This window comes from Spermophilus citellus, assembly GCF_964194105.1.
Source record: "Spermophilus citellus genome assembly, chromosome: 4".
Lineage (NCBI taxonomy): Eukaryota > Metazoa > Chordata > Mammalia > Rodentia > Sciuridae > Spermophilus > Spermophilus citellus.
In genome coordinates, this window is record NC_138185.1 from 164,674,476 (window position 1) to 164,818,654 (window position 144,179).

Here is a 144,179-nt window from a genome sequence, read left to right on the forward strand (position 1 = left end):
CCACATCCCTAGGACCCTCTCATCCCAGTCAAACTGGGATGGTTGGTTCCTCTACTTGCTCCCAGCCAGGGATAGGCTAACTCCTCTGGTGTTCTCCTGTGCTTAGATTGTGAGCCTTCAGATTTGTATTGGGGGCTGTGGGTGTAGCTCAGTGGTAGAGGGCTTACCTAGCACTCCTGTCTACTCCTCATAGGCCCAGGATAATCCCCAGTACTGTCAAAGAAAAAAAAAATTGTATCAAAGTTCAGGCATCTTAAATCCTTTCACAGTAAAGCAAAGTCTAAATAAATAAGTAAAAATAAAAAATTAGTTTTGGGGCTGGGGTTGTGGCTTAGTGGCAGAGTGATCGCCTAGCATGTTTGAGGCACTGGGTTTGTTCCTTAGCACCACATTAAAAATAAATAAATAAAATAAAGGTATTATATGCAATGACAACTAAAAAAATTCTTAAAAATATTAGCTCTGGTCTTAAAATTCATTACTAGGTATAAGTAACAGAAGACAAAACAAAACAAACAAAAAAATCAAGCAGGGTTTGGTGGTGCATGCCTGGAATCCCAGTGATAGAGAGGTTGAGGAAGGAGGATCCCAAGTTCAAAGTCAGCCTCAGCAATTTATTGAGATCTAAATAATCAGGCATTACCCTGTCTCAAAACAAACAAACAAACAAATAAATAAAAGGGCTGGGGATGTGGCTTGATGTTTAAACCCCCCTGGGTTCAATCCCTAGTACCCCCTGCCAAAAATCAATTATGTAGCTACATATTGTATGCTTCAATTTATACAAAGTGCTCAGAATAGGTAAATCTATAGAGATAGAAAGTAGATTATTAATTGGAATGGTAGGAAGTGGAAGGTAGAGAAGAAGAAGGAAGAATCTCCTACAGTTTCTTTTTGCAATGGTTGTACAACACTGGAAATATATTATAAACCATTGAATTGTACATTTTTCTTTGGGGAAGGGTAATTGAACCCAGGACCTCACACATGCTAGGCAAGTGCTTTATATCACTGAGCTCAATCTCCAGCCCTTTCTAGCTTTATTTGGAGACAGATCTTGTTACGTTCACAAGGCTGGCCTCGAACTTGTGAACTTTATGCCTCAGTCTCCTGAACTGCTGGGATTATAGTTGTGTGCCAAATTGTGCTGGCAAATTGTACACTGTAAATGAATAATTGTACATTTAAACTGTGGTCTGGTGGCATGTTAGTTATATTTCAGTAAAATTGTGCTTTAAAAATAGTTTTAGGGCTGGGGATGTAGCTCAAGCGGTAGCGCACTCGCCTGGCATGCGTGCAGCCCGGGTTCGATCCTCAGCACCACATACAAACAAAGATGTTGTGTCCGCCGAGAACTAAAAAATAAATATTAAAAAAAAATAAAATAAAAATAAAAATAGTTTTAAAGATTTTAGACCATTTTTTTATTTTTTATTTTTTTATTTTTATTTTTTAAAGAGAGAGAGAGGGAGAGAGATAATTTTTAATATTTATTTTTAGTTTTCGGCGGACACAACATCTTTGTTTGTATGTGGTGCTGAGGATCGAACCCGGGCCGCATGCATGCCAGGCGAGTGCGCTACTGCTTGAGCCATATCCCCAGCCCCCATTTTTTTTTTTTAATTAAAAAAAATCAGGGCTGGAAATGTAGCTCAGTGGTGGAGTGCTTCTTAGCTAGGTGGTAGAGCACTTGCCTAGCATGCGTGAGGCCAGGGTTCTATCCCTAGCACTGTAAAAAGAGAAAAACAACAGTTTCCTCTCACTTCAGAATATCTAAATCAAATTATTCTTAACACTCACCTTGGGATATCTCTTCAATGGGATAAAAATTATATCTATTCTGGTTTAGGAAGTACCATCCCCATTTTGCAGATGAGAAGAGAAAGGCCCCATAAGCAGAAGGGACTTTGGCTCTGGTTTATAAGGGGGCAAGTGGAACCTCAGGCAAGAGGGACAAAGGGCAGGGAAGAGGCTGGTGTGCCAGTGTATACTGAGGGAGTAGAGACTCACCCTGATGCTGACAAGGGAGAACAGAAGGAAATGCACACTGAAGTGTGAGGCTCAACCAAAGTACCACTCCTTTTGGTAAGTAGAGAGGGCATTCCAAGAAGAGGGAACAGCTGGGCACAGGCTCTGAGATGTGACAACAGTGGCTTGTTAGAGACCAGTAAGTGGTGTGGGGAGGCTGGAATCTGGGTATGTGGAGGGAAGGGAGGATTTGGGCCAGATCTTGGTTAGCACTGGTCTCTTGGTCCTAGCTGGGGAGTTTGTGGTACTAGGGATTGAACCCAGGGGCACTCTCCCATTGAGCTACATCCTGACACCCCGCCCGCCCTCTTTTTTTTTCCTAAGACAGGGTCTCATTAAGTTGCTCAAGCTGGCCTTGAACTGTGATCCTCCTTCCTCCTGCTGGGGAGTTTGATTTCATCCTGTGGACCTGGGTTTCAGGGGAGGATTTTAAGTAGTGATTAACAGCTATTTAATAGGGTCTCAGAAGCCATCTTGCAGGTTTTGCATGAAATCACCTGTTAGTGGTCAAACTGACTGTGGTGCAGAGTCAGCTGTTTTCCTAGATAATCTGACCTGCATGTTGATGCCTACTTTTTTCTCTTTCCTCTTTTTTTTTTCTCTTCTCCATTTGTCTTCTTCACTTATTCTTCCCCCCTTTCCCCTTGTTTCCTTTGTCCTTATGCCTTTCCTGAACTTTGCATGGGCCCTGGCCCTGAGCTGTTCCAGCCTGGGCACAGGTTTTGCTGAGCTTAATTCTGATATTTGCTTTTCAACCCCCTGATGGTCTGGGCAGTTAGCTCCACTAGAGGGAGGAAATGAGCAGGAAAGGAGGGTGTTCATCTTAAGAAGAAAGAAGGCAGAGCAAGGACCGTCCTAAGAGAACAAGGACCGTCCTAAGAGAAAGGTAGCAACTTGCTTCAGGTTGCTGTGGGGCCCAGGCAAGGGCTCTCTTGGGAATGTGTGTGTGTGTGTGTGCTGGGGAGAGGGCACCGTGCTTGCTTTGTTTGAGCTTCTTCAAAGATATACCCTGTTGATTCACAGCCTGAAAGCCTTTCTCAGAGGCCTTGAGGTGTTGTATTCTTGCCAAAGGGCATCTGGCAAAAGAAAAAAATAAAAATTTCGGGCCTGGGGGTGTGTAGCTTAGTGGTAGAGTACTTCCAGAGCATGCGTGAAACTTTGTTTTCCATCCTCAGCACTACAAGGGGAAGAGGAAAAAACAAACACATCTGGGAGGATAGGCCTGCCTGATCCAAGCTGCAGTAAAGGCATAAGTGTGTGGAGTTTAATGCGGCCTCTGCCACTGCTTTTCAAGGTGGAGTGCCACCTCAACATTTAAAAAATATATATTTATATATTTTTAGTTGTAGATGGACACAATACTTTTATTTATTTATTTATTTTTATGTGGTGCCGAGGATCCAACCCAGTGCCTCATATATGCAAGGCAAGCGTTCTGCCACTGAGCCACAATCCCAGCCTCCACTTCCACATTTATGAAGCACCTCTGAGAGGCAAGGTTCAAGGGCCTCAGGCAAAAGATAAGTTTGTCATACTCCCTGACCTCAAGGTGCCTGAAGCCTTGTAAACATAAGCCCAAGAAGCATCTGTAGTGAGAAGTCACCACCACATGACGTAGCCATACAGTGCACCAACTGCTCACATAGGATTTGCTGGAGTAGCCCTAGGAGGCAAGGCTCGGGAGGGGGAAAATAGCTAGGATCGTGGTGGGGTTCTAGCCTTGGCTCTGCCAGTCTTTGCTCTAAATTTCAGTTTCCTTAACCTTGAGATCCATCGTGTGCTTTTAATATGCCTGAGAGATCACTTGCTCATTAAAAGAGAAGAGTGAGGCTGACCCCAGATTTATTGAATCAGAATAACTGGTGGTGGTGCCGCATCTGTATTTCCACACCCACCCACCGCTCGAGGCAATTTTGAGGTTAGCAGGCTGCTCACCAGAGTTTAAGGAGTACTGCTTTAATAGGGGGATAATAACCTGCTTCAGAGATTGGTCAGGCGAGCTAACAAGGCAACGTGCGTAAAAGTCTTGTAAACCGAGAGCAGCTCACTTCTTTGCAAATGATTATTCAATTATTGAAATAATTCAATAATGGAAAATAATACCTAAATAATAATAACAGTACAACAACTGGAGAGCGCACTGCAAACTCTGTGCAGTCCGAGTAGTTACTAGAGGTGGTCCACACCAGCTCACTCAGAGGAACTGTCCCTTTAAGGCACCCCCATCGCGGTCTCGCCTCCCGTGGGGCGTCAGACCCGGCTGGCGACGCGTGCGTGCGAAGCCTCTTCGCTGGTCGGTCGCGGCGGCGCGACGCCGGCGCTTGTTGCGTGCGCGCCTGGCTCCGCCCCCTCCCCCCCTTTCCCTCCACCCTCCGCGGGGCCTCCCCCGCCCGCGCGGTACAGCTGGGTCAGTGACGCTGGCGCCGCCGCCGCCGCCGCCGTGTTCCCTTCTCCGAAGCCGGCGACCGCCTCGTTGCCTCCCTCCCTCTCGCCTGCCTTCTCCTCCCGCAGCGCCGGCCAGCGCAAGCTAGACAAGGGCACGCGGGGCCTCGCCGAGACCCGAAAGGGTTGCAGGCTCGCGCAGCGACGGAGTGGATCCCGCGGCGCGGAAGCTGCGAGTGTCCCCCTCCCGGAGGTCTCCGCGCCGCTCCCGGGTGAGTTGTCACCGTGGCCGGGGCCGGCATTGTGTCGCTGGCGCGCCTGGCCGGCTGTCAGGGGCGCGGGTGGGCGCGCACCGCCCGGATGGAAGCTGGTGGGAGCCCTGACCGTCTGCTCCCCGCGACGGCCTGCTGTCACCCGGTTGTGAGCGGCACCGGCGGTAGCCCCGCGCCGGCTTGGCTCGGCCCGGCCGGGTCCGGCGGGACTGCGGGGTGGCGGTGTGAGGTGTACCGGGCTGAGAGGGGACCGGACGGCTGACTGGAGGTCGGGCACTTGGTGCCCGCACTCCGGGCAGAGCCAAGAGGGCCAGCCCTCTTTATCGGGTCGGTACAGAGGGGTAGGCGGAGGCCCTCTTTTTATTACTGTTACTCTTTCCTTCCCTCCGAGTAAAGCTGCAGGTCCTGCGCTGGGCAGGGCAGACTTAGCGGAGGTGGATTTCCTGAGGAAATTGTGGAGTCGCCTGTGCGTATGCGTGAGCCTTCTGGAGCCCCTGTGCCTCTCATCCGCTCTTTAATCTAAAAAACTTTTCTTATTATCTGGGCTGAAACTCATCAAAGCCACACTTCCTGTCTGATTTTTTTGTTTTGTGGACATACATATAGACTTCCCTTTTTAGAGACTGGTTTTTAGAGACTCCAAATATTAGTGTGAGTCTGACTCTCCCGCACGATGGTGGCTCTGCAGCTGCCAAAGTGGAAAAAGTTACCTGTAACGCGATTGGGAGGGCAGATGGTAATGGGGACTGTAAGACTGTAAGGAGAAAAGAGGCATCAAAATCAAGTATTTGGCTGGTTCAAGGGAAATTCATCTTTCAGCAAAGAGGCCTAATGTTGCTGTTGCCACAGAATTTTTTCTCGATGGCAGGCAGCGTGCAGGGCTCTGTTGCTCTTGCTAACTGGGGTTGTTTGTGCTCTCTACAGAGGTGGGGAAGATTACCCAGTTCAATTTAACCACATTGAAGGTGTTTACTTCCTTTTTAGATCTACAGAGTAGGGAGTTTGTCTTTCCTCCTTTTCAGTGATTAGTGCACTTCTTTACTGTTTGAATCCCTTTGGGTTAAAAAATATGTATGAACTTTTTCTGTCTTGGGAATTCCACACCCAAATTGTCACCATCTAGTGGAGGCTAGTAGAGACATGCCCTTGGCACTGAGTTCTGAGTGTTCTGAGCTTTGCATTTTTTAGTTAGATGCATATTCAACAAGAAATGAAGATTTTTCTTATAGTTGGATATTTTCCCCCCTCAGTTAAGGAATATTTTCATAGAGCAACAATAATAGCAATAATGTGGAAAATTTTTTGACTTACTGTGTGCCAAGTTTTTGCTGAGAGTTTCGCTTTTCATTCTCATTTAATAACAAATTTTTGAGGTGACTATTGTCTCCCCATTTTTTTCAATTGAGACCAAAGCTAGACAAGTTAAATAACTTGCCCAGGGTCACAAAGAGATTTTGGAGACTTTCTAGAACTTTCTTGCACAATTACTTCAACCCGTTTCTGAGATTATATATATCCTTAACACTCCAAGATACACATATGGTATATTTGTACAACACTTATTCATTTTCACAAGTATTTAGGTGATAACAGAATGTTTGCCAGACACATTCTATACTAGGTGTTGGGATACTGCAGTGAATAAGACAGAACCCAGTCATGTCCTCTTGGAGCTCACTAAGTCAACTTATTTTGGTTTATGTTGTTTGCTTTCCTTAATGGCCCTTTGCTGCTTAAGAAACTTTTGCCTGATAAGTTAAATAGAAGACAGTATCAGTATGAAGCATGTAGATGGGATTCTGGTCTATAGAGTGAGTTCTTGGATACTGTAATAGAAATGGTATATGAAACATATCCTCACCTGCTACTAAAAGGTCTCAGGTCTCCAGGGGATCAGTGTTTAAACCTGAGAACAAAGCCACTATCCAATGACAGAGTTTTACTTAATTGCAGAGGCTAGCCTTCTCAAAACCCAGAATTTATCCCACTGAAAGAAGAGGAAGATAGGTAGAATAAGGTGCTACATGCAGGCTAGCAGGTGAGGAGACCTCAGCACTTTGCTTGGTTTCCTGGCAGGTGTCCATGGTGCTGTGATTGAATTTGTGCTCTTATGTAATGGTGCATCTCCTGGCAGGGGATTTCCTCCTTGGCTGTTGCTGGGGCAGCAGTTCCTGCTGCTCCCCTCCCCCTCCGCACATACACATACATTTATTCTCCTAAGGTAATAATTCACCTGGCTTCTAAAAGTAAGACTTCTTTCAAGTTTATTGTTACTAAGCATTGTTTCACTTCTGCAAGCTTGTCCATCCCACAGATAAAAACTTGCCTTTTGTTTCAGAAATTTCCTTGTGTTCTTGATCCATATTCTTAGCTCTCCTGACAACCAGGTTACTGCTGGTATCCTCTGTGGACTCAGAAATACAGCAGCTTTACAAAACAAACAAAAAGGGAGGAACATAATATTCCTCATTGCAGCAACAGGGGAACTGGGAGAATAAAACACTTGCTGGTAGAGAGGAAAAGCCAGAGAGCACAGGCTCTTGTCTTTCCCTTCTAGTTCCCCATTTACCAAGGGACAATTCATGAGAGACAGTGGCTGGGCCATTTGCAGATCCACTGGGCCAGGTTGCATAACTGCCATACAGAGAGCATTTTACTGAACTCCTGAGCTGACATGCAATCTCCAGGCTGAAGCTGACAAGCAGGATTCATTTTCCCTTCTCTGTCTGCTTAGACTCTAGGGAATTCTTGTTTGGGGAGCATTCTCTCAAGCAGTAGGAGAATGATGAGAAGGAACAAATAGAGAAAGAATTCTGTGGCTTTTTTTTTTTTTTTTTAACTGTTAAAGCAAACATGCTCTCTTGCAGACATGAGTATTGAGGATTAGGACATTTGGGTTAAGGGAAGCACTTAAATAAATGCATGTGTGATGAGAAGAACACCCCCCTCCCCAGTTTCTCTTCAAATTCTATAGTCCCTTTTATGTTGGTTGCTGTTAACAAAATACCTGGAGAATCAGGTAATTTATTAAGAATACAAGTTTATTTGACTCACAGTTTTGGAGACTGGGGAGTTCAAGAGCTTGATGCTGGCATTCTGCAGCATCCTAGGTTATCACATAGTGAAACACAGCAATCTTGATAGCTTGGGTCTCTTCCTTTTTTTAAGCCACTAATGCCATCATGGAGGCCCCACCCTCATGACCTCATCTGCACCTAATTACTTTCAGCTACCTACAGCTTCCTGTCCCACCTTCAAATAGCATTAACATATAAATTTGAGGTTTAAGATTACAACACTTGAATTTTTAGAAGACACATTTAAACTAGAACACCTGTACACCTCACTGTAGTGAAGTTTCATTTAGTGGACTAATCTTTTAAAAATTCATGTTCTTAAATTGTGTTATCACATCATGGGATACTTAGAAACTAGAGCAGTGAGAAATATTGCCTGTAATGTGAGAGGGCTGTTTCTCTGTTGATGGGAGCAAACGCTGTAGCTTGAGGTTGAGGTTGGGGTTGGGGACTTTGTGATGGGTATTTGAGGCTGTTAATAGCTGTGGATCTGAGATCCAGGAAGCAATCAGGCAAGCCTTGGGGTGACTGCTTTCAAGCATCAAGGTCTGCTCACTGGACCCTGGCTCAAATTCAGTGTAATCATTGTTCCCTTGGATGACTGTAAATTCAGGAGTATTGTTGTGTATAAACCTTTTATGTGAGAAGGTAGAGGTTCTGGTAGGCCCTGTATATTCTTCCTTCTTGTGCTCATGACTGTGTGTACGGTTCCCTTTTTCTTTCGCTTTTATTTATTTATTTTTTGGCCTAGAAACCAGCAGCCTCTCATCCTGGTTCTCACTTGGGTGTGGAAGTCTCTGTGCTGTAGACCTCAGCAGCAGCACTGGGCTAGGTCACTGCATCTGTGAAAGGCCAGCTGTGCTACTGTCAAGGTTGGGGTGAGCAGTATCTCTGAAGATACTGGGTATAGTAAGCAGGAAGTGCAACTGCAGCGAGATCTGAACTGAGAACTAGAATCTGGTGTTGCTTGTGATGTATTCTCCCTCCCTGAATTTTATATCTTAAAAAAGGAAAACAGCCACCCTTAATATCTGAAGGCTACATGCCAAGAATTCATGCAATACTCCCGAAACAGGATATTACTGAAGCATTTTCTCAAGCAGAAACAGATGTAGTTCCCCGTTACTGTGGCCATTGTTAGTAGATCCTTAAAATTACCTGAGAGTGTGTCCCCTAATGTGTACGCTCCCACGCATGGCAGTATTTCATTTAAATTTTTTTTTTTTTAATAGAGCCCCATTTCTTGATTTGGGGAAGTTAGCCTGGGATTCCTGATGACAGTAGTAGATTGTCAGTAGGCTTGCAGTCTGCATAGGTGGTGACTGACAATTCTTTATTACTCAAAAGAGAATCTTCTACAGTGAAAAATTAAATGATTTAGGATTCTTTTCTCTTGAAATTGGAGATTGGAAACAAAATCTCAGAGAAGAGACATGAATAGGGACTCTTTCCCGGCCTCATCTTAAGTACTCTTTCTTAAGGAGGAGAAACATCTATCTAATCTTTCCAAATACAACTTAGTTGCCAGCAGTGACTTGTCTTCTCCCATAGAAGTTTAAGATCAGAGTGTGGAGCTGCTTAATTCCTCCCCCTCCCCCCCAGCTAGAAGGATTCAGCTTCTAACAAGGCCAGTAAAAATGAAACTGGCTTCTGGGACTGGGCTGTTTATCCTTCTTTGGGTTGTTCTCTGTTGATCTCGATAAACTAAGTGGGTGGAAGTTTGAAAAAGAACAAGATGGTTTTGCTTATTTTGCATTTTAAATTGTAGTAGTCTGAGCAAACTGATTGAGGGGGATTGGATTCTCCAGTGACATTGTTTTCAAATCTTTGATGCAGAACTTTACACATCAGTGAGAATTGACAGATCTATCAGTGCCTAAATTTTGTGTACATATACTACTGCTTTAAAAAAAGAAAAAGGATCCTCATTCTTAAGCCTCATTTCTATATCATGTCATTGTGTTTTACAGGGAACTTTACCATCCCCAATTTATAGTTCTTAAAGCTTTCTTTGTGAAAAATTTCATGCCAGGGTTCTATGCACCTGTTTTTGCTAGTCTGGGAAGCCAACCAGCAACGTAGGGAGGAGAGAGAGACCTTAACTGCAGTAAAAATGCAGGGCTGATGGAAAATGCTCTTTAGCACAGCTTTCACAGGCTCTCACAGGTGGACCTTTGTTACACCTGAGGTTAAAAAATACAGATCAGGCTAGATACCAAGAGGAGCAGATGGTACTGCTGAGTGTGTCATTTCCTCTACAGGATCTACCCCTGAGTGATTTTATATCATACCAACCATCTAACTAGAATAATGCAGCCGTGTGTCTTCTTTTGCCCTTGTCCTAATTGGAACTAGTGTTCATGATCAAAAGCAGGTCTTCCTTTCCCTGCCTCAAGATTTCTACTAAAAGCTCTTGAAAATGTACACCTATAGGTCACCTAATTATTTTATCAGGGAGTCAAAATGGTTCTACTCTGGAGAGACATTTGGAATAGGGCACATGCCCTTTGTCCAACAAGATAGTCAAAAACAAAGAACTTGAATTATTTTTTCTGGGTTTCTGTATCTGTTACCAAGCCCAAGTATTAGTCTTTCCAGAAAGCTCCCTCGAATGTGTAAGTGTGTGTGAATGTAGTCATAACTTTACTGCCAAATTCACTGCCCCAAATTTTGGGATTTGGAGCAGATCCTGCCTGTTAATACAACTTCTGTTCCCAAGTCCTAGGAGTTTCAAAAGGCTAAGTGAGGTGACGTGACACTCTTATCTGAAGATTCAAATTCTTGACTGTAGGTATCTAGTTGCTACCAAAATTCTTGCACAACAAACCAATTATGTAAAAAGAAACACTGTAGACCCATGAGATGTTAAGAGTTGGCAGAATGAGACTCAGGGGATTGTTTTATTCTACCTTCTCATTAAAAAAAAAAAGAAAGAAAGAAAGAAAGAAAAATGGGCTATGAATGCTCAGAGCTGACTTGTCTGAGTGTTGAAAGGACCAATGGAAAAGCCAGGTTCCACATTCCTAGTGCTTTTTTTTTTTTTTTTTTTTTTTTTTTTTTTTTTTTTTTTTAAAGAGTGAGGGAGAGAGAGGGAGAGAGAGAGAGAGAATTTTAATGTTTATTTCTTTTAGTATTTGGCGGACACAACATCTTTGTCTGTATGTGGTGCTGAGGATCGAACCCGGGCCGCACGCATGCCAGGCGAGCGTGCTACCGCTTGAGCCACATCCCCAGCCCCCTTTTTTTTTTTTTTTAATTGGTTGTTCACAACATTACAAAGCTCTTGACATATCATATTTCATACATTAGATTGAAGTGGGTTATGAACTCCCAATTTTTACCCCAAATGCAGATTGCAGAATCACGTCGGTTACACATCCACAATTTTACATAATGCCCTATTAGTAACTGTTGTATTCTGCTACCTTTCCTATCCCCTACTATCCCCCCTCCCCTTCCCTCACATCTTCTCTCTCTACTCCATCTACTGTAATTCATTTCTCTCCTTGTTTATTTTCCCATTCCCCTCACAACCTCTTATATGTAATTTTGTATAGCAATGAGGGTCTCCCTTCATTTCCATGCAATTTCCCTTTTCTACCCTAGTGTGATCATCTTGTTTCTCTTTCTCTGGGTCTGTCCCATGAAAGAGAACTGTGAACCTAACAGAGTTTGTGGTTCATATTGTTTTGAAAAAAATTTGTGTCTTTTCTGTGATTGTGGTTTTGAGTTGAATAGTTGAGATACAAAGGGAATGAGTCTTTAAGGTCAGTTTGTCTCAGGGAGAACTATTCTGGCTCTTTTTGGGTGGTACTGGGGAATTAATTAAACTTGAAACTTTTGAATGTGCCAGGCAAGTGCTTTACTACTGAGCCACATCCTCAACTCTTTTTTTTTTTTTTTTTTTTGGAACCAGGGATTGAATCCAGGGGCTCTTAATCACTGAGCCACATCCCCATCCCTTTTTATTTTTTGTTGAGTCAGGGCCTTGCTGAGGCTGTCTTTGAACTCTCAATCCTCCTGCTCAGCCTCCTGAGCTGCTGGGATTATAGGCATAGGCCACCATGCCTGGGTCTTTTTTTAATTTTTATTTTGAGACATAGTGTGTCTTCTTTTGCTCTTGACCTAATTGGAACTAAATTGCTGAGGCTGGCCTGAGACTTAGGATCTTTCTGCCTCAGTCTCTCGAGTTGCTCAGATTACAGGTGTGTGCCACCATGTGTGGATTACTGAGAACTATTCTTAAAATGGGTGCAGTTGTACCTAGGCAGGGCCTCTTAACTATTTTATCTCTATGCTGTGCTGCTTTGCAATTCAAAGTACCACCTGACTTCAGGCCAGTGAGATATGTTCTCTGCCATTTTTCCCTTTGGGTCCCTCTGGCCCAGGTGGGACAGAGGCAAGTTCAAATGAACATCCTAGGCATAGTAGTATTGTTGAGGATTGTCGGAGAGACAACAGGAAGCCATCTGGGAGAGCTGATTCTATCCTCCACCCCCACTCTTGCTTCCACTTCACCCCACCCAGCCCCACCTAACCCCTTGAATAGAACAAAACCCTCTCAGTTGCAATTCTTACTTCCTCAGGCTTATTTTATGTGGAATCAGCCACTCACTCAAATGCAGTGTGAATGCACATCTCTAACTGTATGTTTCTAAGTACTTAGGAAGGAAACAGGTCATATATGCTGGCCTTCCTTATCCCCGAAAGCCAGTGAGCACAGTTTTGTGTTCAGTGGGTGCTGTTGTTTCATTTGGCATGCTTGAGACTTTACTAGAGAATCAGTGAATGGAATATTGGCTGGTCCACTTCTTTATCAATCTTTAATTTTCCATCCCGCCTCCAGATAGAAACTCTGCCGTGGGAAGGCCATCTCCCTCCTTGTTTCAGTCCTGTGGGGATTTTGCTTGTTACCCAGGATGACAGCAAGAAAAACGGGCTGTGGGTTTCATAAGAGTTCATCTGGCCATCTTTTTTTCCCCTTTATATGCACCCTCAAGTCATGATAATTTGTGAGTTGATTATCTGGTTGGGCTCTGATGCTGGGCTGGTGGGAGGTGAGTAGATGGTTGCTGCAGAAACCAAAAGGAAGTAAATCTAGTCATTTGTTTGGCATGTCTTTAGTGAATGCCTGTTCTGGGCACTAGGTGTACAGGTGTGACAAACAACAAAATGGGCACAGTACTTGCCTGCATGGAGTTAGTGGTCTGGGGAATACCAGGGGCTAATTTGAGACGGTGCTGGAGGATTCTGCTGGTGTGGTGGTGCACACCTGCTATGTGTAGTAGACTCTTAGCCTGACTGCTCTGGCTTGTGCATGACTTCTGTCCACTAAGCCTGCGGTCACCCTGGAAGGGACAAGGATGATTGAAGAACTGTCCCCTTAGCAAACAACTTTCCATTTTCTGGAGTGAGCCAGTCTAGGAGTTTGGTCTGTCCTGAGGATTCCTGCTGTTCAGCTTTGCTTAACCAATCAGATTTTAATCCACGAGTGTTTGGAGGCCCTGAATATATTTTTTTCTTTTTCTTTTGAATTAAGGGAGAAAAAGCAGGTGAGAACTCAACAGTTGGAAAGTAGACAGTAGACAGGATGAATAGCTTGAATTCTTAAGGGAATCCTTTCTCCTTCTGTTATCTCCCCCAACCTTCAGTTTTAGATATGAATATTTATTTGTGAAATCTCTTTTCCTGTTTCTTTATTTCTATGACTTTATAACTCCTTGGGGGCAGTTAAGGGCCTGAGCTCCCAATAGACATAGGTACCCCTGTATTTTACCTTTCTGGGCAGCTATGTCTGTGGTAGGTCCAGGTTTCAGGCTGACATTGGAAGTTCCCTAAAGTCAGTGACTGTCTTGTTCACTTCTTTGTACCCACTTTTCAGTTAATAGGTTGATTAATAAGTGATCAACCAGGTGTAAAGTCTGGGAGGGCAAGTTGACACTGAGGCGCTGAGTCTTTTTTTTTTTTTTTTTTTTTTTTTTAGAGAGTGAGAGAGAGGGAGAGAGAGGGAGAGGGAGAGAGAGATATTTATTTTTTAGTATTTGGCGGACACCACATCTTTGTCTGTATGTGGTGCTGAGGATCGAACCCGGGCTGCACACATGCCAGGTGAGCACGCTACCGCTTGAGCCACATCCCCAGCCCAAGGCGCTGAGTCTTGATGGCAAGGAATGAAACAGTGGTATTGTTGATAAAATTTTAAAAAGGAAAATATTTGAATGGAGACTTGGTTTGAGTGAAAAACAAATACAAACAAGGAGGTAAAAAGCTGTTGGAATTTGCCAAGTTCATTCTGGTGGCAGGAAAAGAAGACTGTTTAGGAACCATGGTGTTGGGAAGTGAAAGAAAGAGGAGATGTTAGAAATTGTCCAGAATGTTTTAACCAGATCATAGACAAACTGCAGTGCCTCTTAAGTGTCATGGTGAGAATACACCAGAGAGGCATTTCTGCTAATTTTCATGTACAGATCTTTATTTCTAAAATATTTTAGTTTTTTTAAAAAGCCTCAGGAGGTATCAGTCACTCCCTAAAACCAAGTTACACATTTGCCCCTGCAGTTTGGAGAAGTAAAATATATTTGATGTCCAGCATGAATCCACTTACAGGCAGTGAATATTAATATGGGATGGCTCCTTTCTCTCTTTGTTCTTCAGCATTGAACTCTTTTGGTGGCACTTCTGTTATTTATGGAATTATAGAATATAATTGTGTGAGTCATCAACCCCTTTGATGGCTTGTGTATGCTTTTTTAAAAACACATCTTTGAAACAGGAGCTGTTCTGTACAAATGCTGATATGTATTTCTAAGAATTCACATGAGCAGTAGTAGAATGAAGAGCCTTTGGTGTTAGTGTCACCATCCATCAATAGACGAGATATTGGTAGTGTGATGTTAAGGTGACAAGGTGAAGAATTTTTCCAGCAATGCATCTGAACCTCATTTGTTAATTGAACAAGTATTTATTGAATGACCTCTACCATATAGTTATCTCCCCACTGTGATTCTTTGCAGTAGACAGTTTAATACTTAATTATACATTTTTGATTTGTTCTCCAAAGTTTTGGTTAGTCTTTTCTCTTCGTAAACTTCAAACCCCTTGAGGATGATTTAAGTTTCTTCTGTGTTTAATATGCAGGCTGGATTTCTATATTAATATCAGCAAAGATTTCTTCATATTACAAAATGCTTTCACTTAAGACATCTCACAAATAACAGGTGATCTTCTGCAACTGTGGGTTCTGAGTCTGCAGATTCAAGCAACCTTGAATTGAAAACTTTTTTGGGAAAAGGTTGTGTCTGCACTAACCAACGTGTACAGACTTTTTTGGGGGGTCATTATTCCCTGAGCAATTTAGTGTAAAAACTATTTTATAGCATTTACATTATATTAGGCCTTATAAGTAATCTAAAGATGATTTAATATATATGGGAGGGTAAGTGTAGATCATGTGCAAATACTACACCTTTTTTTTTTTTTTAAAGAGAGTGAGAGAGGAGAGAGAGAGAGAGAGAATTTTTTAATATTTATTTTTTAGTTCTCGGCGGACACAACATCTTTGGTATGTGGTGCTGAGGATCGAACCCGGGCCGCATGCATGCCAGGCGAGTGCGCTACCGCTCGAGCCACATCCCCAGCCCTACACCTTTTTATATAAGGGATTTAAGCACCTGCAGATTTTTTTTATCCATGGTGATATTGTTATCCCTGTGGATAATAAGAGGATAATTTTAGTCCCATATTTCAAATGGGAAAAAGAAGATCCAAAGTTGGCAAACAGTAGGTATTTAGCAGCTACTGTACTTGTATAGTAGAGATGCTGAGTCATCTGGGGCTCAAACACTAAATCAAACATTTGTAGCTCATACTAGGAAATGGGGAACCTCTAGGGATTGCACACATGATAAACTCACTTGCTGAGAAACAGCAATATAATAACAGTAGTTCCTTTCCTATTCCCCCACCACTATCTTAACAAAAATCAGTATGCTTTTGTGTACTTATGGGACAAAACTGAATGTCTACTAATTTTTTTTTTTTTTTTTTTTGGCACTGAGCATTGAACCTAGGAGTGCTTTACCACTGAGCTGTAGCCCCAGGTCTTTTTTTATTTTTTATTTTGAGACAGGCTCTTGGTAAGTTGCTGAGGCTAGCCTCGAACTTGGGATCCTTCTCTCTCAGCCTCACAAGTTTTGGGATTACAGGTGTGAGCTACCATTCCAGCATACATGTATAAATTTTAAATGGCGGTCTTCTTATCCTAACTGAGGAAATGTGTTCCTGTACAACATAAGAGGTCTTTATTTTTATTCTTTTGGAGGAGGAGGGAAAGACCATAGGGACAAAACCTTTTTATCCAGAAACGTGTAGCTGACAGATTATTAGAGGATCCAGATGGAAGTAGAACAGCAGGAATTCTGAGTTCCTTGGTGCCCAAGGATTGTGCCATGGGAATTTTGAGCAGCTTTGGAAGCTTACTCTGAATCAGGCATTGTTGGAATCTTTGTCCTAATTGTTCTTCTGCAGGTGTGTTCTGACTTAAGCATCAAGGTGGGTCTAGGGCCCACTCTTGAAATGCCTCCATGCTATTTCCAGATGGAAACTGTCTTTGCATCAGAGTCTATGGGCTCCCAAAGATACTTCCTTGCTTTTGCTTTTGGCATCAGGAGCCCAGTAGCTCCTATAGGCCAGGTTCCTCATTTTTATTGTATTGCTCTTTTTTTTTCAGATCCCCAAGAAGAGCTTGTGTAGACACTGAAGAAGTTAGCAATGGAGGGACTGCCTCACCCCCTGGCAGCTTAGAGCTGAAGGACTGTAAAGCAGTGCTAATGCTCTCGGGCAGGGATGTGCTGGGATGGTCTGTTTTTCCCATTTAGTTGGGAGAGTGGAGGAATAAGGCTGGCTGGGCCTTGCAGTTTACCCATTCCTATGTCCAGTGAAAATGGACAGAAGTGGGTACTTAGTTGGAGCCAGTAGCTAGCTGGTAGTGGGCTTTGAAATTAGAGTGATCCTGCTTTCAGCCTCATCTCTGCTGCTTACCAGTTATATAACCTTGAGCAAATTTAACCTCTTTGAGTCTCAGTTTTATCATTTGTAAAATGGAAATGGGGTGTTAACACTACCTATTTCTAGAAGGGTAGCTACCAAAATATTAATGATTATCTGGGTAGGGAATTCTTTGTTGTGAAGATAAGGGGAATTATAACTGCTTAAACTTCCTTGTTGTATCATTTGAATTTTTTTACCTAGGATTTGGCATACAGTAAGTGCTCAGTAAATTTTAGTGTTGTTACCTTCATGACTATGCTTGAAATGTGGTGGGAGTCTTTAAAGTTACTGAAAGTGAGGCATAACATAATTAGGTGACACTTTAGAGGCCTGATGTTGGGTTATAGCAGAAGTGGTGCTTGATATCCAGTCAGTGCTTGCTTTGTCAGAGTGGAGGGTGGCAAACCCAGAAGTCCCAAAGGTGTGCATGTAGTAGTCTGGCCAGAGTTGCAGACTTGGAATGCAGCAGAGCACTGCTGATCTGCACAGAGGGATTAACAAAGGTCAGTTTGGTGGGGTGGAGGCCAGCCTCAGGACCACATCCTTACCCTGCTTTCCAGGGCAGATGGACCACATCCTGAGTGACTAAGGGAGGGGCTTGTTTCTTCTCCTTTTTCTTCCACATCCTTCTGTTTGGTAGGTGACAGACTCCCTGCCACAGCTCTTGTTGTGATTCAGTTCTCTGAATTGTCACATTCGGGACATTCAATTCTGGCCTTCTCTGTGAGGCTGTCCCTGTTGCTGGAGGACACCCTGACACCCACATTACAGGAACCTGTGCATTCTTTCCTTCCTTTATCCTGGCAGGCCTGCAGAAGACAAGTACAGCTTTTCTAGGGGAAGGCCTCCCTCTCCATCCACTTTGGTGCTACCATGATGGCTGACCCACTACAGTGACCATCTGCCTGTATTTAGGGACTGAATGGTGGAGCTAAAGACATTCTTGGTAAAAATATGTTCTGAACTTCATTGTGGAGTTCTGTATGTTCACATTTGGAGAAGAAAAATCTTTGAGTGGTTTTTACCCAGTGTTGTTTCCAGAGAAGAGATTTTCATCCCCAAATACAGCTCTGGAGTCAGAGCCAATTAAGCCCCAGCTTCCCACCGTGGGTTTTTACAGTTCACTTCTCACCCTTGCCCTTTCTGTTCTTTTCATATGAGGCATTTTCACATTTGCCCTGTTTCCTTCCTCCTTCACAGGGGTCCTGAAATACTTACCAGTTAGGGAAAATACAGACAATATAATGCCAAAAGTTTTGCCAGTCTGTGCTGTGAACTCTACGAAGGAGTGTGCAAATTTTTATAGATTCTTGCTTTTGATTTCTTTTTTTTTTTTTTTTTGTATTGTTCATCTGTGTTTCAAGTACACCCTTTGCCAAATTTGCTTATAGCAGTGGTTAGCCAACCCTGTGGTCTATTTTTCTTTGGATTATCTTCTCGTTGTGGGTATTGGGTTCATAGTTCATTATTTCCCAGCAGGATCTAAAAAGTTTAGGGGTCTACCCTTGAGTCACCCACCCTTTTATACGCAGTGCTAATCAGGTGACTGTACCCCACTTCTGTTGGGTTGGATCTTAAAAACTTCCTGGAAGGGACCTTCTTTCTCTTAACTAATTGCAAAATAAAAATCTTTGGGAGAGAAACCACCCACCTCTCGTGAAAGCTCCTCAAAAACACAAGTTGTTCAATACCTTCATCATGTTTCCCTAGTATTTATCTGGGTTTTGAAGATAGTTTTGCTTGACCTAATTCTGGTTTTAAGGGTGATGACTGAAAATTTTGGAAGAAGTGATTTTATAAAAGAATCGAGTTCTGTATTTATTTTAGAGCTAATCATGGGTTTGCAGGAGCAGCTTCAGGACACCAGGGAGAGAAGCATGGCACACTGCCTTAGAGCTGTCATTAAGGATGTCACCTTTTGGGAACCATATTGTAGGCCGTCCCTAGCCTATGTAAAGTCGTGCCTGTGTCTTATCAGAAATGAACCAGATGGTATTTCCAGTAAAATTGGCAGATGTTCTTTAAGAATTAATTTTAATTTTTTACATGTAAATGTAGAATTATGGAACTCTTGCTTTTCGTATTTTGGTCATGTTGTGGAGGGGTTGCCCTTACCTTACAGAGATGTAGTAACTCTTAACTCTGTTTTCCCATCCTTTCTGATTACTTTTTCCTCTCCAAATGGGTAATTTGTTGGAGAGAGGTACAAAGTGTCGAGTCTTCTCTTTAGTATTAGTTGAAGATTGCTGATGGGACCAGGTGCTGGCTACAGTGACTAAAGTGGCCATCATTTGGTTAAGACTTTTGGATTTAGCATGTATGATACCTAGAAAGAGTGACTGTATCTGAGTAGACCAGAAAAGGAAGAAGAAAAATCCCCTGGGGAGTGGAACAACATAGGAAGTATTGAGTGCCAAGCACTGTGCTAGGTGCTTTCCCTAGATAGTGGTCTTTACTTTGATAGATCAGAACACCAGGCTCTGCAATATTAAGGGCTGTAATTTACTTTGTTGAAGCATGGACAAGGTTGGAGTAATTCCAAAGCTTGTGTTTCTTTCATGGCAGATAAAGTTTTTGTAGATTAGAAATTTGATATGGGGGACGAGGTGGTGAAGGAGACAGGAAAACAAATGCCTGGATAAAGGTGGGTGGTGCAGGGGGTGGGAAGCTAGTATAGGGGTGTGTGGGATTGAATTGTCCTGCTGAAGGGTATGGAAAGGAAAGATCAGCAAAAACAAGCTAAATGGAAAAAGAGAGGGTGAAGTGTAAGGCGTCTCTTTGAGGGGGTACAGCATTGGTTGATGGCAGTTCTTCCCTCAGGGGCACCCCGGGATTTGCTTGAGGCCCACGACTAGATAGCTTCTGTATTTAGGCAGGTGGCAGTTGAGCCCCCCACAGGAAACCTCTTAATCCCTGGTATTTATAGATTGGCTTGTGCTCTGCTGAAAGGCAACTACCATTTCAGTTACCAAGGCAGCATTATCTGCTTTTGAAATGCCTCTTTATGGATCCCCATTTGGCTCAATGGGAAGGTCTGGGGAATGCCCTGCTAAATTATCCTGATTCCCTGTAGCCCCAGAGGTCATGCCAGGACAGTTCTGACATTTCTCTCTAAGTGACCTCTGGCTGCTCTCTTTCCTCTCAGGGATGAGTTAGAGTAAGGCCTGGGAAAGGTAGCCCCCTTGTCTCTGTTCAGGTTGGCCAGGAATGCCCAGGAATGATGATTCTGGTTTGTTTACAGTTTGACCAACCCTGCAGTCAGTCAGTGGAATTATGGAGTACCTGGTAGTGTGTGTGTATATGTTGGTTGTATACAGAGAAGACCGAGACAGGTCTGTAGCAAAGAGGGAGACTGTTGTGTGATCAGCCTCTACAGCCCAGCTACTTCCTATTCCTTGCAGAGGGAAATGTCCATAAACTTTCAGTCTTATCTTATTTACATGGTTATTTTGAGAATTAAATGTAGTCATAAGGAACTGAGACTGCTTTAGAAAATATAGAGCCTCAGATTCATACAAAAGTCTCAATCTAAGGTAGGTGGATAATAAATATGAACATGTATTGAATGCTTTTTGTGGGCCAGGCACTGTTCTTAGTGCTTTACATATATTAGTTTATTTAATCTTCACAGCAGCTTTGAAGTAGGTCATTTATTTGTACCCATTTGGCAGTTAAAAGAGGATTTTAAAAGTTTGCCTAGCATGACTGATAAGTAGCAGAGCCAATTGTCTGAACTCTTGACCACATGCTGCAGTCCCTGTAATAACCATGTGGAAGTCAAAAGAATTGAGGTAGGCACACCCTGAGGGGAAGTAGGCCGCTTACACTCAGGAACTGGAAAGGAGCAGAGGAAGGTCAGGCTGGTGCCCAGTAAACTGACAGCATTTCTGCACAACTTAATTCAGTTACTGAAACTGTTTCAGAGCTTGGAGCCATCTTTCTTGGAGAGTAATAAAATTGAAATAGATAAATTAAGTCAAGGAGGAAGGACAAAATTGGTGAGCTTACTTAGAAGGACGGACATTTCCTGATGCTAACTAAAGTGCTGAGTGGCACTACCTTGGAGTGCCTGCCATCTTTAATCATTTTACAAATGAGGACAGAGACTCCAGCAACATGCTTTCATGTTTAGACTCTTAAAAAGCACATTTCAAAAACAAAATTAAAAATTGTCTCTTCTCAGCCCTTTTCTATTGAAAATTTTCTTAAGAATATCTGAATTTGGGGCTGGGGATGTGGCTCAAGCGGTAGCGGGCTCGATTCTCAGCACCACATAAAAATAAAAAAAAATGTTGTGTCCGCCGAAAACTAAAAAATAAATATTAAAAAAACTCTCTCTCTCTCTTAAAAAAAAAAAAAAAAGAATATCTGAATTTGGAGCTGGGATTGTAGCTCCGAAGTAGAGAGCTCTTGCCTAGCAGCTGCAAGGTGCTGGGTTTGATCCTCAGCATCACAAAATAAAGGTATTGTGTACAACTACAACTAAAAAATAAACATTTTTTAAAAAGAATATCTGAATTTGACCATCAACATGCAGTGTATCCATTTTGAGCAGCTATTTTCCAGAGAAATCAAGCTTATATTTTTGAGGAGGCCTCTAGCTAGGTTATTTCAGATGTGAAAGACTGAGAGCAAACAAATATGCATATCATGGGAAAAGCAATCTCAGACTTATGCCTTTAAAGACAGCTCTTGAGGTTAATATCTTTGAATTCCTTTTTCATTCCACTCCATTCTGTCAGTGGCTTTAACATGCAGCACTTTTGACTGCAAAGTGATTATCCAGCTTGTTAGCAGTTCAGGGGAGTTACCCATCATGTAGTGACCTATATTCCCAAATCTTAGAGCTATCTCAGAAGTCTCTTAGAATGCCCTAGAGCAGCTTCTCTCTAAGTGTGCTTTGGAATCATCTGGCCCATCTTATACCTTCAAATATCTGTCCCCTTGAGGGTAGGACCCAGGCTGCATGTGTTCAACAAAATTTCCTCTGCCCGAATTCTGAAGTAGATCTGGAGGAGGGTGGATAGCTTTAAGTGTCAGTGTGAACAGTTTTCAAAACTTCCTGTTTTGTTTTTTTGTGACGGTGCCTCCTAGTTCACAATACATCCAGAATGATGGTAACATTTAAAATGAATTACATTATATGACATAGAATAAATTTGAACTTCTACCAAGATTGAATACTTTTGGGGTCAGACTGCTCAGTTTGAAATTTTAGCCTTATCCCTAGGGAAGCCTAACATGAGAAATGCTTGCCATAGCAGATATTCTCAGGAAACCTCCTAGTTTTAATTTTCTGAGGTTCCTGTGTGGAAGAATATAGCATGACTATTATGGGGTTGCCAAACTCTGTCACAGGTGGGAGGAAGTACTTGTTTAGAAAATGTCAGAGAATCCATCAAGTTTTTATAACCAACAATTTGTTCTTCATTTATTTCCCCTTATGCCTGTATAATATAGTTAGGAAAGGGCCAGATTGCACTTTTCTTTTGTAAAGAAGCACATCTTAAACTTGTTTTCTCTGGGAATTGATTTTTTTTTTTTTAGAAATCTCTCTTGAAAAATATTAGGAAATGCAGGTTAATCATAGTTGTTTCATAGATGGTCCCTGTTCACCCTGCTTTTACACTGCTTCTCTCTCTGGTCTAGGATAGTCATGGGTGGCAAAGTGTCTGACAGGGTGTTGGGCTTCCTGGTGGGTGGAGTGGACTTCATTACTAAGAGCCAGGTTGACCCTCCAAGGGCTTATAGCTTTTTACCACCACAGCCCTATTTGAGCCAGGTACTTTAGAACATTTATGCCCCCGTGTGTCCTCTTCTTTCCCCATGGAAGTCCATCTCCCTGTTTGCTGTGTACTTGGAAGTGTTTTGTGCTCGTGCATGTTGACACTGACCTCCTGATTTTGTGCTAATTTTTCACACAACCAGGCAGCAAGGGGTAAGGGATCTGGGGCTTCTCTTTTCTGTAGGGATTGGTTCCGGCTTTCAAAGTGGGTACTGAGTCTCCTCCCTTCTCCTTCACTAAACACAGCTGGGGAGGCTGTGACTAGGATGGGAAACTCATTGCGTAAAGAGAACACTTCCCTCATGGTTTTCAAAATGTAATGCTTCCTTCCCCTTTTCTCCTCTTCCCAGAGTAAGAGCTGCCAGTAAAAGGGTAGTGCAGGACTCTTGAGATGTGTTTATAACAGTGTGATGGACAGGAATTGTCAATGCCTTCATTCCTTATCTTTCCATCGACCTCCTTCACCCCCTGACAACTGGGAATTACAGGAAATCATGGCTAGCATTAAAAAACCACAGGCAGATGGGAAAGATGGAATGTGTTTCTGTCATTCCCAGAAATAGGCAGAATGACCGAGCTAACTGACCTTAACATTTGGTGGTCAGTGAGCCAAAGCATTGCCTGAATCTTATGGTACCATCTGGGAATGAAAATCTTGAGTCTTCCTGCTTGGTCTTGCACTCCTTCTGAGCCCCTCAAGTCTAGTCTGTTACCAGCCCCTGCTACCTTCTGCAGGTTCCTGTTAATTGGTCCTGACTGAACCTTGCCATCCGACATGGCCTTCCAATTGCTTTAGTCTCTCTTACCAGTTAGTGTTTACCTCTGGGGGACTAGGTAAGACAATAAAGCCCTCAGTATGTGGGAAGTGGCGCTGCTGTTCCTTTCCCTGGTGAGGTCCTCTTTGAGAGCCTTAGTAAATACTGCGGAATTGGATTAGGTTAGGTTTCCTGCCCATGAACATTATTGGTCCCTGAAACTACTGACTGAAGGCTGAATTTCTCTGCCTGTTTTTCATAGCTGTGCAAACTGGCCTTACCTTAAAAAGTCAACTGAATACTAAAAACTTTGTGAAATAACCAGAGTCTGCTAGGTGGCAGAAACTAGGAAAACCAGTAAGAATTTTTTCTTGCCCTGAAGAATTTTAGAATGGAATTTATTTTCTGCAAACCAACCTCTCCCTTTCCTACCACCCCACAATCTGGTGTACTTACTTCAATGTTTCTGCCCCAGAAAGAATGTTTGTTTGTTTGTTTGTTTATTTATTTGTTTCTGGGAATTGAACCCAGGGGTGCTTTACCAGTGAGCCATATCCCCGGCCCTTTTTATTTTCAAACAGGGTCTCATTGGTTTGCTGAGGCTGGCATCAAATGCTTAATCCTCCTGTCTCATTCTTGCTAAAGATTATACTTGTACACTATGGTGCCCATCTTGAAATGTTCTTTCCTAATATTTTCTCCCTCTTTTTCGGCTTTCAAAGCTTTCAGGTCCCATTTCCCTCCCTCCCTTCCTTTTTTTTTTTTTTGAGACCCTCTTTCATTATCTTGGTTTAATCAGTTTTGCTGTTCTTTATTTCTTCATTATTTTGTCCAGAACTCACAAGTAGCTGCTGCTTGTCTTTCCTTATTTTCTAATTATTCATATCTCATAATTCAGCATTTGTTGCACTTAAATAGAATACTGAAATAGATATTCATGTGTACTTGGGTGTGTTGGTTATTTTAGGACCTTGGGAACCTAGACCTGAGAAAAAATAGGGTAGATGGGATCAGACTTGTGCCCCAAAAGGTCATCCCACCTTGAGATTGTCCTAGAATTTGACTAGAGTTCTTGGGGAATGGTGTTGGGCATCAATCCTCTGTTTGATCCAGGTTTTTTGTGTGATGCATCACCTCAAAAGGTGGTGTGAAAGCTAGGCACAGGGAAACTTTCATAATTGAAGGGAATGGACAGTTAGAGGTAGGAGGTAGTGGACTTGTTGGGCCGAGGATTTGATTTATTTGTATTACTGGCATTTGTATTGATTTCTCTGGGAAGTTTGGAGATTTAATTATATTCTGCAAATGTAAACATTTTTCTTTACCTTTGTCATTTTGCTTATGTTGCATTTTTTCTTTCAATAATAGAATCTTGCACGAAATTAAAAGCAGCGCTCTCCACTTTTGACTTGGGGCAGAGTTAAGTATGCTGACTTTCCCCCTATCCTTCCTTTCATTTCTCACATCCACCTAGAACTGCAGAACATGTTGGTAATCTCTGTGGGCTGGGACCAGTTTCAGCCAGCCTAATTCCTTGATATCAGTTTAAACCAGTGGGCACATCTAAATTTATTGGAATTCTAGATGACAAGTATTGTTGCAAAGGCAAAACCTATTTAATTCTAACTTGTATAAAAATAAAACCAGCTATCAGATTAAATTTTCTTCTCACAAACTTTCTCTAAGATCCATCTTAGGATCTTTTTTTTTTTTTTGGCAAATGGGTTTTAGGTAGCAGCCCTATTACTATTGTGACGGAGGGAGGGATAGAAGAAATTGGTGGAGTCCTCAGAATCCTGAGCTCTTTAAAAATTGCTGTTGCTTTTGGAAAGTAATGAGTGCAGAGGGCCACCTGTCTCAGGTTTATACACTCTTCTCATTCAGTTCTCAACTAGTAAATTTTGTGGTCTTAATCTGCCTAAAAAGATAATGACTTAGATTTATCTGAATGTATGTAGCAGTTTAATGAAGTTCAGTCCTTTGATGATGATGGCAATGATAGACACTCAGTAACAGGTATATTGTTTGAACTGTGAATAAATGCTTTCTAAAGAACCCAGGAAGAAATTTGCCAGCTCACTTTTTATGTGAGGTTCTTAGTGTCATATAGGAGATAATGCAGCCCTGAGGGTGGAGAGTGCCCAAGTGTTGCACTTTAAAGAAGTACTTTGAATAAAGTTGTGTGTTTTCTATTTGGAATAGGGTGTTGCTTCTTTTGAGAAAGCCTTTACAATAGTACAATGGTTCCTCTGGAACTCATAGCAGGCTTCTTTTCCCACCCTCTCCTGTGTTTAGAGCTGCTTTTTCCCCAGGGGAGCATTCATCTGTTCTAAAAAGCAGAGAGAGAAAACAAGAAGTTCTCTGAAAATCAGAACTGTATTTGCCTTTCAGGAGGGTGAGTTCAGAATGGATTTTTGAAGAGGAGGAAGTGTGGTTGTAAGTCATCTCACACACACACACACACACACACACACACACACACACACACATTCTCTCTCGCTCTCTCGCTCCTCCACCCAGATTTTTTTGCTTCTTTTGGAAGATGTGAAGGAGTTTGGGACACAGGGTACACCTTTGACCCCTTTGTTGTACCAGACAAAACATGGCTTTTTAGCCCCTGAGAAAGTCAGTCCTTTTGGTAAGCCACTTTATTTTAATTTATTTATTTTTGGTGCCAGGAATTGAACTCAGGGGCACTCGACCACTGAGCCACATCCCCAGCCCTATTTTGTATTTTATTTAGAGACAGGGTCTCACTGAGTTGCTTAGCACCTCGCTTTTGCTGAGGCTGGCTTTGAACTCTTTTTTTTAAGAGTAAATTTTAATATTTATTTTTTAGTTTTCGGTGGACACAACATCTTTGTTTGTATGTGATGCTGAGGATCGAACCCGTGCCACACGCATGCCAGGCGAGCGCGCTACCGCTTGAGCCTCATCCCCAGCCCAAGGCTTTGAACTCTTGATCCTCCTGCTTCAGCTTCCCAAGCTGCTGGGATTATAGGCGTGTGCCACTGCACTCAGCTGGGAGGCCACTTTCTTGCCCTGAATATCACTGGCTGATGTTGACCTTAAGGCCAGGACCAGCCTTTGCAATATGTCTTTTTTTTTTTTTTTTCTTTTTTCAGTGCTGGGAGTCCATCACCCAGGGTATAGTGCATACTAGGCAAGCACTCAGGCATGAGCAAAGGCCTGTCTTTGGTGATTGCACAGGAGTGTGCAGAGACAGCATCTGAGGATGTTTTGGGCAACAAAGATTTCTGAGCACGAGGATGTTTTCATCACACCCTTGCTTCAAGGTCTTGAAGCTGAGGATCACCAGGCAGTAATGGGTTTGTAAGTGGTTTTAACTCTAGTACCCCTTAGCTTCTTTCTGTACAGTTTTAACCAGTTAGCTGGGTGTTGACATGGATCTTTGCATTTTTATGAGCAAAGGAGAAATTCTACTTTGGCAGTTGAATAATTGCATCTTCTATTTAAATCATATAGGCAGTTATACCCAAAGCTAATGAGTGTTCTCTTCCACGCTACGCATGGTCTGATCCAGCATGGCAGTAGGCTGAGAGCTGTGGGGATTGAGGTGACAAAAGGGCAGCTGGGTCCTCATGCTCCAGGGGCTTGGACACCTGGCTTCTGGCCCACCCCAAAGAGTAGGCCAAGAAGAAGGCTGGCAGCTTCCCTGAAGTGACTGCTTTTCATAGTTAAGTTAGTGTGACCAGCCAGAGGAGGGGGTGGGCTCCTGGGAAGAAGGTGGGGAGTCTTAATTATGCCTTCCTTGTTTGGCACACCCCAGTCTTGCCTTCTCTTCTGTACTGGCAGATAGTTTCCCTCAGCTCTCAGAATAATCATCCCTCATTTCTGAGGGGAGGCCCATTTCTGCTAATACTGTATATATGTGCACACACAGAGCCTACCTCAGGTACTGTTGTGTGTGCCTTCTGCCTTCCTTCCAGAGAGTTGGGTAGCCACTCATTTTCTCATGAGCCACTTCTGCCACACTGATATTACTGGAGGCCTGTGCTGCTGACCTTCTCTTCTAACAGAGGACTGGATGGGAACCATTACTTGGATGCTCAGAACAGACCTAGCAGTACTGGTGCCTCCTGTGTGTCCCAGAGGGCTCTGGCAGTGGTCAGATTCTGTTTGGGAGATAACCATAGGAACTTTGGAACTAATTATAAATAAATAAATAAATAGATAGATACAGTTAGGAGAACTGGGTTCTGATTTAGCCATTCACAAGCCCTCTATCCTGGGGCAACGTTATCCCTCTCCAGGGCACAGTTTCCTTTTTTTTTTTTAAGAGAGAGAATTTTTTTTTTTAAATTTTTTAGTTCTCGGCGGACACAACATCTTTGTATGTGGTGCTGAGGATCGAACCCGGGCCGCATGCATGCCAGGCGAGCGTGCTACCTACCGCTTGAGCCACATCCCCAGCCCAAGAGAGAATTTTTTTTTTAATATTTATTTTTTAGTTTTCGGCGGACACAACATCTTTTTATTTGTATGTGGTTCTGAGGATCGAACCCAGGCTGCACGCATGCCAGGCGAGCGCGCTACCGCTTGAGCCACATCCCCAGCCCATTTTTTTTTTAATATTTATTTTTTTTAGTTTTTGACGGACACAACATCTTTGTTTGTATGTGGTGCTGAGGATCGAACCCAGGCCGCATGTATGCCAGACGAGCACTCTACCGCTTGAGCCACATCCCCAGCCCAGTTTCCTTTTCTTAAAATGGATAAGTTGGACTTTACAAGATGACCCTACAGATCCTTTAGGCAGAAATGATTAGGATCCCATGGCAAACCAGGTGTCTGCTACTGGTGAAGGTGACCAGAGGCAGCCAAGGCTGGACATTTTCCTTTTTTTTTTTAAATTTTAAATTTTTATTTTTTGCCTCCCAGCTTTGGCATATGTTGTTTATTCTTGCAATGTTCCTCCCCACCCCCCCATCCCATTCCCAATCCATCTATCCCTCCATCCATTCCTTCATTTTTCCCTCCCTCCCTCCCTTCCATTTTTTTTTTTTTTTTTTTTTTGGATACTGGGGATTGAACTCAGTAGCACTTAACTACTGAGCTACATCCCCAGACTTTTTATTTTTTCATTTGAGACAGGGTCTTGCTAAGATGCTTAGGACCTTGCTGAGTTGCTGAGGCTGGCCTTCAACTTGGAATCTTCCTGCCTCAGCCTGAGTTGCTGGGATTACAGGCATGTGCCATTGGGCTGACTTCCAGTCCCTTTCTTTACCTACCTCTTCTTTACCTGGCTAACACTTTCCTAAAACCAGAGTTAATTTAGACTGTTGCATGCCCCCCTACTGGTGTGAGTGCTGACACATTGCCCCGTGCTCAGCACTTCCTTATAGTATAACCGAGATTAGAATTTGGGGATATGGAAAAATAAAGATATACTGACTCTCAAAAACAAGAACCCAGAACTGGTGGAAAGCAGGAAATATCCGTGAACCTTTAAAATACAAAACAAGCAGTTAGTGAGCAACCCAGCCTATGGCCTTAACCAATGTCTTTGGCCCTTGCCTTGACCGATATCCTTGCCTGTCCCTGCCACAGAAAGTAATATGATCCAAGAGCAACACACATAAACTGGCACTAAATTGTGTAACTCTACTTGTATAAGTCCAGCTCCTGGTTATTGTCCCTCTGTAAATATTAATACCCCAGACCCAGGGATTGCGGTCTTTCCCTCTGGAGATGGCCCATATTCTCCCTTGAATGTGTATCTGCTTTCTTAAATAAGTGTTTTTGGATAAGTGTCTTGGATAGGCACATGCTGAAATTCTTTTCTGTCACATATGCCAAGCATCTCACTTGTTCTGAGTCAGGTCCCCCTCTCCAGGAATTCCTCTGATAACATTACCATCTGTTTCCTTGCTCATTTTGACCTTAGCATGAGCTTCCGGAGGGCCGATTGTCTGCTGTCACCAGTTTCCTAGTAACTGGTACTGTGCCTGCAGTGTGGTATATACACAGTAAATGTTAAGTGAATGTGCGACCCCTCCTGGGCCAGCACATACCAGTTCCCATTGTGGGGACTCTGCTGGATCCTCCCTCAACCCCAGCTTTCTCACTCCACTCAGTCTCTCTTTTTGAGTTGTGTGGGGGTGTTTGGGAGAACCTTGGGTAATGCTGAGCATTGTTTTTAAAGTTGTGCTGGACAAAGCACTGGGTGAAGTTGCCACCCCCATCCCCAGGGCACTCAGTGGGCCTTGACTTTATCCTGCTCCTTTCTGTCTTCAGCCCTGGGGGAGGGGCCTGCTGACTTGTGCAGACTGCTGTCCCCAGCCAGCTGCCTGGGGCTGGGCCATCTGTTGCTGGTGGTGAGTGACCTTAGCAGGGGAGGGAGTGTGGATTATGCTGCAACCTCACCTCTTCCAGGGCCCCCCTCCATGGCAGGGTCCACCCCTTTCTCTCTACGTTCTGCCTCCTATTCCAGTACTCTGTTATGCTCACTTCCTCCAAGTCTAGGTTTTCTTCCAGATGCTGTCCACCCCCAACCCCAGGAGAACTCTTGCTGTGTTTTTCTTTGCTCAGAGTGTGTTCTTTGCCCTTTTGCTCTTGTCCCCGAGAATCTTTATGTAATAAGACAGCAGCAGCAGGGGGAAGAAAAAAACTTTATAGATATGAAACTTTTTGGACCCCTATTGATCTTTGTTCAGATAAAAATGATGAGTCTCTTGCTGGCAGAGTTAGTACCTTTGGGTTCACCACCCTGTTTTCTGTCCCTCCTGGGGAATCTTTGAATGGCAGGGGTGGGCTGATTGACTCACTTAGAAAAGGTGTAATTTAGCTTGTGCTTCTCTGGCCTTGTGTGAATATAGGAAAGATGCAGGGGGAAAGTTTGGAGATTCTCAGTGTGCGGCTTGCAGTTCCTTCCCCTAGCTCATCCTGTGTGTGTGTGTGTGTGTGTGTGTGTGTGTGTGTGTGTGCGCGCGCCAGAGAGGTAGGATTAGGGGAGAATGTAGATAGAAATAGAAGCCATGTTTGTTTGTTTGTTTGTTTTTAACTAAATAACAAAGTGACAAAGCGGAACTAGAAAGTCAGCATACCCTAAAGTAGGGCTTCCCAGACTTTAAGGTGCATATGAATCACCTGGGTAATCTTACTGAAATGCAGATTCTGATTCAGTGGACCTGGGATCTTGCTAAATAGATGGAGATTGGCTTTGAATTTAGCTATCCTCCTTCCAAATTACTGGGATTACATGTGTGCTCCATCACACCCCTCTTAAACCTTTATCCTTTATAAATTACTCAGTTTGTGATATTCAGTTTGGCAATAGAGAATAGACTAAAACTATTCTTTATTGTTTCATTCACCCCATTCTTTTTTTAACAAAAAAAAAATAAAAGGTTTTTGTTTATTACTGGTTTCAACATTTTGATTGTGATGTGCCTTGTGTCTGTCTTTTGTGTTTCTTGGGGTTTGATGAGCTTCTTAGAGATCTGTGGCTTGATAGTTTTAATCAATTTTTAAAATATTGGGCCATTTTCCCTCAAAATACTATTTCTGAGCCTTGCTACCTTTCCTTTACTCCCCACTCCAGTCAGATTAGTTGCTTGATATTGTCCCAAGGTTCATGCCATTCTTTTTTCTTTCTTTCTTTTGATTCTCAGTTTTCTTTTTTCCTCTATGTATACCTTTTTGGACAGTTTCCAATGCTATATATTCATGTTCACTAATTTTTTCTTCTGCATTGTCTAATTTTCAGTCAACTTGATCCTATTTACTTTTCATTTAAGAAATGTGTTTGTTTCTCTGAAGAAGTTCAGTTTGAATTTTTTTTTTGGGTGTGTGTGTGTGTGTGGCCTTTTTTTGGCGCGGGGGGGGGGGGGACTGGTGATCAAACCCAGGGCCTCGTGATTGATTAGAGGCAGGCACTCTGCCACTGAGCTGTCTCCCCAACCCCCATCCTATTAGTTTTTGACATTTTCTATAACATGGCACATCAAGGGCACTGAATTAATGAAAAATTGAATGAATGAAACAAAACATTTATTATTTTCCCTGAATTTAATTACAGTTTAGAACCTTGCCCTTGGTGAAACTGAATGCTCCTGGTTATACTGTAACTTTTGAGAAGGGCATTTGATCTTTGACCAAGTTAAAAGTTACATTAAGGGGCTGGGGATATAGCTCAGTAGCTAAAGTGCTTGCCTTGTATGCACAAGGCCCTGGGTTCAATCTCCAGCACTACAAAAGAAAGAACGAACAACAAATAAATAAAGTTAAAAAAAAAAAAACAGTTACATTAAGGATAAGATTTTTTTTTTTTTTTTTTTGGTACTGGGGATTGAACCCAGGGTACTTTACAACTGAAGACATCCTCAGCCCTTTTTATTTTTTGTTGTGAGACAGGGTCTTGCTAAATTGCTTAGGGCCTTTGTAAGTTGCTGAGGCTGGCTTTGAGCTTGCAATCCTCCTGCCTCAGCCTCCCAAACTGCTGGGATTACCTGTGTGTGCCACTGTACCCAGCAGCTTCAAGAAGACTGTTTTTAAACCAAAAGAGTTGGTAGAGGATTAGTCATTAGAAATGGGTGGGTTGTGTTTTAGGGCTCCGCGGGTTATTGTCCTTGGTGTTTGTGGGAGCACAAACAGTTCATTGTGGGTGAACTTGCCATATGCTGTGGGTTTAATGCAAGAAACAGGCAAGTCTTTTCCATTTTAGCTACTAATAGATTTCCTAATATTATCCCAATAATTCTAACATAAAGGCTGAGGATATATGTTTAAATGTCATGCTAGTTTATCTCCCTTTTCTTGTCTAGCCCCCTTTAAAAAAAAAAAAAGATGAGAAAACGACTTCAAGAATCATAGGATTTGGAGCCAGAGGAGCTTTTCAGGTAGAGATTATCTGTCTTAACCCTGTGTTTTCTTTTTTGATCCCAAACATGTTCCCCGGGGGCCTTGCATACTCTAGGTAAGCATTCTACCACTGAGCTATGCTCCTAGCGCCCCACCACCACCACTTTTTTCCTCTATCATTCTTTTTTACTTAGAATATTTGAATTGAACTCAGAGGCATTCTACCACTGGGCTGTACTTCTGAAACTTTTAATTTATTTTTTACCACATAGCTGAGGCTGGCTTCAAGTTTGTGAACCTCCTGTCTCAGCCCCCTTAGTAGTTGGAATTACAGGTATGTATCATTACATTTGGCTCTCACCCTATGTTTTCAGTACAATGACAATAATAATGATGGATGTGATGACTGTAATGGTAACTACCATTTGTGATGACTCACAGTGTACCAGGCATTATGCTAAGTGTTTTGTGTACATTTCCCTTTAAAATACTTAGAAAAGCCCTGAAATAGGTTTTATTGGTACTGTTTTACAAACAAGAAAGCTAAGATCCAGAAAGGTTGGATAACTACATTGGGAGGAGTAGCCAGTTGTGGTGACTTCCAAAGACTGAGGCAGGAGGATCACTAGTTTGAGGCCAGCCTCAGCAACTTAGACCCTGTTTCAAAATAAAAAATTAAAAGGGCAGGGGATGTGACTCAGTGGTAGAGCAGCCCTGGACTCAATCACTAGTAACCCCTGCCAAAAAAAATATATATGTATACATATATACACATATGCACAAGTAGCTATTTTGCAGAGATGAAGCATTTGCCTGCTCAAGGTCAGTTTTTCTGGTTAGAAGTAAAACACAAGTAGGTTTCAAGTCTCTTGTCCTTGAACTTAGTTGGGCACATAACTTTTTTTGTTTTGACCTGAGGGTTCATTCTCTGTGGTCATTTTGTCTCATTTTTTGCTCTGCTCCTTTTAATTTCAATGAAATTGAATGAAATAGAGGGGAAGGGTGGTTTACAGTTGGGATTTTTGGTGAGATTTTAAAGTTTATTTTTAAATAGGCAGCCTTCCCAGACTGACTGGGAATGTAGCAGAAGGCCTGAGAACCAGGAAGTGACACAGACCTGTTTATACCATCCCACTTGGTGGCTTTATGAAAGCCATCCACAAAGATGGTAAAAGGTAAACATAACTACAGCAGACAGTTCCCTTGGGTATGCTATTTTTGACCTGGAGGAGGTATTTCCTACACAACTATAAGTACTTTGAACACCAAAATCTAGCTCCTAAATATACACTGAGTGAAAGTATATAGATAGATCTTTCTTTTCTCTGTCTTGTTTGTTTGATTTCGGGTGTGTGTAGCGGGGTGGTGGTATTGGGGATTGAACCCAGAGATGCTCTACCACTGAGCTACATTCCCAGCCCTTTCTATATTTTATTTTGGTACTAGGGATTGAATCCAGGGATGCTTAACCACTGAGCTATATCCCCAGTCCGTTTTTTTTATATTTTATTTAGAGATGGGTCTTGCTAAATTGCTTAGGGAATTTCTAAGTTGCTGAGGATGGTTTTGAAACTTGTGATCCTTCTATCTCAGCCTCCTGAGCCACTGGGATTACAGGCATGTGCCACCACACCTGGCTTAGTTTTTAATTTTGAGACAGGGTTTTGCTAGATTGCCCAGGCTGGCCTCAAACTTGTGATCCTCCTGCCTCAGCCTCCTAATTCTCTGGGATTACTGGCATGCACTACCACATCTGGCTGATTCTTCTTTCTTTTTTTTTTAGTCGTAGATGTACACAATATCTTTATTTTATTTATTTTTTTTAACGTGGTGCTGAGGATCAAACCCAGTGCCTCATGCATGCAAGGCAATCGCCCAACCACTGAGCTACAACCCCAGCCCCAGATTCTCATTTCTAATTACCAGACAGCAACAGTCAGTGGTTGGTTCTAGGCAGACAGAATTATCAGTTCCTGTACCCCAAATGTTTTTGGTGAATTGTTCTTCTGTTTCTGTTTCTTTATCTTTCGGGTAGCTCTCTACATCCCAAAAACTGTCTGATAGCCCACTCTAAAGCTGGAGTTGAGGTCCAGTCAAAAGTTTTCCATTTCCTCTCTCCCCTATTGCCCTCTGAAGTCTTTGTTCCTATCCCCTTTGTGTTCCCATAGCGCTCTCTCTCTCTCTCTCTCTCTCTCTCTCTCTCTCTCTCTCTCTCTTTTAAGAGAGAGAGAGAGAGAGAGAGAGAGAATTTTTTAATATTTATTTTATTTTATTTTTTTAGTTTTCGGCAGACACAACATCTTTGTTTGTATGTGGTGCTGAGGATCCAACCTGGGCCGCACGCATGCCAGGCGAGCGCGCTACTGCTTGAGCCACATCCCCAGCCCCACATAGCACTCTCTTTTTAAAAGATTTTCTTTTGGGCTCTAGTAACAATTTGAGTACTATATAGATAAATATGTAATTCCTCTCCAGTACACTGTGAATTCTTTGAGAATAAGAACTGTGTTCCACTTCATCTCTGAGATCACCCAAACTTTGCACAGAAGACAGTCAGTAAATATTTGCTGAATTGCAGTGTAGTTACTGGAAACACAGAGCAGTAAGAAGTCAGTTTGAGCAAGCTAGCTTCATGGTCTTATTTGCAAAGTCAGTACTGGAGCCTGTTGATCTTGGCTCTGTTGGGAACCAAGCAGTAGGGTGTGATCACACATAAGATCTATCTCTAGGGTCTAGAAATTGATTATAGCCACTTGTGCCACGCATCTGTTGTGCTACCTAGCCAAACTTGAGGATTTATACCCTTTTTCCTCTTGTTTTATTATCTGCTGCTGCATTGTCATCTTGTGTTTTTTATATAGATATGTTCTGGGTTTATCTTTTTTCCCTCCATGCAGCAAGTGTTTATTGAGCATTCTAGAGCATGGGCCTTGGAGAGAAACAGAGTTGATGGTCTCTGCAGGCATTTTTACCTGTGAGTGTATGGCGACCGAAAGCTCAATAGCTCTGAGTGGGCTTCAGGGAGTGTATGCTTGGTTGTCCTGTTCATGACCTGGGTGTTGATGTATGGGTTCAGAAGAGCCTCCTAGGCTATGGGCTAAAGGGACAGGTTTTCCAAGAAGAGATGGACTGGAGGTTGACCTTTTATTTGGAAAACAAAAGATCAGGGAATCCTTTTCATAAGGAAAGCAGGAGGAGGAAAAATTTACTGATCCCTTAGATTCCATTTACCCAGAGCATAGGGGTATTATCACCTATTTATTTAATGAGGGAGGAAGTTGTGTGTGTAGATATATTCCCTATGACTCTCAGACACAGTAGTAGAGTCACAAACTGTGTTTAATTTTTGGTGAAAGAGGGATAGTGCTACAAGCTTTAAAAATATTTTGGAATTTGTTGGAAAAGAATCTGGAACTACTTGAGTGCCCATATTTTCAGACACCATCCACCGTCTCATATCTGTCTCTTTTCCATCTCACAAAATCCAATGAGATGGGTACCATTTATCCAGTTTTTAGATGGGAACTGAAATTAACTTGCCTAAACTACCCAGTTAATAGTATTCATCAGACCAGAGATTCTGGACTGGTCTTTCAGACTCTTTCCATGATCCCAGCCTCCTTGAGCTATTTAGTTGAACTGTTTCCTTTTTCAGATGAGGAAGCAGAGGCATGGAAAATGAAGTGTTTGATATAGATAGTCAGCCTATTAATCCATGTGAAGTTGGGCCGAAGGAAGTGGTTTCCTGCTTTCAGGTCTGAAATGGATGGCAGGCTAAATTCTGCTCACAAGTGCTCAGTCTCCTCTCTTCTTGTTCCTTTCTCATATTGGGCCTCTCCTCTGTCCTTCTTTTGCCTCTTGTTTTCTTTCTCCCTAGGCTCTTATAGCTCTGCTGTGATCCTTGTGTGTGTGTGTAGGCTGGATTTTTTGTTAGCATTTGTTATTTTTGGAAAGCACTTTAGGACACTGTGTACGGATGGCCCATACAAATGTGCTGATGGATTGATTAAACTCTAAGTGGGAAAGTGGACTCTTCCTGGGTTTGCTGCATTGCAGAGAGAGATAGATGCTAGGGATTGGTCTTACAAGATGAAAGGGGAAAGGGACACTCATACCAAACAATGAGTATATTTTTAACATTTCTTCCTGCTAGTCAGAATTTTTGTTGACTTATTAGAGGAAATACTTTTGGGCCCCTCCTATTCCCTAGAAGACATTCCATATTCCTTAGAATGGAAAGGGCCTTTGAGGATCATCCAGGTCCACCCCAGAGAACTAAGAAGACTGGCTGACTTGCCTGAGGCCAAGCTACTGCTTAGTTGTAGACCTGGGACCTGGTTCTGCCTCCTACTTACAGCTCTCTTTTGCAGTCATCCTGTTGTTAGGCTCTAAAAAAGAGGCGTTGGTGGAAGAGTCAACTTAGGGAGGGCATGGTAGTGGGGTCTGCCTGGAGTTCTTGCCATCTGAACATTGGGGAATAATGTGGAGGGAAAGTGTGATGCCCAGAGGGTGCCGTGAGTGAATCTGGGGAAGACAAGAATGCAAGGAATATCAAGCCAAGAATGTAGCTTAGTGGAGGAGCGCTTTCCTAGTGTGTGTGAGGCACTGGGTTCAATCCCCAACACTGGGGGAAAAAACAATTCAAGAAAGTGTCTGGCACCCTACAGTGGTTTAGGGGGCTTACGAGGAAAGCTGAGGGTAATTGAGGGTAGTTGTTTTTTTTTTTTTTTATGATTTGGAGGGTGTGAAATTTCAACAAATTTTATGCCTTTGGGACTAAGCCGGAGATTGAAAGGAAAGAGATAAGGTTATGTTCTGTCAAAGGATCTCAAATTCCAGTAGAAGAATTTATGGCTGTTTAAACACTGAGGTGTTAATGGCACAATGGAAATAGAGGATAGTAAGATTGGAAGGAAGTTGGTTGCAGTGGCATGCACCTATAATCTCGGTGACTTGGGAAGCTGAAGCAGGAAGATCACAAATTTGATGCCACCCTTAGAAATAAGGTTGGAGATGTAACTTAGTGGAAGAGGGCCTCTAAGTTCAATCCCCAGCGCCCCCCACCCCAAGTTTGGAAGGAACCATAGATCCAGAGGGGAAGGAAAAGAAGGCATCTACAAACCTCACTTTGGTCTTTAATTTTTGTGGGGGGAGGGTAAGAGATATTTAGATTTTTTTTTCCCCTTTAAACATGTAGCCTGATCATTTTAGGGAAAGTGATAGAAGAGAGAGAAGACATTAAAGGGAAGAAATGGAGAGGTAAGGGAGGGCCTGGTTACACTTTGGTCTAGCTAGTTACTTCTCTTGTCATTCCCTTCTGGGGAACTTTGGACTTCTTGTCCTTATACTCTGAGAGATGTAATTAGCTGGTTAAACTATTCATATTTCATGAACTGATCTTTGTTTTCTCCCATCACGTGGTAGCATGGGGGTTGATAAAGATGGTTGATCAAAGGAATAAGCTCTCTTCTTCTAGACTCTCACCATGACTACCACCACCCAGTTTCTGGATTAGTCTGAGGCATGAAAAGGATTTTAGTTGCTTTTGTCTTCCTAGTTCCCTCTCCCAATTAATGGATAGATGAGCCATGGGTTAGGAAGATTTGTCCTAATAATTAAATGTAGAAAGGCTAGCTTCTGCTACCATCTGCTTGGTGTGGGGATACATGCCTCTAATCCAGCAGCTCAGGAGGTGGAGGCAGGAAGATTTCAAGTTTAAAGCCAGCCTCCGCAACTTAGCGAGACCCTGTCTCAAAATGAAAAGTAAAAGGGGCTGGGGATGTGGTTCAGTGGTTAAGCACCACTGGGTTCAATTCCCAGTACTAAAATAAATAAATGGGAACTGAGGCTGGCTTTACCTGCTCAGCATGTGGGAGCCAAGCTTGACTAAATCACACTCCACTTGTCTCCACAGAAGAGAGCTCAGTGTTTCAAGACCTGTATCTCCAGCACTACTGTGGTATTCTCTGTGGGGATAGACTCCAAGGCAGCCAGGCACAAGGGCTGAGAACATCTGTGCCCTGGCTGCTTAGGGAACAGGGTGCCATGGTTGTTTCTTGGCTGGCACTATACTGCTGCCACCTCCCTAAGCTAAGAGCCAGTTTTGAATGTGACTCTAGGGTACCTTTAATCTTAGGTTGTTGGGTTAACCTGGAAGCATCTGTGACAACAGCAAGCAGTAAACCATGTGAACTTTGGGCTTGAGTTGCAGGTTCTCCTTAGCACCAGAAGCCTGCCATGTTTGGCATCGTTTCTCAGATAGCCCTCTCCTCTCTTGGCTTCTGGCTAAGACTATAGATAGATGCTCTGGGTCTTTCTAATTTACAGAGCATTTCCTTGCCTTTTGTCCCTTCTTTTTTTTTTTTTTTTTCCTGGTCCTGGGGAGCAAGCACTCTACCAGCTGACCTATATCCTCAGCCCTGTCTTTTGTCTCTTCTGAGCCTCACTAGAGTCTAGTAAGATAGTCAAAACAAACAGTATCCTCACTTTCAAACATGGGAACAGAGGTAGAGATGAGATAAGTGGCTTCCTAAAGGTCATATCCATGGCTCAAGGGCAGTGTGGACTGCAGGGCTCAGTCAGTCACCCAGGTTTTGCTGTTCTAGTTCACCAGTGGGAAAGGCTAGCTTCTGCTGCCATCTGCTATTGGGTCAGCAGCACTCATTCCCAAGAAAGAAACCTGTAAGGGTGAATGCAGGTTTTCCTTGTCTCGTCTCACCTGTGTTTTGGAAGGGAAAGCCAGCTGCTCCAGGAAGCCATGGGTTACATAAAGAGAAATGAAGAAGCCGAGGCAAGGTCAGAGTGGAAAGTAGAAGTTTATTAAAGGACAGCAGAAAAGACTTCTCCTGGAGGAAGAAGGGGTCCCAAGAGGTAGAATCCATGGAAGTGCAGTTGTTTCTCCATTTTATAGTTTCTTTCAGTGATGGAATGTAGGTGGGAAGACCTGAGGGGTGGGACACAGGTGGGCCAAAGAAGTAATCTGGTCAGGAAGGACTTCTGAGTCAGCACCTTCAAGTTTGCTGGGGGCTGTTCATTAACACTTCTTTGGGATGGGCTATCTTCATGGGCTCTGGCCTTGGGCCCCCCCCCCCCCACTTCATTAACATTCCATGAGTTGTCCTGTGTTTCCTGGAATTCATTCTCAACATGGCCTCCATTTTAGATCTTACTCGATATTAGACCGGATTTACCTAACTACTACCTAACTACGCTGACTACCTAACTTTAAATCTGGCTTCACTAGGCCCTCCTTTTTGCACATTTCTAAGTTTAGATGTTATATTCCTGCAAAGAGTGCTAGCTTTGAAAATGAGACTTAAGTTTCCTTTTCAGTGATAACTTTTTAAAATTAGAGGATGTGGTCACTAATGTACCAAAAGAATACTGAAGTGAAATGGTTTCTTCCTTCTTTTTGAACAAAGTTTAAACATCAGTATTTTTCTAGGGATAATGAATACCCACTCTTTATTTTCTGTGGCGCTAGGGATCAAAACTCAGGGCCTCAGGCATGCTAAGGAAGCTCTCAACCACTGGGCTACATCTCCTGCTCTTTTTATTATTTATTTTGAGACACGGTCTCTAAGTTGTTCAGGCCAGCTTCAAACTTACTATCCTTCTGTCTCTGCCTCCTGAAGTAGCTAGGAATATAGCTGTGTGTCATCCCCCCCACCCCATATACCTGGGCACACATGTAATTTCTAAGAATAGATTCTAGAAGAATTGATAGCTAATGTGTGCATTTTTTTTTTTTTAGAGAGAGTGAGAGAGGGGAGAGAGAGAGAGAGAGAGAGAGAGAGAGAGAGAGAGAGAGAGAGAATGAATTTTTAATATTTATTTATTTAGTTAGTTTGTTTGTTTTTGGCGGACACAACATCTTTGTTGGTATGTGGTGCTGAGGATCGAACCCGGGCCGCACGCATGCCAGGCGAGCGCGCTACCGTTTGAGCCACATCCCCAGCCCATGTGTGCATTTTTTGACAGATGTTATTAAGTTGTCCTCCAAAGAGGTCCACATTGATTACAAAATAGGAAATTTAAGACTATCATTTGGGCACTGATCTCTTTTCCTCCCACCCCCACCAGTTCTCTAAAATCACTGCCAGAGTGACCTTAAATGAATGTGATCTTGTAACTTCCCTGCTTATCATCCTTGTTAGCACCATCTGGTTGTGTTTGGGGGGTGGGGGGGGAGAGGACAGAGGGTAGCCTTAAGACTTCTCAGCTGAGCTCTGTCCTGCTCCTGCCTTCTGCCAGGAGTGTTGGCTATCACAGTATTCTTCTTCTTCTTTTTTTTTTTTTTTAATTTAAAACCTCGTTTACTAGAAGACATGAAAAAAGATGAAGGCAGCCCACATGGTAGAAGTTATGTTACATAGGCAACAAAGGATAAGTACCCAAAACACATAAAGAACTACAAAACAATGAGAAAAAGGTAAAGCAGTCCACAAGATAATGTGCAAAATGCACCAACAGAAAAAGTTAATGAACATCAGTGCCTTGAGGTTGAGTACTGCCTGAATATAGAGGAGAGTCACGTTTTTCCTCACACCTCTTCTCTGAGTTTGGTATCATATGTATTACCCTCCAGAAGCAATAGAAAAGTATTACTGAAAATAAAAATAAATAAAAGAAAATAAGTTAAGTTTTATATTTAGCTACATGTAGTAAAATATCCTATATTTCCCTATATGATTATGTATTTCCTGAGATATGTAGAGATAATATAAAACTTATATTTTCATTTCCTCCTTTTTTATCCTAGCATATAAGACCAGTCATTGCTTCCAAATATTGTATGTGTGTATACACACACACACACACACACACATACACACCTTTTATGTGTGGTGATAGAGATTGAACTCAGGGCCTCCTGCACACTAGGTAAGAACCATATCCCCAAAGTCATACACACACACACACACACACACACACTCTCTCTCTCTCTCTCTCTCTCTCTCTCTCTCTCTCTCTCTCTCTCTTTTTCTTTTCTTTCTTTTTTTTTTTTTGTTACTCGGGATTGAACTCAGGGGCACTTAATCACTGAACCACATCCACATTCCCGCCCTTTTTAAAATTTTATTCAGAGACAGTGTCTCCCTGAGTTGCTTAGTGCCTTGCTGTTGCTGAGGCTAGCTTTGAACTCTTAATCCTCCTGCCTCAGGGTCCTGAGCTGCTGGGATTATAGGTATGCACCGCTGCCCCAAATACATACATATATTAATATTTTTTTTAGTTGTTGATAGACCTTTATTTTATTTATTTATATGAGGTGCTGAGAATCGAACCTAGTGGCTCACACGTGCCAGGCAAGTGCATTACCGCTGAGCCACAGTTTCAGCACCCCCAAATATATTTTTAAGCTTACCACTTTTATGGAAGCAGTGATCATTTCTACTATTGTCTCTCTCAGCCTTCCACATACCTGTGCTAGGTGAGAACTGGTATTCAATAAGTGCTTAATGAATTTAATTGTGGAGGATATGCATTTTATCCTTTTCCCACTTTCTAATCTGGTAAAGTTTTTATTTCTTAATTTAATTTTATTATTTATTTATTTATTTTAAAATATTTTTATTTACTTATTTTTTTTAGTTTTCTGCAGACACAACATCTTTGTTTGTATGTGGTGCTGAGGATCGAACCCGGGCCGCACGCATGCCAGGTGAGCGTGCTACCGCTTGAGCCACATCCCCAGCCCCTATTATTTATTTTTTTAAAATTTGAGACAGGATCTCCCAGCTGGCACTGAACTCCTGGGCTCCTCCTGCCTCAGTCACCCAAGTAACTGGAATTATAGGTATGAACCACAGTTCCTGGATTGGTAAAGTTTTTAGACTTTACCCATTTTTTAATCTAATCTCTTTTTTAGGATTGTCAATCCTTCACACTTTATCTATAATCCTTTATATTAGGGTTATGACAAACTTAGAACTGAATAGTTATTTACATTCATTGTGGTCAGTCATTGCTGTGATGATCCCTAATTACTCCAGTCACTTTAATTCTTGATTTTTTCTTAAAATAATAGTTCAAAATTCATTAAAAATTGGAAATCCATTATTTCTTTCATATTTGATTTGCTTTAACAGAAATTCTTTACTTCTTTTGTCAATATGGTTTGGAGAGAATAGATTAAATACAGGAATAAAATAATGCTCAAGTTGTTCTGTCCTGAGACACTCAAAAAAGAATGTCACACAGTTATCAAAGAAGAGTATTAGGTCTTTGAGGTGCCACTGACTGCCCTGTGGGTTCTGGGTATATACATGTAGGAAGGCAGTTTTCACATGAGAAGAACAGAATTTATCCAGTTCTTTTCAGTGTTCAGCCTTTTTTTTTTTTTTTTCAGCTGTTCCAAAAAGAATTTCATTAGTTTTAAACAATCTTTCCTGCAACATTTCATTCCATTAGTTTCATAACATATTTTAGTTTGCGCATGGTTTTTCAAAATATCCTTTTCAATATGAGAGAAGGATAGCTGCCATGTCTCTTCTTGAAAACCATTTTCTTTTTTTACATGCGTGGGTATCAGGTAAAATGGCTCTTAATTTGCTCCTAACTCTTGCTCCAAGCCAGTTATTGGTGGGCAGACCTTTTTGGGTGCTAGCGGGCCAGTTACTTTTTGATTCCAAAGCGAGAATTATATCCACAGATATTTCTTCAGGTTCTTAATAAGAAGTCTTATAGCAGGGCTCCATTGTCTTTTCCTCTCCACAGTAACATCTATATCTTCAATGTTTTTAAAAAAATTTCTTCTTTAATGATTTTCCTAAACTTTGACAGCATCTTAGAAGCTGATAATATTTCCTCTTCTAAAACTGCTTCAGAGAATTTCCTTTGGGATTTCTTTTGAACTTCACAAAGCAGTGAGCACCACTGTTACAATATTCTTCTAGCTGAATTCTGGGAACTTCCAGTTTAAACATGACATCAAATTCATTAGGTACAGAAATCTTCACCTGCTTGTAGTAGCTCCTGGTCCCCAGCAGGATGACACATTTGAACTCAGAATCGCAGTTTTTTGCAATCTCTGAAGTAGGTGGCCTCTGACCTTGTTCTGACATGACCGCCGCTGAGATTTCCTTGTGCCTGAGCCTCAACTTCTCCAGCACAACCTGGGGCTTCCAGCTGCACAGCACCTCCTCCTGCTCAGACTTGGGGCGCAGACCGGTGTGCAGGAACAAGACACTTCCGTGGGTTCAGGCGGCGGGGGGGGGGGGGGGGGGTCTCTGTTGGAGAAGGAGATTGTGCCTCCCTAGCTGCAAGATCCTGCCCTGGGAGAGGGCGGACCCCGGGCTGCAGGAGACTCCAGTGTCTCAGCCAGAACCCTCTCAGCTCCCTCAGCTTGGCTCTACTAAAGCCTGGGGGTGGTGCACCTTTCACGCAGAGACGCCTTTTTGGAGCCGGCTCTGGGCGCACGTTCCTGCAGTGCTCTTGGTCTGTAAGCACTGCCACTCCCGGAATGAGCTGCTCTTTGCTGCGCTGGACTGGGCGGCCTGGGGAGTAGAGGACACTCGTAGGGCTCTGTCAGGGTGACCCTTGTACCTTTCTCTGAAACCTTGGGGGTGGCAGCTCCCCCTTTCGAAGTTCTCCGAGTGGCCTTATCCGAGTACGGGGTCCATGGCTGGTGCTGTTGCTAGAAAGAAGAGTTGACTGGGGAAAAGGCCACAGGAGGAGGAACTTGTAATGACGGATAGAAACGAAACTTTAAAATGTGGCACAAACACAGCCTCTGTGGCCTGGGAACTAGCACTTAGGGGAAACTCACACCTGGAGGTCACATGGAGCCATGTGCTCACCTGATCCACTTGTTTTTGATCCCACCTCCTCTTTTCTCCTTTTTTTCCCTACTAGACATATCCTACACTTGTAGACTCAGTATCCCCTCCTCTGAGTAGTCTTTACTGATTGCCTGCACTTGTGCACCGAACATTCAACCACCACCTTGTACATGTTCATCCACTCAACCCTTAAATATGTGCTGTGACGTGACATGGCACGGAAAGATAGCATTCTTGATGATCCACAGATTGTTACCTTGAGGAGATGATGACTGTCTCATAGGATTACCTAGTGTGACTGCATCTGAAAAGGCAACACGGTGGGGCACATTGCCAACCAGTCACTAGCCAGTTGGAGCCCTAGGCACATCTTTAACATCTTTGGACTTTGGTTTGGACATCTGTCAATAAGAAGGTGGGCTTGGTGAGCTCAAACTTCCTTGCCACTCCCGTCTTGTTGGTGATGTAATAAAACAGCAGCCAGGGGTTACTGAGGACTTAGAACAGGATAGGCACTTTACCAAGCACTTTGAACCTAATTCTTACATCAACCCTATGAATTCAGTATGATTTCAGTCCCCATTCCCAGATATGGAAACTGAGAATAACTGAGGTTCTGTGACTTGGGTACAAGGTCACAGTAGAGGAAACAGATTTGAATCGAAGCCTTCTGATTCTGCCATTCTAAACTACATAAATGTACACACATTCCACACATTTACACATGCATAGTTTTGTGTACTATTTGAGTCACTCACAGACTGTACCACAGATCACTTCACTAACCACCTGTCTATAACTTTAAAGGCTCATCAAGTTGGAGTCTGGGTAAAAGCAAGAGATGAAGATGTTGTGGTTAAGTTTTCAGCAGGAATGGAAGGAGAACCAGTGGCTAGCTCAGGTTTTTGTTTGTTTGTTTGTTTGTTTTTTGTTTTGTTTTGTTACCAGGGATTGAACCCAGGAGCACTTAACCATTGAGTTACATCCCCAGCCCTTTTTTGTATTTTATTTTGAAACGGGGTCTCACTAAGTTGCCTAGGGCCTTACTAAGTTGCTGAGACTGGATTTAAACTCATGAACCTCCTGTCTTGGCCTCCCTCACTAATGAGATCACAGGTGTGTGCCACCATGCCTGGCCAGCTCTGTTCTTAATCCCTGGCTAATGCTTATTTTGAATATGCTGATAACTGTTCTCCCTTGAACCTAGAGAACTCATGTTACTGTTTATAGTTGCCTTCCCTACAAGGAGCATAGATCTGAGTCAAGGCTTTGGGTGTGGAATTAAGATCAGGTCTGCTTCATAGCTCAGACAGCATCTCAGATGTGTCTTTTATTAGGGCTGTGAATGACAGGCTCCCTTATTTATATGCACATACAGCCTTATTACTAGAGAAGGAAATGTGTGGATTTTTTTTAAAAGGAAGTATAATCTTATTATTTGGAGTACCTATTAAAACTAGAATATATGAGTAGCTGGCGAATGAAATTGAATAAGTTAACTAAAATATAGTGGGTCCACATTGTAATGTATCATCAACCCAGCTTCTTCCTTGAAGGAATGTAAGACATAACCATTAAAAGTCTTTACTCTGTTTTTATTTTTTAAAGATATTGGTTTCTCCTCTTTTGGAGTCTCTGAACCAAAGTAGGTGGCAAGGCTAATTAGCAACTATAGCCTATTTTCCACCCCGTATCACTTTCAAGGACAGCCAACAGACTGTGGTCTCTCTGGTCATAAGTGTATTAGGTGAGTCTTGATTAATTAGCCATTTTTGAGATTCATGGCTGTCGAGTCAGATCCTCAGGGGTTCCTCCAGCCTCTGGCAGGTTAGCAGACAGGTGGGGCCTTGGCTACTCCTGCTGCATTCCTTCTCTAGGCGGTATATTTCTCTCTTTAAGAAGATGTGCGCGTGCGTGCGCTCGCGCGCTCTCTCTCTCTCTCTCTCTCTCTCTCTCTCTCTCTCTCTCTCTCCCCCTCTCCCCCTCTCCCCCCCCCCCTTTTCCCTTTTGATTAGTTGAACTTGTTCTGAGTCCAGGTGGCAAAGACAGAGCCTGACAGGTGTAGCCTCTCTGTGTCAACAGCTGCCTTTCTGCTGGAGTCTCTAAGAGGCTCGTGGTGGGGCAGGGCCCTGCAGTCTGGAAGCCACACTGTGCCTGAGGGATGTCCAGGTGAGCTGGAGCTGTCTCCTAGCCCTATCACAAGAATCTGGCTCCAGAATGGGACGTTGACAACAGTTAGTGTACAGGCCTTAGTGTTTCCAGGAATGGAAAAGCTTCTTTTATACTGTTCTCTTCAGGCAGCAGGGATTCAGTGGTTAGGATTCTTTTAGATTGTATGTGATTATTTGTATGTGATTTGTATGTGCTTGCTTCTAACTTAATGGCAGAAATTTTCACTTTATTTCAAGTCCTTGTTTTTTGTTTATTTGCTATAGGTGAATTTACTCCCTGACTGGCATTAGAATTTTTTCTTTTAAAAACACTTGGACGGATAAAAGATGTGCCATGGCAGGATAGCACCAAAGAGCACCTCAGCATTTGCCGTGGCCTTCGTGGGACATGGAGTGTTCCTTCCACTGGTGATCCTTAGCACCCTGCTTGGAGACGGTCTTGCCTCTGGTAAGTTCCGACCTGCCTTCTGTGTGTGGGAGGGAAAAGATTTCATACCATTGTTTCTTATGGAACCTGGGGTACAGTGACTCTCTTGGCAGGCAGTTTCAGGGAGAGTAGGGAGTTGGGGGCTTTTCTTTTTTCTTTTTTTCTTTTTCTTTACTTTTCTTGGGAGTTGTGGGCTTTTGTGCTATGGTGTATAGCAAGGAACCAGTCCTTCTTGGGGACTAGTGAACCAGCAGCAGGAGGTGGTGTGGAGAAACTGCTGGTGATAACATTACCTCCCCTCTGCCCAGCTGTTGTTATCATCAGGCAGGATAGAGGTGTAGGACCCAGGGCCTGATGTCCAGGCAAGGAGGCAGGCTTTCATATCAGACTGCCAATCTTCAGAGCTCATTCCTAGCTTGCTCTGTGATGCTGAGCAAGTTGCTTTGCTGCTGTGAGCTTCAAACCTCCTCAGCTGTAATGGGACAATAATAGTTACTACTTCACAGTGTAGTTGTAAGGATTGCTAGGATAACATAATAAGCACATAGTGATGGTTCACTCTTTTGGTTTGTTGTCTTTCTTTCCTTTTTCTTGGAGTGAGTGCATAGTTGAGGTATTGTGATTTAGTCAGAGTAGGACCTGGTAACTGACTGCAAACATTGTAATCTTGGGCAAGCCACTTAACCATTCTATGGCTTAATTTCTCCATCTGTTACATGAAGGTCTCTTCTAGCTCCCACAGTCTATATTCATGATTCTAAGGACTTTCTGTTGAAAATGGTGAGCTAGAGAGTCCCTAACAGAGGTTAGAAATATAGCAGTGAGCTCTTTTGAGTTTTTAAAAGGTCCTTGTTGCCTTTGAGGATGGTCAAAAGACCCTTCTAGCTTCTCTTTGTGTGGTCCTCCAGACTTGGCATCCTTTTCAGAGAGGACATTTTCCAGTGTGTCCAGAAGGCTTCTGGGGGATGTTCCAGAACCTGCCTCTGTATCTGTGAGTCCTAGTGTTATCACTGAGCTCAGTAGTAATGGTGCCCCTAACAGACTTCCTTAGAAAGACTTATATGACTGGTTCCTCAGCGTTTCCCCAGGAAAACACTAGAGATCTTGGAGAGTAGGTTCTGGAATGGGTGGCAGGGCAGTTACACGTTGTATAGAGTCCCTATAGTGTACTGCTGTCTTTTCTTACCTTTCTATTAACTTCTGTCATCCATTTACCCAACACATAACAGATAATGGGGTAAGCTCATCTAAATCTTATTTTTTTTTCTGAATTATTTGAAGAAATATTTTTGTTGTTGTTGTTTTATCGTAGCCTTCCCATGTATACACCACACATGTATACATTTCCTTTTCTGCTGCCTCTCCTTCCACCCCATTCTGACACCAAATCCAAACCTTTAGTCTCTATCCATGAGGAACCCTGGCACAACCCCCAGGGCCATGATGGTTGGGACCCTATAGTATGGGCATCGTGGTTTCAAAGGGACATAAGACCAGACTATACAGTGTGCAATAAAACGAAGCAGGGCCTACATTTATTGGGTTACTCCAAAGCTAGAGGAATCCTCTAATCATGGTAGTTATAGAACCACAAAGTGTCTTGTGCTCACTTCTATATCTCTGGAGCAGAAGTTAATAACTACAGACCACAGTCAAAGCTTGCCCTCCATCTGCTTTTACTGGTGGGAAAAAATAAGAATAATAGTATTTCATGACATGTAAAATTAGATGAAATTCAAATTTTAGTGTTTGTAAATAAAGTTTGGAACATAGTAATGCTCATTCATGAATACATTGCTGTGTCTGCTTTTGTGCTACAGTGGCAAAGTAGACTAGGTGTGACAAAGACCATGTGGCCTACAAAACGTTAAATATTCAGGCTTTAAAATATTTGTTTTTTATAAAAGAGGTAGTCCCCATCCCTAGCCATCCCAGAACAAATGATGCTCAATAGATATGTGCATGAATGGAATGACTTTGGGAGCAGGAAGGACTTGACACGGCCAAGTTGTTCTTCAGAGGTTATGCACTTGCCTAGATTCTTATAGCTCTCGGTAGGGCCAGGACAGAACCTGACTTAGTGCCTGGCACACTACTGCAATCCTCCTCTTCCAGAGCTCCTCTGGGAAAACTGCCCTGGAATGTTAGGGAGCAGTATTAGTGGCAGAATGTCAGAAATCTTGAGCTTCTTTAGCTTTATTAAGCCATCCCACCTACCCCTACCCTCCTTTTTATTGGCTCCATGCTTCACTTCTTCCATTTCCCACCCCATTTTCCATCTACCCACACCTTCCCACTTTCCACCCAAGGTCTGCAATCAATTATCAGGTTCCAGACTGGCTGGATAAAGGGATTATTATTCTCCAGTGTGGAAAAATGTGTGTTTGTAGTGTGGGCTCAGACCAGGATGGGAAAATAGGCTCTGTTATTTTCTTACCCCTTCCCTATTGAAAAGAATACCCCCCCCTGCCCTGACACCCAAGCCCCAAGTTTTTTCTGCTCCTCAAAGCAAGGTATAGGTAGGGAGAGAGGTTTCACCATTACTTAGATCTAGTGCTTGAAGTTGCTGCCAATGTTTTCCTCTCTCTCTGGAATGACTTCTGGGGGAGGAAGGTGCCCATCTTTGGCCTGAAACTCAGAGCACAGCTGTATGACTGGGTCTGCCACAAGCAGCATGCCAAGTAAGTTTGCCAGGAAAGCAAGACTTTCAGATACTGGAAAGCCAAGGAAAAGCAGTTGCATTCAGGAAATGCCCCTTCTTCCCCTTCCTGTGTTTCTTACCTGTTCTTTTAGCTACTCTTGAATGCCCATTCTGGGAAACATTTTTTTCCCCCTTAGTACTGGGGATTGAACCCAATAGTTTTCTTCCACTGAGCTATGTCCCCAGCCCTTTTTATATTTTCAATTTTATTTTTGAGACAGGGTCTTGCCAAGTTGTCCAGGCTGGTCTTGAATTTGTGATCCTCCTGCCTCAGCCTCCTGAGTAGCTGCATTAGTGTGCACAATTCCAGAAACATTTTACATGGGGTGCTTGTAAAATACACAGCCTTCTTCCCCAGTGAGCTTTGGTAGACCCTAAATGTGCTCATGTCCATGCTCATTTTGAGAATTCCAAAGGACCATAGGTTAATGGACCTCCTCAGGGTGGCAACTTGCCCACAAGTCTCTGATCATAAATAGCACAGTCATGCTCCAGTCATGGTATTAATCTCAGGTTGAATAGAAAAGAATTTTGTGTTAAGAGGCATTTTGAGAGTTCTGGGGTAGAAACAGCTCATATTGCAGGACCAGTTTTCATACTATTTTGTCTTATCTACAATTTGGGATTGAGAGTTGTAGCAGAGAAGGTGTTAGAGGCATTGACCAGAGGTCCAGTTTTTCTGTTGGTCTTTCCTTTAAATGGGGAAAATTCTTGAAGATTCCTTTTTAGTGGCAAAGGAAATATATCTTATTTTTCACATCCAGTCACACCATGCAGTGGGAAGAAACAAGAATTAAAAATAGATGTATGCACATGCTACACAACTTGCCTTTCTTGGACTGGGGAGGGACTAGGATCCTAGCTGTGTAGCAGCCTCTCCCATGTCTCACAGCTCCTTTACTGCTGTAACCTTAGGTGAATCACTTGACCTTTTCATGCTTCTTACAAAATAGAAACAATGATCCATCCTTAATAATGTTGTTGCACAGACTAATAAAAATGATTGGAGGGCATTTGGCATGTAAAACATGCAACGTAATTCCCAAATAACAACAACAGAGTTGGTATGTGACCTATTGTTGAGTCAACATCGTGCAGGAGACTTCATGCAGATGACATCCTTTCCTGTCATAAAAACACAACTGAGCCAGGCGTGGTAGCATACGCCTGTAATCCCAGGATTATTCAGGAGGCTGAGGCAGGAGGATTGCAAGTTCAAAGCCAGTCTCAGCAACTTAGTGAGGCCTTTAGTAACTCAGTGAGACCCTGTCTCTAAATAAATTACAGAAAAGGGCTAGGAATGTGGCTCAGTGGTTGAGCACCCCAGGATTCACTCCCCCGATACAAAAAAAAAACCCCAAACCCCACAACTGAATATGTAGAGTCACTATTTGGGTTGAGGGTAAGGAATTTAGGAGCAGGTATCAAATTTGACCAGTGAGGAAAGTTGATTATTTCAGGAATCCCCTTTGCCTTCCAGAAAGCTCATGTTTGCATAGCTTGATGATATCAATCCAGCAGGCCCGCTGACTCACATAAAAAGCTTTTGCTTTGCATTCTCTCTTTCCCAAACATATTTACTGAAAAAACTCAATATTTTCTTTGTTTCTGATTTTTCTCCCCCATTAAAATGTAGCCATGACACATTGGGCCATGTTAAATATCAAGGGAAAGCATCAGTATTCATTTCTGCACAACAAAATGAAAAGGCCAGTTACTTAGTTTTCTTTGAAGATGGAAAATCATGAGAACCAGGTTCTTTGGGAGATGATGTGGTTTTCACCCTCAGCATTACCATGGCAGAGAAATACTGGTGGACATCATGGCTCTCCTCACCATCTGTGAAAGGACCTGGAGTCAGGTGATATACACTGAACTGTGGGGGCAAGACAGACGAGAAACTCACATGTGTAGCCATCATTTAGGTGTTAGGTTCTGTTCTATTGCCCCGATGTAAGCTCTTAGAACACATAGGCTAGGTGGTCATGAGACCATTTTACAAAAGAGAAACTGAGGCAGAGATGTTAGATTGTCTACTTGGAATATCATTGTAAGTGGTAGGGCTGGCTGGGGTTTATGACCTGTATCTTACTCTGCTGCTCATTATCTTTGCTGGAACCATACTATATGTGCCGAAGGGCAGGCATCTGTTTCCTGATTGAAGTGCTCGGCCCAGCCTTCAGAGGATTATTCTGACAAAGGAAAAAGACCCTGTCTGAGCTGGATGTGATAGCTCATGTATAATTCCAGCTACTTGGGAAACTGAGGCAGGAGGATCCATAAGTCAAGGCCAGCCTGGACAATTTAGTGAGATTGTCAGCAACTTAGTGAAACCCTGTCTCAAAGTTAAAAACAGAAAGGGCTTAGTGGTAGAGCACCCCTGGGTTCAATCCATAGTACTGCCATAAACAAAACAAAAAACCCCCAAACAACCAAAAAACAAAACAAACAACAACAACAACAAAAACCCTGCATTCTTTCCTCATGGTTAAAAAAATATACAGGAGTCATCCCTGGGTTGCCATGTTTCTTTCTCTAGTTATTTATGTTTTTATCCACAATAGCCCTTGGTTGTTTGGTTCCACTTCGGGCACAGGTTTGCCAAGGCACTTCTATTCTTAGAAAGGAACAATAGGGACTATAGCAAAGTGTTTGCTAAATGAGGATGTAGTTCCCAAAACATCCGCAGAGCATCTTCCTGTCAGCTGCAAACCCGGCTGACCAAAGTGATGTAATCTCTCCATGGGATAATTAACCTGTGACTATAAAAAGACTTGGGGATTGTGGTAGGAGGCTGGATGTGTCATTATAGGGCTTGTTGAACCCTGGTGTCATGAAAAACATTGAGAAGTTACCTTCAGCAGACTAATTGCAGTACATTACAAGTACATGGTACTGCCCTTGACAGTAACTTTCTAACAAAAGAGCCTCAGAATCTATGAAACTCCACACTTACTTGGGTCTCATTAGGGTTAAACCCCTCATCAAACACAAATTTGGAGCAGTGGTGTTTCATTACCCTAGTCTAACTTGCCAACTTGGATATTATTCTTACCTGTCTAACTCTTCCAGCAAAAGAGATTCACTGGGTGCTGCTAATAAAAAATTAGGGTTGGTACTCTAGGTACGTTTCCAGATGAACTCTTTGCATTAACTCTTACCACTAGAAGATTCCATTCTGCAGTGTCACTCAGAAGTGTGAGCCTAAACAGCTCTCCCATTCCAGGTGGCCCTGCACTGGTATGGCTGGTTGCCAGGACTATGGCCAGATTAGGAGTGACCTTGGCCAGTCTTATGTTTAGCTTTGGGGCCCAGAGAGACAGCAGCATTTAAAGACAACCTTTTCTTTTTCTTTTTTTTTGTTAGAGCTTCATTGGATTCATCCTAACAAACTCATACATGCATGAAAATCAGTTTCAGCTAACGATTCCCCCATTTTCATTCTCATCCTCCCTCCCCTCCCCCATTCCTCTTTCTCTACTCTGCTTGACTTCTTTTTGCTCATCTATTAATTTATATTTGATGATTATTCTATTCGTTTCCCCCTTTCCTTTTTTTTACTTTAGCCTTCTGCCTATGAGAAAAAAACATTCTATCTTTAAGTTTCTTGAGTTTGGCTTATTTCATTTAACGTGACATTCTCTATTTACATCCATTTACCAACAAATGCCATAATTTCGTTCTTTTTAATGGCTGAGTAGGAATCCATTATATATGTATACCACAGTTTTCTCCATTCATCTATTGATGGGCATCTGGGTTGATTTCCATAATTTAGCTATTGTGAATTGTGCTGTTATAAACATTGATATAGCTGTGTTGCTGTAATATGCTGATTTTAGATCTTTGGGGAAAATACCAAGGAATGGGATAGCTGGGTAATATGGTGGTTCCCTAGTTTTTTGAGGCATCTTCATACTGCTTTCCAGAGTGGTCATACTAGTCTGCAGTCCTTCCAACAATATACAAATGTACCTTTTTCCCAACAATCTTGCCAGCATTTATTACTGTACATATTCTTGGTCACTGCCATTTTTATTGGAGTGAGATGAACGCTTAAGTTTTGATCTGCATTCCCTGATTGCTAGAGATGTTGAACATTTTTTCATATATTTGTTAGCCATTTGTGTTCCTTCTTTTGAGAAATTTGTTTAGTTGTCTTTCCCATTTATTGATTGGATTATCATTGTTTTGTGTGTGTGCGTGCACACATGTGTGCTAAGTTTTTTGAGTTCTTATTTCCTTTTCTGTGCTGAAGTTTGATGGCATCCCACTTATTGATTCTTGGTTTTATTTCTTGCACTTGGGGGTCTTGTTAAGTTCAGTGCCAGAACTTACATGATAGAGTGTTGACCCTATGTTTTATCTAATAGTTATAAAGTTTCTGGTCTAATTCCTAAGTCTTTGATCCATTTTGATTTGATTTTTGTGCAGGGAGAGAAAGAAGGTTCTAACTTCATTTTTCTGTATCTAGCTATCCAGTTTTCCAGTATCATTTGTTAAGAAGCATGTCTTTTCTCCAAGATATGTTTTTGGCACCTTTGAAAGACAATCTTTTTGGGGAGTCAGTGTGAATGAGGGGTGCTCTGGTTGTCGACCTCCTTGACCTTACCCTAAGCCAGTTTAACATATGGAAACTTGAATTAATTGGAAGATGAGAGTGAAATTATTTAACTTTTTTTAAAGGATTGTCCCTAGAATTTTCCTTCACATAGCTATCTCTTGCCTAGTAGAATAGGATCCAATTCATATACACTTTCAAATAAGCAGATGTCACCTGCAGCTTCTATGGAACCACTGAGATTACTAAATCTAGCTCAGTATAGCTCTTATTATGCTTTACCTCCCTGCCTTGATTTTTTTTTTTTTTTAAAGAGACAGCATAGTGTGACTAAAAGCTCGGGCTCCAGTTGTGCATACTGGCACATGCTTGTAATCCCAATGATTTGGGAGGCTGAGGCAGGAGGATTTCAAATTTGAGATCAGCCTTGGCAACTTAGGGAGGCCCTAGCAACTTAGCGAGACCCTGTCTCACAATGAAAAATAAAAAGGGCTGGAGATTTAGTTCAGTGGTAGAATGCCTGTGGGTTCAATCCCTAGTACCCAAAAAAAAAAAAAAAAAAAAAAAAAAAAGCATGGACTCCAGAGCCAGGCTGTCTGGGTTTGAGTATTGCCTCTATTTCTTGCTACTTCTGTTAATTTGGTTAGCTTTCCTGACCACACACTGTTTCCTCAAATGGAAATGTAATAGTGCCAACTTGATAAGGGTTTTTTTAGGATTAAATAAGATTCTTGGAACATTGCCTGGTGCACAGAGAAGTAATTTCATATTGGAAGATCAGATTCTATCTAGCATCAGATGATACTATGCTATACTTCTTGCTTTGATGATGCCACAGTTAATTGATTCAGACAAATGCAGGATTAGAAGATGTTCCTTGTTCCTTCTGTATCTCTTGGATTATCTGATTTAGTCTTCAGTACAGTACTGAGTAGAGTTAGATTGGTATTTCTGTGGTTTCCCGGATTTTCTAAATTCTCAAATTCTACATGTAGACATTCTACACATGACCACAAGTACAAAAGAGTGGGTAATGTGCCTTTGAGATATTGATGCTTTGATGTCCACTAAGTGGTCTCACAGTAAGCCATTCTCTTTTGAGAGATTTTTTAGCATTTCAGGGCTGCTGTTGGTTAGGAACTTTGGAAATCTTCTTTCTTTTTTGAAGAACTAGGGATTGAACTCAGGACCTTGTGCATACTAGGCAAGTGCTTTACCACTGAGCTATACTTGCAGCCCTTTATTATTTTGAAACAGGGTCTAAGTGGCCCATGTTGACCTCAAACTTGCTATCCTCCTGCTTGAGCCTCCTGAGTAGCTGAGATTACAGGCTTGTACCACAGAGTGGGAGTCACTTTTTGAAACCTTAGATAATAAATTTGAGAAAGCCAGGAGCCTGTTTTTTTTTTTTTAAAGGACATTTATTTCATTAGCAAAGTGAAATAAATGTGATTGGAGGATTTCATTTTTAAAGACTTGAAAACACATCTGGTAGAATATAACATTGGAATTTAAAAAGAAATCTCCTATGCTGCCTCCATTTGGCTGCACCCCTTTTTTGGTACTGGGGATTGAACCCAGGTGCACTTAACTACTGAGCCACATCCCAGCCCTCTTTTATTTTTTATTTAGAGAAAGGATCTCACTAAGTTGCTTAGGGCCTTGTTAAATTGCTGGTGCTGGCTTTGAACTCGGTCTTCCTGATTCAGCCTCCTGAGTCGCTGGGGAAGCAGCTGGAATAGGTTTGGCTTCACTTCCTCACCCACTGCTTTTGTAACTACAGTACCCTCTCCCTCTGTTCCTAATGGTCAAGACTAAGGGGACTCATTCCCCTTTCCTTGAACATTAGCAACTTCAAGCCTGTTCTTACCATGTTCTTCCTATAACTAGAACCCTACTTCCTCCCACTTCCTTTCATACTTCTGTGTATCCTTCAGCCTATTTCTGAATCAACTCCTCTGTGAGATTCACCCCTGTCTTTAACACTGTGGTTAACAGGCTTGAAGAAAGGAGAGTAGGCTTCTGTTTTACTTTTTTGAATAGAATTAACAGGAGGTCCTAGTCTTGATCCTTTCTCTTGGGAGGATGTCCTAGAGGTTTTCCTGGCAGAATTCTAATGCCTAGAATCTTGACTCTTTTTGATTTGAGGGGATTGGGCAACTTGCTAAGACTTTGGGGAATTGCAGGTTGGGAATCCTGAGTCCTTTGTCCTGCAAACCATGGAATACAAACCTTATAAACTTACTGCAAACTCTAATGACCCAGAGTTGCCAGGGTCACTGTGAGACAATTGGGTTTGGTGTTTTCATAATTAGCATTAAGTCTTTTAGCAAGTGTGTGATGACATAAGGTGAGTAGAGAGGGCAGCAGAAGGTATGTAATGACAGGGAGGGCTTTCTGGGGACAAAGTACTAGACTGGCTGTGGACAGAAATTATCATGGGGTCTCTTTGCGGCGGCTGCACGAGAGCAGAGTCTGAGCTGCGGCCGCGCGAGTCATGGCTGGACAGGCATTTAGGAAGTTTCTTCCACTTTTTGACCGAGTATTGGTCGAAAGGAGTGCAGCCGAAACTGTAACCAAAGGAGGCATTATGCTTCCAGAAAAATCTCAAGGAAAAGTATTGCAAGCAACAGTAGTAGCTGTGGGATCAGGCTCTAAAGGAAAGGGTGGAGAGATTCAGCCAGTTTGTGTGAAAGTTGGAGATAAAGTTCTTCTCCCAGAGTATGGAGGCACCAAAGTAGTTCTAGATGACAAGGATTATTTCTTATTTAGAGATGGTGACATTCTTGGAAAGTATGTAGACTGAAACAAATCACTGTTGAAATGGCATCCTATGAAGCTGCCCATTCCACTGAAGTTCTGAGATCTTTCATCATGTAAATAGTTTCCATGTGTCTTTTATAATAAACTGATGATAATCTAATAACATCCATTGTCTCAAAATCTTAGTTTCCCTGTACTTGTGTAAACATTTCCAAATAAAATATGTAATGAATGGTTAAAAAAAAAAAAAGAAATTATCACATATATTTGCCCACACATCCCACCTTCATCGGCCTGAGAGAGAAAGGCAGCGAAAGGCGGGAGCCATGTTTTGTCTGCTTTGGAAGGAAGGCAGAGCTCATCGTGCAGCACAAGTGCTTGGTGAGCTCCTGCTGAGTGCTGAATTTGTGCAGTTGCTAGAACTATGGCGGTTCCATGTGCTACCTGCTACGGTCAGGGAAGTCATTTCCCTGTTCTGGAATAAAGGTAAGAGGGGCTCTTGACTCAGATTGGGATGGTAATGGAAGGCTTTTTCAAAGGAGAGAAGTCTACACCAAGATTTGAAAGCAAGTAAGAGTTAGGAGGAGTTAGTGGTCAGGGGCCACAAATGGCACAGGAAGATTAAGAATGCAGTCTCTTGGGCCAGATGGCCTGGTCTGAGTCCTAGTTCTGCCATGAGTGTGTTGTGAAATTTTAAGCTAGTCCCCCGAACAATATGTCCTTAATCTTCATATCTGTAACAGTGGGATGGTAACATGTGTACCACACAGGGTTATGGTGAAGGTCAAGTGTTGCAATACTCATCACTGTTCTTGTGTGGGGCCTAGAGCAGAGAGAGGAGAGTTAGTCTAGTGTCCTCTCCTTCCCTTGGAACTTGCCATATACTTCCGTTGAAACTTTGGGAATCTAGTATACTATATCCTCTAATTGATTTCCCCTTGCTCTGGAATGAATGTGTGGTCTCCTCCGCTTTGGGGGAGTGTGTTCAGAAGCTGGTGTTTCCAAAAAAAGAAAAATGAAGTCTAGCCTTAGCCTGGGAACTCAGGGATTTAGGCTGAACATCACCAGAGGCACGGTTTGGGGAAGCATCTATAAAGGTGGGATTCTGCTAATGGGAGGCAGGTCCTCCTCACAGCTGAATTGTCAGAGTTGAGGAGGAGGAGGAAGAACAAGCTCTGCTGGAGTATCCAAGGATCAAAAGATGAAAGCAAAACAAACACTAGTTAATGAATCAAGGGGTTAAATGCATCTAAACAGGGAAGTCAAAGGTGTTAGAGGAGGATGTTAATTTTAAGTACAAGTTGTGGGAGAAGATGGGGATGCCAATAGCAGTCAGCCTCCTATTTGCCCATAGGACAGGAAATGACAGGCTGGTGAGGTGATCCTTCCAGTGTGTTTGAGGGGAGAGCCTGGACAGGCAGCCAGAGCCCACATCTTTTGCCCAGCCAATCTGTGGGAGACATGTTTGACAAGGGCTTCTTATTTCCCTGACCCACTCTGCAGGGTCCCCTGTGGGTATTAGTTGGCGTCAAGAATTCCATGGGGAGGCTGGAGGGCGTGGGGCGTTCTTAATTGATTGGGGAAGGGAGAAGAGTGGAGGAGCAGCTGGTGTCGGGGCTGTGTGGCCAGATTCCAGGGTTCATCGTCTTGGATCTGCTGGGGTAATTGGAGAAGGTGGGGTGATTGGAGAAACTGGAGTGAGAACTGTCTGTGATTTGATGTGTTTGGGGGTGGTGGTGCAAAGAACAGTTGTGACTTCCAGCAGAGATGGGTCTCAGATTTCTTTAGAGTGGATTTCGCAAAGGAATCCATTCTTTGCTCTATTGTTCTCTGTACCTTGTTGTTAGGCAGTTTAGAGGCTTTGCAGTTTGATTAGCCACTTTATGGCATTCAGAGAATTGGTTGTCAGTAATGGCAGGCCTTGGCTTTGCAGGAATGGCAAAGATTGTAGGAATAATGGGAAGTGTTGATTGAACAATCAGTGAAAGTATATTCCAATGGAAGGGATTATTGTAATTTTTTAAATATCAACATCTCTTTTCTGAGTTACTCAAAGCACTTAGTTAACATTAACTGATTAATCCACTATCCATTCTTGAGTGGGATGCTGGCATTCAGTTGTCCCCTTTGTATACAAGATTAGACTAAATTTTCCAGCACAGCCCCAGATCTTGAGTTTGCATCCCAAATATATGAAGTCTATATCTGGAGTTTAGATTTCTAAATGTGATGATTTCCTTATTTCTGGGAATAAAGAAGACAAGAGGAGAAAGGGAGGGATCATAAAAAGAAAATTTTCTTCATGAATAATTGGTCATGTGAGACAAGGGTGTCATAATCAGGGGTTTTAGTGACCCACCTGGAAGACTGATGTTCATTCTCCTCTGAGAAACTACAGAGATCCTATTGGGAATGAGACCTGCCATGGGCTGGAAAAGCAGAAGGCCAAGAAAAGTCGTTATGGGAAAAAGAATAGAGGAGCAAATAGGGCCCTGGCATATTTCTTAACTCTGCTCTGTTAAGCTTGACATGTCATGGGACCCAGAGCAGATTCAATGGTGAAATCCCACAGGAATGTGTGCAGTAACCTCCCTGAGGGTCTGGTCCAAGCTAATTTTGCTGTAGAACAAGTACTTAGCCCAGTTTGACAGGATGGGATTTAGGGAGAGGAACCTTATGCCAAACTTCCTAAGCCCATCAGCTTACCTGTGATTCTTCTGGAGGTTAGTCTAACTAGCCTAGAGTTAGTGGAGAGTCCTGTTTTGCTCACATAACCAGGTGAGGTCCTTTGGGGTCGTCAGGACTTTCCCCTAAGCCCATGTTTTTTAGCCTCTAGTCAAGGTTTAAAGAACAGTTCCATTGTTACCTTGAGTGCTTTCTTGAACCAGGTCTTGAAGCCTGGAAGTAGGCGGAGGATGTGCTGAGTCAGGAAGCTGTTTCTTCCTCCAGTGGCAGTTATTCGAGCTCCCAGGCTTAAAATTCTAGAGATCTGAATGAGGTTTGAATATTTACATTTCTACTGTGTTCTTCTACTAAAAACTCAGTAGAGAAGTCAATAGAAATGCAGCAACAGCTGTTGCAGTCTGGAGACCACACTTTAATAACCACTAATTTACAGAATTCATGATTTACACACACCTGTCTGACCTTTTTCAGAATTAATTTTGATAAGGTGGGACAGGGTGGTGGAATCTTACACTCAGTGAAGAGAGAGGTGGTTCAGAATAGGAAGCTACAAGTGGACCGACCCAATTTTAAAACTGGAAAAAGGCTAAATGATTAAGCAGGAATCTGGAAGATCAATCTCTTACCTTTTCAGGGTGATTTAGTCTTTGCAGACTATCCTAGAGAGAGGAGCCAGACATGATCAGCTCCTGGGCTAGCTAGGTCACCCTGGGCATTTCCTCCCTCCACTTACCTCTTTGGCAGCAGTGAGCTCTAAAAGACTGTATTTTAGGGAGCCTTTTCTCAGCTTTGTCTCTGTGGTATGAAGAACAGCAAGAGCCTAAGGTGGGATCCTAGGCATCAGCCCCAGCACTACCTCCAGTAAGTTCCTCACCTTGCTCAGGAGTGATAATCCTCAGGGCTCTGTAATACTAGGACGGTTTTTCCCCTCACAGGGTCAGGTTGCCTGTGACTTGCTTCTAATTTTTTAATTTTAATTTTTTCTGTGAGAACTGTTGGTAAGCGGTACCAAATCAGAATTCTATCCAAAGGCTGGCTTGCCAAATGTGAAACTACTTGTGCTGCTTTCCTAATACCTGCCTCTGTCACATCCCTGCCCCTTTACTCAAGATGATCATCACTCTACTGCAAGGCTACACAGGCTGTCCAGGATGCCCAGGACCTGTTTCACAGTCTCTGCTGCCTGGCATAGTTTGGCTCTTGGTATGCCATGACAGAATGGGGGCTTGTATCCAAGTACCTCCTTTTCTTCCTGCACTACTTTCTCCCTTTGTAACTTGGTCCAGTTGTTTTCTGCTGCCTCCTCCTGTTCATCCTTACCCCCTTCTCCTTCCTCTGCACTCATCTTAATTCTTCAGCATTCTGGCAGAGCTGGCCAAGTGTGTGGAGTGTGTTAGGGATTGAGGCATGCATAAGGTGATAACCAAAGACCCCTGTGTAAGCCACCGGTGTGAAGGGTCCCTCAGTCTTCTTTCCCTTCTCTTTCCTGCCCACTTCATCCAGGGTAGCTGTGAGTTACAGAATGTTTTATTCTGGGAGAGTTTCCTGTTCTGCAAGTCAAGTTTGATCCCATTTTCTGCGTTTATTTCCTGCTGGAACCTGACAGTGTTTGTACTGGCAAGCTAAAGGACTCCTCGCTTGGAGGGAATTAGCAGGCTCTGCCTCAGAACCATTGTCTGGCCTTGTCTTTCTTGCCTGTGTCTGAGGGGGCAAAAGGAAAATCTCCCAGTCATCATTAATTGTCACTTAGCCTCTCTGATCCAGCCTGGGCAGCTTTGAGGCAGCTCAAGCACTGACTAGTTTGAGATCTTTGTTGAAACAGGGAAAGACTGAGATTGTTTTAATTCATTTTAAGTAAAAGCATGGGCCTTTTGATGATTCCATTAATTTCCTTCCTCATGAACACCCTCCTGTTAGCAGTAATTTGAAATCCTAACTGTTCCTCACTTCCCCCACCACTGTGCTTTAATCTGAGATAGCTGGATATGCTGCTTCATTTACTGCAGAATGGTTTGAAGCCGATTTTAATGTCTGGCTTCGGCCGTATTTCCATTAGCTGAGACTGTTCCTGTGCTTAAGTTCATGCCCACCTGGGTTCTCAGTCTTACTTGCCTTGCTCCTTCCTGTACTATTGCTTGGTTCTTGGTATGCTTGAGAAGTGGTGACAGGGGTGTGAAAACTCTTTCTTGTCCCGTGTAGTGTATGTGCAAGCTTTGCATCACCCTTTTTTGGTGGGGAGGGAGGTATTAGGGATGAAACTAGGGTTGCTCTACCACTGAGTTACAAACTCAGCCCTTTATTATTTTTTATTTTGAGTCAAGGTTTTGCTAAATTGCACGAACTTTTGATCTTCCTGCCTCAGCCTCCCAAGTAGCTGAGATTGCAAATGTGTGCCATTGTGCCAGCTTCACCCCCTATATTTCTCACCCAGTATTATAGATCTTCCAGGGTTTCCCTGTCACTTAGTACACTAGTACTAAGTATGCCCCTAGTACCTCCTCTGCGCCTGGGTAGGAATGCAAAGGCCTAAGCAGGTGAGCTTCCAGTAGAGCAGTAACTACACAGAGACCTGGGCCTTGTTGTCCCTGGGCTGTGTTTCTGTGGTTCATGATTGCAACTCTTGTTTTCTTGTGTGTTTTTTTTTTTCCTTTCTTGCCTCTAAAAAGGAATAAATAATATGAACCATCTCTTGAAGCCAGAGAAATAACAGGTAATAATGGTTGTGATAGCTAACCAGTGACAATTGACAGGATGTAATTGACATTGACAATTGACAAAACTAGAAGAGGAACCTAGGTCCTTCTGTTGCAAATCAAATACTTTTGGTACTATGTTGTTCAGTTGGTTTGTTTTGTTTTTAACACTGACTTCCCATGCCATTGTCTTTAGAATTGTTTCAGCCACTTAAGTGTTAAGAACTCCATTATGTATGCACTAGGCCCTTTGCCAAAAAGGAAGGACTTACAGTCTAAAGAGTGGGGGGTACAAAGGTACATTTTAGTAACCTGTAAGTTGGTAGGTACTGAATGACTTCTATCTAGGGAAAGCTTCCAGAAGAGCTGAGACTTAAAATTTGGGCCTGATCTGAAAAAAACAAACAAGGGAGAACTAGGAAGGAAAATTTTGGTTAGTATTTAATTGGGTACAGAAAAGGTACTGAGGTTTGGTTCTTTTATCACACTTATAAGACCATTCTCTTTAGGGTGATGCCTCTCCATCTTGCCTTTATTTATTTATTTTTTTAGGTACTGGCGATTGAACCCAGGGGTGCTTAACTATTGAACCACATCCCCAGCCCGTCCCCACCCCCCCCACACTTTTTTTGAGACAGTGTCTCACTAATTTAGGGCCTTGCTAAGTTGTTGAGGCTGGCCTCCAACTTGTGATCCTCCTACCTCAACCTTCCCATTGCTGGGATTGTACAGGCGTGGTCTACCACACTTGCTTTACTGTGCTTTTAACATCTGATTCTCATACCTTATGCCCATGAAGAACCATTCAGTAGATCTGGGGTACACCAGCAATCTGCATTCTTTCAAAGTTTTTTAATATTATGAAAGCCTTCTAGCACCTCAGTTCTGAGTAGAAGAAACCAGGTGTACAGATTTCATTTGTTCCTTTCAAAGGCAGAAACTGTTTGTTCAACCAACTGTTCCCATAGTTATGTGGCAGATGGTGAAGGTGGTCCATGCTGAGACACACTGTAATCCAAGGGCATTCTTGGTGCCTTTCATGTTGCAGGAAGCATTAGGGATTAGGATTTGAGTTTACCACAGAAGTCCTGCTTCTGAGTCCTGATTGGGTTTATGGTGAAACCAAGGAGGAAAGCAGGAGTGGGTAATAAAGGATATATGTTAAGTTGACTGACAAGCCAGGTCAGTCTGACTGCCAACTTGACTTGAAGGTTGGTGGTGAAGCCATTGAAGCTGAGTGACTTTGGACAAAGTTGTGGCCTGCTCAAAATTACTTATGTTATTCCAGCAGTTTAAAAAAGTATTTTTTACAGATACTGTTTGTTGGCTTAGCTTTCAGATGAGTGTGTTTGGAGAGGGGGCAAGTGAATGGGTAAAAACAGGTCTATCTATAACATTTAGCAGCCTTGATGAATTTCAGGATTTCTGTCTGTATTTTGGGACCAAGTAGGATCTAGGGTGGTTGTCAAGATTAGAAAATGATTACCAAGTTACCAAATATGTTTTTTTTTTAGTTGTAGTTGGACACAATATCTTTAATTGATTAATTTATTTTTATGGGTGCTGAGGATCAAATCCAGGGCCTCACCCATGCTAGGCAAGCACTCTACCACTGAGCCACAACTCCAGTGTAACAAATTACGTTGTTAAGAAATGATTTGCCTTAGTTTGGGGGGCATTGTAAAATAACATAGATGAAAAGAACACTTAAATGTGTAGCATATTTTAAGTAATAATCACTTTAAATGTCACTTTAATTTCAGGGTTTTTTTATGAAAAACATTTTTAAAATATACAGATTAGAGTTTGGCATAGTGGCAATGCCTGTAGTCCCAGCACTAGGGAAGCTGAGGATAATTGAGTCTAGAATATTGGGGCTAGCTGCGGCAAAAGAGCCAAGACCCTGTCTCAAAGGAAAAAAAAAAAAAAAAAGACAACAAGCTGGATGTAGTGGCACACACCTGTACTCCCAGTGGCTTGGGAGGCTGAGACAGGAAGATTTCGAGTTCAGAGCCAGCCTTAGCAACTTATAAAGGCCCTAAGCAACTCAGCAAGACCCTCTCTCTAAATAAAATACAAAAAGGGATGGGAATGTAGCTCAGTAGTTAAGTGCCCCTGAGTTTAATCCCTGGTACCCCCCCCCAAAAAAAAAAGTCAACAGACCCATATAATCATACCTGAATATTTGCCACCCAGATTTAATATTTTGCCATATTTGTTTCAGATCTTTTCCTCCACAAATAACCAATATCCTAAGTTGATATGCATCCTTCCAATTGTGTGTCTATATTTTTTCATACTTAAAATATACATGTTTTAAAATGTAGTGACCTTCCATAGATCCTTTTCACTCAACATTGTTTTTGAGATTTGGCCATGTTAAATGTTTATTTAACAAAGAGTGCAGCATTCCATTGATTATTTATTATATAATTATAATATTGAAACTATATTTAAGCTAGGTGTGGTGGCATATACCTGTAATCCTAGTAGCATGGGAGGCTGAGGCAGGAGGATTGCAAGTTCAAAGCCAGCCTCAGTAACTTACCTGAGCAACGTTAGCGAGACCTGTCTCAAAATTAAATATAAGAAAGGGCTGGGATGTGGCTCAATGGCTAAGCACTCCTGAGTTCAATCCCTGGTACCTCAAAAAAACCCAAAAAACGTATGTGCGCACGCACACACACACAATACATGTATTTAATTATAGTTCCTAGTTATAAATTATAACTTACAATTATATATTATGATATAATCATTCTCATTGGTGGCTATATAGGTGACTCCAGTTTTTCACCGTTACTAGAAATGCTGCAAAGAACAGCCTGTACATGTGTCATAATCATGTGTACAGAACTCCTGTGGCATATATCCTTAGCAACAGAGTTGCTGGGTTGTTGGAAATGCACAATTTCAACTTTTTTGCATTTATGCCAAATAGCTCCGCAAAGTAGATGTATCAACTTACACTACTACTGATGTTTAAGAAATTCTTATTTCTCCACATGCTTTTTGTTGGCAGCTGGTATTATTAGATATTGATTTTTGCCTGTCTGATGGACAAGAAATGAAATCTCCATGGAGCTTTAATTTTGTATTTCATTGGTTATCTCTTCCCAATTTGTAGACTAACTTTTTTTATGACAGTGGTTCTCAGTGGTCCCTAGTTCCTTTCAAGGCATTAACAGGGTTCAAACAATTTTCTTATTGACATTAAAATGCTGTTTGCCCATTTTTTCACTTTTTCTTTTATGATTTGTTTTATTTAATTTACAGAGGCTGTATGATGTCATGATCTCTCTAATGTTAATGAATTTAAAGAGACAGTCTCGCTGAATTGTGTAGGCTGACTTCGAGGTCCTGGCTCTAGCATTTCTCCTGCCTCAATCTCCCAAGAGGCCGGGACTATAGCACATACTACCACAACTGGGATATTTTTCTTCTTCTTTTTCTTCTTGGTACTGGGGATTTAATCCAGGGGTGCTTTACCACTGAGGTACATCCCCAGCCTTTTTCACTTTTTATTTTGCAACAGGGTCTTGCTAAATTGCTCAGACTGGCCTCGAACTTGCAATCTTCCTGTCTTAGCATTCTGAGACACTGGGATTACTAGGGTGTGTCACTGTGCCCAGTTGGCATCTATAAAAAAGATACACATAAATATTTTTTCACAGTGCTGCGAATTTATACTTTTTAATAGTTTAAAGAACCCTGAAAGGCTGGGGCTGTAGCTCAGTGTCAACTGCCTCACATGTGTGAGGCACTGGATTCAATCCTCAGTACCACATAAAAATAAGTAAAGATTTAAAAAAAAAAAAAAATCCTGAGAACAAAGTGTTTTTCACCACTGCTGTTTTGCATTGTTAATTTTATTAATATTTTTTTTGTCTCCTTTAAAATATTCCTATCCCAAATTCATAAAGACTGGTTTTTATCTTTTTTTTTTTTTTTTGGTACCAGGGATTAAACCCAGGGGCACTTAACCACCACATCCCAGACCTTTTTTTATTTTGAGACAGGGTCTTACTAAGTTGCTGAGGCTGGCTTTGAACTTACAATCCTACTGCCTCATCCTCCCGAATTACAGATGTGTGCCACTGTCTCTGGCTTTTATATTTTTCTTGAGAAAGGTTAGAATGCATTTTTTTATGGTTGGCACCTGCCATTTCTCAGGCCCTTCAGCCACTAGGAATAGTTTGTGTATATGTGTTACTGAGGATTGATCCCGGAGCCTGCAGGCTAGGCAAGGTCTCTACCCTCTGAGTTACACCCCCAGCCCAGGAATAATTTAAAAATTTTATGCTTTCTCAAAAAACACTCTAGAGCCTATCCTTATAATACAAATTTTCTTTTTGGTGGGGAATGGTAGTAGGGTAGGCACGGAGTTAACCATGTTCTCCAGACCATCTTTGTTTGTGAGAGTCTCCAAGCATTTTACGGAATATAGCAGTCTCTCCTTGAGATGTTGTACACCCACAATTTGGTCCTTGGGTTCACTGATTTTGCAACTTGCTGTCCAGAGGTCTAGAACCTACCATCAACAGGGATTGCATAATCAAATACCTTCTCCAAGGCCCCCAGTTGCCACTTCACACCCTAGTTACTGGAGAGGCATTAGTACTCTTACTCTTGGTGGTGTCTGTGCCCAAGTGTGTGGGTGGGCAGGCAGACATCAACTGTTAATTGCAGTCAAAGATATAAATTGATGGCCCCCTCCAAAGAAAAATAACATTGCTAATATCCAAGAGCTCGTCATCTCTCATTGGTTTTCCTGTCTCCAGTATCTTCTCCATCCCTCTCCACAAAACTGCCTTCTGTGGTGCTGCCAGAACAATTCAACATCTCAGACTTGTCATGATACAAACAAAAGAAAATATACTCAGTTCTTACTGTGAGACTTGTGGTAAGGTCTTTACTGTGTAGGAACATGATCTTAGCTATACTTTCAGTTTTCTACCCAGGCACTTATTGTTCCCTTCCTCTACCATGGTATGTGCCCCCTGTGCTTTGCTCGTGCTGTTCCCTTCAACTCCATTGTTGCTCCCCAGTTGTCTGCTGGGGAGCTCCTTTTTGTCCCTCAGATTCCACTGAACTCAACAAGTGTGAATTCTGAAAGTACGATTCCCTTAGTCTCTTCACTGACTCAGCCTTTCCAATTAAAATGAAGCCTTAGAGTTAATTACTGTCTTTGTTTCACTTGTAGTTTTGTTAGAGGAAGAAAGCTGACACATCTCTACCCATTCCCGCAAGTTCCTTCCCCATAAATTCTATTTAAAGGACTGGCCCTTGTCATATGCAGCCCAATTCTTTAGTGGCTAAAAGAGAAGGGGATTTCTTTTTTAGTGATCAAGGAGCTGATATACACATGTAATGAATTGTCTCCCAGCACATCTTGCCTTCGGGGAGAGAATGCACTGAACAGACTGAGGAAAACACCTAGTCTTTTCCCTTCCCCACCACCAATTCACTTATTGCTCATTTAGAAAAATAATAAAAAGGCATCTGGCATATTTAAAAAGTGGTGGATGAGTTGCATAGACTTCAATGTTGCCCGTAGAAAGATCCTGCTCGGGGAAAGAACTCTAGATGGTGCTCGTTTTTCTCCTGTCACCACACCCCGCCTCATGTCTCCACTTTAGCAGCCTAAAAAAGCAAAACTTTATAAGCCCTGGAAATCTGTTAGGCATGCAGATTAGGCCAGTTAACTTAAATTTTTTGAAAGAGCTTTATAGCAGAAATTCACATGAAAATGGAGAAAGAAGGCTCCTGTTTGAGTGGTCACAGGCTAAGTGGCTTCAGTAAGAAGGTGGGCTAGAGAAGGGGAGGGTCCTTCAGGGGAGTTTGTGGAAGACTGTAACCTTCATATCAAAGAAAGAATTAGCTTTTTTGAGCATCTTTTGTTAGTTCTTGAGAATGGTAACCATAATATAGGTGGGGAAAATAAGACAATGAAAGGAGGGGAAAGTTACCACTCAGTGTCACTGTGATCAGGGAAAGGCAAGGATTTGATCTGTTGCGTTCCATCTTTTAGTCTGCTCAAACAGTCTTGATGGAGAGGGGTATGTGCCTAAGAAGTGTGGTCTGAATCTTCATGAATGCTGTGTTGCTGGGTTAAATTCTGTGTTGACTGTTATTGAAACATAGATCTTCCTGTGGACATGGACCTGAGGAAAAAAATCTCCTTTATGGGTGGTGTTTTTCTTGCTTTCTGCTTGAAGAGTACTGCCAGTGTTGCTATAATATTCAGTTAGTAGTGGTTTTAAAAGTGAAATATTGAGGAATAGATATGCCTTGCATTTTGAGTGGAATGATATGAATTTTCTCCTTCTGCCCTAGTTAGCATTTGTTTCCTGTTCTGAAACTCAGAAAGCTGGTACATTTCCACTCCTTCTCATACAAGTTATTTCCCCATAAATTCTATTTAAAGGATTGACCCCTGTCATTTTGCAACCTATTTCTTTAGTAGTTGCAAGAAAAGGGAATTTTTTTTTTTTTTTTTTTGGTGTGTGTGTGTGGATGTAAACATCCTAATAAACTGCCTCAGTGTATCTTGCCTGCAGGGAGGGCATGCAGGGAAGATACATGTGAGAAAACAAACCTTATAATCAAACCCAATATATGAAATACAATTATCCCTCCCCCCCTTTTTTAATGAGAGTGGTTATTGCAAAAGAATTTTACCATTTTCCAATGGAGTCACTACAATTGTATTTATTTATTTATCAACTTACTTATTTTGTGGTGCTAGGGGTTGAGTCTGGGGCCTCATGCATGCTAGGTAAGCAGTCTACCACTGAGCTACATCCCCAGCCCTATGCAGTTGTTTTTAAATAACAAGTGCTCTGGTGTATCTAAAATATGATTGCATTTGCACCCAACTTTTTAGATCACATCTGTCATGAAAAATGAAGTAGGGAACTCAACTCCCGGGGGCACCTTGGACAGTATCAAATGCAGCATTTGATGGAGCTGGAACTCTGTAATCTAGAGTTCCACATCTGTCCTATGGAGCCGGCCTCCATTCCCCTGCAGCCTCATCTCTCCTGTTCCTACACAACAATCTTTGCCAGGGATGAAGGGCCTGGATAGGAATTCCTTTCCTCTGTACCCTGGCAGGGAAGCTGTTCTGTTTGTTTTCCAAGAAGACTTTTTTGTACTTGGGGGATTTTTTTCTTTCCTCTTATGGGAAGTTGCTTCATCATTTCCCAAAAATATACTGTACCTCTTGTTTAAACAGGGTGTCCTTCAAGAGCTCTAGAGCCTGCAGCAGGGGTGGGTGTTGTGAAATCCTTTGTTCAGTGCTTTGATTCAAGCTGGAATGTGGGCTCTGTAGGCAGAAGTCTCAGAGTTTGCCAGAACTGTATCATGAGTGGAGAGCAGGGAGAAAGGACTCCTGAGAAACAAGAGCTAAGGTCTTTTTAAGTATTTGGATTCTCCATGTTATGAAAAATTTAGCCCCTTTGGATACAGTCTGCATCAGGTATTTGTCCATCGTCTTAAATGTGCCCAGAATGGTGAAAGTGGGTGCTTTGCCTTTTTGAGGAATTTGTGGTGGCACTCTGGAGAGGTAAGACCCACTCACATTTAGAAACAGTGAGTGTAGTGTTGCACTAGATTGCTTTAGTTCTGCAAGAAAGAAAATTCCTATCAAAGAAGGCACTGTGTCCATCCTTGTATTTGGGTTGTATTTGACTTGGTGGAAGAAGGGGAGGATATTGAGGGAGAGGAGGAAAAGAAGAGCTGAGAAGAGCCGGAAGACTGAACCAAGGCCAGTGGTGGTAGCTTTGTGGAACTGGATGTTGAAGAAATGGAAAAAGCCAAAGTGCAGAGAGAAATATCCAGCAGAAACACTGAGATCAATAAGGAAACTGACAGCCTTTACAAGACTGTGAAAAGAAAGCATCTTGAGGAAGATGTATTCTCAGGGAAGTTGAGACTAGGAAGGTAAATTGGAATATGCCTCCGGGTGGGCAGCATGAGGGAGCCCCAGCTCTGTCCATAACTTGGAAGGAAGGCATGCAGTTAGGCACTGGAAAGGTGTGGCCTTGTGGAAGGCTGCTGCTTTTGTCTTTTGTTTTGGGTGAGCATGGTCTCACAGTGGCTGTGTCAACTTCTCTGGCAGGGACCTAGCTTCCTCTGAGGCCAGAGGTTGTGCTGGCTGAGTAGGATAAGCTGTTGGGCACCACCCTCCCAAAAGCTGTGACCAGGTCTGGTTCCAAGTGGAAGTGATATCTCCTGGTGGGTCCAGTGGGGTCCAGCATAATTATGTCATCGTAGAATGAGATTTGCCAGGGATTGCTGCCTACATTCGTGCTAGTGATATCAGTCACCTCCAATCTAGTGAGCAGTAAGAGTGCCGTTTCCTCAAATCCTTGCCAGTGTTCAGGGGCATTACTTTCCCCTTGTGCCATGTACCTCCTTGAAATTTTAAATAAGAAATTTGGGTAATTTTGCATTGTGAGTAAAATAAAAGAGAATCAGTCAAAAGTATCCTTCTTTAACAGAGTATCTCACAGTTGCTCTTGGTAAAAAATGGATATTGGGAAAATGAACTTTTATTGAGAGAGTTTATCAGTGGAAACAAATAAGTATAAACATATTATTCTTATCCCAAGATCTATTAATTTCCCATAGAAGTGGTGAAAGTAAATGATGCCAGCCGGAGGCACTGCCCACAGAAAGTAAATGACAGTTTCAGTTCTGGCTCTCATGCCTGGGCAGGGCTGCCACTCCCAACAGACCCACCCCAGGTGCCTGGCACAGACCCATGCGTGGCCTGTAGCCCTGGGAAGTGAGTGGTTCCTCTTTGGGGATCAGCCCAGCTTGTTGCCAGGCTTAGGTGCAGAACAGGCCAAGGCTCTGCTGCTAGCTGTTATATTCTTTGCTAAGGAGTTTGGGGCTCTCATAGTAGAAGAGATAGGTGCTAAGGAATAGCGTTAACATTCACCTTATTACTGCCTTTAATGAAGACCAGGGCTTTCTTCCCCTTGTCTTAAAAGTTGCTGTTTAGATTGCTGGTAGACCATTCCAAGGTATTTGTTACCATCTAGTAAAAGGGTGTCCCCCTAAAACATGCTTGACTTTTAGTGGCTTTGTCTGCATTGTGCAGAATTCCCAGTGGAACTTTTTAGTTTTTTCTTTCTGAGCCAGGAAGATTGAAGATTCTTGGGAAGTGTTGAGAGAGAAAGCCTCTGGTCCAGAGTTCAGAATCCATTGCTCTGTAGCATCCGTGCCTTTGGTGGATGGCTTCCTTTGGCTTTGCAGGGGATTGACTGCAAGTACAAATGGATTGGCCCTAGAGTAGTATGGAAGGCACCTTGATTCTGTTTACTATAGGCCAAGTTGATTCTGGTTCTGAAGGAACTGTTCTGCTACTGATGTTATTCCACTGCATGATCTGGCTGGAGGCATCTGCAAAGAGTTTTTAGGGCCCTGATTGCAGGATTGATAGATCATTTCCATCAACAGGGTATAGGGGCTAAGGAAATAGGGATGAACTGTCACCCTTAGTAAGAGGCTCATGCAGGTGCCAACTAGCTTGACTTCCCTCAGTGCAGTGCTGAAAACTTCTGGGCTTTGGATAGAGGCCTGGCTTCTGTGAAACATGGGTGTGTGTATGAGTGCCACAGATAATTGGTCTTGGACATGTTCCTCATTTGCATATGGGCCTCTGTAAGAATATATTTCCTGTAGGGTCACCAAAATGATTCTGGGCCTTTGGGTATAGGGAAGTGAGGGGCCAAGGACCCTAAATTTAGTAACCTTGAGGGAGTTCTAAGGCAACATGGAACAGTCTACTTCTAAACATTTGTCTTAGGAACAACCTGTACTGTGGTGCATTGTAAATTGACACCCAGTCAACTTTGTATAACGAATTTGGACTTTGGTGTGGCAGCTGAGGAAAAAAAACTCTTCAGTGGTTGTGAGGTGTGGCTGCCAGCCAGCCAGTGGTACACTCTGAGCAATGCTATCTGCTCCATTTGTGTCACATCAGGGACTTGAATCATGGGACCTTTATTTTGAAAGGCTGAGTTGAAACAGAAAAATCAAATTTCTGATAGTAGTTATAAGAAGGGTAGGTCTTTTAAAGATGACATAATTGAGAGATTTTGGAATTTGTCAAGCATGGGGATGTGTATAGGATACTCATTGACCAGGTTACTAGCCCTACTCAGCTATGAAGAAGAAAAACACAATGAAAGAAAAATGTCAGACAGGGACTGGGGTTGTGACTCAGCCATAGAGCGCCCACCTAGCACGGGTGAGGCTCTGGGTTCGATCCTCAGCACCACATAAAAATAAATAAATAAATAGATAAATAAAGGATATTGTGCCCAACTACAACTAAAAAATAAATATTTAAAAAAAGAAAAATGTCAGACATGCTTAGATTACAGTGTTTTAAGTGACAGGATGTAAGCTGGGCCTAGTGACGCATACCTGTAATCTCAGTGATTTAAGGAGGCCGAAGCAGGAAGGTCGAAAGTTCAAGGCCAGCCTCAGCAACTTAGCAAGACCCTGTTTCAAAATAAAATTTTTAAAGGGATGGAGGTGTGGCTAAGTGGTAAAGTACCCCTGGTTTCAGTCCCCAGTAAACACACACACACACACACACACACACACACACACAGGTGGGGGGGGGCAGGATATTTTAGATATTTTGTGTTTTTGGTTTTTTTTTCTTAGTATACAAGCTTCGTATAGTGTGTAAATCTATTGTTTGACTTTGAGGGATCTTTTCAGGGTAGTGAAGAGTCTTCCTGGAACATGTTCTGTTGTGGCTAAAAGGTGTATAAAAATAAACCCTCTTTATAAATTCAAAAGACTATTCCATAACTCTGAGTCTGTTCTCTGGAATACATTACATGTTGACCTAGGATCTCCATGTATTGATGTCCCCCTCCATTGCTTCTGTTATCTATTTTTTTTTTTTAGAGAGAGAGAGAGAGTTATTTTTATTTTAGTTTTCAGTGGACACAACATCTTTGTTTGTATGTGGTGCTGAGGATCGAACTCCAGGCCTCAGGCATGCCAGGCGAGCACGCTACCACTTGAGCCACATCCCCAGCCCCGCTTCTGTTATCTTTATTCCACCTAGATACCTTTATATGTCTAAGTGGTTTTAAGCTGTGAGATGAACTTTATTTAAAAGGCTGGCCTGAGATGGGCGCAGTGGCACATGCCTATAATCCCAGGCTGAGGCAAGAAGATCAGATGTTCAGGGCCAGCTCTGTAGCTTAATTGAGACCCTGTCTCAAAATAAAAAATAAAAAGGACTGGCAATCTAGCTCAGTGTTAAAGTGCTCCTGGGTTCAATTCCTAATACCCAACCCCCGAAATAAAAAGCCAGCCTGCTCAAACATCGCAAGCCTTCTCTAACTGGTAAAGCCTCAAGTTTGGGGAGTTAAAAGAAAATCACCACCAAAAAGTAAACCAGCTGTTAAGACTATGAACTTTTTCATATTCTCTAGTCTTAGTCCCTTACTTTTGGGTACAGAATTATTATGTATGTGCTTTAAACAACACAGATTTTAGGAAAAACGAACTGACATCCCACACTGGGGTACCGTTATAATAGAAAAGAAAAAAATCTGTAATTATAGAAGGCCTCTTCCATGCCTGGCTGGCCACTGCATGGAGTTGATAAGCATACAGAATCTTTCATATTGCTGTTACAACATGTTAATTAAGAGAATTCAGCTGTGGCACCAGCTGGGGATGTCTGGCTTTGTGGAAGATTGCAATTAGATGCTTTATTTTCTATTTTCTTTTTCCCCTTTCAACTTTGGTGGAATGCCTTTGAGTAGGGGCTTTTAGTCTCAGCAGTATAAATACTTTAATGTGCCTAATTATGTAATCATACAGTTATACTCCTCTGTGTATATACACGTCATTTTATGGATTCTTATCCCTCTTCTAATACATGAAACATTTAGCCTACTTTTTGGTTGGAGCCAGATTCCTCTGTGCATTACAGAGGTAGTTAGTGACTTTCTCTCTGATTATGTCCTGCCCTTCTTGTCTCCAGCTCTCCTCCTAATGGGCGTCTCCTTTATCTCCTGAATAATTAGCATCTCAGTACTTTCTTAGCAAAGTCAAGGTAATTTATAAACGATTGGATTTTATAATACTCTTTCCACTAATTTGCAAATGTAGTCTTTCAAAGTGTACGGTATTATTTTTCCCAGTCCTCTGTTTCAGGCAGGCATAGAGCATGAGCCTGGATGTGAGCTCTGCATGCAGGCACAATGCAACCCATTGATTTCTGGCATTCAACTTGTGCATAGAGGACCTGTGACCCCAGCTGTTAGAACCAGGACCTTGGAGCAGCTGGTTTCTGGGATCCAGTTCTCCAGGGATAGACCATCTGCTGCCATGTGAGAGAATCCTGGGAAAGAAAAGATCACAAGACCTCTTTGTGTTCCTTTACTTTGCACCAGCTCCTCCTGTTTTCTTCTTCTTCTCTCACCTAGTAGAACGTGAGAAGCAAGATGAATCAGTACTGAAGACTCACATGATTTCCCTGTTTCCCTTTCCCCACTCCACCCCACCAGCACATCCGGCTCCATTGAAAAATACTAGTTTCCAAGGTAGGCAGGCAGACTTCTATGGCTGGATTCTTCAGTAAATTAGTGCTATAGAGCAGAATTCATTTTATTGTGAATAACATGGCTTTGGATTTTAGGACCAGAAAGGTCCTTAAAAATCCCAACACATTGGGGCTGGGATTGTGGCTCAATGGTAGAGTGCGTGCAAGGCCCTGTGTTCAATCCTCAGCACCACATAAAAATAAATAAGTAAGGGCTGGGGATGTGGCTCAAGCGGTAGCGCGCTCGCCTGGCATGCGTGCGGCCCGGGTTCGATCCTCAGCACCACATACCAACAAAGATGTTGTGTGCGTGGAGAACTAAAAATAAATAAATACATATTAAAAAATTCTCTCTCTCTCTCTCTCTCTCCCCCCTCTCTCCTCTCTCACTCTCTCTTTAAAAAGAATAAATAAATAAATAAGTAAAATGAAGATTTTTTTTAAAAAAGTCCCATCACATGGAGAAGAAACCCAAGATTTCACATTCTTTAGCCTTGTGCCCAGGGCCTTTCTTGGCACCAGCTTGATTTTCTAAATCGCCATCTATTTCCTGCTAACCCTGGAAACATGTGCTACTTCCCACCACAAACCATCTCTTCTTGCTTCTCTGCTTTCTTTTTGCCTTTATCTCTTGCTAGTTGGTTCTTCCCGTACTCCTTCATTCTGTGGTTATAGTCCTACTTCCCCTAAGTTGGAGTTCTGATACCGTATCTTCCCTCTTCTCTGGTCTCTTCCCCATTATATTAATCTTCCTTCAAGAACCTCTAGTGGCCCATATTGATTCCTGTTATGGTCCCTTACTAGACAGGAGGCTCTTAGAGAATAGAACCAGGGACGTTTTTCATCATTCCACCTGCCTCCTTCTATTGTCTGCCACAGTGCTTTGGTATTTAGTAAAATCTTGTCAAAAGAATAGATGAATAAATGTACTCCTTACATGAAATCTAGAAGATTAACAGAGCAGATGTTATGTAATTATGTAGTTAGATCATTGTAACTTGGTTGGGGCTCCTTAACTGTACCCTCAGAGACACTGAAGTCACCACAAGGATAGACTCTGTATAATTTGCTTTACTATCTTCTGGGTAAAAGTTATATCCAGTTTTTGGAGGACAAGAAATTAAACAGTGCCAGATGTAGTGGTGCACACCTTGTAATCCCAGTGAAAAAGACAAGGCACGTAGCCCTGGCAGCTTCAACCACCATCTCCAAACCACCAAAGTACCCACAACCTTTTATTGTCCCTTTTAGTCATTGTCTCTGTCTTATGGTACGGCCAGGCCCAACATACACCCCATAGAATGTACAAAGCTCACTGCATGCTCTGCCCTAAACCCAGTCTCATCTCTTTCTTCAAAAAAGACCAGTTGGACCTCTATGCCTCAACTACTGGTGAGTGCTTTTCAAAAACATGGTGTTTCGCAGGGTTTAGGTCACTGCCCCAGCAGATCTGTGATCTAGCCATAACTAGCTAATGTTTCATTCTTTGCAGCTGTCCAGGTCTCTGAATATCAGTGGCCTCTTGAGCACCTGAGTGAAGCAAACAGTGCCTGGCTCACTGATGATACCTGGCATGGGCTGTTTATTTGGGTCTTTGGCAGAAAGGTTTCAGTGATCCTGTGTCTGGCTGGATGGCTGACCTCTGATTCTAAGTCACATCCCAGTTCTGTATTGTCAGCCTTCTTTTCACATATTCATCTTAAAAAAATTATGTTCTCAGCTGAAAATTATTCTATGTCTTCTAATTGTATCCTTGGTATCTGTGATCTTTAAATATCCCCATTTTTTTTTTTTTATAGTGAGCAGAGATTAGTAAAAGAAATGGGCCTTTTCCCTCCACTTCTCTGGGAAAATGTAGTTCACTTAGACATGAACCAAGGCGTGTGTGCACAGGTAAACTCCTTAGTCCATATTCTTCTCCAGACAGGGGGAGCTTTTGTCAGTGTATCCTGCCACGTAATTTGCAGGTCTTGGGATAAATGCCCTAGTAGCTTCTTTAATCAAGGAGCTCCCCTGTGGCAGGGAGAAAGGTAAGCCCAAATTCAAATCCAGACTCTGTTACTCAGTAGCCATGAAACCTTAGACCATCACTAAAGTTTTCAGAACCTTAGTTTAGTTTTTTCATCTGAACAAATTGAGTCTTATACCACTTTCTTTGTAGTGTGGGAGAACTCATGAGTGATGATTTTGAGGTGTCAGTATAGTACCTGATGATAAATATTAATTCTCTTCCTCACTTCCACCCATTTGAAAATTTAAAGGTTCCTTCTTAAAGACCTGCTGTGTATGCTTGGCACGAGGAATTACTATTAGATGGTAGAATTGGAAATTAAACCACAACTTTGACCTTTGTACCTAGAAACCTAATTCTCGTTTAAACTCTAAACCTTCAGTTAATTGTCATCAGTTTGTAGTTACCCTCTGAGGTTGGTCGGTGCCTAAACAGATGACTGGGGTCTTCCTTCAGGTGGGGCATTCAGAAAGAACAGAGCACACAGCCGAGCACTTGGTGTAGATGATAGGGTGAAGGAGAGGAAACCAGGTAGCCATTTCTGATGAGAAAAAAATGAACTTCCTCTGCCTTCTCCTCACCCTTCTTATACCCTTAAGAGAAGCATATAGGGCTAGGGATGTGGCTCAAGCGGTAGCGTGCTTGCCTGGCATGAGTGCGGCCTGGGTTCAATCCTCAGCACCACATACAAACAAAGATGTTGTGTCCACTAAGAAGTAAAAAATAAATATTGAAATTCTCTCTTAAAAACTCAATAAATATTTTTAAAAAAAGAGAAGCATATAATATTTGTTAACACACATGGAATAGCCTAGCTCCCTAGTTCTGTGGTCACCCCACCTTCCTGGTGGGTAGAGGTAGGGGACAGCTGTAGGCTCTGTTTTTTAGGTCACAATACTGGGACTTTAACACTGAGTGGCCCAGGCCTGGACCTGGAGCAGCAGGATAAAGGAGGGCATCTTCTTGCCTGCCCCTTCTTTTAGCCAATCATGATAGTGGAAGGGGAGTGGGGAATCAGTCACAGCTGGCAGCCTGTTCCCCTGGGGTCCCTGAGCTGCAAAAACAAGGAGAGGTGAAAGGGTGACATGCCATATGGAGGCCATTTGTCAGCCAAGAGCAGCCTGGACTGTACAGCCAAGAAGGGAAACGGGAAGGGGCTGCTTACTGATGAGCTTGAGTAAGGGGAGAGGAAATAAAGATCTTCCTAAGTGCTCATCTTGCTCTGCATTCTGCCTACTTCCTTTCCAAATACCCAGTTATTTCTGAAACAGTCCTTTTCCTTTGTTTTGCCAAAAGCTTTTCCCTACACCATTCCAAAAATAAGAGATAAGAGTATAGTTTGCTATGTGAAAATAAATGTAAAAACTCATCAGTTGCGGGCTGGGGATGTGGCTCAAGCGGTAACGCGCTCGCCTGGCATGCACGGGGCGCTGGGTTCAATCCTCAGCACCACATAAAATAAAGACGTTGTGTCCACCAAAAACTGAAAAATAAATATTAAAAATATGTAATGAGAAAAAAGTGTGTCACATTGGATTGGATAGAGAGAAAGGATGGGGGAGGAGTAGGGAGGATAGGAAGGGCAGCAGAATAGAACAGACAATATGATTGATGTGTGTACATTCCATGTATGTATTATATATCAAAATGCATTCTACTGTCATGTATGACTAAAAATATAAATAAAAATTTTTTAAAAATTCTCTCTTCTCTCTCTCTCTCTCTCTCTCTCTCTCTCTCTCTCTCCCCCCTCAAAAAACTCAGTACCTGTACATGCTAGGCATGATACAATGATGTAGTTTTATTATTTTTAATTTCTAACTCCATGCTAGAGAGCAGTACCCATGGATCTGGGTATTGCTGTTGAAGAGTAAGGCTCAAACTATGAACAGAGCAGGGAGGAAGAGCAGGAAGAAAAGATTAACATTAAACAGAGACATGAGATGGGAGGGAAAGGGAGAGAAAAGGGAAATTGCATGGAAATGAAGGGAGACCCTCATTGCTATACAAAATTACATATAAGAGGTTGTGAGGGGAATGGGAAAATAAACAAGGAGAGAAATGAATTACAGTAGATGGGGTAGAGAGAGAAGATGGGAGGGGAGGGGACGGGGGATAGTAGGGGATAGGAAAGGTAGAAAAAAAAATTAAAAAAAATAAAACTTGGAGCCCTCCTATAACTTGATCCTGTTGGTATTTTGGTCACAGTGATATAAAGATGATTGACACATTGTCCTCATGGATGAAGTGAGTTTATTGTAAGCAGTGTATAATTGTTTATTTCCTGCCACCATCCAGTCTGTCTGAGTTGGAGAACTTACTTCATTTACATTAAAATTTATTACTGATAGCTAAAAAAAAAAAAAAAAAAAAAAAAAAAAGAGTAAGGCTCAGAGAAGACAGGATGGTTGATAGGCTGAAGAGCTGGCTCCTGGGGCCAACCAAGATTCATCTGTCTGACCCTGTGCAACCTGATCCTGTTAGGGAGTGTATTTTTTTCCCCTCCCCTCTTCCCTCCCTGCTTGCTTTCTTCTTGTTTTCTTTCTTTCTTTCTTGGATTGAACCCAGGGGCATTTTACCACTGAGCTACATTCCCAACCCTTTTTATTTTTCATTTTGAGACAGGATTTCACTAAATTGCTGAAGCTAGTCTTAACCTTAGGATCCTCCTGCCTCGGCCTCCCAAGTGACTGAAATTGCAGACTTGCATCTGTGCATCTGACTACAGGAAGTATAATTTCATGGTTAAATACCAATTTAGAGAAAACAAGATAAAAACCCTGGAGAGGGATTCTCTTTGCTACGGGCTGTTATTGACTCATCTCAAATCAGAAACTATTGTGTCCTGTTGTAGTTAAAAACAAGATAGAATTTTCAAGTAGGCAAATTTTTGCAAGTCACAGCACTTTTCTATTAAGCATCTACTACCTTCCACATTCTGTACCAAGCACTGGAGATACAAAAATGAGCAGAACAAGGTCCTGCCCCCCTAATACAGCTTGGATGGGGTGGTAGGCGGGTGGTAGGGGAGTGGGAAGATGGCAGAAGGGCAACCCGTGAGAAATTGCAGAGACATTAATATGGTGGTAGTTTATAGAGAGGAATGAAGATGTTATGGAAACACAGAGGAAGAATAATAAAGCTACTGTTTATTGAACACTTAGTGTGTGACAGACCATTTCTAGGTACTTGACCTGTACAATTATGGTTAATTTGCATAGCAACCTCACAAGGTAGATACCTTTTGTGTCCTCGTTTTACATACAAATGAGGAAACTGAGGAATAGAAGACATCCTGAGACTGCACAGTGGGTAACCATGAAAGCAGCACACAGCCTGGCACCCCAATACTTGGGCCATGCTGGAAGGCTCTACCCTGTGCTGCTCATTAATCCTCTCTGGTAATGCCTCTGGGAGGTATCCTGGAGCAGGTGGCCTATTAAGCATCTACTACTTGGAACATTGGAGTCAAAAGGAAAAGCACTTTTCTCTGAATGACCAAGGATTTTTGTGGCTCTCTCCAGGTGACAAGAGTTTCCATGTTAGGGGCAATAAAGAAAATGGTTCCTCCTCCATGAGGTAGAGGGAGTAGGGAACCCACTCCTAAAATAAGATGGTTGGGCTTTGGGCCAGACCTACCTGTCAGTTGCTGATGTCCTAGAGCAGGGTCTAGGTTGGGCCTCTCTTAGGAAAATGACAGTGGGGACTGAGAGGAGATACAGGGCTAAGTACTTAGATAGCCTAAGCCTTGGTGGTTTCTCCCTGTGTTCTCCACCCCAGCACCAATGCTACACCCAGAAAGTCACCCCCCCACACAGCATTTTTTGTTTATTTTATTAAATTTCTGCCACTTATTTTAATTTTTTGTAGTTTTTTAAATTTCAAATTGGTAAAATGACATTTTTTTTCTGAAACAGACAATGAAAAGATATTAACTGCAGTCACCAATATAATCCTAACTATACGCTAGGTACTGCTTTAATTGTTTTGCATATATTATCTCATTTTATTTGCCAAAGTTCAATGATTTTTAACTCCATTTTGTGAATGAAGAAACTGAGGCATAAAGCCACTAAATTGCCTTAGACTTACACAGCCAGAAAAGAGTGCATCTGAGATTCAAAGGATGAGAAAATGAATCCAGGGTCCAAGGTCTTGAGCATCCTTGAATGCTGCCTCCCAATTATAGAAAAAAATGAACCCATCAAACATGTAGTGTTTGCAGTATCTAATTCATGTGGCAACTGACAAATTTCATAGTGGCCAGATGTTAAATGCCTTACCTTCCTGTATTTAGAACATTTAGGAAAAATTAGGCATTTGGGGCAAATAATGATGCAGAGATGCATAAATGCATAGAGTTTGTTTGTTTAGATAATCAGTTATACATGGCAGTAGAATGCTCTTCAATTTATTCTACACTAGTGGAGCACGATTTTTCACTTCTCTGTACACAAAGTAGGGTCACACCATTCGTGCAATCATACCTAGGATAATGAAGTCCGTCTCATTCCACCATCTTTCCCATCCCCATGCCCCCTCCCCTCCCCTCCCCTCCCCTCCCCTCCCCTCCCCTCCCACCTCTTGCCCAATCCAAAGTTCCTCCACTCATCCCATGTCCCCCCATTATGGATTAGCATTCACTTATCAGAGAAAACATTTGGCCTTTGGTTTTGGGGGATTGGCTAACTTCACTTAGTATGATATTTTCTAACTTCATCCATTTACCTGCAAAAGCTATAATTTTATTCTCTTATTGCTGAGCAATATTCCATTATGTATATATATCACAGTTTCTTTATCCATTCACCTATTGAAGGCCATCTAGGTTGGTTCCACAGTTTGACTATTGTGAATTGTGCTACTATAAACATTGACACCCAGAAAGTTTTGAGATACATAGGCTATGCTTCCCTACTTCCTGCCTCCGCCCTGGGGTGTGTGAGAAGTTCTGAAAAATGGGATCCTGGCTGGATAATGGGCTTCCTGTCTGACTGCTATGAAGGTTTGTCTCATACAAGGGGCAGGTTGCAAATGGCATAAGAAGTCATCTCACTTCCTTTTCACTGCAGCCTGTTTTAGACTTTAGACTGTTGGACTGTAGGAAGGCAGAAGGCTGGGAAAGCTGTGGACAGAAGCAGCCCTGACTTTGAGTAACTGGACTCCTGCCTGCTTTCCTGCTCCCACTGCAAGCCTTTGGCAAGAATCTGCATGAAGAGAGGTGTCTCTGGCCCCTCATGTCCTGTGTCAGTTTGAAACCACATGACTACAATGCATTTACAGATAAGCCTCAGAGAGATGGTGAGGCCAGCCACCCAGACAACTTCAGACAGAAATGCAAACGTCAGAAGAGACCTCAGATGTGGTCTGGTTCATTGACTTCATATATTGAGACTGAAGCCCAAGGAGACAAGTGACCATAGCCATTACCCAGATTGTCCTTGTCCCTGAAATCTCCATGCTAAGCTTCCCTTGGCAGGTTTTGGATGTTTGAGGAAAAGCCAGATTCCAAGACCCTCTGATGTGTCCAGTGCCATGGAGCGGGAAGCCAGCCTTCTTAGGTTCAAATCCTTTCTGTGTCACTTATTTGTTGCGTAACCATGAGCAAGTATCTTAACCTCTCTCACTTCATTTGCTCATCTATATAATAATATAAGAGCAGGTTTCTTACAGGGCTTTTATAAAGCTTTAAGGAGTTGCACATGTCAGGTCAATAAGGAGAGACTACTGACCTTTCTTTCTTTCCTTTTTTTTTTTTTTTTTTTTTTTTTGACAAATAGTCCTTGGGTTCTTTTTTTTTCTTTCTTTCTTTTTTTTTCTTTTTTTTTTTTTTTTTTAAGACAGAGAGAGACAGAATTTTTTTTTTCAATATTTATTTTTTAGTTTTCGGCGGACACAACATCTTTGTATGTGGTGCTGAGGATCAAACCCCGGCCGCACGCATGCCAGGCGAGCGCGCTACCGCTTGAGCCACATCCCCAGCCTGACTACTGACCTTTCTAAAGGAGGCCTCAGAAGAAACCTTTTGACTAAATCAGATGGTCTCTCTTTCTCCCCCTTTGTATTTGTCTGGAATGTTCTAATTCTGACTTGCCTGGGAGACGCCACCCTCCCTCCCACCCCACATGGAGGAGCAGAATCACCTCCCATTTGAACAAGGCAGCTCCAGCAGGAGTGTAACTTTCAGCTCACTTGCAAAGTAGCTAAGTGTTGCTAAAGCACAGGCTGAGTGCATGGGGGCAGGGGTGGAGGGCCAGCCAAATAACCCCAGGAGGTTTTCCTGGTGTCCTGCCCTCCTCAGCAGGCGCCTAACTTCATGGCCAAGATTGCAGTCTCAGAGCCATTGTGGCTGCTGCATCCACCACTACCTTTTACATGTTATCTCAACTCAGCCAGGCCTCCATGTCCTCAGCTGTAGAATGGAGAGACTGGAGTGCCTGCTTCATGATGGGAAAATTTTTTAAGAGTGCTTGGCCTGGATGGTACATTCTGTTTACAGTAACCACCATTTTCCTTGTCTCATAAATTGCACATTTGAGCGCCTTTGTTCTCTGTAATCTCCTTGCCTTTTCTTTGGCTCTCTGCTCTTAATAACCCATTGAGAGTGAAACAGAAATTGGAGCTTAATATACCAAGAAAGGATCTGAGAGCAAACACATAAATAGGGCTTTTCTAAACGACCCTAAGCTTGGGGCCCTCAGCGCCAGATACTGTCATCTTTCCATATCTGCCTTCCCCCACTTCCCCTTTTTTATGGATGCACTGTAGTTCCACATCTGCTTTTTAACTGCACATTTTATGCCTCATATTGTAGTTCTAGATTCTTTCTGCTGTTTAAAGATCCCCAGACCCATTTGCTGAGTTCTAGCCAGGAACTCCTTCATTAAAACTCTGCTGACCACTACACTAGCCTTACTAGCCCTGTATTAGGCAACTTTCTGTCACTGTGACAAAATACCTGAGAAATTCAACTTAAAAGGAGAAGATTTACTCTGACCCATGATTTTAGAGGTCTCAGGTCTCACTCAGTCCATGGTCACTTGGCCCTATTGCTTTGGGCCTTTGCAAGAACTTCATGGCATGTGGTGAGCATAGCTGTTTACCTTATGGTGGTTGGAATGGAAAGAGAGACAGACAGAGAGAGAGAGCGCGCGCACACAAGCACACGCAAGCATGCACCAGGACCTAAATATCCCTTTAAAGGAAAGAATATCAGAACTTATTTATACTATCTGACTGTAAGTTAGTACTCATTTATTACTGGACCCTGGTCTGGCTCACCTTTGGAAATCTAATACTCAGACAAGAGTTGGTGGGAAGAAAAATCAAGTTTATTTAAAGACTAGCACCCTAGAAGATGGGGAGAAGCGATCACCTCCCTTTATCCCAGACCCCAGGCAAAAAACAAAACCTTGGGGACCTCAGGTATATGAAAAAGGTATTATAGAGAGGAAAAGAGGAGGTTCAGGTGCCGCTGAGCATGAAGGATGGATACTGGGCAGGCACTATCTCCCCACCACTTTCTCTGTTGTGAACATTGCAGTGGATCTTGACCTCCTGAGCCTAGTCTAGTCCCTGTAGTTCCTTAGGGAAACATTACTTTTCTGCAAGTTAAACTTCACAGCAATTTGCATTATCTATGTTAGCTGATGTATAGAACTAAAGAGTAAGGAGGGACTTACATACTATTTTGATGTAATCTGAAGGTCACCAGATGTTCTATTTTATAGAAATCTCAAGAAAGGTTATTTAGCAGTTAACATCTTAATCATTTAAGTGAAGCTTCTCTAAAATAACAGCAGAGGGCGAAGGGCAAGTAATTTTTATAAAAGGATAGCTTGCGAAGGATTAGCTATAACCAGCCTTTCCTCTTTTTCCCCCTCTCTTACCAGCCCCTGGTAGCCACTGTTCTGCCCTGCTTTCAATTTCTATGAGATCAGCTCTTCAAGATTGCACATATGAGTGAGCTCATATGGTATTTTTTTTTCTGTGCCTGGCTTATTTCATTTAATATAATGCTTCCAGTTCCATCCATGTTGTTCCAAATGGCAGGATTTCATCATTTTTATGGCTAAATAGTATTTGGTTGTATATATGTTCCACATTTTTTGTATTCATTGACTAGCTGATGGACTCTTGGGTTGTTTCCTTTTCTTGGCAGTTGTAAATAGTGCTATAGCAAACATGGGAGTGGAAATGTCTCCTCAACATACTGGTTTAATTTCATTTGGACATAATTGGGGGATTGCTGGATCATATGGTAGTTCTATTTTTTTGAGTGATGTTTTCAATTTACAGTGGGTTTATCAGAACATGACCCTATATTAGTTTAAAGAGAATATATTATTAAAATAGATTTTACTTATTTCCTTTCACCTTTTTAATATGTCTACTGGGAAATTTAAAACAACCTCTGTGACCCATGTTATATTTCTATGGACTGTGCTGTGCTAGGATGTGATTTCCCTCCGTTCCTTTCTCCCCCACCCACCTTAGTTTGTGCTCCTGTCTGTCTTTCTTTTTTTTCTTTTTTTTAATATTTATTTTTTAGTTATCAGCGGACACAACATCTTTGTATGCTGAGGATCTAACCCGGGCCGCACGCATGCCAGGCGAGCGCGCTACCGCTTGAGCCACATCCCCTGGGCTGTCATCCCTCCCAGTTGCCAGATAGTAAGATTGTCTGCCTGGAAGGACACCCTGGGCTAATAGAGAAGCTCACACTCAAGCACTTATGTCAAATCATTGATTTACCTTAGAGTTGGCAGTGGTGTGTGTGTGTGTGTGTGTCCTCTTTAGATCTTAAGCTCTTGGTGGGTATGTGTTTCTGCTACACTTAACCTGTACAGCCTTCCTAGGGTTTGGGTGGAGAAGACCCATCTTTCTTTACTCTTCTTTCTTTCTTTTTTTTTTTTTAGTTGTAGATGGACACGATATCTTTATTTATTTTTATATGGTGCTGAGGATTGAACCCAGGGGCCTCACATGCACGGTGGACGCCCTACCCCTGAGCCCCAGCCCAAGACCCACTCTTTCTTGTTTGCTGGATTTAAAACCCAGCAGGGACATTTACAAATCTGCAGTTTGGGGAGTTAGGGTTTGGAGGAACTCCTCCCATGAATTCTTAGGAAAGCTTTTCTCTGGCCCTCCTTTCTTTCAGTATCTTCATTAAACACCTATTTCTCTGTGCTCCCCTGTGTCCTAAATGCTAATATACCCATGCTTTTGTCTAAAACTACGCATCTCAGACTTGTGAGTGAACACTTGACCCAACACATTTTCTGAAGTCCTCAGTTCCTGTTTAGGACTCTAGTGTTTTCTTGATGATGTCTAGAAACCTCTTTTGTTGAGTCTTATGAAAGTGCACTAGACATCAGATTTTTCAGAGGCTCTGGGAGTGCATACTCCCCACACCTTGTTTTGAAGGGACCTGAGTATTTGTTCCTTTGTTAAACTTAACACTTTGACCCCAGGGCCTTTCCTGGAGCTTGTTTTACTGTGCTTGTTATGGAATGTTATAAAAGTTTGTTTTGTTTTGCCTCTGCCTCCTGGAAGACTGGGCCCTGAAACAACAAAAGCACAACACAGAAGGGCAAATGAGGCCTGTGAGAAAGGTGTTAGGCTGAGGTGATTCTAAGGTGGAAGTCTGGCCAGGTTATCTTGCTTCTCTCCCATCTGCATCTTCACAGTTGACTGGATGGACTCTCCCTGAATGTCTGTTGTGCGCCAGGCACCCTGAGGGATTGTCTCCCCTCTCCCTGTACACCCAGGGGGCCCAAGTGCCTGTGGGAACAATAAATGCAAAGAGGAAGCTAGGAGGAGAAGTTTTTGTTGTTGTTTTTCTTTTCCCTTTTCTCTTCTCTAATACCTGGCTTTCTCCCTCTCTTTTAAAAATTATGGGCATTGCCATATCAGATGAGTTCATTGTCCTGTTGGGGTCAAGGAACTTGAATTCCTTCTGTGGAGTCGAGCATCAGAGAGAACCCAGTATACAGAGTGTTAGCCTCCGACTCAGGATAGTGGTGGCTTCTTGAAGCCGCTGATTTATTTGCTGTGTGGGTTTTGCTCTTCCTTGATGTTTTTCCCTTTTCTGTTAATCCCAGGTATCACTGAAGGGGTCCACTCCAGCTAGATTCTCCCACTCTGCTCTTTGGGCAAAAGAGCCATGTGTGCTTGTGGTGTCTTAAAATGCCTTTGTCCTTGTTTATTTCTGACCCTTCTAATTTTTCTCTTCTTCCTTGAACCTGGGATAACAAACATCTTATGACACTGGCCCTGACATGCATATTTTCTTTTTTTTTAATATTTTTTTTTAAAGAGAGAGTGATAGAGGGAGAGAGAGAGAGAGAATTTTTTAATATTTTTTTTTTTTTTAGTTATCGGCAGACACAACATCGTTGTTTGTATGTGGTGCTGAGGATCGAACCCAGGCCGCACGCATGCCAGACAAGCGCACCACCGCTTGAGCCACATCCCCAGCCCCTGACATGCATATTTTCTTTGTGTGACCTTCATGGGTAAACATAAAAAGTTTGCGTACTGAATTTATTTAGTATATAAGGTTGCTATACTGTAAAGAGAGACTGCTGCCTCTGGTCCACCTCATGTAGGGTTTAACACACATTTTCCCACTTCAAACTGCCACCTCTCTTCATGATGAAATGAAAGCCTGTCTGAGGTGCCACTTCCTCCCAGAGCCACTGTGAGTTTCCCCACATGGGATGCAATCTCTCCTGCTCTCAGCTTTTCCTCTCTGGCACATGAATCACATTCTTTGACTTGTGTCAGAATAAATCTGTATGCAGAATATCTTTGGAAGGATGCAGTAAAGTCAGTGTGATGCCTTTTAGGGAGAAGAGCTGAACAGCTAGGGCACAGATGAGGGGCTTGCTTTAGGCTATATAGCCTTTCTTTTGAATTTTATACTATGTATGTATATACACACACATATATATTATACATACTTCCCATGAAATATATAAATATATATTTAGATATATTAAATATCTTATATTAATATAGTATATATTTACATATCTGTATGGATTTTCCCCAGGAATTGTTTTTGGTAAAAGTATTATTTAAATAACAAAAACTCAATCTATAAAACATTACGAGAAAACATTGGAGGGTATGTTTTTATAACCTCTGAATAGGGAAAGTGTCCCTAAACCAAAGAGAAACCCGGAAACCATGAAGAAAATGATTTTTTAAATGTATGTGTGTGCATATCTGTTATATCCCTATTTGGCTACTAGTGCCAGAAGTGCTTTTTATCCTTATTCAGAACTACAGCATACTGATCCCTATATAATAATCAATAAATATTAGCTGAATTAAAACTAAATTGAATTGCAAGTTGCTTCATTGTAGACCTCACTTTTTTTCACTTATTAAAATGAGTGCTAGATGACCTCCAGGGTCCTACTCAAGATTCTGTGGGTTTTTGGGGCTGGGGATGTGGCTCAAGTGGTAGCGCGCTTGTCTGGCATGCGTGCGGCCCGGGTTTGATCCTCAGCACCACATACCAACAAAGATGTTGTGTCCGCCGAGAACTAAAAAATAAATATTAAAAAAAAATTCTCTCTCTCTCTCTCTCTCTCTCTCTCTCTCTCTCTCTCTCTCCTCTCTCCTCTCTCCTCTCTCCTCTCTCTCTCTCTCTTTAAAAAAAAAAAAGATTCTGTGGGTTTTATAGACAGAAACACATAGCAGAACAGAAGCGGCCCTTTCTGGTGAGAACCGCTTTCCCAGCATACTGGCCCTGTCTTTGAGTCTTTGCTGCTCTCAGGAAATGAGCTAATTAGACACAATCTGAGGAGAGCCAGGGAGTAAGTCTGGGAGGTCTGTGACAGCCTTGCTGCCCTGATCAAAAGAGGGAAAGTGAAGGGGTAAAGCAGTTCATACTACTAGCTCTCTGAACAACTTGGCTCTCCTGTCAGGACTCTGGGCCAGGTGTACCATGGGGAGATCAGAAGTGTGTTTTTTAAGGGAGCTGAGTAGCTTATTTGGGCTCATCTCTTAATTTCAGAGAAACTGCCAGACTTCTGGATCCTTTGGCATCTGTGCTAGCTCTGTTTGTTAACAGCTTTTTGAAAATAGTAGGTCTGGGTGGACAACTTAGTAGTAGAGTTTATGCAGAATATCATGTACAAGGTCCTGGGTTCAATTCCCCTGCACTACCAAGAATGAGTAAGTGAAAGAAAAGAAAAAATGGCCTTCGCTCCTCATCTTCAATTATATGTAGTTTTAGCCAGTTGCAGTGGCACACACCTGTCCAGTGGCTTGAGAGGCTGAGGCAGGAAGATTGCAGGTTCAAAGCCAGTCTCAAAAATTTAGGGAGACCCTGTCTGTAAATAAAATATAAAAAAGGGCTGGGGATGTGTTTAAGCGCCCTTGGGTTCAATCCCTAGTACCAAAAAACAAAAGCAATACAGACCAATGATTTGAAGCTTGAAGCAGAAAACTGTCACCTCTCTTTGTACCTGGAATCTACCTCCAACCCATTTGGCAGTCAGCCTGCTAATAACATTCTGGACTAGAGAATGGTGGTACTGGGAGAGGCTATAAGGAGTTTGGGGATGGGAGCAAGCCTGCACCTTGTCTTGGATAGTCAGACACTGCCAGGTGACTCCCAGACACTCTGGGCCTGTTAGAGGAAGTAAAAAAAAAAAAAAGAGAATGACCATTACAGTTCTCATACAGATAGATGTCTATGATATTCAGGATTGGGGTGGGTTATGGTCAGTAAAATTGAATTTCCTTTGGAAGAAGCTCAGTCAATCTTGCATTTTAAGATGTTTGGAAAGTTGAAGTTCATGGGTGCCTGGCCATCCTGCCTTCACACAGCCCACCCTTCCAAACATTGATCTCTTAGTGTCCTCATTGGGCCCCTCTCATTTTGTTGGCCCTAGCGTCCAATGTACTGTGTGGAGCTTCAGTTTTGCAGTCTGTCCCCAGGAGAATGAGAGGTCACCCTCTTCTTCCTGTAGGCTACTCAGACCTTCTAGGTCCTCTTAAATTATTTCTACAGCTTATCTAGGCCAGGGTACCAACCACCACAGGTAGGCTCCACTTGCCATCTCCTTAACTGACAAGTTTGAAGGGATGAAAGGGAGGTGACCTTGACACATACACCCCTTACAAGCTACTCTGCTCCTGGGTCAAGACTAGGATCTGCTGGTGGAAAGAACTCAGGTTCAGAATCAGAGGACCTGACTCTGCTCCCAAGTCTGCCTTCACCCTGCCTTGAGTTTGGCTAAAAGTCGCTTCATTTTTGTGGGCCTTGTTGTTCTTATCTTCAAAGCAGAGAAATGATATCTACTACAGTTGTGAGGCTAAACAAATAAGACAGGAGGTGAAGGTGCTTTTAAAACTAGGTTGTTGTGTGGACAGAAAAATATGGGACATAACTGTGGGATAGAGACAAGCGATACCAGAGCATGGAAGATACACAGGGCTTGGGAAGCCTCCCAAGAAATTCACCAGAAATTCCCTCAGAAGCCAGAGCATTCTTCTTATTCCTCCAAGTTCTTTCTGACATTGATGTCAGAAACAAGGCTAACGTTGCCCCCGTGGGCTAACAGTATTGAATCTCCTCTCACTCTGAGTCAGAACCATGTTTCAAACTGAGAGTGGTGGCACGTGCCTGTAATCCCAGCATCTTGGGAGAATGAGGCAGGAGGGCCTCAGTTTTGAGGCTAGCCTGGGCAATATAGTGAGACAAAAAATAAAAAGGATTGGAGCCAGACAAGGTGGTTCACACCTGTAATCCCAGCCACCAAAGAGGCTGGTAAATTTGAAGTCAGCCACAGAAACTTTCTGAGACCTTGTCTCAGAATAAAGAATTACAAGGACTGGGGATGTAACTCAGTGGTAAAGCACCATCTGGGTTCAATACCTAGTACCAAAAAAAAAAAAAAAAAGGCAGTATCTCCTGTGGAGTTATGGATACAGTTCCCTGAAGACAGTGGGAAGGGAGAGGGAAATGTTGCGAACAGACAGACTTCCCTGTCAGTGGCGACCTAAATTCCAGGGTTCCTGTTGAGGCCCTCAGAGCTGTGTCATCAAGTGGAGACACCCACTGAAAGCTTCACTGCTCTCTCTGTCTTTGCAGTGTGTCCCCTGCCCCCGGAGCCAGAGAATGGTGGCTACATATGCCACCCCCGGCCCTGCAGAGACCCCTTGACAGCAGGCAGTGTCATCGAGTACCTCTGTGCAGAAGGCTACATGTTGAAGGGTGACTACAAATACCTGACGTGTAAGAATGGCGAGTGGAAGCCGGCCATGGAGATTAGCTGCCACCTCAACGAGGGTCAGTCTGCAGAGGAGAAGGGGGTATTCTGGGCCTCTGTTTTCTTTCAGCTCCTGGGAAGTGGCGCCTTCTGCCTTCAGAGAGCCTTTGGCTGTGCTGCAGCACAGCTCTGCTTGATGCCCTGCAGCTTCCCTTCCTTTGGGATTTCATGTCTTTGTGGAAAACATTGGGGTTGCTGGTGCATGTCCCATTAGATTCCACTGAGTCACCAGTAGGCTCCCTATCTTTACCGAGGCATCTACCCTGCTATGTAAAGCTCCTTTGATGTTTAGGATCTCTTGTTTGCCTAGCCAAGTGCTGGTGACCTTTGACCATGTTCTGCTAGCACAGTGAGGGCAACGCTAACACTTCTCCAGTGGCTCTCATTTTTCCTTTAATGGAAATGGACTGTTTTGTTATGGAGCTATAGTCCAGCTAGATGGATGCCCCCTCTCTTCTCCTGCCTCCTTCTCTCTTGCATGACAGGAAAATTCAGCCACCTGAAGAGAAGTGAGTGTCATATGGCCGTCTTTGTGTTTTATACATGGGCTTCTAGACCAGAACACATGGGGCCCATGACAACCCAGAGAAGAGGGGGCACCAGCCTGATATTTAGAGCCAGAGCTGTGGGACCTCATGGTAGAGGCTTGTTGCAGCTCAGTTCTAAATTACCCTGCCATGGAGGGGAACATGGGTGACTCAATAAGTTGGAACAATATGCCCATTTTAATGGTTGGTGTTCATCAACCTACTACTGAAGGCAAGATCAGAGTGGTTTATAAAAGTAAGATCTCCAGGGTTAAGTGAACTTAGCATCAGATGTATTGAAAAGGCTGGAAGTGAGGGAAATTTATTATTCAGGAAACAGAAGGAAATGTTTCCTTTCCAGGAGCACCATACATACATAGGCCATCCACATTGTCCTTTTGAAAAGGTGCAGCCACTGGATGACTCTGTATGACTTTCTGCAGGTGACATTTGACTGTATCAGCTTTGGGGCTCATGTTTTATGTGTCTGGCTACAAAATGATTCTGACAATGGCTTGTTTTCATAGACAAAGAAACCCACACATCACTTGGGGTTCCCACACTATCTATAGTGGCTTCCACTGCCAGCTCCGTGGCGCTCATTCTCCTCCTTGTGGTGCTGTTTGTGCTGCTGCAGCCAAAGCTGAAGTCTTTCCATCACAGCAGGTGAGCCCAGCACCTCTGGTGCTGTTTTGGGGCAGGCAGCAAGCATCACCATGGGTGCTAGCCTTAACTGGCCTTGGGAGGCTGTGGTTTACCAGGTCTGTGTGTCCTAGGAAAATGGATGGGGAGGGCCCCGGTTTGCCTGGCATTGTGCTTGATGCTTTGCATATATTATCTCAATCCTCTAGGAACATTGCAGTTGAGGGAAGAAACTGAGGCTCAGAGAGATTGAGTTGTTCGTTCAAGGTCATACCCTTTAGATGAGAGCAAAGCTGAGGTTGGTCCTAAATCTGTTCTGCTCCAAAGCCATGTTGTTTCCCTGTCCTCAGTAGCTCTCAGAGTGTGGTTCCAGAAGTATCATCACGGGGTTGTTAGGAATGCATATTTCCATGCCCCACTCCAGACTGACTGAATGAGACACTCTGGTGCTAAGGCCCAGGGTTGGGGTTTCCAAGCCCTCTAGATGATAGTGATGCACACCCATGTTTGCCAGCTACTTCTTTCTGTACTCTTGGCTTTTACTCCTGGGTGTATCTAAACCTCTCTTGCTAAACATTCTGATTTATTTGGTTTAGCATGGGACCCTGATGTACAGAAAGCTTCTCAGTAGTTTTATTGTGGTTTGAGAACCACTGCATTGCACTATGTAAGAGACCAAGCAAGTAGGTTTTTTGTCTGCCTCCATCATTTTCCTTTTTCTAGTATAGTACATTATCTATAATCCGTGCCAAACTGAATGGGGGAGGTGGTTGGGGTTGGGGGCAGCCAGTGGTGGGGCCCTGATGTATGTATCCCTGATGGCAGGCTTTCCCCCATGGGCTGTCGCAGCTCTCCAGGTTGCTCGTCACCCCCTGTAGGTGCCTCACTGCCTCTTGAATACATCTTTTATGTTCATTCAGTACTGCATCAGTCACTGTCATATTCACTGACAAGAAGAGCCAAGCTAAACCACAGTCTATGAAATACTCTAGGTTTGGAACTTGCAGATAACAATCTGGTTAAATTTGGTTTCTGTGTCCTGCATGTGATTTTTCTTTCTTTTTATTTTGCTTTGGAGGGAGGGGTAGCAGTTATTTTTAAAAGTTGTTTTTTTGTTGGTTTGTTTTTTGTACTGGGGATTGAACTCAGGGGCACTCAACCACTGAGCCACATCCCCAGCCCTGTTTTGTATTTTATTTAGAGACAGGGTCTCACTGAGTTGTTTAGCACCTCGATTCGAACTCATGATCCTCCTGTCTCAGCCTCCCAAGCTGCTGGATTACAGGCATGTGCCACCACACCCAGATAGAATAGGGGATTTTAAGGGAACTGTTTCTTGAATGAATCAGCTATTTCCACTTGAAGTCACACTGATCTAGCATGCATTTCATTTAGGTTAAGGAATTTTCTTTTCTCTATATTTAACTACTAAGCTTATTAAAATAACCACCCATTTTTTTTTCCTGACCTGAGTAGAAAGGAGATTTAATTTTCATTATGGACCCCATTTAAACTTTTTACTGTATACGTATTTCTTTTTAAACCACAAAAATTTATTTAGAATAGCAAATGACAAGCACACACCAGTATGCACGCTGCTTTCTATGCCACCTTGCCATCAAAGTTTCTCTTCCTTCCAAAACCTCTGAGTACTGTTAAGGATGCCACTTCTCTCAATCCTAAGGGTGTGCATTATTTGAATTAGCATGGATTTTATCTGCAATTTCACGTAAGAAACTTGAGAGCTACTAACAACAGTGAAGTAACACTAGTTTGGTCGATCAGCAGATTGTAGTGTGATGAGCTGAGGAGACAGAGCCTCACCTGTGTGGCAAAACTTGGCAAAAACTGGCCTGAATCCAATCTTGAAGAAATGGTTAGATACATCCAGATTATGGGACATCCCACAAGACAGCTGGCCTGTATTCTTCAAAAGATATCAATTCCATAAAAGAAAAACTGTAATGGACTATTCTAAATTAATGGAGATGAAAGGAACAGGGCTGCTAAATGGAGTGCATAATCCTTAATTGGGTCTTGAATGAAAACAAAAGGGACTGCAGCTGAAATGGATGTATTTTTGGCTAGTCTGGGGAATCTTTCTTACAGCGTTACACTGATGTTAAATTTCTGGCATATGCTGTTGCAGCAGTTGTATAGGAGAAATGGTGCTTAGGAGGTACATGCTACATAATGTGCCTTACTTTCAGATGGTTCCAAAACAACGTATGTGTATGACAAAAGTGTCTGAATAAATTGAGTTAAAGAAATCAGAGACATATCTAGCACATAAATTCAACCTGTATCCCATTCATATAAGAGCAAAAATGTGCATAACTAGTGCTGAAAGATTCATAATAAAAGGTTCATATTTAAACAAATAAAACTATTAAAATAGAAAGCAAAGGAGTGATTTCCAAGCAAGTCGGGATAGTGGTTATTGTGGTGGTGAAGAACAGGAGCAGCTGGGGCAGGCATGACTTGTCTAGAGTATGGCAGAGCTCTCTTCCCACCAAGGGAGGGATGTGCATTTTTGGAGCAAGCCGGTAAGTTTTGTGAAGTTTGTAAAGTTAAAAAAAAAAAAAAAAGAATAGGAGTGGGGAGTGATTGAATCAGAAGATTGTTCTTCTGATTTCCAGGCTGGTTTTTCATTTCAAGACTATAGTGCTTCTCTTCCTTTTTCTCCTCCTTTCTCCCCCTATCCCATCCTTCCCCGCTTCCCATTCCTCTTTCTAACAGCTTTATGAAGATATAATTTATATACCATACAACATACCTTTTTAAAGTGTACAAGGAAATGGTTTTTAGTATTTTACAACATGTGCCACCATCACTCTGTTATTTTCTTACCCTAGCCATGCTGGCTCTATTCCTAGGTCTCTAGGCTCTTGGCTTTTGCACAAAAGTCTGGGTGCCTGTGTACCCACAGGTTAAGAACACAATCTCTGAAAGTGGGTGAAACTAGATTCAAGTCTCAGGTCTCTCTCTGACTGTTGGGCAAGATTCTTAACTTCTGAGCCTCGTCTGTGTGCACTGAGCAAGCGCTTATGACTAAGCCACATCCCCAGCCCTCTTCCACATTCTTGGTGGACCGCTACCTGAGAGCTTAAGTGAGGATCCAGTGTGGTAAAGTGGGTTTTTTTTTTTTTTTTTGAGTGTTCAGTAGTGGAGATGGGCCTAGGGCCTCACACATGCTAGGCAACTGCTCTACCACTGAGCCACACCTTACCCCTGCCAAATGTCTAAAGCATCTAATGCTATGTCTGGTACATAGTAAATGCTCAAAATTTGAGGTTTTTGTTGGTATTGTGGTATTTATTTACTTATCTGGGTGTTCTGATTCTCTCTTCCTTTTCTCCTTCAATCCAGGCGTGACCAGGGAGTATCTGGGGACCAGGTCTCCATTATGGTGGATGGAGTCCAGGTCGCACTACCTTCATATGAGGAAGCTGTGTACGGCAGTTCCGGTCATTGCATGCCACCCGCTGACCCCAGAGTGCAAATTGTGCTGTCAGAAGGGTCTGGGCCTAGTGGGAGGAATGTGCCAAGGGATCCACAGCTGCTGGGCCAAGGGGCCTGCTCCTCTGCAGGTGGAGAGGATGAGACCCCAGGCCAGTCTGGACTATGTGAAGCCTGGGGCTCCCGGGGCTCAGAGACTGTGATGGTGCATCAGGCAACCACCTCTTCTTGGGCAGCAGGCTCAGGGAGCAGCCGACTGGCACACAAAGAAGCGGCAGATTCCGAGAATAGTGACATACAAAGCCTTTTATCCCTCACATCGGAGGAGTACACAGATGGTAGGTAGTGTATGCTAAATGGGAACTATTAGCTATTTAGAGTCCTTGCTAGGAGTGAGGAAGGACTGTAGGCCTCTAATCATTGGTGTATTTTCAGCAAGGAAAGAAAATACCTAGGGCCTTAGCCTACAAAATAGGATTTCATCCTCAGAACACCAGGGAGGACTTTGGGCTTTCTGTTTGGAGACATGTCACTGTTGTCTGTGAATGCTGATAGACTAGAGTCTCTGATGCTGTTGATGGGCTAAATGAAAAGGTGGATGTTAAGGGTGGGGGGCTATCCTATTGTTGTAATTTTTATGTTCCCAAGAGGTCAGGAATGTCAGGGAGACTTGGCCAGTGCAGACAGTAGCTTAATTCTGAATATTTGGGCTGGGATGTAACTTAGCAGCAAAGTGCTTGCAAAAGAAAAGACAAAAAACAAAAGAATCCCACAAAAAAAAAAAAAAAAAAAAAGAGTATGCCTGGTTCTGTGCTCCTTAGTTTCCTTGTTCTATCTCAGTTAAACCTACAGTGATTCTGAGAAGTAAATATTTATTATTATCCCAAGTTTACAGATGGGTAAATAGGCACAAGGAGGGTAAGTCACTTGTCCATTGGTAAATGACAGTTGGGATTTGAAACCAGATGGCTCTGGCTCCAGAACTTGTGTTTCTAACACTACTATGCCATGCGGCCTCCCGGGTAACTCTAGCTCCTTTGTAGCAAACCATCCAGGAAGTGAAACTACTGCCTCTTTACATTTCTGCATTTGCTGAAGCCTAGAGAGTTTAACCTTGGGCTTGAGCCTTTCACTTTATAAAATAACTGTAAGGGAAATCCCAATATAGTTCAGGATGCAGACTAAGCCTAGAAGTTTCCCTTTCAATGGCAATACCCTCTGTACTCATAAAGCCTTCCTCAGAGAGCCTGAGAGGAAACTTCATACCTCCTCCGTATCCTGGGTAGAGTGTCTAAAAGTTAAGTTTTTGATATCATGTTTGCAGTTTCCCAACTATCAATAGCTTGCGCTCTTTTTTCTTGGTTGGCTAGAGAGATGGCAAGGGACCTCAAATAGTTGACCCAGGTTTGGATAGGGGGACATTGACTCCCTAGACAGTCAACCACATGTCTTAGGGGCTGTGTCTAAGAGCAAATTGCATCCCTTACTCTAAGGAGCCAAAGAGGTGCCCTGCTCTCTGCCCTTCCTTGCAGCCTTACTTTGTTTAGTATTGAAGAAGCATTTTTGAGAGCCCATCTTACTCTTGGTACTGGATGAGATTTCTGAAGCAACACAAAGAAATACAAAACACACTCTGTTAATGGAATGTTAGTCAGTTGGAAAATATGGTGGGGACCTGTACTAGGAAAATAATGGAACTAGGAATTTTAGGGTTCTCATCAAAATGAGGGGATCAGTAAACACAACATGAAGGTTAGTGAGTTTGTGGCAGGCCAGGCCTGAGCTGTCTAGGACTGATGGTGTCAGAGGATGTCGAGCCTCAGGCACTGGCCTGACACTGCCTCCCACTGATATATGAGAAGACCAAAACCCAGAGAGGGGTGACTGTCCAAGGTCACACAGCTGGCAGGTGGCTTTAGGAGGAGATGAGAATTAAGCAGAACTTTGTGGAGGGAGGGTTTAGGAGAGAAATGGAAATGACTAGAGCAGCAGAGCAAAGGCAGAGAGTAGGTTCAAATTGTTGGGCCCAGAAGGGATTTGAATACAAGGCTGAATGTTCAGTTTATTAGGCAGTAGGAGGGATGAGCCAGAAAGGCTTATAAAAGAGGCCGGGGATTTTTGACTACCTTGAAGTGTCTGAGTAGGACATGTCTTTAAACCAGGGGCTATATGGGAGCATGGAGATGGGGTCACGAGTGCTGTGGAGAAACCCCCTTGGGATAACCACTGTCCTTCCCCTCCTTGTCTTCCTGCAGATATCCCACTGTTAAAAGAAGCATGAGGCCTGCCAGCAGCCTTTCTCCTTTTCTGCAAGGGTCCTCTCTGCCCTTCTTCCCTCTCCCACTGGGTCTGAGCACCCTGTACTCTCCAGCCACCCCACCTGGACACCTGAGCTGCCACCTGTGTATCTGTGTGTCTCTGAAGGCCTGCAGGCCACCTCGCTGGAAACTCAAGGAAGATTCTCGCCATCTGCCTGGACAGCTGGAGGAGCTGGCTTTTTGCCCGGCTCAGCCTTCCCATCTGTCGGGGACATATTTGAATGTGCTGGATCGAACTCTCCCTTTTCCTAAGCTTTTGGGTCCCTTCCAGCCAGCTCTCTGGTGGCAGCCCCCACAGTCCTTGTGGGCCTGAGTGCCACCGTGTTTACTTGTGCCTTCCCTCACCCCTTTAGTTTCCTGTCATGCAGGCATGTTGCTGTCTACAGGCCTTAATGGCTGCTGCCCTTGTACACAGGGCATGGGCCTGGGGCTGGCATTGGTGCCCCTTGCAGGAGCAGATCCAAGAGTGAGCTCTCAAGGCAGGAGTGGCTCTCGCTGAGGCAGGAGTGTGGGTCCCTGGGCTTGCCTTGAGCTGACACTGGTGGCACATTTCCTTGACTGAAAATGAAGGATTTGGAAAATTATGCCAAAGCTGTCCCGGCACCCAGTTGTCCAGCTCAGGTGCAGCCTCCTCACTCTGTCAAGTTGAGAGTTTCCAGAAACATCCAGAAGATCTTGAGGGAGAGAAGGAAGGTGACTGATAATGATCTTCTTCCTAATATGCAAGTTCTCACTTCCTGCTTCCAGATCAACTGCTTGGGCCACCGCTTTTCTGCCTCCCTGGATAAGGGGAAGTTGCATGCTGCCTCCTGGGCTTTATCTCAGGCAGCTCTGGCTTCCTGGATGCCCACAGGGGCCTGAGGCACATCATGTCTAGGGCAGGAGAGTTGCTGAGATGCCATCAAATGCTCATCTGGTCACTGGCAGTCTGGGCAAGTTGCCCCTTTATGAGTTTGTGGTGATGGAGGGGAGGCCAGGAGGCACAGACCAAGTCCCCGGTGGCTGCAGGCAGCTCCAGCCCAATCCTGAGGATCCTCCTCACCACGGTCACGTGCCTTAGTAACTGTGCCCAGGAAGTGGCCTGTTCCCTGCTGCACCACTGCTTTTCCTACTTCTGCCCTTCCCTGCACCCCTACACAAATCCTGTCTGACAAGCCACACCTTGTCTTCTCTATACCCTAGGGAAGGGCTGAGAAATGGTTCGCAGCACCCCTGGCCTAACTGGCTAAGGTAGGCCAGCAAGTGCCCAGTTGCTTGGCTCCCAAGGCCCCTTTAGACTGAAGCCTGGGTGTAGGCCCTTGAAAATGGGGTGGTAGGGGGGTGTTCCAGCCACTGCTTCCAGGGTCCCCCTTCCCCCCATATTGAATGCTAACAAGGCTGGGTGGATGAGCTCCAACTGGCTGCTACCATCTTCAGAAGATAGATGTGGCATTAAGGAATGTTTGCTTTTGCTTTCCCCCCCCCCCCCCCTCTGAAGCACTGGGACTGGGAAACTTTCAAGCTGACCCTGGGCTGTACCTCTGCTCCTCCCCTGACCTCCAGGGTAGTGAAAATATTAAAAGGTCCAGTGCATTTTCAGTACCTGACTTAACAGGGTTAGCTCCAGGTGTGGGTGTCCTTGAACAGAGGCACAGCTGCCTCCCAGCCCACCACCCCTCTGCCTCCACTTTCACAACGCACTTTACTCCCTGGTCGTGGTCACTCCCGGCCTCCTGCCACCCCTTGTCTTCCTTCCTCTCAGGGTTAGGGCAGTGCCTGCTGGCCACTCCCACATGTCCCCTACCCAGGAGCACCAGCTGCTGCCTAGAGTCCAGGCAAGTGTGGTCAGCTGGGAATGAGGTGGAGAAAGTGCTAGAACTAGAAGGCTGAAGCCTGAGGGAGATGAGACACACCTCCCAGGAGTTGCTGGCATGCCCCCCTTTCCCAGGGGTCCTGAGGCCCTCAGCTGCATTACAGACCCCGGCTCCCTTGTGTCCACAGTGCCGTCCTTGTCTTCTTCCAGGACAGAGCAGGGGGAAGTGAGTAGTAGGAGGGGGCTGAAGTCTCACTGTGGAGCCTTTAGCTTTTATTTTCCACTCTTCCAAAACCTGGATTCTATTCTAGAATATTTTTTAAATAGAAGATCCTACCCTTTTCTATCTGGTTACTCTAGGTTTTTGCCCCTTGAGAGATTGCACTTTTTGTTTGGGGTTTATTCAGCCACCTAGGTGACTGGTGTGGCCCTTAGTAAAATGAACAGCCTTCCTTCTCCTAATGCCGCCTTCCCTCTCGCCATGCTTTGACACCGCTCTGGGGATCACAAGCCCAGGCTTGTCTGCCTGGTAGGAAAGTAAGAAGCCTGAACAAGTGGGCCCACCCCCTCCTCAGGTCTGAGGAGGCTCTCTCCTGAGGCTCCTGGGCTTGTGCAGGCATTGCAGCTCAGCCTGTCTTGCTGCTGATGTCTGGATCAGTTTCTTCCTACAGTTATTTCTCTTTTCCCCAAAGCAAATCTTAACCATCAGCCATGTGCTACTGTTCCTGGGGCTTCTGGGCTTTGTCCCTTGTTAAGGGGGTTGGGGACTCCACAGCTGCCTTGAGGTGGGGCCTGGCTAGAAACAGGGCCAGTGTCACGTGGCAGGCTGATAGGAAAGAGGCTGCTGAGAGCCTGGAGCAGATGGGAAGAAAAAAACAGCCACAGCCCTGCTTTCCCGAGCTCATCTCTAGGGGAGTCCTGCAGACTTGTTCAGGAGAAATGGTCAGCACCAAAGGACTTATTTTTGTTTTGTTTGCACACTTGAGCTGACTCAGTGCAGGTTTTATATCCTGGTGACTTGCAGTCACATTTTAGCAACTTTCAAGAGCCAGAACATGGTGAAAATCATTTAAAATTTCCGTCCCTTCCATGCCTTAGTTTAGCAGGTAGGCTCTGTCTTTTGCCATTTCTGTATTTCGTGTGTTGTGTTCCTGTTTCACTGGATGTGAACTGTGAAATGGGCCGAGTCCTGGCCACTCTGTGAGTTTGGTTTTATAACGCATTTCAATATACATTCTACAAGCACTCCGTTTGCAAACAGAACTTAAACTAAGATTGTCTTCCCCATACAACTTGCCCTCCTCCTCCTAGCCCCAGCTTTAAAGTTCTGTGGAGAAACCAGATGGCAAGAAAGACAAAGGTATATGATTCCTGCTTCATGAGTGGTGGCATGGGGATAGGTGGCACTTGCCCTTTTCCTCCCAATGCCCACCGAGTGCTCAAACCACTTGCTTCCTACATAACAATGTTGCTTCCATTTCTGGGGAACATCCTTTCATAGAGAATGGAATATGCTGCAAACATTTCTAGATTTTTTTTTCTCTTCCCTTCTGAAAGAGCAAAAAGGGGCTGGAAGGGAAGTGACATACAGGCTTCACAGCTGAATTCCAGGTTCACATGCCAAGGACAGCAAGGCTAAGACCTTCTTGTGAGCCTGTGGGGCCTGCTAGGCCTCCTGCAGGGCTTGCAGAATGTTTTTCTCAACAGATGTTTGGACTGAGTGGTATGGTAGCTGGTTTGCTAGAGGGAAAGGTGGCAGGCCCAGCTTTGCTGGAGAGTGACTCTTTAACTTCCATTTGGAACCCTAGTAGAATTTTGAACAAAAACCCCAGTGTTGAGCCCTCTGCCAAGCAGCAGAGTTAGCCAGAGGGGCTGCAGGGCAAAGCACTTGGATTGCCAAGCAGGGAGGCGAGATGGTTGTGGGTTGTATGGCAGTGCCCACACCTGCCCTGGCTTCTTAAGATTGTTGCGCCACTCTGGGATCCTTTGCAGAATGGTACTCTTGTAATGGTTTAAAACAACACATGCATAATCGACTCTGTGCAGGATGTCACTCAATCAGTTTGGGTTTGCTTTATTTTATTTTATATATATATTTTTTTTGTATCCTGTACATTGCAGTGGGTGTGAAGATAGTATTTTAATATTTGTACAAAGTTTAATTTAATTTTAATTGTTCTATGTATATAACTGCATTTCTAAATAATAATAAAAAATTCTTATGGAGGCAGTTGTGGGAGATGTGATCCTTCCGGAGGATTTTTGCAGAAACCCTAGAATGAAAAGAACAGATATAAGAGCTCTCCAAGGGCTGAAGCACTGACTCTGGGGCAGGGTACCTGGCAAGACGGATGCAATGGGGAGGTGGTGTGCAGCACCACCAGCGTCATGGCCTCATTCCTTGTTCAAGTGCTCTCAGGATGCCAACCTCTGTGTTCAAGCTGGAATTCAGCAGAACACTAGACATTGTGTTTTGGGCCTATGTGGACTGCCAGATGTGCTGGGAGGGCAGACTGCCACAGAAGCACAGTGAGTGATGTGATCGGGAATGCACAGGGCGTGATGGGCAGCCAGAGAACTCCTCTGGGATGGGATGGCATTTAGGCTGACATGCAAAGGGCCAGTAAGTGAGGTTAAACAGCAGGACACTACCTGTGTACCGGTGCAAATGGAGTAGACAGCACATTCTGTTCAAGAAACCAGAAAGATCCCTGTGTAGCAGTGCTGCAGGGCTGGGGAGACAGTGGCTCAGAAAGGGCTGTGGGAACTGAGCATAGTAGTGAATATCTGTGATCTCAGCAACTCAATATGCTGAGTCAGGAGGATCACAAGTTTGCTGCCGGTCTAGGGAACTTAGCGAGAACCTGGTTCAAAATTTAAAAAGGGCTGGGGATGAAGGTCAACGGGAGTGTCCCTGGGTTTAATCCCTGGTACCTTCCCCCATACCTACACACATACACACACATTCTCTCTCTCTCTCTCTCTCTCTCTCTCTCTCTCTCTCTCTCTCTCTCTCACACACACACACACACACACACACACAAACACAAGCTGAGGAGGGAGGCAGGGACTAGGATGAGGGCCCTTACCAACCGGGCAGGGAGGGAGTTTGCACTAAGAGCAATAGGAGGCAGCATTTTAGCAGTTTTCAGTGACAAAGTAGCTTAGCAAGATCTGCAGTTTGGGGAGCCTTGCCTGTCAGAGTCTCTTCCAACCAGTGAGCTTCAGAGAGATGAAAAACGAATTTCAGCACAGGGAAATGGCACACTTTTCACCAGAGGGAAGTGCTCTCCTCTGGTGGTGAAGAATGGATTTGGGGGGAATAAGCATGGAGAGAAGTTGGTAGTCGAAGAGATATTTATTAAGAAGATAGATAGAATCAACAATTTTTTATACCTTTATTTTGTTTATTTTTATGTGGGTGCTAAGGATTGAACTCAGGGCCTTGCACGTGCTAGGCAAGTGCTGTACCACTGAGCCACAACCCCAGCCCCTAGAATCAACAAATTTGTTGACCAAACTGGATGTGGAAGAAAAACAGCATCTAGATTCTGCACAACATCACTGCTGGTGGTTGAGAGGAGAGTGGAAAGGAGAGGTTTGCTGTTCACTAAGCACTTCATCAACTTAAAACTAATGGTGATGGGGCTGGGGCTGGGGCTCAGTGGTAGAACGTTTGCCTAGCACATGTAAGGCCCTGGGTTCGATCCTCAGTACCACATAAAAATAAATAAATATATAAAGATATTGTGTCTGTCTACAATTTTTAAAAAAATTGTTGGCGGGGTGGGACTGGGATTGTGGCTCAGCAGTAGAGCGCTTGCCTAGCACCAGCAGGACCCGGGTTCGATCCTCAGCACCATATTAAAAAAGGCATTGTGTTGTGTCCATCTACACCTAAAAAATAAATATTTTTAAAAAACTATTAAAAATAAATAAATAGTTTTTTTAAATTAATGGCAATTGGCTGGGTACAGTGGTGCATACCTGTAATCTCAGCAACTCTGAAGGCTGAGGCAGGAGCTTCACAAGTTCAAAGCCAGCCTCAGGAACTTAGTGAGACCCTGACTCTAAATAAAATATAAAAAAGGACTGGGGATGCAGCTCAGTGATTACGCGCTCCTAGGTTCAATTCCTGCTTTCAAAAAATAAAAATAATGGTAACAATAGCTGATACTTCTTAAGAACTTCCTGTCTACCAGGCAAGCCTCTGTGCACTTTGTGTGTATAAGCTCATGACGGCCACACAGTGACTATAGAGGCAGGTGCCTTTATTGCCTGTATCCCCTTGTCAAATATACTGAAACTCGGGAATGGAGAGGCAAAATGGCTTTTTCAAGCTCCAGCCTTGAAAACCCCAGGTAGGTCTGCCGGGCTACCATTCCTCCTTCATCAGGGCACTGCCTGCCTCTCTTAAGGGCCTCCTGGGTGTTACCACCTCCCTTCTGCCTTTCAGAGTCTCTCCAACCAGTGAGCTTCAGGGAGAGGAAAAACTAATTTCAGGACAGGGAGATGGCACACTTTTCACCAAGAAAATTAACTCTTAAAGAATGGTGGTGTTTGGGAGGAGGCTTTAAGACATGCATAAAATGATAAGAAAACTTCCTCCACAAGAAAAAAAAATTAAAAGGGAAAAACTCTTCATGATGGATGTGTCTCCTCTGTCCCTGGAAACAAGTACAGACAGGTGTCCCTTCAGGTAAGGAATGCTGGCCCCATACAGAAAGGAACCGAGAGCCTGGGGAAGAGAGATTGTCAACGCAGGGTCAGTCAATCACGGACCTTGGCCTTTTTTCTTGATGACAGATAAGGCGGGGCAAAAGTAATAAAACCTGCAGATGGTGGGGGGGCTGTCTGAAGTGGTTGACTCAGGTGCGAAGAGCTTGGGTGGAGAAAAGAGGAATCTCCTGCCCTATTGCAGAACCTGAAAAAGTGGAGACCCCAGACAACAAAAGCACAGTCTCATAGGTCTTAGACAACCGAAAAATAAATGCACAAAAGTAACACATATTCATTTCAGATAATCTAGGAAAAATATTAAAACCACTCATAGTACCACTATGGTACTAATAATGTATTATATATTTGCCTCTTGTGAAAGATCACTTTAGCTGGGTAAGGTGGTGCACACCTGTAATCCCAGTGACTCAGGAGACCAAGGCAGGAGGATCATAAGTTCCAGACCAGCCTCAGCAACTTAGTGAGACTCTGTCTCAAAACAGAAAGAGCTGGGGAGCCATCGCTGCCGCCGCCATGTCTTCCGGGGCCAGCGTGAGCGCCCTGCAGCGCCTGGTGGAGCAGCTCAAGCTGGAGGCCAGCGTGGAGAGGATCAAGGTCTCTCAGGCTGCAGCAGAGCTTCAGCAGTACTGCATGCAGAATGCCTGTAAGGATGCTCTGCTGGTTGGAGTTCCAGCCGGAAGCAACCCCTTCCGAGAGCCCAGATCCTGCATTTTACTCTGAAGACTTGGAAGAAGTTTGTTGAGAAATGCCTTCGAGCACAAAGTAATGAATGACTGACTCCAAGTCTCAAGAAAACACTTTTCTTTAGCCAAATGACTGAGATATTTCAGACCTTTCCAGTGTCCTGATCTTACAGCCAAAATTCTACAGAAATTAATGATTTTCTACTCAAATAAGGAAACTGAGTGAAGAAATAGAATTGTTTTAAGTAATAATGGCTTGGTTCTTCTGAAGAAGTGCTTTGTATTAAGATAAAAACCTTACCACCAAATATACCAAAATACACCTCTTTAATAAGTGAGTTACTGGTGTTGCTATACCTAAAATATCATGTATGTTTTATTAACTGGATGTTTACATTTTAGGAAGGAAAACACTTTTGTTTATTAAAAAAAATGGAGTATTTGTAATTTGTTGTTCCTAAGATTTTTATACTATAATAAAATTTGTTCTATCATAAATTTACAATTACTAAATGAAGACAAGAAAGTATAAAATTGTGGGGGAAGAATAGACTTTACTAATCAAATGATGCCTTGATTTTTTCTAAATAAGATTGTTTTATTTAACACAAGAGGTGTTGTTTAGAAAGATTCATGTTATGATATATATTAGGTTGTCCCATTTTATGTATGAAGCAGATTTTATCTCTTTTTAAGTTCCTTTACTTTATAGTTGTGGTTGCACTTTTAAAAAGATACTACATTATTTCATGCCTTTAAAAAAATGTTTAAAGTAGGACCTACGTACAGAACATTGCAAAAGATTGAAAACAAAGTAATGTGAAAATATTATGACCTAAAAGAATTCTTCATGTCACAAGGGTTTGACTTTGATGATGTGCCTTTGATTTAATTTGGGATACTTTTAGAAGGATACTTAGTGTTTGTAATAATCTTTGAAGATCTTGGAAATAAATTCTGTTTAATTCATCATTTTCTATGACAGCAAAAAAAAAAAAAAAAAAACAGAAAGAGCTGGGGATGTGGCTCAACGATAGAATGCCCTGGGTTCAATCCCCAGTACCACCACCACCAACAAAACTCTTTGGTAATATTTTCTGTGGATTTTTAAAAAACTTTATAATCTATTGTATTCACAAAACAATCATCAGTATTATTTTAGTGACTATATATATTTGTAATTGGGATTTTAAAGTTGTCAAAAATTATTTTTTCCTTAGGAAACAGTCCTGAAAATGAAACTGCTGGATCCAGAGATATACATTTTAATGACCTTTAATATATCACAAACTGCCCACCCTAATAGTTACTCCAAATTATATTCTCATTGTCAGAGTGTTTCTTTTCCTACAAGCTCACCAACATTGGAATACTGGAATTGAGATTTTAAAAACAGTTTAAAGAGAATGGCATTGTTTTAACTCACTCCTTTTTTTGTTATTCCTGAAACTGAGTATTTAAAGTATGTTTGCTCAATCTTTGCAATAAAGGCATCTTGGAAATTGTAAAAAAAAAAAAAAAAAAAAAAAAAAAGTCCAAATTTGAGATGACAAAAAGTCAAAACAATGATTCACAATGATTTCCGCTCTCAATTCTAAGTACCTTTGTATGTTTAAAAAAAAAAAAAAAAAAAAAAAACCTGCAAGGGTTGTAGCTCAGTGGTGGAGCATTTGCCTAGCAGGTGTGAAACCCTGGGTTCGATCCTCAGCACCATATAAAGATAACTAAAATAAGGGTCCATCAACAACTAAAAAAAACCCTGCAAGCTGCCAAGAGAAAGCAGGCTGCTACCCCAGGACTTGAGATGGAATTATTACTAACCAAGTTTTCCAAAGGGGTTCTATTCCTGCTTGATTAAGGGCAAGCACATCTTCGACTGGGGTGTCTGGACAGCATCTGATACTGTCTTGAGAACTTTTCTTGGGAAAATTAGCCAAGATGGGTTTGGATTTACCCAATGAGGAGACATGGGCACCAAAGCTTGAGTGTGTGAGTAGTGTGGGGGTGCTTGGGATGGAAGGGGATGACAACAGGGAGATGCAATCTGGGCAGAAGCCATAAAAGCTTCCATGCCATCAGGAGGGCATCTGATTTGGGCTCACAAACATGGGCACTTTGGATGACATTTCTGGAAAGGGCAAATATCTGGAAGCAAGAAAGAGGAAATAAACCGTGGTAATGACTTCTAAAACCCTACAGATTTTGGGGAGAAGACAGGGCTGAGTCAAGGGAAACATTATGCTTGCCTGGGAGAAGCCAAGGCAGTGGTAGGCACCGCAGGCCCATCAGTGGGAAGGGAGCCGAGGAGCGCAGGAACTCAGGGGGATGGTAGGGACGCATCTGGGAAGCCAAAGGGCAACTGGCAGCATAGCTTGTACTGAGCATTCCTATGCACCAGGCACACTTCTAGGCTCTTGGGTTGCAGGATAATTAATCCTAACCTTGTTTTTGTTACGGTGCTGGGAATCAAATCCGGAGCCTTGCACATGCCAAGCAGACGGTGCTCTACCACATCCACATCCCCATCCCTTGGCTAACCCTAACTTTGTAAGGGAAGAAACCAGGCTCGAAATCCTAAAGTGAAACTTTGTATCGTGAGCTCTGAAACCATGGGAATGGGGCCAACATGACTGTCTCACAGTCTAACAACCAAGAACACCTGACTGGCTGAAGCCACAACACCCAACTGAGGCCAGAGGTACCAAAACGGCTCAAATGATTTCTCTTTCTTCTTCTGAAACTTTCCATGAGTCTCACTTCAGTGTTCGAAGCAGGAGAGAAAAGAAATCACAAGCCCCCAGTGGTCATTGGTAAAACGTCCAGTTTTACAAACACTGGATATTGATGTGGATGGCTGCATGCTGTTCCAGGCCACGCTGCCAGTCGGCAGCAGAGCTGGGCTGAAATTCTAGGCTCCCTGTCCAGGTCCAGTACGTGTCCCAATCCAGTATGTGTCCCACCACCTTCAGCAAGGCTTCTCTTCTGTTTGGCTTTTGAGTGCAACTCCATGGTCATCTCTAACCCAACTTCCCACTGCAACCTGAGCAGCCATTGCTCGTTGCTCCAGGGGACACCATGCCAGAGTGGCTGGAGGACACCAGAGGATGAACCTCCTCAGGCCACGTTCCAAAAGGCCCTCTTGGCAGAAAATCAAACTGTCTCTGGCCTAGGGAGCTCTTCTCTCCCTTCCAGGTTTCTTCAGACAGGAACCCAAAGCAGGAGGCAAGAAGGAAGAGTCCCCACCTAGGGGGTGAATGCATTCCAGCCTCTAAGATCTGTGACAACACTTTCATTTTAATTTCTGACTCTTCTCCTCAAGGCTAGATCTCTGGACCTTAGGCTAAGGCTCATCTGCAGCCTGGATTAGGGAAAAGGGAGGGGGGGGCGCAATGACATGACACTGGGTGACAAGCAGCCTCTATCCCCTGTGTTGTGTTGGAAGTGGAGGATTTTCCTGTTCCTGCTGGCCAGAGGCAGTGCCAGGGGGGGCCCCACACCGGAGCTGGCTGGTCTACCTTCCCAGCAATGACCCAGAGTTAGGGAAAGGAACCTGCCTACAACCCCACCCATGTAGCCAAGAAGCCCAGTCTCCATGGAGAGGGTCTCAGGGTCTGAGAAGAGAGATGACTGGGGCCAATGCAGTTGTACCCCAATAGAGATACTGGTCTGGGGAAGAGTGGTATGGGGTGTCAGCCAGCCTAGAGCGTCTGTCATACAACCTCCCTTTCTCTGCCCTTTCCTGATGTTTGCTGAGCACCTGTGAGGGTCTCAAGACTGGGTATGGTACCTCAAAGATATGATTTTATTCCATCAACTCAGCCACTCTTGCAAGACAGACATCAGCTTGCGCACGCCTTTAACCTCAGTGATGCAGGAGGATTGGAGTCCCAGGTTAGCCTGGGCAACTCAGTGAGACCCTGTCTCAAAAAATAAGAAGGAGGGAGGAGATATAGCTCAGTGGTAAAGATCCCCAGTTAACCCCCCCTCCCCCCGCCCACCATATCCCTTATATTACAAGTAAAGAAAATAAAACTCAGGTTCAGGTATGGCTCAAGACCAGAGATGTGGTGGAAAATCGACTGAGCTGGGATTTCAATCCAGGTGTGCCACCCTGACCTCTTGACCCACACTGCTCACCAGTTCACCTCTTCTGTGGCCAGCCTTGCTCCCTAAAAGTATCTTCCAGCACCTGACCCTGTCCCACCTATTATCTTGTCCAAGAATTCCTCTCAGGGATTCCTAAATCCAGGACATCGACCCATTTACAACACCTCAGTCTGAATGCTCAGCTCTGCCTCAGCAGTCAGATGGATTCTGAGCCCCTGGAAAGGCCAGGGGAGCCATGAAATACTGGTAGTTCCTATCTGCTCTTGGGGCCTCACTGCGAAAAGTGGGGGTTGTCCTGGAGGAGGATCTGTATTCCCAGGTGAGTGGAAATCACCTCAAGATCTAGAACTGGGGGTACTTGCTAGACTCTTCTCTGCCAAACAGGAAATTTCACCTGACTGGGGATCTGGGGCAAGACATGACACATTCCTGAGCTGGGCTTGGATCCCTCCTCTAAGGTTGCCCGGTGACATAGGAACAATAATGGCACAAGGGAGTATCCCCTTACACACTGCAGACTTGAACAGCTGCCTGACATTTCAGATTTCCTGAAACCCCAGTGTCCCTAGAAAATTTCACAGCATAGACCTCCTGGGCAACCTGTTGGGGCAGCTTTGACTTTCTAAGCCTGCGGTGGCAGATGAGTCTGGATCTCAGCTTGGCCAGTCTGACAGAAGGTTTGACAAGGCGGACAACCCCATGGAGGAGCTGACCTGGAGAAGCAATAGCACGGGCTCTAGCAAAATCAGCCTGTTTGCAGATAAAGTCTGCTGGCTGCTGGCTAGGGCTGAACATCTGAAAAGATCTGGGTGCATGAAGGAAAGTCTTTGGCTCAACACAAACACACCAGGCCTGGGGCTGCCTTGTTTCAGGGGATTGTCTCTTGAAGCTTTTGAGCAGCTGAGCTGTAAAGATTTTCTACCACTTGGGGTGCTATAGCCTCTCTGTAGGATAGCCACTCCCCACTTCTGCTTTATTGTTCATTCATCCATTTGTTGAGTCATTCAACAAACTATTTATTTACCTGACATTACACAAAGCCTCATACTAGGTTCTCAGGATACAGTGATCATTAAGACTCAATCTTGGTCCTCAAAGCTTTTGGAGACTAATAGGCTAGGCATGGTGGTGCATGCCTATAATTTCAGCGGCTCCAGAGGTTGAAGCAGGAGGAGCAGGACAAAGCCAGCCTCAGCAACGTAGGGAGGCCCTGAGCAACTTGGCTAGTCCCTATCTCTAAATAAAATATAAAATATAAACAGTGGATCAGGAGTTAAGCACCCCTGGGTTCAATCCCTGGTATCAAATAAAAAGAAAAGAAAAAAATATCTAGCAGAAGTTTAAATTGGAACATTCTCTGTGGAAAGCAATTTGGCAATCTCACTCCAAATTACAATGTAGCTTGTCATGCTCTTTTCTTCTCTTCGTAAACAATTCATTCTTAAAGACATTATGAGGGGACAGAAGCAAAGTTACAAATTCAGAAAAGGAGAAAGATCTCCAAGGCAAACTCATCCAAACTAAACATAATGAACCCTGCGATGCCAGGTTGGGATCGGAGGTATGGGCATGGACTGATAGTTTTCAATTACATAAAGTGACATAGAATAGCTACAGAAGTAACGTGGGCAGGCGTGTACCCACACACGCACATGCACACACAGATGCCCTTAGCAGCTCTTCGGGTGGGTGGGAGCGATGCCCCGCCAGAGCAGTGAGTATACTGAACATTCACATCATCGCGGTTAAAGACTATTTTGCACTGAAAGAAATCAGAGCACCTTGGAGAAGTTGTTAATTCCAGAGCTGAAACAGAAACCCTATGAGCTCTGAAGGTCTTGTATCAGAAGCAAGAAAGTGCCTCAAGAATGATGCACATGTACCCAAAGGAATCCAGCTCCAAGGTGCTTCTCCTGGCCAAATAAGAGAGGAGCTGATCATCGAAATAATGATAACAGTGGTAAAATCTGTTGAATAAAAAAGGAGACCGTGCGTCCATATTAATAAACTTCACATTGGAAAAGCCCAGCAGATATCACTTTAATCAAGAAGAAATATCAAAATCATCTACCACTTGATAAGATACCACTTGATAGATAACCCAGTGTCTCTTTCATGCTATTCCTAAATTTAATCTTGGGAGAAAAAAACTGAGAAATACAAAGTAGGTGATCTTTTAAATGTCAAGGTCATGGGCTGGGGATGTGGCTCAAGTGGTAGCGCGCTCGCCTGGTGTGCGTGCGGCCCAGGTTCGATCCTCAGCACCACATACCAACAAAGATGTTGTGTCCGCTGAGAACTAAAAAATAAATATTAAAAAAAAATTCTCTCTCTCTCTCTCTCTCTCTCTCCTCTCTCACTCTCTCTTTAAAAAAAAAAAAGTCAAGGTCATGAAAACCAAGGGAAGACTGAGGAACTGCTCTAGACAGAAAGAGATTAAAGAGACCAGGAATTAAAGAGAAATGAAACTCATGATTCTGAATTGGATCCTTTGACAGAAAAGGTGTAGCTTATTGGGCCAAAACTTGAACTGGTTGTGAGGATTAGATGGTAGTAATTATCACTGTTAACTTCTTGATTTGATAGGCTATTTTGTGGTGATATAGGACAATGTCCTTGTTTGTCAGAAATACACATGAAAGTATTTGGAGGGGATTAGGTAACACACTCAAATGGTTCAGGAAGCTTCCTGCAAGTTTGTGATTGTTTCTAAATAAAATTAGTTACTTTGATTAAAAAATATAATGACTTACGCTTGACCTGAAAATTCTTAGTTTTTTCCTGATGCTATAACACAATCTCTCAGACTGGGTAATTTTGTTTTTTTCTCTCTTGGTATCGGGGATTGAACCCAGGGGCACTTAATCACTGAGCCATATCCCCAGCCCTTTTTATTTTTTTATTTTGAGACAGGGTCTTACTAAGTGGCTTAGGGCCTCCCTAAGTTGCTGAGACTGGCTTTGAGCTTGAGATCCTCCTGCCTCAGCCTGCTGAACTGCTGGGATTACAGGCATGCGCCACTACAACTGGCTAGACTGGGTAATTTATAAACAACAGAAATTTACTTCTTATCGTCTGGAAGCTGAGAAGTCCAAGATCAAGCCCTGACACAGTAGTATCTGGTGAAGTCCTAGTCTTTGCTCCCTTGTGGCATCCTCATGTAGTAGAAGTTGCAACACAGTTAAACACTGTGTCCTCACATGACAGAAGAGATGCAAGGGCTAACAGGACCTAACTTGTTCCCTGGGGACCTTTTATAAAGGCACTAATCACACTTATGAGGGATTAATGACCTCATCACCTCTCAAAGGTCCCCCCCCCCACTTTCTAATACCATTACCTTGGGATTTACATTCCAACATAAGAATTCTGTAGGGACATATAATCAAATCCTAGCATTCTACCTGCAAGACTTTTTCCTACAGATATCTTTGCTCATATGTTATAAATTATTCACTGCAATTATTATTTTTTTATTAGTTGCTCAGAACATTACTGCAATTATTTAATGAAGCAAAAATTTGAAAATAACCTAAATCATCATCATCACGGGCTTGTAAAATACATATAATACATCCAAACATAAAATGGATACACAGGGGAAAAAAATAATAAAATAGCTCGGGACCAATCTGCCAAATACATTGTTGTATGAAAAAAAAATCAGGTGCCAAACAGTGTGTGTAGAATGCTCTCATTTTTTACACAAAGGGAATTGAAAAGGAACGTGTTGCTGGGCATGCTTTTTTTTTTTTTCTTTTTGGGCATGCTTTTATTTGTTTTATAAACACAGGCTATCTAGAAACAGAAGAAACAGTCTCAAAGAATTTTGAAAATGTATTTGATCTCTTGTGACAAGATAGTCATCTGTCTTCTGGGAGGAGACACAGCTCCCTGGAGGCACGTGCTTAAGATCAATAAACAGCCCAGGCACACAATCCTAGCATCTGGGGAGGCTGAGGCAGGAGGATCACCAAGTTCCAGGACAGCCTCAGCAATTTAGTGAGATCCTGTCTCAAAATTAAAAATAAAAAGCGCTGGTGATGTAACTTAGTAGTAAAGAATCCTGGGTTCAATCCCCCGTAGCACTACTCTGCCCTCCCCACAAAAAGAAGTGGTGGACCTTGCACAGGAGGATGTAGGATACTTGAAGGACCAGGGGACAGACCAGCTGTAAAGGTGGAACCAGAGACTAGAGCCCTTCTACCTCCATCCCTCCCCACAGCCAGATCTTAAAGGCACAGCATCCCACCCACCAAGGTCTCTTCCAGGTCTGACCCAGGTCTAGGAGGTATTTACATTTCTGAGATGGCAAGAGTTACAACACATGTGCTTAGGCCCTTGAAGTTCTGCTCTGACACCTGGTAATTATCAAACTGTGATTAGCAAATGAGTATCAAGTACCTATATTATGTGCCAAACTCTGCCAGGCAGGAGGACCACAGAAGGAAACTGGACTGGTCAGCCCAATCAGGATGAAAGTCCTTGTGATGTGATGGTTGGGATTTAAAAATGCATAAGACAGGGCTGGGGTTGTGGCTCAGTGGTAGAACACTCGCCTCGCACGTGCGAGACCCTGCATTCGATCCTCAGCACCACATAAAAATAAATAAGTGAAATAAAGGTATTGTGTCCAACTACAATTAAAAATAAATATTTTTAAAAATGCATAGGACAATCCCCAGTACCCCCTACACCCCCCAAAAAAAGGATATAACTTTCCTAGCCTTGTATTTGAATATAAGACCAGAGTAACTAACTCTGCATCATGTACAGTGTACAAGAGTGGGATCCTAAATAGGATAAGTTATACTCTATGTGTGGATGATTTGCCAAAATACATTCTATTGTCATGTCTAAAAAAAAAAGAATTGGTTGGATGACCTAAAGGGGGAAAAATGCATAGGTATTAACTAGGCAGAGAGGGTTCCAAATATAGAAACAGGCCTCAGACACCCCAAAATAGGAAGGGCTTGTAGTCAATAGAAGAGTGGAGTGAGCTGGCGCTGGAGAGGCAGGAGGCATCTGGTAGGTCACCATAGACTGTTGGTGGGATATGGCCTAAGTGGGGCGATATCTAGAAGACTCTCTGCAGGGGAGGGAGATCATCCGGGTCTTCCAAAGGTTCTTTTTACTATGTTGACCCTGGATGGAGGAAGGCAAGAGTAGGTGCAGAGAATTTTAGTTACCACGCCCTGAGGACACTCATGTCACACAAATTACTAAGGGAATTTCCTAATATGCAGGTCCTAACTCAGTAGGTCTGGGGTGGGGTGGAGACAGCATTTCTAACAAGCTCCCGGGTGCTGCCAGTCCCGTAAGTCTGCAGACCACACTTGGAGGAGGCACTAAGGGGTTTGTCCTGGTGAGCAATAGCAATGCCCTGTACCCAAGGATGGCAGGGAGATGGGCAGAAGTGGACTAAGCCCAGACATTGTTTGAGGTAGGATTCCAGAACTTGGATGTAGGGGAAAGAAAGAAAATAAAATATCAAAAATGACTTGCAGCCCCCAAGATGGCGCATGCCTGTAATCCCAGCAATTGAGGCAGAAGGACTGCAAGTTCCAGGTCAGCCTCAGCAATTTGGTGAGACCCTGTCTCAAAATAAAAAATAAAAAAGGCTGGGGATGTGGTTTAGTGGTAAAGAACCCTGGGTTTAATGCTCAGAACCGAAAAAAAAAAAACAAAAAAAAAAAAAAAAAAAAAAAAAAAAACCACCTCGCTGGTTCTAGGGTGGATTCTCTGATATGGAGTTGGGGGAAACGGATGAGGGGAGGAATTGAGAGTTCAGACCTGGACATGAGCAGTTGGAGATGACCATGACACATCCAAAGGGAGCTGTCAAGTTGGGAGTAGAAAATACCAAGGCCAGGAAAAGGAGTAGATGCTCCCCCTGTCCCTCCCCACTGCCATTTCCTGCGAGGCAATGGTCCTCCATTTCGGAAGCCCAGCCTGGAATCAGCCCAAAGCCTCGAGGCAAACTTTTTAGCCTCCATAGGTTTCGGAGCTCAGCGCCTTCCGGCCATGCCTGCTCCTTCTCCGCAGCCTGGGCAGCGAGCAGGGTCCTGCAGCAGAGGGCCCAAAGGAAAACGCCCTGAACAGCAGCTCAAAAGCTGAGGCTACAAAGGCGGATCTGGGTCGGGGAGTGGCGTGGACCCAGTTTCCTCCCTCTGGCTGGACAAAGAAGTCGGACGTCTGATCTTCAACTTGGATTTGGGATCCGGCTGCCCCATCATGGCTCAGCCCTCTGGCGCCATCTAGTGTCGGTCGAGGGGGTGGCTCCCTGCTGATCAGAGAGGAAATTTAGGTCTAGTGGGATATCAGATAGCAGGAGGGAAGTTGAGACCCAGCCTCAGAGTTTTGGGTAGCTGGGGCTTGCAGGTGGTGGGTTGTGATCTAGGGATCTAGGAGAAATAGACTCCTATTTAGGCTCTATTGGTTTCCTAGGACTTCTGTAACAAATTACCACTAAGTGGTCTAACACAACAGAAACCTGCTGTCTCTCAGCTCTGGCAGCAAAAAGTCCAAAATAAGATGTCTGTAGCACCATGCTGCTTCTGAAACCTCCAGGGAGAACTTTTCCTTGCCTCTTCCTAGCTTCAGGTCGCTGCTGGCCATCCTTGCAGTTGGTTGGCTTGTAGCTGTGTCACTCAGATCTCTTATCTTCACATGGACTTCTTCCCTATGTCTCTCAGCCCCAATTTTCTTCTTCCTATAAGGGCATCGGTCACTTGATTAGAGCCCACCCAATCCAGCATGACCTCCTCTCAACTTGTTTACATCTGCAAAGACCCTATTTCCAGAAAGGCCACCTTCACAGGTGCTGGGGATGAGATAGTACTCAAATGTGTGTTTGGTGGGACACAGTTCAACCCACCAGATTCAGTTGTTTCAACAGATGTTCCCTAAGCATCTGCAAAGTGCCAGGCTGGGCTGGGGTTGGGGCACCTGGGTATGCTTTGTACACATATGTGGTTCTTTAATAGCATCATCACTGATCCGTGGCTTCCATTTCTACCCTTGGCTCTTCAGAGCCTGGAAGGGCCCCAGAGACTCTCAGAATGTCACTGACCCCAATAAGAAAAAATGGAGGAAGAGCAGGAGAGAAGAATGAGGTCCACAAGAATGAGGAGGAGATGACACAGGGAAAGGCATGCAGAACAGTTGGTAAGAGCTTTCCAGAGCAAGTGGGATTTGAGCTGGGTCTTGAATCAATGGAGATTTTCCAGGCAGAAAGAATGGGCAAGGGGGAGAGGATCCTGGAAGGGATAACAGTGCCGGCAGAGGCCTAGGAGTGCGAGAGGGGCCGTGATGTTGGATAACACGAGGGAGTTAGGAAGGGTAGGGTTGAAAAGAAGAGTGAGGGCCAAATAGTGTGCATCTGGAGCCTACAGCTCTATGGTGGAGGAACTTGAGGACCCTTTTCATGGCTTAAGATGTCATGTGGGTCTAAAGATACCCTAGAGGTTTTGATGCATGCTGTAAGTATCTTAATTTCCAGGGGTGGAGATGATGCAACAGGCTGAGATCTATGGAACAGGGCCCCACCTCCTAGATAAAAGTTATTTAGATACCCAGAGCTTTCATATATCTAAACACACAGAGATTCCTAGAGAGTGGCACACCCAGAGAGAGCATGGAAGCTCTGCACTCCTTCCCAAATGTCTTGCCCTATGCATTGCTTCATCTATATCCTTTATAATATCCTTTGTTTTGGGGTGTGTGTGTGTGTGTGTGTGTGTGTGTGTGTGTGTGTGTGTATGGTACTGGAGATTGAACTCAGGGCCTCAAGCATACCAGGCAAACACTCTACCACTGAGTCACATCCCCAGCCCCCATAATACTCTTTAAAATAAACTAGGAAGCTGGGCATGGTGGCACACACTTTGCAATGGCAGAGACTTGGGAGGCTGAGGCAGGAGGATCTCAAGTTCAAAGCCAGCCTAGACAACTTAGTGAGGCCTTAAGCAACTTAGCAAGACCCCGTATCAAAATAAAAAAAAATAAAAAGGGCTATGGATGTGGCTCAGTGGTTAAGCACTCCTGAGTTAAATACCCAGTACCTAAAAAAATAAAATGAACCAGGAAACAATAACCCCAGCCACTGTCATGAGAATGCACCCAATTAGTGTGCTTGGGAGAGCCCAGGACTGGGGCTATAGCTCAGTGGCAGGTCACTTGCCTAGCACGTGTGAGGCACTGGGTTCAATCCTCAACACTACATATAAATAAATAAATAAATAAAGCGAGCCCAATTGCTCAGCAAAATCCAACTCAGATGAACCAGGTCCCAGCCCCAGCTGCCTGAAGATGCTGGAGGAGGTGGGGACCCATCCAGGCTCTGTCAAAACTGGCAGAACAACTCAGCAAACCTATAAACTTATGAAAAATGTTGGATAGCGTAGAAAGACAATTATTAAAGCATCCACTCATAACTATTCCCACTTGCTGACACCACTAGTCCATGATAAGACCTTATAAGAACCCCAGACACATAACACCAGTCCTACTTCTAAGACCAGTCTATTGTAGCGTCCTCTTACCGAGGTGTGCAATCTCCCCAGCAACAAGTACCTAGGAACCCCATCTGTGTGCCTGTAGCCATGCTCTTCTGTCTTTGGCCATGGTCATCAACATAGTGAAAGAGGTTTATTTTAATACGTAGTTTGATAACTGTAATGAATTATGAATCAGCTTTAAATTTTATCAAATGACTTTTCTGTATTTATTAAGACAACTTGTTAGCTGGGCATAGTGGCACATAACCTGGAATCCCAGCAGCTTAGGAGGCTGAGACAGGAGGATCACAAGTGTGTGGCCAGCCTCAGCAATTTAGCAAGGCCCTAAGCAACTTAGTGAGATCCAGTCTCAAAAAATAGAATGGGCTGGGGATGTACCTCAGGTGTAAAGTGCCCCGGGTTCAATCCCTAGTACCAAAAAATAAGTAAATAAAATTAAAATGACATGTTTTTCTTTAATATGTTATTTTGCATATTGATAGAGTTTATTGCTATTAAACCATCTCTTAGAGTCTTGCTGAAACCTGCTTGACTATAAGACAACTCATGTATGCATGTTCTAAAATACACAGCTGTATTTTACTTATGCATTCATATTCATAAGAAAAAATGGCCTGTAATTTTCTTTTCTTGTCCTCATGCACTATCGGGTAATACTAACTTTCTAAAATGAAACAGGTAGCTCCCTCTTTTTAGTTCTCAGAAATGGTTCGTAGGATATAGAGCTTATCAGTTAATGTCTCTGCTTGACAGTAGAGGAGTGTGGTTATATTTCTCAGCACAATTGTTGACTTATCTATTTCCCCTGAAAATTTGATCAGTTGTTTCCTGCCCTATATCAAGATATTATTCTGCCCTATCATAATCACATGCTAGGATGCTTCCTCTGTGAAAAGTGTATTTTAATTTTTATTGGTTTCCTTTTGGTGATGTGTTGCTCAGGCACATGGTCCTCTTTCAAATTAAAGTAAAAACATTGGTGAAGCTTAGAAATAGGAACAGGTTCATAAAGGAGTAATTGGACGTGGAAAATGGATCTGGCAATGAAGGATAGCAATTGTTTCAGAACATTTGAGGAGCTGGAAGTGATGGCTCATGCCTGTGATCACAGCTACTTGGGAGTCTAAGGCAGGAGGATTACAAGTTCGAGGCCAGCTTTGATAACTTAGCAAGATCCCGCCTCAAAATAAAGTAAAAAGGGATGAGAATATGGCTCAGTGACAGAGCACTTGCCCAGCATGTGCAAGGCCCTGGGTTCAATCCTGTGTGTGTGTGTGTGTGTGTGTGTGTGTGTGTGTGTGTGTAAAAGAGCAAGTAAGAGAAACTTTGAAGAGCTTTCTTACACCTGTGACCTCAGATGCCAGCCACCTCCCATGGAGGAGATAGGACTGAGTATAACACTAGTATTCCACCAGGTGGCGCACTGAGCCCACTATCTGGAGTGCAGCCTACCCTACCTGGGCAAGAAAAGATTCCCATTAAGAAATAGCCAGAACGGATGGCGGTGGCTCAGACCTGTAATCCCAACGACTCAGGAGCCTGAGGTAGGACGATGGCAAGTAGGTAGATCTCAAGTTTGAAGCCAGCCTCAGCAACTTAGCCAGACCCTGCTTCAAAATGAAAAATAAAAAGGAATGGGGGGCTGGGGATATAGCTCAGTTGGTAGAGTGCTTTCCTTGTATGCCAAGGCCTTGGGTTCAATCCCGAGCCCACAAAAATAAAAATAAAAAAATAATTTGTTTATTTAAAAAAAAGGAATGAGGTAGCTTGTTGGTAAAGCACTCCTGGGTTCAATCCCAGTAACACGCGCGCTCGAACACACACACACACACACACACACACAAAAAAAAAAAAAAAAACCCCACAAAATTTGATCAGTTGTTTCTTGCCCTATATCAAGATATTCTTAATCACATGCTAGGATGCTTGCTCTGTGAAAGGTGTATTTTTATTGGGCACAAGGGTACATGGCCTGTGGTCCCAGATACTACTAGGAAGGCTGAAGCAAGAGGGTTGCCATTTCATGGTCAGCATTGGTGATTAACAGTTGGGGATGTAGCTCAGTGGTCAACACACCTCTGGGGCACAGGGGAGAAGAACACAGGGTGGAGTGGGGATTCAATGACAGATGAAGATGAGGGGTCCATGTCCAAAAAATCTGTGTACTAGGACCAGAATTTCATAACAGAATGTGAATCTGGGCAAATCATTTGATTTGCCTTCTATTGCAAAGATAATCCAGAGTGGTGAAACAGCAAATGCTTTATTTCTGTCTCTCCACCTGTCCAGTATTTAGATGAGTGTCATCACCAAGGACTTGCCAAGGTCACTGTTGGCTAATACTAGAACTTAGTTTAACGACCAGAACTCCTGGAGAGATAGTACAGAATCTTAGAATACTCCCAGATTCTTTTTATTTGCTTTTGGAAAAGGATTTTGGCATTCATTTATATATCAATATGTTTAGAATTTTAGAAATACACAACAGTCAAAACAAATACAGAAGGCACATTGAGGTGCGTAGGGGAGGGGGACTGAAGCCCTTAGATCTCCTTCTCAAGGGAAGAAAGCAGCTTACAGGGGTCCCCAAAGAGACATAAACAAATGTAATGTGTGAAACTTGATTGGTTCCTGGTGAGGGAGGGGGACATTTGTAGAAGACATTTTGTGGACAATCAAGGGAATTTAACAACAATTGGGAAAATTTTAATATGAGTACGGTTTGAGGTGATATTAAGGAATAGTTGTTGATGTTCTTACATGTGCTAATGGTGCTGTAGTTATGTAGGAGACTGTCTTCATATTTGGGAAATACAGGCCTAAAAGTTAGGGGTTAAATATGACTATAACATCTTACTTTTAAATTGTTTAGCCAAATACACACACTCACAACACACATACACACACTTAATAAAGTGAATGTACTAAAGTTTTAGTAATTGTTAGTGGAGGGAACACAGATGTTTTCATTGTACTATTCTTTCGATTCTTGAGTGTATTTGAAAATTTTCAAGGCTAAAATTTGGATAAGGGTAGGGCTGGGGTTGTGGCTTGGTGGTAGAGCGCTTGCCTAGCATGTGTGAGGCACTGGGTTTGATCCTCAGCACCACATAAAAATAAACAAATAAAGGTACTGTGTCCAACTACAACTAAGAAGAAGATGGAGGAGGAAGAGGAGGAGGAGGAGGAGGAGGAGGGGGAGGAGGAGGAGGAGGAGAGAAAAAGAAAAAGAAAGAAAGAAGCCAAGTTGGATGAGGACATGGAGTTCTCCAGGAGATTTGGACCTACAACTCCTGTTGAGCCATGTGCTGGGCCTTTACAGGCATCTTTACCTTCCTGCAGGTCAGAGGTGGTGCCGGAGTCCTTTTCTGTGCACAGGTGTGAGACATAGTGTACCTATTAAAGTCTGGATCTGCCCATCTGCTCTGTGGGCACTGGATAGATGAGAGAAGAGGTGACAGAATGTATGCAGGGAAATATCTGACTTGTACATGGTAGATGCTCAATAAATCAGCATGCATTGGCTCAAAATCAGCAATTGATTCAAAAACATTTACAGATGTCCTTGACCATTAGATGATAAAACTGGCCTTGTATCTGTTTGTTTAAGCATCTCCTCTTCTATGGTCTCCTTTGAGGTGCTGATTCAACTGTCCACCGGGGAAGGATCCATGGCCACCTGCCAAAGTTACCCTGGCAACCTTTCTCTGCTCCTCCACCTCCGTAGTTGCCTAGAAAGCCCTCCAAATTGGGAGAAGCCTGCATCCCAAATGACCCCAATCTACCCTTGGGATTAGGGGGCTCAAGGAAGGTAGGCAGGGGAATATCAAGGGCTGAGAGGTGCTTGGTATTCAGTAAGAACTCAATAACTGTTTTCCGGGTGGTAACCAACGACTTGTTGAGCACCCAGTGTGTGCCAGACACACGGTAGTCCTTTTAATCCTCTCAACAACCCTGTGGACTAGGATTCATGATTCTTGTTTCATAAACAGATGTAAGGAAGAAAGAGTCTGAGAGTGGTTTGAAAATTCCTCATGGGGCTGAGTGGAAAGGGGAAGAAACAGAGAGCAGGAAGGTGGTGGTGAGCTGGGCCAGGCTTCTCCACCGCAGAGTGCACAGTAAGAAGAAAAAGCTGTGGAGAATGGAAGAGGAAGCTGGAGAGGCGGCTGGCAGAGTACAGGGTGTGAAGTCCCAGGTGAAATGGACCACAGCAGTGTTCTGGGCAGGGGGCACTGACCGCAGGTGGACTAGTGAGGGCAGAGCCCTAGGCAGGGCTACTGAAGCCAAAGCAGCTACCAGTCTTGGAGCTCCCAAACCTTGCTGATCCCAACAGGACCCAGTGTGACTTGGGGGTCTCCACAGGTGATAAGACAGTGCACTGTGTGTAGGGAATTCAACAACAGTAACTCAACCCTGCCATATAGCCTTAAGACGTGCTGGCAATTCTGACTGGTCAAGTATGCCTCTCTGAAAGAGCTCTGTGGTCTAAGTTCTAAACCGTTCCTGCAGTTTCTTGTGAAGTTTTAATAAAATACAGGTAAGTTTTAAATCCACCTGTTTTTATTACTTACATCTGAACAGTTGTGGTTCATGATAAGGAAGTTAACCACCCACCACACCCAGATACACTCAGCTGCATGTGGGTGAATCAAGAGCAAGTTCATAGGGTTTGGAATGATTCATTCATGTTTAAAAGGAGTTTCCAAATCTGCTACAAGGGCCCAGGGATGGGAAAGGTGAAGTCACAGAACATGGGTCACTTTAATTCCGTTGCTCCGTATGCTCATCACACCCTGACCCTGGTGGTATTTTTTTGGGGGGGGGAATGTTTCTTTGTCTATACCTTCCCTTCTGTAAAACTTTGAAGAAACTAAAAGTATTTAACCCAGCCTAGTGCAGTGGCACACGTTTGGAATTTCAGAGGCTTGGGAGGCTGAGGCAGGAGGATCATAAGTCCAAAGCCAGCCTCAGCAACTTAGCAACATCCTAAGCAACTCAATGAGACCCTGTCTCTAAATAAAACACACAACAAAAGAGGGTTTTTTTGTGTGTGTGTTCGTGTATGTGTTCGTGCACTTGTGTGTGTGGTTAAGCATCCTCGAGTTCAATCCCCCCGAAAGTATTTAACCCATCATGTCTTTCAGTAATGTAATATTTTGTTTATGTTATAGACACAAATTTCAATGCAAGAAAAAGTTCACGGTGTTTCTTTTCTGGCCATTTTTATTATTTGTTTCATTTCCATAATGATTATCACATGTAATTTTTTGTTGTGTAGAGGATGGTGTTAAAAACCCACCTGCTCTGGCGGGCGGTCAGCTGTGCTGGGCAGCCTGGCCTTTTCCTCTGTCAACCAGGAATCCCAGTTGCAGGCTAAGCTAGATGATTTGCATTCATTCATTGGAATGATCCCTTGGCCTTCATTCAAACATGGATGCCTTACATTACATGAAGAAAGCCAGAGACGATCAAGGAGCTTGTCTCCCCTTTTGGAAATGTGAACCAGAGACTTTTCTCTGAATAGCACTGCAGGGTTGAGGCCACATGTGGGATTCTGGGGGACAAGAGTGGCTTTGTTGGTGCTGGGGTGGGGGTGGGTGGTGGAGGAGGTGCCTCCTGGCTTCTCTCTGTGGCCCTCCCCAAGATGTCACAGCCAAGGTAATCAGTTACCTCAGGTTACCCTGACACCTGGGGCTGGAGATGAAAGGAGAACCCCTTCTCCATTCAGCTTGGAGTTCAGAGTCCTCAATGTTGGGGGAACTGGTGAGGCTTGAGGGAGGTGACAGATCAGGTGAACCTCTCCCTTCTGGACAGACAAGTCTGGGCAGTCAAGAGCCTGAGGGTAGCCAAGTGGGCTGAGCCTCCCCTTCCTTCCCCTCCCACTCCACTTCTCCTCTCTTCTATTTTATTAAAAATAAAGGCAAGACCCACTAAACTGATCTCAAGGACCACCAATGGGTTGGGACCTACCCATCCATGTAGAAAACTCTGGACCAGATGATCTGCTGAACTCAGTGGGTCTAGTCAATGGTCTTGAGGTCATTTGTGTAAGATGCTTGTGCAAACCTCAGGGATTGGTCCACCCCAGGCTGGCAACTGCCTCCTTTGACTCTTATTTTATTTATTTGTTTGTTTGTTTGTTTATTTATTTGGTACTGGGATTGAACCCAGGGGTGCTTAAACACAGAGCCACATCCCCAGCCCTTTTTTATTTTTTATTTTAGACAGGGTCTTGTTATGATGCTTAGGGCCTTGCTAAATTGCTGAGGCTGGCCTCAAACTGTAATCCTTTCTCAGCCTCCCCAGTGGATGGGATTACAGGTGTGTACCATCACTGCTGGCAATTTAACTCTAATCTCTGTGACCTTGTGGTGCTCTCAGAACAGTAAAGATGATATCTTTAAATATCCTATTTTAAAAATTATGATAGGAAATTTCAGAGGTATAAATAAATTAGAGAATACTTTAATGAACCTTCAGTACTTATTGCTGTACTGCCCGTCACCACTATTCTATCAGTTTTATATAACTTGTTTAAAACGGGGAAGTTATATTTAGTGACAAAAAAGATCTTCCTGTTTTATGAAAAAAAAAGACCTTTTATAAAGTATCTGTGGTTAATGTACCATAATTCCAATCTTGGTAAAATGCAGCTTTAGACATTAGAACAGCAGGTTAAACACACAAGAGAAATGTGTCCAGTGAAATTCTTCTGTGCACCTCGTATCTGTGACTTGTTCTGGTGCCTTATATTATTTTGTTTGAAAATGAAGGAGAGGGAGAGAGATGGTAATGAGAAATAAGATTGATCAAAGTATGCACATGCACATGGCAGAATGAATCCCAATATTATGTATAATGTACCAATATAAATAAATAAATAAATAAATAAATAAATAAATAAAAATCAAGGAGCAGTGGATGTGGCTCAGAGGCCCTGGGTTCAATCTTCAGCATGAGAGAGAGAAAGAGAGAGAGAGAGAAAAGAAGAAGGAGGAGGAGGAGGAAGAGGAGAAGGAGAGAGTCAGGGAGAGGGAGAGAGAAGAGGAATAAGATAATTTTTAAAAATTTAATTGGCAGACAATAATTGTCCATGTTTATGGACAATGGTGTGACATTTTAATGCATGTATACAATGCATTATGGCGTGTCAAGATAATTGGCATATCCATCAGCTCAAATGTTTATCACTTCTTTGTGTTAGGAACATTCAAAATTCTCCCCACTAGCTAATCGAAATGTATGATTATGGTGGCTCAAAAAAGAGCTTGTCTTGGGCTGGGGAGGTAGCTCAGTGGTAGTTGGAGGTACACAGCTGTCACCTTCTTCAAAACATTCTGCCACCCACCATTCACCCACTCGTTTCTGGTGTTGAAATATCACTGACAAAAAACCACCAGAATTTCAGTAATGCTGCAAACTGGATTCATAAATGCAATATGCCCACTTAATAAGTCATGCTGGAAAACATATTTGACCAAGTTAGGTGTCCTTGGGATATTCTTTGTAAGTGAAAAAAAAACAATACTGTCAGCTGGGTGATGCTAATTTTCATTTTGATAGAATATTAGCATAGGAAGACAGCCTGGAAAGATGCCAAACATTGCGCGTTAGTGGGGTGGGCTTATGGTAATTTTTAAAAATTTTTTCTTGTTTATCTGCATGGTCTGCTTTTCTTTTTTTTTTTTTTTCTAGTGAGGTGCATATGGAAAAATGAAAGCAACTTAAGCATTCACTCTAAATGTTTATCTTATCAGTTCCAGTTATCATTGCATTTGAAAGCATGAAGAGCAACTGGGTCACTAAAGTCAAGGAAGGAAGGTCCCTGAGCTGGCAGAACCTGTCTGACAAAGAACCTATCTTCTCTAGACAGATTTGAGGAGGGCGCTGATAACCCCTTTGTTTCCTCAGGTGTGAAAGAGGGTGAATGTGGATGATACAGGTGTGGGCACTGCACGGCAGAAACAAAACACCCAACAGAATCTGGGCAGTCCTTTGGCATCGGGGTGTGTGCACACACGTGTATCTGTCTGCGGCAGGCTCATGCAAAATAGGCACTTGGATAAAAGGCCCAATCCAGTACCGTGGGTTTGAAACGAATGTTTGGCTCCTGATAAAACAAGGTTCCCTTCTTTACTGATGCTTCAAGCAGCTTGAATATGGAAAACAAAACAAAGTCCGGAAGTGGAAGAGTAAGAAAAGAATTCTTAAATAAGGAAGGCAAATCATGCTTGTAATCCCAGCAGTTTGGGAGGCCAAGACAGGAGGATCGCAAATTCAAAGTCAGCCTCAGCAACTTAGTGAGATCCTTTTTAAAAATAAAAAAGAGCTCTGTGGTTGAGCACCGATATGTTCAATTCCTGATATAAAAAAAAAAAAATAAATAAATAAATAAATAAACTTTCTTAGGCAATGATCACTGATAAAAAAGAGACATTTGCTTGGAGTCCCAGAATAGTATCTTCTGTGATGCTACTTAGTGACCAATCCAACATGGGCCAAGATTGAAACTGAAAACTGTCCTACTCTTTAACTAGCCACAAACCATGAAGCAGAAGGGAAGAGATAGTTTTACAGGAAACCCAGATAAATAAGATGCATGCTAACAATATCACTAGTAAGAGCAGCTGCTATTTATTGTGCTCTTGTTATGACACCAAGAGCTTATATGTCTCTTAATCATTGTTACAACAATAATTAATTGCATCAACCACACAGTGCTGCAAAATCTTGTTCTCTAAAATCAGACTGTGAGAAACTTTGCTACTTGAATTTTTTCATGGAGAATGGAACAGCCCATTCTTTCCAGAAGGTTCTGAGCGATAAAGGTCACTATAACACATAGCAACTTTGAGTTCCATCTGAGGTGCAGAGCTTCAGATAAGGGACTTTGGGATACAGCAGTCCACATTGAGCCTAATTTTGTAGATGGAAGGAAAAGATGGTCCTAAATTCATGTTAACAGTCAGTCCTGATGTTTTTAACAGAACCACAAACAATGCTTCTTAGAGGCTTAGTCAAGGCCACAGCACAACCTCTTTCCTTTTGAATTATTTCCTCCTTACCAATGACACTCCTATACTTTCTGTCTTCAGAGCAGAAATTCCTGAGAAACCCACTTGCTAAACTCTCCTTTCTTCCAGAAGACCCTCAATCCAGAGCTGCTCCCGTTCCCTTAGTTTCATCTGGAATCACTTCCATAAGCCCCACACCAAGTAAAAATCCCCTCTTTCTCTCCCATGGTTTGCTATGGTATGTGTTACTCCCTCATCACCAAGTTCATAGCCCTAACTTTTTTGACTAACTTTTTAATCTATTTTCTGTTGCTAACAACATAATGCCAGAGATTGAGTTAATTACAAAGAAAAGAAGTTTATTTGATTCATGGTTCTGGCCCAAGGTGAAGGGGCCACAGCTGATGTTTTGTTTGTTTGCTGACAGTCTTGAGATGGCACAGGACACAAAATGGCAAGAGATAGGGAGGGCCAGAGAGACCTAGCCAAATTGGCTTGTATGACAGACCCAACCTTGAGATAACCCCCCAATCTATTAATTGCATGAATATATTAATATATCCATGAGAGCAGAGTCCTAATCATCTCTTCAAGGTTCCATCTGGTAACCAGATGGACTTACTTCTTAATATCTTATTATGGGGGTTAAATTTCAATGAGTTTCCAAGGGGACAAACCATATTTAAACCATAGGGTATGCTCCAATGGTCCTTTTTTTTTTTACAGAAAAAAAAATAGTATTTAATTTTTTTAAGTTGTAGTTGAATGCAATACCTTTATTTCATTTATTTATTTTTATGTGGTGCTGAGGATCAAACCCAGGGCCTTGCACATGCTAGGTGAGTGCTCTACCACTGAGCCACAACCCCAGCCCAAAAAAATACAGTATTTAATTACATATGTATGCATAGGAGTCCCACAAAAGATGAAATACCTCTAGGGGACTTTATGTTACCTAAAGAGTCTTATTACAACTTCATGAAGTCCAACATTGTTATCCCCATGTTTAAGATGAAGACTGAAGTAAAAAATAGCACCTAAAAACAGCACCTAATAATAATAATACCTAATAATACCTAAAAATAGCACCCATCATTGACTGAGCCTCTTCTACATGGAAGGAACATGTGTAAAGCCTTTATGTATGGAACATGTAGCAGGTCCTAGAGTCAGGAGTATGATATGGCTTTGTTGAGGTCAAGACCCCAGGAAAAGCAACATGTTTAGCTGTGATGTCTATCTAACATTGCCTTCTGGGTGTGAAAGAATTTGGCCAACAGACAAGTTTCTGTTTAGACAGGTGGGGAAGAACTGGGTGCCAGCTTGAATATAAGTGTGCCATGGACTAGTTAGAAGAATGTTTCAAAACCTGAAGTATGCATGAGAATCACCTAGAACAGTTGTTTAAAAAATGCAGATTTCTAGAACTTCCCCACCAGGAGTTAAAGGAACTTTTCACATGTACGAATTACAAATACATGTCAAAGTTTTGTTTTGTTTTGTTTTTGCAATGCTGGAGATTGAACTCAGGGGTACTCTACCCCTGAGCTACATTCCCAGCCCCTTTTTAATTTTTTTCATCTTCAGACAGGGCCTCACTAAATTCCTGAGGCTGACCTTGAACTTGCAATCCTCCTGCTTCAGCTCTGGAGTTGCTGTGATTACAGACATGCACCACTGTGTCCAGCCATGTTAGTTTTGTTTCAAACATCCTGCAAGACTGGAGTCTTTCTCAAAATGAAGAAAACTAACACAAAGACTTCTCCCTGGGCAGGGACATTTTAAAGGAAAGAGTAAAATACACACTGGATTTTGAAGATTTAATTGGTAAAAATGTAGAATATCACCTTAATGACTTTTATATTGACTGCATGTTGAAATGATAATATATTGAATTAAAGAAGACATTTTTTAAAAATTAATTTCACCGGTTCATTTTACCTTTTAAAAAAGTGACCACTAGAAAATTTAAAATTATAGATGCAGATCACATTTTTGGGGGGCTTGCATTTTTATTTCTATTGGACAATGCTAGCTTAGATAATCATTGTTAGAATGAAAAAAGGCACCAGAAGAAGAATGTCTAGTTAAAGATTATCAGAAACCTCCTAGGACTGATTAAAGGTCCTTAGGCTCCTTCCAAGAACACAATTAGTCGGGTAAGCTTCCCCAGAAAGGATTCTTATTAAGGCTGGGGATCTAGCTCAGATGGAAGAGCACTTGCCAAATACCAGTACTGAAAGAAGAAGAAAAAAAAAAAAGGTTATTTAGCTCATTAATGTTTATCAGAAAATTGCTCAAGTGCACTTATTAGAAAGGCAAAGTTCATAGCAGACTGGAGTTCCACTCTGACTTGGGTTTTTGCAACAGTCTTTCTCAAAGTCTCAGAGAAGTGGTTTCCAAGCCTATTAAGGGAGGCTCTGAAGTCCCACTGTTAGCTACTTCCCTCGGTGGGGGTTCTCTGGGTTTGAGAACTATTGACTTAGAAGGTCCTGGCATAGGGTTCGTGACCCATTGGAAGGAGGGAGAAATGTACCTAGATAGGGCTCTGAATAGCCCTGTGATAAAAGTCATCTGCTTACTGAACACCATCTGAGGGACCATCATCAGGATTTAGTACGAGGCCAGGGCTCTGAACTCTCCCTGGGGTGGGAGAATTCCCATAATACTCACCCTTTTGAACCCACTTTCCTGGGTTAGTGAGTTGGGATCTGTGGCTCAGGCCTGAGGTCTAATATTATTGCTTACCTACCCTTTAAAATAACTTTGAAAAGCTACATAGCTTTTCCCACATTGTAGGTTGACATCTAAAACTTTTAGTCATCAATTGAGTAGCTGGTCACAGTGACATCTGTAGTCCCTGCTACTTGGGAGACTGAGGCAGGAGGATCACTTGATCCCAGGAGTTAAAGGCCAGCCAGAGTAACAGAGTGAGACCCACATCTCAAAAACAAACAAACACACACTTACAAGAGGATATAATCTCTCTCTCTCTCTCTCTTTTTTTTTCCGTACCAGAGATTGAACCCAGGGCTGCTTAACCACTGAGCCACACATTTGATTTTTTTTTTTTTTTTAAAAAGGGGGGGGGGAGAGAGAGAGAGAGAGAGAGAGAGAGAATTTTTAATATTTATTTTCTAGTTCTCGGCGGACACAACATCTTTGTTGGTATGTGGTGCTGAGGATCGAACCCGGGCCGCACGCATGCCAGGCGAGCGCGCTACCGCTTGAGCCAATCCCCAGCCCCACACATTTGATTTTTGAGAAAGGGTCTTACTAAGTTGCTTAGGGCCTCCCTAAATTGCTGAGGCCTTCCTGAAACTTGTGATCTCCTGCCTCAGCCTCCCGAGTTGCCGGGTTTCAGTGCCACTGTGCCTGGCTCTAATGCTTTTGAGTATTGATATTTCAAAATAAAACTGTCATGTCACTTTTTAAAAACAATGCTGGGGATCAAATCCAGGACTTTACACATGCTAAGCAAGCACTCTACCGCTCACTGAGCTACATCCCAGCCCTCCAGAATTTTATCCCAATTAATATGTTTTAATATTCAAAAATGTCTTAAAACACCCTTTTAAAATATATGCATTAAATTATGCATACAAATGTATGCTGAAAATTTTAACTCTCCATGATGAAATCAACAGAAGCCTATTATAAATTTTGATGGTTTTTCCATTTCAAAAGTAATTTTTATAAGAAATACATCTCTTCATGGTGTAGACAGATCTTTTTTTTTATATAGCTGTAAATGACTAATATTTATTGCAAGTAGACATATGTAAGTCTGAGAACTTTTGTTAAAGCAATGCCATTCAATTTTAAAATTCCTTCTGAGTTATATGTCAAAAACCTTTTATGAATGATCAAAAATTATACCTTATACTGTATTAGCTGGCAACTTGGTTATATCCTCCTTCCATGTAGTTAAAGATTTGTGTATCATCCCTAAAGAAACAGGAGATAGTAAAAAAACACCATGTCCTGAATGCCCCCGTTCTGTTCCCAAAACCCAGCCAACTTAAAGGAACAATGAGAGCCAGCCTGGGCTGGAACGTCCAGATACATATTATCTTGAAGGACACTGGCTTACTTTTAGGCACAGTTGGAACTAGGCAAGATAGTGTCATCTGTAGAAAGCTACTTTCTTGCATGTACACCAGGACTATTGCTTCTTGGGATGTCAGTCATACAAGTTAACTAAGCAAGCTATGCTGGTGATGTCACTGCTTCTACGCCTCTCTGACTGGGGATGGATGCAGAACTCAGGGCATTGTGGAGAGACTAAGTGTCGCACTCCCACCTGGCCCCCACTGGACAATATGCTGTGAAGCAGAGGAGAGACTGCTTGGTGAAGCACATTGAGGGACAGAGGTAATGTCTGTTCAGCTTGTCAACCCTGAACTCTTCTTGGAGCAGTCACTGGTTCTTTGTAAGCTTCTCCCAATAAATCATATGTCTCCTGTGCTATGTCCAGGCACTTTCTTTGACTTTCCATTGCCTACCCCACTGCTCTGGCCCTACTGGGCTGTGGAAAAGACAGCCAGGAAACCACTTGATTCTCAGAAGGATTTGCTGTCTCATCATGAGGCCCACTGTCTTTCTCCATATCCACCCCAATATTTCCAGTTGTTCCCTTTGTTTGGAGCCTCAGAAGTTTTCCTCTCTTGCTTGACAAAAGAAAGGCAACCCCTCACTCACTTCAAATCCTTGTCTAGTGGGAAAAGGGCTGCTGGAAGGGAGATGCCTAGATCACAAGAGTGTTCATAATCAGAAAGTGTTCACTAAGAAAGAGGTCATTTCACAGTGCAGAATCTAGAAGGCAGGCAGGTGCCTTAAGCTGGAATTCCAGGTATTCCTCAGGGGTTCACATACCCTAGACATTCACACCTAGTCAGCTGAGCACAGCAGCTGCTGCAGCTTGCAGATCTATATTAAGATAGCTCTGGCCTCCTGGAGGGGCTGCGGAGGCTGCCCACCCGGTTAGGGTGTCTCAAGACCCACCACCCATAGAGCTGCCAAGTGATCTGCTGGTTTGTTGTTGTTTTCTGGTACTGGGGATTGAACCCAGGGTCTCTCTACCACCGAGTTACATCCCCAGCCCTTTTTTATTTTTTTATTTTGAGACAAGCTCTCACTAAGTCACTAAGGGTCTCACCCTCTACCACTCTACCTGATCTCATTTCCTCCACACCTTTTTTTTTTCATCTTTCCTCTTATGTGATAAATTTTTCTTCTTAAATATCTCTAGAAATTTCCTAAGCTTTTCTTCTGTCCATAGCTAGGATTATTATTTTTTTTTTGTCATGGTAGTAAAAATTTGAGCTGTATGAGGTAAGCTGCTTGGGGTTAAATGCTTACTTGCTGTTGAACTTTGGAAAGTTATTCCAAAGAGCAAATGTACTTTCAGTTTAGACAGACCTGGGTTTGAATCCCACACCATCACTAATAGTTACCAAACTTGGGAAATAAACCTCTCAGAATAAATTTCCTCTTCCATAAACTAAAGTTAACAATGGCCATCTTAGGGCTGTTGAGAGGCTCAAATAAGATAAGTCAAAGAATTTTCTGTGCAGTACCTGGCACACAACAGACCTCATTATTCCTGAATGTCACAAGGTACAATACGTAATTATTAGAATATGTTCCTGTGCTAGACATAGTGAAGAAAATTAGGAAAGATTCAGAAGGATAAGATGGTTTCATATGTCTTTGTTAAAGCAGATCCTGTGCTGAATAAGTTGGGTTGCTCTGCTCTGGTGGAAGGTTGGTAGGTGGTTGGAAGCTGGATTCTAGGGGCTAGTTGGAAGTAAGCCATTTTGAAGCTAAGCTCCTTGTTTATCCAAGATCTAGGATGCCAGCTTAATTGGCCATTACTCTCTTAACCCATCATCCTCATCCAAGAGCTGAGCTTTTTTGGCAGCCATGTTTGTACCATGTGACCTCATCACCTCTGATTGCACCCGTGTGGACACCTGGCCCAAGCAGGACCAATCAGATTTGCCTCACCAGGGAATATGAACTTGGGACTAAAATTTCCATTCTCGTTCTGAGATTTGCTTTTGTATGAAGGAGTTATAAAAACTGGGTGATGTGTTGTGACCATCTTTTCCCATATGAATTGAGAGACAAGGAGTTATATCCCCAGCCCTGCAGTAAGAAAATGAGATTTAAAAAAGAAAGAAGGAAATCAGAGAGATAGAAACTGTATATTTCTGAGTTTTCCACAGTTTTGACTTCCGTTTTCAGGCTCGTTCTCAGGCTTGAGCACATTCTTGCCCTTAGATTTCGTGAGACATTTCTGAGTCCTTACTGACAGAGCCATCTTTTATTGCTGACATTGGATCATGTTGTGCTTTAAAGTTTTCCTTTCAAGTTACAGAAGACAACTTGAGCTAGCTCAAGCAAAAAGATGAAGTTAGTAGAAAGTGCTGGGGCAATCTCAAGAGATCTGGGAGGTTTGAATAACCTGGTTTGAGGCAATGCTAATGCCAGAGCAGCTCTGGGGACTTCTCTAGGAACAGGAAGTGGGTACTGCTTGGTCAACTCAAATGATGTCTCCTACAAGCTGGTTTGTGCAACTGCCTACCACTTACTGTGGGCAGGAAACTGTGCTTCTAAGAGAGATGCATAAACTTGTGTAACAGAGTCTGACATTAAAGAATTTATAACCTCCCACAAATAGTAATATTTCAAAGCAGCCTGTGGCAACTGTTGGAGGAGATGTATAAGCATGAAGTGCTTCAGGAATTTAGGAAGGCCAGATACATTTAAGATGTAGTGACTACAGCTCAATTGTCAGGCCAAGGTTGGCAAATGGCTTCCTGAACAAAATATTAAAAATACATGTAACATGCCCTTAATAGTAAGCAGAAGTATGTGTGTGTGTGTGTGTGTGTGTGTGTGTGTGTGTGATGAAATGTAAAATGCAATGAAGCAAGACTGTGTTTTGGGGGGATTAATCCATAGAGTGAGTCACACTGATATAAGCAAATTACCATACAAAAAGAAAACACAAAATGATCGAGCCAGGGTTCTGTCTGAATTCTAAGCAAGCAAATGGCACTCCTGTAACCTTTGGTCTTAGTCCTGATTGTGAGCCTCTGGTCAGCTAGTCTCCCCTGAACTCTCACCCACATAATGTCTGCACTCTGGACTTTCTGGGCTCAGGCCCTGTCTCCACTGGTCATCAAAAGCATCTTTCTGAGGCAGACATATTCTTAATCTGTTCACAGCATACTCCTCCACATCTTTGTCTCAATAAAGCCTGGGCGATTTCATCTGTTTATGGTCTCAATCATCACCCATGTGGGAATTCCTCTCAACTTGATTTTAAAAATTGCTCTAGCTCCTATCTCTCTCCTATGCTTTGGATTTATGCATCCGGGGACATTGCCTGATGCATCCTGCAACATCTACCATCAGGATGTCCCAGATACTTCCAACTCAATGAAGCTGAGTGGATTCTGGGCATTTCCTCCCTCATTTTCTGTTCTCTATTCCCCATAGTCTCTATTGCACCCAACCTGTACATCCAGACTATAACCTGGAAGTGAAATTTGATTCTTATTTCTCCATTACCCACCAAGGCAAATTGATCACTAAGTTGTTTTAACATTTCTCCAATTTGTCCCTGTCCTTTATTATTGCCCCATCAATCCCATGGTATTGGTCAGGGCCCACCAGAGAAACAGAACTAAGAGAGAATTCATTAGGAAATTGGCTCACACTACACAGAGATAGGTTTTCTGTAAGCTGGAGAGTCAGATAAGTCAGTAGCATGGCTCAGCCCAAAAAGCCAGAAGCCTCAGAGGTAGGGAGGCCAACAATGCATCCCAAGTATGAGCTGAAGGCCAGGGAGCCTATAGAAGGCACTGATGTGAGTCCCAGAATCCAAATGCCACAGAACCTGGAGTCTGATGTCCAAGGGCAGTAGCAGGAAAAATCAACCTTGCTCTTGAAGGAAGAGCCAGAGGAGAGAGAATTTCTCCCCTTACTCCACTTTCCTGTTCTTTCCAGGCCCATGCTGATCGGATGGTGCCTGCCCATGTTGAGCTGATCCAGTCACCAATCTTCTCAGGAAACACACCCCCACACACATACTCAGGAGTAGTGCTTTATCAGATCTCTAGGTATCCCCCAACCCAGGCAAGCTGATACTTCAAATTAACCATCACACCAGGGCTGACTTAATGTACCATTCTTGTTTTTGCCTCATCATCTATATTAGTTACCTTTTGTTATATAACAATCACTCCAAAATTAGCCATTTAAGACAGCATGGTTCCTAATGTTCAGAATCTGGGAGCAGCTTGGCTGGTAGTGTCCCATACATAAACCCAGAAGCTGTATCAGTTTTATGTGTTAATGATGTCTTGGTCACTAGCTGCTATGGTTTCATTGTGTCCCTCAGAATTCATAGCCTAGAAATTTAATCGCTGATGCAACAATGTTGAGAGGTGGGCGCTTTATAGAGCTGTTTGGATCACGAGGGCTCTGTCCTCACGAACGGATTGATGCTGATTATAAAAGGGCTTGACAGAAGGGCATGTCCTTCTTTCCCTTCTGTCTTTTGTCATGTGAGGATCCAGTGTTCCTCTCCTCCAGAGGACACAGCATTCAAGGCACCATCTTGGAAATAGAAATCAACATTTACTGGGTGCCAGCTCCTTGATCTTGGATTTCCAGCTTCTGTGGCCCTGTATTCCTAATGACATCTCACTGTGAATTCAGTCAGTTCTCCATGGATCTCATTAGTATGGGCTAATTGCTTCACCAGTGGGATGTCTGAGTCCAATTCTCTTTAACCCAAGACAAGGGCCATTTGCATTAATATTTTTAAAACAGGAAATTATTTGAGGTAGAGCAACCAGGAAAAAAAAACCATATGGTGGGAATTTGCCTTTCTTTCTACATACTTTGTCCAAGATTAAGCCAATTTCTTCTGGACTAAATTTGGCCCATTTGTAGGTACTCTGATTTATTGAACAGATAGGATGTCCCTTGTTCTTCACTGGGTTGGTTCTATGTGTCTCAACCCTTGATGATTGTATCAGTGATGGATTTATTTCTGAGATTGAGACTGATTTCTCAGGTCTCTATGATGGCTCTCCAGTGAATTACAGAGTTTATGCCTTTGAAGCTTCCCTCTTGATATAAAAGATGGAAACCGCCCAGCAGTTAGTCAATTCCCAGTTCCCGACAGCTTGTGGGGTGGAGGAGGCACTGAGGGTGGTTCTTGGGTGGGTATGGCTCTTGTCCAGTTCTCTCCCCAGTCCTACGTTTAAGAAATAAATCCCTTGAGTGGTTGGGGTTTTGGGAATGTTTCATTCCTTTGTATTTTACCTACAGAGGCATGAGAAAGAAATTTTCATGATTTTTTTTAAGCCACTATCTTGTGTCTCTTTGTTACACTAGCTTAGCCTCCACCGTGACTTATGACCTTTCTGACTTAGAGAGACAGGACTGCTTGTATTATTCATTAGAGTTGAAATGTGTTGCATGTGCTCTGGATCAAACATGAGGCACTCGTCACCTTGCTTCACCCTCACAACAACTACATGAATAGAGTACTATTATTGATCTATTTTGGCCTTTTTTTTTTAACATGTGGAAACTGAGATTTAGAAAGATCCAGCAACATGCCTGAAGTCATAGATTTCTTCCTTTGTAGACATTGTCAGAGCTTTCAATAATTAGTGTTGGACCTGAAATTCCAACACACATCTGAGCCCAGCTCCTGCATGCTTAGCTGGCAAGCTCAGGTGCTTCCCCGCTGAGATGACGGGAATGTGGATGTCATTTGTAACACAGCCTAGATGCTTTGGTCCTTCCTAGAAATGGCTTGTACTGAATTTGTACATTCTGGGTCGCAGTTCTGTAACACAAAGACAAAACCGTACCTAAATTTACTCACGATGTGAAATTTTCTCTCCTGACTTACAAAATGCTATGAGGTTTTTGATATCCCCTTTTAGTAACTCCTTTAACTCTGAGAAGAAATTCTTTTAGAAACCCAGAATTGGAAAAGACTCCCTAGGTTCAATTTGAGGCTCTACCACTTTCCAGCTGTGTGACTTTGAGCTTTGGTTGCAACACTTTTTTTTTTTTTTCCTTTTTAAAAGAGGACTATTAACTGATGTTAGTGAGATGTATAAAGGTTAAATAGGCAAATAAATCCAGAGCTCTGAGTACCATGCCAGGAGTATAGGAAGGCATGCATAGTAAAATGAATGGAAGTTTTTATTAAATAGGATTAGGATTGTAAAGATGCTACTAGATCTTGCAACTGGGTTGAAGGTGAACTTTGAGGGCAGTTTCAGCAGGAGGTGGGGAGGAAGTTTGGTTCCAGGTGAATGAGGCTTGAGAAAGTGCATCTAGAAGTATAAAGACTAACTACTCTGTTAAGAAATGTGTTGGCTTAGGAAAGGTGAGGTGAGGCAACTTGAAAAGTGACATAGGGTGAAGGAAGATCTATTTATTTACTTTGTGGTACTAGGGATTGAACACAGGGCCTCAAAGTACCAGGCAAGTGCTCTACTGATGAGCTTCCTCCAGCCCATTTAAAACATTTTAAAGTTATTTTAAAAATTTGACATAGCAGCTGGGCACCATGGGGCACGACTGTAATCCCAGTGGCTTGAGAGGCTGAGAGAAGGATTGTGAGTTCAAAGCCAACCTCAACAACATCGAGGCACTAAGCAGCTCAGTGAGACTCTTGTCTCTAAATGAAATACAAAATAGGACTGAGGGTGTGGCTCAGTGGTCGAGTGCCCTAAGTTCAATCCCCAGAACAACAACAACAACAAAAAATTCAACATAGGGTCTCCCTAAGTTGCCTGGGTAGCCTCCAATTTGCAGTCTTCCTGGCCCAACCTCCCAAGTAGCTGGGATGATGGGTGTGTGTCACCATGCCTGCCTGACTGATATTCTTAAAAAAGAGAACTCTGGGGGCTGGGACTATAGCTCAGTAGTAAAGCGCTTGCCTCACATGGGTGAGGCACTGGGTTTGATCCTCAGCACCACATAAAAATAAATAAAGATAATGCATGTTCATTTACAACTAAAACAAAAATTTTTTTTAAATGGAGAGCTTTGGGCATATAGTGAGAAATGCACAGAAGAAAGATGACATGAAAACACATAGGAAGAGATGTCTGTTGACTGTTATGATGAATCTATAAGCCAGGAACACTGAGAATTGTTAGCAAATGCCAGAAGTAGGGAAGAAGCAAGGAAAGAGATGTGAGAGGGACGATGACTCTCCTGACACCTTGAGTTTGGACTCTCAGCCTCCAGAACAGTGAGATAATAAACTTCTGTTGTTTCAAGCTACCCAGGTTTTGGTACTTTGTTATGGTAGGCCTAGTATGCTATTATACTAAAGGAATACACTCAATTATTAGTGCATTAGCATATTTTCTGAAATTAGGATGTAAGACTGTAACTTCTATCTTGGGTACACTCTCTCTCCCATCACTCCCTCTGGGGACAGCCAATTGCTATATTGCAAGGACACTCAGGTAGCCTGTGGGGGAAGGCCACATGGAATGAAACTAATTTCCAGTCATCAACCAGCAAGGAACTGAGGCTTTGCCAATACTACCTATGTGAACTAGGATTCCCCCAGTTGAGACATCTGTTCAGATTGCAGCAGGAGCCAACAGTTTGACTACAGCTTTATTTATTTATTTATTTTTTGGCTCTAACCCAGCCAAGCCACTCCTGAATGCCTGACTTGCAGGAAGAGCAGTGTGTTGTTTTAATCTGCTAAATTTGGGGGTAACTCTTTTTACACAGTATACCTGCTAATGACGAAGAATGGTAGATTGAGAAGAGGAGAGGTGTCTTTTTTCTCTGGATTTCAAGGACTGACCTCATGGCCTTGAGCATACTAGGTAAGTCTGATACCACTGAGTCACAGTCCTCGTCCCGGGAAGAGGAAAGAAAGCACAGAATAGCTTCTGAGATAAAAGGAAAGGGAGGAGCTTACTAGACACCACAGGTTCGATTACTGTTCGTAAACCGTTGTTGGGTACCATCTCATTAGGTACCAGGTAAGCGTGCAGAGTTGTGAGCCATTGATTTCTGAATCAGGTCCTTTGGGAAAATGGCACTGGGAATCTGCATTTGGAGTAAGTATCCAAGTGATTATTTTAAAGAACCATTGAGTTTGAGAATGATTGAGAGTAGGGGTGAAAGTGGAAGAGAAGGAGGGGATTAAGCTACAATTAAGATTGGGTGTTCATAGCACAGACATCAAATAGACACTAGGCTATGGATCTATAAAGAACTCCCAAGTTTTGTCAACAATTTCTGAATTAATGGAAATTACTTTCTATTCCTGCCTAAGAAAATAGTCTCAGGATCCCTAACACATTTTTTTTTTTCTGTAACGACCCCCTATTCAGTTCAATTTCTATGCAGAGATGCTCTGCCTGTCTTAATTGCTACTTCCTTCCAAACTTCTCTGTCTTTGGTGGTCAGGACTCTGCAAATTCAGTGGGTTTGGTTCCTGTTCTGGGATTCCCAGGGCTACTCTAGTCATGGAAGGGTATCATGTAAAGGCCCAGATGCAACTTCTGTGAAATAGGACTTTAAAGAGTAAGTCCGAAAGCGTGATGATTTGGGCAGAAAAGATTGTTAGACTCACTACCCCTCAGTTTCTTCCTTTCAGAAATATTATAAGAACAACTCCATGGAAAAATCAGTAGGAGATGGACAGAGATAGTGTTTCTAATGTCCTTAGGAGCCCCTGGCACTTCGAAATGGCTCAGTAGATGGCAGCTATCCATATCTGGAGGGATGTTGAGGAGGATATACTTAGATTCCAGCATGGTTCCCCATGATGGTCCCAATCAGGGCTCCAGCCAAAGTGGAGTGAGAAGGAGGGAAGATGGGAATAGGATGGTGTAGGGACTTTAGGCAGAAAAAGAGAATGTGTTCACAGATCTAGATTGGCAGTTTGAACTCTCAGCTCAGTATTAGATTCCCCAGACCCCTAAAAAATAGGGGCCCACCCCAGGCCATTTAAATGAGGATGTTATAAACATGGCACAGGTGATTTTAATATACAGCTGGTGCTGGGAAATACCTATCTTAGGCATTCGAAGCACGGTCATTTGTCACTTAATGATGGACTGGTTGTCTGAGAACTGCATTGTTTAGTGATTTTTGACTTTGTGTGAATATCATGGGGTGAACTTACACAAATCCAGATGGAGCACTGGATGTATGAGCCAGTTACATGGCATTCAGTTTTACCGCAAATTTTTGTTCTTTTTTATAAGTATACTCTAAGGATAAAACCTATAGTATAGTAAACCCCTAAATCAGTAACATAGTTGTTTATTATCAAGTATTCTGTACTATGCCTAAGTGTATGTGTTATGCTTTTATATGACTGGCACTTCAGTAAGTTCATTTAAAATAGTATCACCCAAATGAAGGGAAGGGAGAGGAGATGGGAATAGGAAAGACAGCAGAATGAATCAGACATAACTTTCCTGTGTTCACATATGAATACACCACCAGTGAAACTCCACATCAGGTAAAACCACAAGAATGGGATACTAATTAGATTAATTTATACTCCATGCATGTATAATATACATTCTAAAACTTTTTGTATATATCTAAAAAAAACAAGAAGAAAATGCAAAAATAAATAAATAAAACAGCATCACCTCAAAAGTTGAGAAATGCAAGGTGGTACAATGTTACACTGGCTACTATCTCACTAGGCAATAGTAATTTTTCAGTTCCATTTTAATCTCATAAGACCACCCTCATATAGGTGATCTGTAGTTGACTGAAATGAAACACGTGTTGCATGATTATAGTGGGTTCACCAATGTTTTAAATATCGTGCACATATTTAAAATAACAGGAAAAAAAAACAGTATGTAAGAAGAGAAGAAGTCAGGTATGTAGGGGTGAATCTGAGTTGAAAACAGAACATTTTTAAAACCCATAAAATTCTAAGAGAGGAGCTGAGGCTGTAGCTCAGTGGTAGAGTGCTTGCCTCACAGGTGTGAGGCCCTGGGTTCGATCCTCAGCACCACATAAACATAAATAATAAATAATGATATATAAAAAAATTCTAAGAGAAATTATTTCAGGATATTTATTCTCTTGAAAAATCTTTAGAATCATGGCTGGAATAAGAAAACAACACTTTTTCTTACTGTTGGTTTTTGGGGTAGTAAAAGCATCTGATGATATCTAGATTTTCAGAAAAACAGAATAGCTGGTCAGAATGAATATTTTTTCAGGCATGTAGTACTATGAGGTTAAGTAGAAAAGCAATAGACCCTTGATTATAATACCTTAGTCATAAATATATTAAAACAGAGAGACATGGAAAATGTGCACAATTTTTATAAACTAGGCCTTATAATGTCAAATTACATATAGGAGGACGATTCATATATTAAAAACACAATTGTGCTTGTAGAAAAACATTACAGGAAAATTTTAAAAATGCTAAGTAGTTACTGCTTAGGAGTTAAGAATAGGGATGACATTTTTTAAAAATATATTTTTTAGTTGTAGTTGGACACAATACCTTTGTTTTATTTATTTATTTTTAATGTGGTGCTGAGGATCGAACCCAGTGCCTCTCATGTGCTAGGCAAGTGCTCTACCGCTAAGCCACAACCCCAGCCCCTAGGGATGACTTTTTAAAATGGCACATGTATGTTTTTAAAAACTGATGATGTGTTATTTTGTATTGAAAAAAAAAACATATATTAAGTCTCAGAAAAAAATATGAGAAGAAAATATAGCAAAGTATAGTCAGAAGTTGATTTGGTGAGATAGACTTGGGAGTGTTTTCCTCTTTTAATTATCCTTCCTATAATGAGTATTTTTCTTTTCGTAATTGATATAAAAATAAGTATCAAAACCTGTTTTCCTGCTTATAATTTTATTATCTGACCTAGAGATTTGGGTGGAGCACTCATAAAGCAGTGTAAAGCCTAGGAATCAGTTCAGGGGGTTGGCATAAGCTTTTTTTGGTTTTCTTTTCTTTTTTTGTGGTATTGGGAATAAAACACCAGGGCTTATGCATGCCAGACAAGCACTGAGCCATGTTCCCCTTCAGCAAATCCTTTTTTGTTAAAGGGCCAGAGAGTAAATATTTTAGGCTTGGTCTCTGTCACAACTACCCAGCTCTGACACTGTAATGCAACAATAGATGTAGACAACAAGAAAATGGATAAAAGTGGCTGTGTTCTGAGCAAACTTTATAGTTACTGACTTTTAAGTTTCTGTAGCGAGGGGTCAAAATTGCCATGTATGCAGTCAAGGGGGAGAAATAAAGGATGTCCACGCTTTTTTGCCCCTTTTGATGCTTTATTCACTCAAATTGCTCAATATAATTTCACTCCATAGGTTCTTAATCAAGATAACAATTCTTAATGCTAGGCACTGCAATAGACATAATCAATTCATAGCAAACAATTCAAGATTAACTCTAAGCACTGCAAACACACTTAATCATGACAGGCTAGTGACAGACATTCTCTCTGCAGGATAAGTTCAAAAGTCTCAAGCCTTAGGCTTTAAGTCCAGCAGATGCACACTTACTCAGACCGCGGTGATCACCAGGGTTCAGACAAGGCAGCGGTAGAGTTTGAGAGTGGTGAGGATCACAAAGAGAATCAGGAAAACGATGACAAGTGATGGGATATCAGTCCAGGTCCTCATCAGGCTCTCCAGCTTGAGTGCATCCTTGTTTCGGCTGGCTGAATCCCTGTTCATTTGCTCTATTTTTTATACTAAATTTGGGGGCTTTTGACCCCCCTTTCAATCCTTATCAGTTACCACTGGATTTCTCCATGACATCATTTACCCTGGGGTCAGAAATATCTGGTCTGGTGGTCTCCACCCTGATCTTCTCACCTTTCCCTCTTATCAGGCAAGGATAGCCTGCCAGAGGCTTCACTCAGGGTGAGGAGAAATACCTTGTCTGAGGCCATACTGGAAGGCACTGTTAGGTGGGCCTAATGAGACTGGAGTTTTTAAGATGGAGTTGCTTAGGCTCAGGCCTAAGGCCATCCTCAAAGTTTCATATATTTTTCATGTATTGCCCAATATTATTCTTGTTTCGACACCCCCCCACCCCGCCCACATTAAAAGGTGTAAAAATCATTCTCAGATCTTTTAAGAAGCTGAAGGCCACAAGCTATAATTGTGGACTCCTGAATTAGATGAGTTAAATCAGGATTGTGAGGAATGAAACATCAGCAATGCTGAAAGTCCCCAACAGACATGGACAATAAACTTTGTGTTTATTTTAATCTGTAATATCTCTGCATCTTTTTTCCTTAGCTAAAGATTTGCTATTTAGTTGGATGTTTTTGGAAAAGGCTGCCAAGCCATCTTATTGAAACGTTAACAGAGGAACAGGGCAACCTGGAAAAAATGGTCATGTAAATACAGACCTATAAATATTGAGTTGTTCCTGTACTAGGCATTTCTGGGACAAGAAAGAACATATATTTTACTATAAGTCAGTGATGAGAAAACTATAGGGGTATAAACAGAATACTCATATAAACAGATAAGTAATTCTGTTCATGGAAGATGATTGTGTTTATTGGAGAAACTGGTAAGAAACAATCTGATAGGAAGACTTGAAAGTCTTCATGGAAAAAAACAAACACTGCAGAAGACAGTATTCTGTTGTTAATATTGATCATAATATTAATACCACTAAGGAAACATTACTTTTTGTAGAACTCACAAACTTTTTAAGAGTTAATAAATCAAGAAAAAGAGTTTATAAAAAGATTTAATCCTTAGGGCTGGGGATGTAGCTCAGTGGTAGAGCACTTCCCTAGCATGCCTAACGAACTAGTTCAATCTCCAGCACTGGGGGGAAAAAAAGTCCTAAAGAAAATCACACCATCATGAACTGAAAGTAGCAACTTTTTTTCATAGTGTACAGCACCATCTTTCATGTTCTCATCCCCAGAAAACCTCTTCCAGATTACCTTCTCTTATTGAAGCAAAAGTAACAGGTAGTCAGTAAAATCATAAGTAATTGTTTCCACAGTCAACATAAAATATAGGAATTAATGAAAAACTGTTTTCCTCATTTCTTTAAATATGCAGAAACCATGTAATGTAATCAAATTGGTTTGAGAACAATTTGTGTATTATAAAATGTTAATGTTTATTAGGCTAACATCTAAAGGTTAATTTTTTCTTTTAATTTAATAAACACTTATTTTAAATAGATCCTTAACTTTTTTTTTAATTTTTTTTTGTAGTTATAGATGGACAGAATGCCTTTATTTTATTTTTTTAAGAGAGAGTGAGAGAGGAGAGAGAGAATTTTTAATATTTATTTTTTAGTTCTCGGTGGACACAACATCTTTGTTGGTATGTGGTGCTGAGGATCGAACCCGGGCCGCACGCATGCCAGGCGAGCGCGCTACCGCTTGAGCCACATCCCCAGCCCCGATCCTTAACTTCTTTACACTATAGATAAGTAACTACAACTTTGCTGTGTACTCACTGAGGCTCT

At 42.8% G+C, this 144,179-nt stretch overlaps 3 protein-coding genes and 1 pseudogene across 5 annotated transcripts; 3 read left to right on the top strand and 1 right to left on the bottom strand.

Annotated features, from left to right (window-relative positions):
• The first annotated feature begins 4,412 nt into the window (after window positions 1-4,412).
• SUSD6 (sushi domain containing 6) lies at window positions 4,413-101,809 on the top strand. 2 transcript variants are annotated; one of them, XM_081292815.1, is made up of 7 exons: window positions 4,413-4,682; window positions 41,765-41,834; window positions 46,389-46,572; window positions 90,668-90,865; window positions 91,900-92,038; window positions 95,384-95,811; window positions 97,729-101,809. In XM_081292815.1, exons 3-7 carry the CDS (start codon window positions 46,452-46,454, stop codon window positions 97,752-97,754), a joined length of 912 nt encoding a protein of 303 aa, XP_081148941.1. In that variant the 5' UTR covers window positions 4,413-4,682; window positions 41,765-41,834; window positions 46,389-46,451; the 3' UTR covers window positions 97,755-101,809. The 2 variants fall into 2 exon arrangements, with proteins under 2 accessions (XP_081148941.1, XP_081148940.1); XM_081292814.1 differs by lacking the exon at window positions 41,765-41,834 and having other exon boundaries at window positions 4,414-4,682.
• LOC308648259 (cyclic GMP-AMP synthase-like) lies at window positions 42,202-43,236 on the bottom strand (annotated as a pseudogene). Its single transcript has one exon. The product of its transcript is annotated as a cyclic GMP-AMP synthase-like (transcript).
• Window positions 56,239-56,809, top strand: LOC308648114 (10 kDa heat shock protein, mitochondrial-like). Its single transcript, XM_081292816.1, has one exon. It carries the CDS (start codon window positions 56,311-56,313, stop codon window positions 56,617-56,619), a length of 309 nt encoding a protein of 102 aa, XP_081148942.1. The 5' UTR covers window positions 56,239-56,310; the 3' UTR covers window positions 56,620-56,809.
• A 3,005-nt stretch (window positions 101,810-104,814) lies between the features above and the next one.
• Window positions 104,815-105,994, top strand: LOC308648115 (guanine nucleotide-binding protein G(I)/G(S)/G(O) subunit gamma-10). Its single transcript, XM_081292817.1, has one exon. It carries the CDS (start codon window positions 104,837-104,839, stop codon window positions 105,041-105,043), a length of 207 nt encoding a protein of 68 aa, XP_081148943.1. The 5' UTR covers window positions 104,815-104,836; the 3' UTR covers window positions 105,044-105,994.
• Window positions 105,995-144,179: the final 38,185 nt, after the last annotated feature.

What these genes read in the sequence shown, in the direction of transcription:
- SUSD6 (XM_081292815.1), top strand. Translation starts at nt 46,452, where the DNA reads ATGTGCCATGGCAGGATAGCACCAAAGAGCACCTCAGCATTTGCCGTG. An exon ending in TGGAGACGGTCTTGCCTCTG is followed by an intron (nt 46,573 to 90,667) that starts GTAAGTTCCGAC and finishes CTGTCTTTGCAG; the next exon opens with TGTGTCCCCTGCCCCCGGAG. An exon ending in ATCGGAGGAGTACACAGATG is followed by an intron (nt 95,812 to 97,728) that starts GTAGGTAGTGTA and finishes GTCTTCCTGCAG; the next exon opens with ATATCCCACTGTTAAAAGAA.
- LOC308648115 (XM_081292817.1), top strand. Translation starts at nt 104,837, where the DNA reads ATGTCTTCCGGGGCCAGCGTGAGCGCCCTGCAGCGCCTGGTGGAGCAG.
- LOC308648114 (XM_081292816.1), top strand. Translation starts at nt 56,311, where the DNA reads ATGGCTGGACAGGCATTTAGGAAGTTTCTTCCACTTTTTGACCGAGTA.